We start from the raw sequence: 137,652 nt of genomic DNA on the forward strand, positions 1-137,652 counted from the left end.
CATGAAGCACAGTGACAAGAGCAAGATTATTTTTGTGTTTGTTTTGATATTTGTATCGTTTTGAGTCATTAATCAGCTGCCGTATTGCTAGCAAAGTAATGCTAACTCCTTCCACTTGTATGGTTTTCATGGTAATATAATAAGGAATACTATTCTCTTTTGGTCTATATATACACATTGAAATATAACAATCAGACAGCAGAGGTGGGCAGAGACTTTGGCAATCTACCAATAGATTAACGAGCCAGGACATGTCGATTTAAAACATCAAAGCAATCACAATAGTGTTTAAAGGTCAGAAGGTGTTGCCCTATACTAGCCTATTTAAAAATGTACTGAAGATGTTTTTTTTTTTGTTTGTTTTTTTTCGATTTGTTATTTTGATGACAGTATTAAAAGCCTAAGGAAAAACTAGTTAACAGGTTGTTTTAAATGCTATATATGGGACTTAAAGATAAGAGTATTACTACCAAAAGGGATTTGTTGTTTTTTTTTTACAACAAAACATTATATATATATATATATATATGCCTTATTTTAAGACAATCTTGTTTCATGAATGGTAGTTAATGTCGGTGCCTTCAAAGCATTGAGTATTGTTTCATGTTCATTTTATCAACCAGTAGAGACGTTTTGATAAATTGGGGTGAATTATTAGTGGATATACTCTGTTGATGTGCCTTTATGCAATTAGATACTGTGGTCTATAATATATATATATATATATATATATATATATATATATATATATATATATATATATATATATATATATATATAAGTATGTAGTTAGATTTTCTTTACATACTTTTTTCATCCTCCAACTTCCTTTTTATATGTCGATTTGAGCACTGTGCTTTTTTTGAGCAATGATGGTTGTATAAAGGACATATTCGTATTATAGGTGTTTTCAGTGTGCAATTCATTATGTACATAGTGTTTGTATATCTGCACTATATATTTCACTCCAAGAATGAGTACCTATTTATTTTTGAAATACATAAACAAGATGTTTTTTGGGATTCTATATAATTTATATCAACAGAAGAAAGCTTATTTTTCAGACTTGAATGCAATAATTAAGATTCAGTTGTTTTTATTTACCAAATATGAACTGCATTAAAAAGGCAAGGTCAAGACTCAATTCAGCAAGACTAGATTTATATACAACTAGAAAAAAGCAAGGATTAACCTTCAAACATGCATTCTTGACAAATAAATAAATAAATAAAAGCCTGTTTGGGAAGTGCCATTTGACATTTATAGTATTACAAAACACCATGCCTTTATTATAATACAACCCTTGAGTAAACAGCTTTGAAGGATGTTCTTTATCTCTTTACATCCATTGGCAAGGCAAGTTTTATCTGCAGGAGGGAGATGAAGCTAGTCCAGCACAATACCCACTGTTCTTTTTGTGTCTTATACCAGGGTAATAATTTTTCACAAAACTTCCATGGAATTGCCAATTCGAGGTGTACAGTGTACAGTATGGCATCACTACAGCTGAGGAAACAGATATTTTAGATGGCTTGAAGGGAGTGCCAGAACACTTCTAACAAAGAATACCATGCTGGAATCACTTGAGTTTGCTAAATGCAGCCTAAACTTCATCGGAGTGTGTTCTCGAATGTAAAACATTACCTATTTGGGCTTAAGTGCACTTTCCTGTGGGGTTTTAAAAACATAGTTATAAAAAGATATATCTGTTGGTAAGACAAGACTCAACCTCCCTACGGTCCTACCTATTCTGTAAAAAGCAAGATAAAAAAATATGTTTCTGTTGCAGGAGTTGTTTAGATTGGCTGCTGATCCCCCCCTCCTGTCTCCTTGCTATTACCGAGTGTGTGTGTGAGTGTGCATGTGGGCATCGCTGACATAGACTCAAGGTGGGAGTCTTAGAACAACACTACTGCTTGGGCTGTATAATATATATTATTTAAATGTATATGTATAAACATAAATGTAAAATAAAAAGGGTATCACAAAGCTTGCATCTGTAAATACTGCGCCTAAGCTTTGTGGTTTAAAAAAAAAAAAAAAATTGTCTGTGAAATATTAAGCTATTTATGTACATAGATTTAAATAATAAAACCCACATATATTATCTTTGTCGTATTACTACCAGTCTGTAACCGATTGTATATTATAGTTTTACTGTGAATAACATGACAGAAAGTTCACGATTCTTCTCTAGATTCAAGGCACTCTCTGCAACTTGAAGATAAACGCTTTTGTTCTTTGTATGGATAAATTGATCAAGTCTGGTGTTTCCACAAAATATGTTGTCTGTTTAAATAATTTTGCTTATTTTTTGTTATTTGTTAATCACGTACACAAACAAATACAAGTGTACACAACCATATACAGTATAATATGTATGTATATTTTACATACTGTATCAATAGAGAGATGCACCAAAGAGTGTACTATTCCATGTTTTTGCTTCTGCTTTTTTCATTTAGCAAACGCTGTTGCTGTTAACATGTATTCACAGGTGCAAACATGTATGCCATGTGTAACACACACACAGAGACACACATACATTTGTTTTTGTTACTATTTGTGCATATTACGTGTATTTGGGGTCTTTAGGCATGTAATAGTTTGAAGTGTGTTTAGCAAAGGTTTGTAATCCCACTAAGCAATTTCTAAAGGTACTGGAAGGTAGTTGGTCAACATTAGCATGTTGGCTTATCAACATTTCATATATGATCATGTTAGAATATCCAGTGTACTCCTCATATATTTAATAGTTAAACCTACAGCACAGTACAGTCCTATTTCCTCAGCACTGGTATGGTCTATTAGAAGTCAGTAGCTGGGTAGACATTTCCCCCCTGCAGTTTGTATTAAACTAATTAAAACATTTAAAGTGGTTCAGATGTTTCAGGCCCTTTACTATGCTGTTAGAAGAGAATTGGCTTTGTGGCTTATATCATCTATTCTAATATGTAATGTCTCAGCTGCTTAGTAGTCTATTACAGTAGGTTTGTTCTTTATCCCCTGCTGTTTTTTCTAAGGTCATTCTGTATCATGCTTACTAACTTTTCCAGATATTTTTTTTTTTTTTTATCAGATTAGCTTTTGTAAATTCAGAAGCAGCTGTTAAACTGTTTAGCATAGCAGATAATATTCTATGTAGAAACTACAGGGTGCTCAATCTTCTTCAACCCATCTTTCAAAACTGCAATACTTATAAAGCCAGGCTTGTGTCAGCTACCTTCCACTGGCCTCTTCCTCTACCCAACCTACAAATCCTCAGTTGCCCTTTGGTCATGTTCCTGTGCGTCTGAGAAACAAACAGTGAACAAATGTAATAAGTTTCATTTAAAAATGGAAGTCTAATGTAACATATCAGGATTACAAAGTGGAGAGTGGGGCTCGTATTTTGTGAAAACACTTTAAAAATGTCAGTTTATTCAGTTGCCTTTTCCCAAAACAAATGTTGAGAAGATGAAATAAAGAACTTGTCTTTCCTGTCTGATTGCTATGAATTGTGTGGGTGGGAGATTTGGCTACACACACACCCCCACAGACTACATTATATAATGCTTAACAGGTAATGTTACAAGCTTAAATTAGCATATCTGTACACTCAGGTGCGCGTGAAACAAAACTTTATAGGCTCATTACCATTCGCCATTATAAACTGCACAAAACTTTTTTTAAAAACCATGTTGCTTTACTGACGTTCCCATAAAGGTAATACCAACAGGTACAGATCACATGTAATGACGTAGCAGTTGTTGTCAGTCTACTTTGTAGTGATGCATTTTCTTTTACTGTTGGCAGCAGTGTGGAGTAGTGGTTAGGGCTCTGGACTCTTGACCAGAGGGTTGTGGGTTCAATCCCCGGGGGGGGGGGGGAGAAACACTGCTGCTTGAGCAAGGTACTTTACCTAGATTGCTCCAGTAAAAACCCAACTGTATAAATGGGTAATTGTATGTAAAGATAATGAGATATCTTGTAACAATTGTAAGTCGCCCTGGATAAGAACGTCTGCTAAGAAATAAATAATAATAATATGCAACATTGAATGCATTTCAAATGAAAAACTTATTTTTACACTTCCTGGCATAGCAAAAAACACAGCTCTAAATTAGTCAATCAGAATTCCGTTTCATGTTAACAGGTTTCTGGAGTCCAACAATCATGTCTAATTGATTCCTGAGTAAATGTTTACTACATCATTTCACTGAAACAAAACCTGGGGAGCAATTCAAATATAGGCCTACCTTCAGCTAAAAAAAAAGAAAAAGAAAAAAAAACACAGTACATTTGAAGCTATTTTATTTGGATTGAACAACACACCATCAGTGAAGAATCCAAACAGTTGATGGAATGGCACCCCTATTTCGCTTTCTACTTTGTTTACCTCACTGTTGGTCTCAGTTGCTGGCACAAGGTCCAACTCCTGACGTCTGTGAATTGATATGCCCCAGATACCTGCAGCACAAGGAGGTTATAACTACCATTTTACGCAATTTACGCAATTAGTTCTCAGTTTCTTTTCAAATTTATGAAAATACAAAGCACCGACTTTTGGCTGGTTAAATAATTATTTCTTAGATTTATTTTTGAGGGGCTAAAGCCACATGAAAATATTATTGTATTTATTTTAAGTCACTGATTAAATAAAAGCAAATTATTATTATTATTTTTAATATAATAAGAATACATTGTACGTGTCATTGTGTAAACGATTTTTACCATTAAATGTATTTTGAATTTCCATCATTTTAAACTGGGTGTTTCTCTCCATCCAAAATGGTAAATGATTTCAAACGAACACCTTTTTAATTGTGAAACAATGTGGTATTAGTTCGACATATCGTTGTCATCTTTCATGTGCATATTACTGTTTTTTAAACAGATCCTGTTTTTGTTCATCTGCATTCGTTTTTATGAGCAGGTGTACCGAAATATTTTCCAAAGCATTTGCTGATTAACAGTTTTAATTAAATTGCCAATAGATCACGATTTATTGGGCTGGAATAGCAACTTCAGTCCTGCTGTATGACAATACAGAACCATACATGTTTAGGTACTGCTAAATAAACAATTAAGTATATAGGACGCGATCCGAGGTTCAGTTTGTTAAAACAATCAGGGTGTTATAGAAATGCAAAAAGTGCTCTTTCTGAACTCCTCCAACTCAAACTTGAAACAACGACGGACAAGAAGGATGCATTAACGAGCCTTTCCTTGGGACAGCTGGTAAGTTTAGCTGTCGCTGTGCATATGATTCGAGAATAAAACTATATTATTTAAGGGCTATTGATTATGTCTGACACGGTAATGTTGTGCATATTGTTGTTCCTAGTGCACCATAGTTATTGTGCGTGTAAAACAGAATTCTACATTAAGTATAGACGATTTTTAAATGTTAAATTGACCTATGTGTGTTATTTTACAGGGGAGTCGTGCAACACATTCAGTTGGTTATTTATTCAAAAGCTCGCCATTTATGTTTCGTTCGTTTAGGTTATTAAGTGAAATATTCTATTTGCACACTATTGGAGGATATTGTCCAAAACAGAACAGTATCCCCTGAAAAGCATTCCCAGCCTTGTAGATATGTCGACTTTTCAAGCACAGCAAAATAATTAAAACCAATCATTTTCGTACCTGTTCCAGCCTATATACCAGCATTTTGGAAAGTGGATAATGATACAACTCTAATTGCAGAACTAATAATAATAATAATAATAATAATAATAATAATATATTGTATAATTTTCTAGGCGCAATACATTGAAGAGATATACATGTTTGGTATTTTGGTCGAGTTGTTTCAGTCTTCCAAGCTCTACGGTGCTATACACTTGCTCTCTTATTTCGAATAAGACGGCGGGGTTTCGGTTTTTTCTTTTTTTATTGTTATCATTTTGTCCATTACCTGTTCGGTCCATGGTAATAGACCTAAACTTTGAGGAAAATAATATACTGGACAAACTAATTTGATCACTTCGGATGATGTCATTCTCATCTTTGTATATACTGAGAAACTTTCATGGAATTGTGGTTTGACCCGGATGAACTGTCCTTTGCATGGGTTTTAGAGGATATCAATTTGTGGTTCATAGAATCTGGTTAGATTTTGCGTTGATATTTGTTAAATTAAATGAATCCACATACTGGGAATATAAGTGAACTTGGCATTTTTCAAGGTGCTGTATTTGGCCAAATAGAACATTGATATATGAGTCCATCAGCGTCATGTGTTGACCGAAGATTTTAAACATATCTAGCTACCTATTATTGTTTCAAACTTTTAAAGTAGATATTTATTACAGTGACAAAATCATGTTTAAGATGTGTTCATATTTTATGGTTGAGTTGTTAAGACCAGCATGGTAGAGGGTTGCTTGATTGGAGTTTGTACCTTGAGAGACTTTGCAATGAGAATAAAATATAATGACAGGGAAAGGTTCAACTGCATAATAAGGGAAGCTGTGGACATGGTATTGAACATCTTAGGGACAGGGATAGCCCTGTCTCACCCAGGCTTCATGCTCTGCACGGGTGAGGTCCTAATGTATTTGATGAAGAGGTTGTAATGATGTGTTAATTGCTACTCTAAAATCTGTTCAGTAAAGAGAGCACGGAGCAGATGACTTTTCCAGAGAGGTATACCTTCTTCAGAGATGTTTCAGTTAAGAACACTTGTTCACCTTCGTATATTTCCGGACTCTAGGGGTTTCTTCGACTATATTCGTGTCACGCACGGCGCAACGTTACTAGGGTTGCGTAGGGCGTGATTGGGCGGCCCCTCCCCCTCCCAGTCTATCTGGAAAAAAGAAAAAAAAAACTTTTTTGTATCGAAGGAATCAACAGCCGCCATCTTGTCGAGGCTTGGAGTCAGGATTTCAGGGGGAGCACTCATTTGTATTGAAAATCGCAGCGTCCGAAGTTGGTTTAAACAGGTCCATTCTGCCGAAAATTGAAAGGTTAAATGATTTTGAAGGGATTTCGTGCGAAAAAACGGGGATTGGGGCAATGTAATTAGGTAAGAAATACCTGATTACCCCTTCAGAAAGCGCCGCTTGTCTCCGTATCTTCGCTCCTAGCAGTATTGTTTACCTGGAGCCGCCGGCGGAGGGACAGCGGGGAAGGAGCTAGATCGACAAATACAATATTTTTTCTCTCGATACAGTTTTTTAACTTTGCAAAAAATGATTTTGAAACAATTAAATTGACGTCTGAAAACGAATTCAGATATGCAGATTTAGCTATTTTGTAAAAAAAAAAAAAAAAAAAAAAACAGCCGAAAATATTTCAAAAGGGATTCATTTTTTCATTATTGACATTGTTTGTTTTCGAAACATTTTTTTAATGATCTTTCATCTGGGTTATTTTTCTGATAATAATGTGGGGGTCGGGTGTTGGGTTATCATGGGGTGAGTGGCGGTGGCGAGGCGGGGCGCTGTTGCTACCTTTTTGAGATTTTTGTTGCTTAGATCTGCTGCCGAAGGTAATCGAAGTCAACGACACGATTAATTTTTTTATGGGGGGGTGAGATTTATATTTCTCGGTGTTTTTTGTTGAAAAAGAAAAACCAAAACTCTTAAGCATTCATAATGGCTGAAAACCTTCTGGACGGCCCGCCTACCCCGAAGCGTCCGAAACTGAACTCCCCGGCTCTTTCTGCTTCAGACAGTACAGGTAAGGGCGTTTTGAATCTACTTTTTAGTTTCTGAGTCTGTGATATTTGTACAGTGTTTGTTTGTGCTACCGAATGTATTCAAGTGGTATACTATATAAGATGTACAACCATACTATTTATTTTAGTAAAATAATATAGTAGCTGTCAGTCAAATCTATGCATTTTAAATGGATCCGTATGCAGTGTTAACAAAATATGCAATTGATAGGTTTCATGGGTGTACGGTAAGTTAACAAAATATAACTACGTGTGGAGAAATGCAACTTGCAAGTTTAGCCAACATAAACACAGCACAGGTAAGAAATGTGATGTACGCATTCGTATTGAATATTAATAATGGTTAGGTGAATTGATCACTCAGCTCGTCGAGTCTGCATTCTGGTGTGTGATTGTGAATAAGTCTACAGACTGTGCCGGCATTTGACAGCGCTCAGATCATTCTCTAGTCAGGGACCTACAATGTAACAAGATGAATTTACTGTTGTGCTCGAACGTCTGAAAAACACTATGGTAGTATTTATACTGTAAGTTAACCATATTAGAAACAGTACGGAGTCTATCGGAATGTGATACTGGATTTCACGAAATCATTAACTAAATGATGCTTTAAATATTACAAATAATTATGGATTGCAAAAATATTGTCATCTGGTAGACCCTTGACGTTATTTTCCCGTAAAGTTAGTACTTGGACACCAGCGGCGGGGGGGGGGCTCGGGTGTACAGTAGAGCGAATGATCAGAAACAGTATTGCAGTCGTGATTTTGAAAAAGAAAATTGATATGCCATGTGTAACATATGTTGACGTAAATGAACCATTTGGGGTTAAGGTTTTTTTTTGCCAGACAACGCGGATCATATTTCCTGCGATGTAATTTCTATAGAGAAACATTGATGTGGATTTATGCAAACCGAGGTTTAGGACTTAAGCAAGGTAGTACTTAAAGCATTGTTTGCGCTGTGTTTCAAACTCGTTTCTAAATATTACAATGCAAGTTCACATCGGATTGCCGCTGAAAATATCGAAACAAAAAATATATCATTCACGGTGTTTGACAGTGTTGTATAGAATCGAACAAACGGGTGCCGTTTGTGTTTAATTCGCATACATAGAAAAAAGTGTTCTTGTTTGTATTGTTTACTCCACTAATACATAAAAAATGAAAAAGTTATGCGTTGTTTGAATTGTTATAACACGTTTACTTGTATTCAGAAACTTTATTTATTAGGGGTACATTTGTGAAGTTACTGTAAAATGTCTATGGATATTTAGTTATGGAAAAGTAGCAAACTTTGTTTAACAGTAGAAAACTATCAAATAATATTACTGATGGTACCACTGATATACGTGTAGTTAAATACGTGTCTACTAGTTTTATTCATGTTTTATGATCTACCTTTTTGGATGACGCATGTATGAAAGCTGCAGATAAAATGGCACCAAGTTCTTTTTTTTTTTTTTCTGAAATTGTTTCTTGCTGTTCAGCTAAGTTAAATAAGTACTCCTGGGATTATTGCTTCTGTCATTAGAAATGTTCTTCAGTTGCTGCACTGTACAGCTAATGACCATGACTGTTCATTCAAAATTCACTATTTCTGGAATGAAAAACTGGTGTATTTAGGCAGCATTCACACCGGGTCTGTTTCGTTTGAAACACTGTGCTTGCTGTTCAAACTTATCTGCGAGCACAGGGATCGAGTCCGTTTGTGTTCACAATGCAGTTTTCAGGTGAACCCGGTTCATTTATATGGTGTGTTAACCGGATGTTTACAATGTCCTGCAAGGCATATTGAAAGATAGCAGCTGTTGATGTATTGCTCCAGTTTTTTAATATAACATGTTTTAGATTCTTACATAGTGCTGTGGAAGAAAGCAGTGGGTAAGAAATGCCTGCAGTAAGAGAGTAATGCACTTTACGCAATTCCCTACAGGTTCTCTTACTGTCCACATCAAACAGTAATTTATGAAAAGACAATATGTTACCATTTTTATGAATTTTGGCCATTTCTGCTTGGATTTTGGTGTCTGACTAAATTTCTGTCAGAGCTTCAGTTTCTCTCACTGTCCAAATTTCTACAGTGAAAAACTGGGATTTTTTTTTAAAATCACTGTCGCAGTAGCAACTCTGAAGCCTTTAAAATAACATATAACACAATAAGTTTAAATTAAACATCGGGTGAATTTATTGCAGATCATAACTCATATTATTTATATTGCCATATAGTCAACACAAGTGTTATATCTTTTCAGCACAAGTATTATATATATTTAAATGCACTTTTGTAGGGTGTGTTCACACTGGATCCGTTTTTAGAGGGTTTGGTCTGCACTAATGGGAACTACATTAGGGTTACCAGACATCTCGTGAAAAATGGTTTTGTCACAGTTTCAGCCTCAATTGGTTGTGCAGGTCGGAAACATAAATTGTTAATATTTTATTTTTGTGTGAAGTACAAAATTGTAGTGTCAGTGTACTGTACAAGTTAATAGCAGAGTAATGTATGAGGCTGATTTAGTGCCATTCAAAAATAAAATAAACAATTATATGGATTATTAGTTTAAATCATTCTGATTGTGTATAACACATTTAAATGGTAATCCCTGATCCTTTTTCTTTTAAATCTGTTTTTTTGTACATTTAACATGTTTTGACTGACAATATAAATAATATGATCTGCAATAAATTCACCTCATGTTTAAATTTTAAACTATTGTGTTTATTATATACTGTTATTGTAATGGCTTCAGAGTTACTACTGCGTAGGTGAATTGAACAGAAAAAAGTCCCCGTTTTTCATTGAGGAAATCTGGACAGTGGGGTAAACTGAAGCTCTGACAGAAATTTGGTCGGACGACAAAATCCAATCCGCACTGGACGAAACTCACAAAAATAGTAAAATATATTGTCTTCTCTTAAATTGCTTTGTTTGTTGACAATGGGAGAACCGTGCAGAATTGCTTAAACTGCATTATTCTCCTACTGTAGGCATTCAATCATTAATTACATTAGCAACGTGCTGCCCCATTGCTTTCTTCCACAGCAATATGTAAGAATCTGAAACATGGTGTATATTAAAAACCAGAGCAATACATTGTAAACATCCGGTTCACACACCATATAAACGAGCCGAGTTCACCTGAAAAGTGCATTGTGGACTGTCTGTAACTGGGTGATTGTGGCGCTTGCCCTCATCCACAGTCGCATTATTCTCTCAGGAACATAGTGTCTTTAGAACGCATTAAACAGTCACTTGGCAGTGTATAAAGATTTATTTGGTCACTGGATACTGCACACAAATTGCAACTGACTAGCAGGTTGTAAATACACTGACTGACATTCACCAGACAAGATCACGACTGACCTAATACTGCTCTCGCCTAAAGAAAGACGCAGCATTTTATAATCCCCAGCCCTGCCTACTCCTAACAGGATTAATTATTCAATAAACATTTTTCACCAAAAATAAACATTCATGCTTTTACAATATAACATTCATTTATTTGACGTTAAACATGTTTCTTCTCAATACATATTTGCTTAACCTTCATGAATAAATGTCAGACATGAGTATTATATTGTTTACTTGTTGTCATTATTATTCTTCAGTCAGTCACTATTACCAGTAAAAACTGAATTTGCATTACCCCTTCTACTGGAAGATAACCGTATACATGGCTATAACAAACCCTTGTTCTACATGTCTAACTACGTCAACTTCATTAAGGGAAGCACCCTAATCTAAATACAGCAATACACTGTCATATCGAGCACACTTGATCAACAGCATGCACGATACATAATAAAACCACGGCTCAATCGCCTGTAGAATAACAATAATAAACAGAATAACAGGCAGTTCATTATTACAGTGAGGGTCTCACCCTCGCATGAACAAACAGTCCTGAAAAAAATGGAAAAGGGCAAAAAAACAATTCCACACACAATTTCTTGTCTTGTATTGCAGGGGCCTTGATGCTCCAAAAGTCAATTTCTACTTGTTGATCTTGCACTAATGGAGTACTGAATAATCGATTCAATAATAAAATATTTAACACGCATAGTTAATAACATTATTTAAGTTTATCAACAAAACTGCACCGAACTCCTTGCTATTTACAGTATTTCTGCCAGACAGGCAGTGCTCTTCTCCTGCTCATGTTAACTAGCATCCGATTTGCTAGTCCCATCCTACCAGCGAATCAGTTTTGTAAATGCTTTGTAACTACACCCCTCTGTGTTTGATGTAAACAAACAAAAAACCGCGCTGCCTTGAATCCAGAGCAGGATGACAGGCTTGTATTCCTGGCAAACAGCCTGTAAATAAATTGTGCACATTGAAGAAACTGACTATGTAGTTTGCGCTTCTTTGGAGTTTCGAAATGAACTGTTATATAATGAATATTTAACAATATTCAATAACGTTAACATTAAAACAAAAAAAGGGGGAAAGGAATGGAGCGAAAATGTATGTGGGTGGTACAATCATCGATATTTATTCGAAATATTCGTTTATGTGTGCCCAATTAATCGATTGCTATTTGGAGGCTAACTGACAGCCCTACTCTCCCCCATTGTCCCTACATGCCACAGTGTGATCAGTGCCCCCTACTACCTTGTAATTGCCACATACCTTAAAACTAACTGAAAACTATTAGTTTCCCACTGATTCTTAGATTATTATTGTTGCATTAATTAGTTCATATTCTTGTAGAGAAATTGTGTTGGCTCTCTGTAGTGTTACTCATCCATGTAACTGATATGCTTTACAGATTCTCTAGTCGGAGAAACTTGAACATTCATTTGAAAATGTTGTAAATATTGGCACTATATAGTCTAACCCTAAGCATTCGGGTACTTGCATTGTATTTGATTGCCCGGTATCACCAGTAGTGTGCATTAAAGCCATTTCATTCTTGCCAGGAAGCTGAAAAGCAAGCAAGGATGCTCGGTAACAACCAGATTGAAGAAGCTGTGCTGTGAGGCTGACTTCATTCAGTTGATTACATTTTCATATGTGATGCTTCAGGTTTCTTAAAATTCACTGATATGTAACTAGCAGTCTTTTGCACAGATATGTTTCTGGGGGCAGAAACATCAGTTTCAAAAAGTACAAAAGAGAGTCAACACAGATTCCTTTTGTGTGGATAAGCGAGGTTGTACTGAATGCGTTTTATTCTAATGACATGAAATTGGTTTAGATAATGCATCATGTTTTTGAAGGAAATTTTAAAATGGTGGGTGTGCCCAAGCTATTACTAGTATAATGGGTTGCATTTTCGTCATGCCCATTGTATTCTGCATTTAAAAACAAAAAAAGCAGCGAGTCGGGTCACATGGTAAGGATTGTTTAGCTCACACAGAATTGGTTGCGGGGCTGAAGGGGAACATGATTACATGTAAAGACTTGTCGTACATTGCGACTGTTGATCGCTGATAAATAAGATAGACAGAAACCTCCAATGCCTGAAACACAATTTATATGTTGCACTGTGATCATTTCCCTGCCAGAAATGTAAGTGTAAAACAGCTGTTACATTAATAGAAACAAATAATAACAAACACCTGGTTTACAAGGTGTTTGTATTAAAACTAATGCTGATAATGACATGCGGTGCTCCAGGCAGCATTTAACTTGTTTGAATGAAGCTGCTTGCTGTCAGATTCTTGGGAACGTGTATGTATAAATGTTGTATGAAAATAAACACATTTTGTTTTATCCTCCCAGAATATTAGGTTTGATGGTCTCAGTGTTTTATAATAAAATGACTATTGCACAGATGGCAGTCCAGTCTGTGCTGTGAAGGCTAGGACTAAATGGGGTAAAGAGGTGATTGGCTAGATGGAGGGAATGGAGGACACCTGTTGATCTTCAGTACTGCTGGGCCGGTAGATCGTTCAGATGACATTTCAAATTGGGACGGAATTCTAGGTAAGGCCTATGGGGCCACAGTAGAAAAATGGGCCATGCAGAATCTGCACAGATTTCTGTGGGTGGCGTTGAGTGATGTCACACAGCACTCCTTGAAAAACGGACATCTCTGCCGTTCTGTGCAGAACTGCGGAAATCTGCGCTACAAGAACGACCATTATCAATCCCACGTTTACTTGGTTTCTTCTCAGTTATTAAAATAGTCACAAATCAAACAAAAAATTGCAGTCAGACATATCAAGAGGAATTTACCACAGAATGTTCATTTAATTAAAAGAAGTAGAGTGTCTGAATCTTGCGTCCACTGTGAATACTGCCGGACAGCTTCTCTGTGAAACATGGTGGGTGGGCGTCATGACTATCGCTCACATAGGTACAAAGAAACATACGCACAATCTGACACTCCCCATTACTGTGTTTGTGCAAATTGCATTTGAGGTTTAACTCACTTTAAATAATTAATGAATTATTGGATACTACACAGCGTTCTGTGTTTTGATAGTTGCAGAGTAGTAAAAATGTAAACAAAAACGTTGTTGAATCTTTCTTGGTGTTATTTTGATAAAGTTTTTCGGTAAATGGTCATAGGATACACTTTTGAAAAACACATTTAATATAAAATGAAAATCAAGCTATATCTATCTCTCTATCTCTCTATCTATCTATATATATATATATAGCTTTAAATTACATTTAAAATCAATGTTTTTAGAGAATTTTAAATAGCTTTCAAACCACATTGTTTTTCTATTCAAATTGGCAGCACATGCACGTACTTCAGAGGATCCAACATAAATTAGTTACTGGGCAATTCATATGAGTTTAATTTGTCATATTACATTCTAATACTCTTAATAATTGAATAATACATACTGTCGTAGTATAACAAACATTGTACAACTTTAGGGTGTGTTTTTAACGTTAACGTAAAAAAAAAAAAAAATTGCTATCCTTTTTTTTCTTCAACCTTTAAAATATAAAATGCTGAAGTCTAAATCATTCAGTAAAAAGAAGTGTGATTTTGTGAGTGTTTTGTTTTTGTGAATTACAATAATTTACAGTAGTATTTCTCAATTTTTTGTAAGCCTTGTATAACTTGCATGATGTACTCTGTACGGTGATGTTAAGGTTAACATGTGTGTTTTTTTTTTTTTTTTGGAGGGTTATAGTTCTTGTCATATTTTTTACTGGCCGGGCCCATCAATAACTTGCATCTCTTATGTATCTTCTCAAACTCAAATAAAACACTCAACACAAGCCTTGTGTTCCCACTGTTTGATTACCTCCTGAAGCAGTCCTTGTGTGTCAGAATAGGAAATTTGCTTATACTGCTTATGTGATAATTATATAGCAGCCAAGGTAAAGACAAACCAGACAAACTGAAAAAAGGGAAAAAATGCATTAGTTATTTGTCCTTTAGTTTTAGAAGTGACTTCTGAGCTCTCCCCAGTGTATTGGATTACAAACCCTCCCTGTAGCTCCTTTTATTTTTCAGAAAGATGTTACAATATGTAACACGTTAAATTAGAAAAATATCCCAGGAGTAAAGAATACGTTGTGTAGGCTTTTGCAACAAAAAATAATATAAAAATCACTACACAACATTTCCAGCAAGTTGGCCACTGTTTAAGCGAGGCATTTTAGAATGATGTGCTTGCCTTTTTTTTCTGTCCCATGAGATTCTGACTCACTCTAAAGCAGCACAAAGTGTGAACACTTTGAAAGCATGCAGAGATGAACAGTGGGGTGTGGTGCTCTATTGCTGTAACTCCAAAATCAAAGGATGGTTTCATCCCCACATCTTCATCATTTTCACAATTAACCTTCAAAATCCCCTGATCACGCATCACTCTTTACTTCCGACGTCTGAATCAGTCTTGTATGTTGACATAGTTTGTTTGCAATAATAGGAAGCAATTTAAACTACTGTAAAATAAAAGTAAACAAGTAATACTGCAAATGAAAGTAACATAATGCAAATTTAGATCGCCAGTGATTCACCATTCTTCTCAGTGCAATCACAGATGGAAGGGATGTTTGTGTAAAATGTGATCTGAATAAAAACGACACCAGACAAACCCCCAACTCCCCGGAGAGCAAAACATGCACACTGACAGCATGCACACTGACAGACCAAGCTGACGAAGGTACGGCCATGGTTCTGCAGGTGCTCTGTCTTTTGAAGTATCTGCATATGTCCTGGAGCTGAAGTGGTTAAACACCACTTAAACATTTAATATAGTGGAAAAAAACCATGTAAAATATGTAAATAAATGCAAGATCTTTTGAATATTTGGTGATGTTAAAGATAGTGTGTGACGGGTGAAAGTCCTCAACCAGAATGGTATATGCCAAAGTGTTCTGCTTGTTTGAGGATGAGCTGGATGTGCTCCATCAAACGCAGCACATGGGAGAGCTGTGCTCTTGGTATTTAGGAAAGCCATCCATCTGTTGCTACTGCTGATTTTTGGATTTTGATTCAAGTCCCAGATTTGAGAGGAGCTGTGAGTAAAATGCATGCTGAAAAAAACCTTTTATAAACCTCTTCAATTAAATACTGCACCCTTTCTAGCTTAAAGGAATCGTGAGTCCAGCCTGTTTGAAATTGAGGATATTCATCCTAGCAGGACCAGGCAGATACAAGTGCAGGGATTTGTGCACTTTATATAGCTTTCCATACTTTAATAAGCAGCATTCACAGCCAATGTATAAGAGGATAAACATTTAATATAACATTTCCATTTAAACCTGTAGTTAATCTTCTGTCTTGGTTTTCTGTAATGTAAAGCATGTTTGCAAGTGGCTGTGTTAGGCACTTGTATAGATACCTGTTTTTGTACAATAAGTAATGAGTGCAGATTTTGATAGCACACATACTAATTTAGAAAAGTGACATACATTTGTCTAAGTCTAAGAATTAAAACATGATGGATCTGCCATTAGTATACTGTAATCAAATGTATGGCAACACCGTAGTCCTTTTAATCTAGGCCCAGGAGAGACAGAGATCCAACAAAATGATTTTGTTTTAAAGCTTCACAAAAGTGTAATATGTTTTATACACAGTAATTTACATGCTCTTATAGAATCCACCACAACTGCAATCCCATATGTGTGGGTTGAATGCTCAGTTGATTCACAGTGTGTACACCTGTTGGATAATTGCTGGCAGTGAAAGTAATGCATTGTGCAGTGTTTTTCAATAGAACAGGAGCTGTGTAGTAAAGAGTGTGCGGGGTGGGAGTGGAGATTTATGCTGGTGTGACACATTTCTGATCCTGTGTTGAAATTGGAATCTCATAGACAGATGGATTCGCCACACAAAATGACTTGTTTTGTCACACACTTCTCTGCGTGCATCCATGCAGGTTCTTCTTCTCTACATCTGTTTGTCTGCTAGGCTTCAATCAGACTTTGATGACTTGTGATTTAGACAGCTTTTGTTGTACAAATGTTTTCCCCACTGGAAAAGAGATTTTCCAGTGGGGAAATCCCAATGCGGATGAAAAGAAATGAAGTTAAAGTAATTTAATGAGAGAGTCTGGTTACCATGGTCAAAAGAACACCAGATTTAAATGGTTTAAACCTGTGTGTACAGAAAACCCTTACTACACAGCAGGCAACTGTACAGTCAGTAGGTGATCAGTGCAGGTGTTTTTGATCCAGAATAGTTATTATTTAAGTTTGTCTTTCTTTCATCTTTCTTTCATCTCATCTCTTTCCCAGTCAGAATAGTTATAGTTATTATTATTACAGATGCCTTTGTCCAGGGCAACTTAGTTACAAAACATCACTTAAAAATATTACAGTACAGAGTACATTGTAGAATATCGCATTGCACAATATCACATTACAGATAAGAGCAGTTGTAAAGTACAAAAATCAGTGGCAAATATGATCAAGTTCGAATGAGAGCAAGATAAATACAGTAGATTACATATGAGAGAGTTTGACTGAGCAGTTAAATTCTAGAAAACAAATTGCTTATACGAGTAAAGTCCAGTAAGAGCATGTAGTAACTACAGTAAATGACTGAACGATTTCAAATAAGAGCAATAAAAAAAGTGAGTAAGGTGACCTCTAGGAGTAAAATCATGCACCAGATACAGGAAATAGTTATAATTAATAGCAGTAGTAGAATACGGTAAGGTATGAAGCAGTTCAGTGCAAGTACAAGATGATGCAAGCACTGGTACAATTGAGATGGTGAGAGGGTACTAAGGCAGCTTACTAAACCGGCTTTTAAAAATGACTAGCTTTTTAGCTTATCCTTGTACTGGGCTATATAACTGGTACATAAGGGTACAGTTTAATGTGAATGCGTGTGGTGTGTGTTCATTTTTGTACATTGTTTTTACAATTTGCAGTTTATGATGTTGCATTACAACCAAACTAGTTTACTTGTCTGTTTTGTTTTTTTTATTTATTTTTTTTGTTCTGTAAGCCTGACCATTGTAAACATAATTGGTAGAGCCCCATGAAATTGTTCTTATTTTTTTTATAATTTTTCATTCACAAATTTCGTTTCATCTGCATTTATTTTTGTGTTATTACAGGTACACATTAGTAAAATAACTCAAATAGATGTATATAAATAAAAACAAAGTATACATCATGTTTTAACTATATACATATTTTTTTATTAAACATTATCTGCTTTTTTATTTTTATTTATTTATTTATTTATTTATTTATTTTAACATTGACAGACAGACCTAACACAGAAAAATAATTATTACCATAATTTCTCATTAGCGGCAGTAACGGTAACGTACTGCCTGTTTACAGTAAATACTGCCCAAGCCCTCTATAAAAATACAATAAGATAAAATACAAAATATATATTTATACTGCTCTACAATTGTGAGGCTGGCATAATAATTGCACATACAGCTACCCATTAAATAAACCGATAGTATTGTATTTCAATCCCGTTGCACTGAAGCAGGGTTCCAGTATACAAGCTTGGAGTTTCTCAGTGTTTAAACACTAAGCAAAGCAGATTCATTCATTCAAATCCATTCAAAACCAAAACAGCATTTGCTCCAGTGCAAAGTTTGCACCACTGGAAATAAAACAAAGAATTAGCATACTAATGCAAAACAGAAGAAAACAAGCCATATTTTCCCCCAAAAGGAATAAACAGGTAATGGTTAATGACGGTATCTTTCGACTTCCATTCCAACTGACAGTTACAAAATCTGCACATCGCTATTTTGTCAGTCAGCTGCAGACATCCCCTCATTGCAGTGTTGTTTAATTGTTATGCGTGGTTCAGGCATTTTAGAAACACACGTCTCTTCTCTTCCATCACAATTTTAATTAACTCCAAATTATATGTTTTGCGCAAGTGCTAGTCAAAGCTTGCGGTCTGAAGGAAAACGGAAGTATTTATTTAAAGTATTTAGTGTTTTTTGTATAAACCTCCCAATTTAAAAATGTCATTCTATGTTTACTTTGATAATTTTTCGTTTTACCGTAAAACACGTTGTATAAGTAGATTTTCGAGCCATTTTTGCAGGGCCCCTTAAAAGGGGGGAGCGACGTATGGGCCGTTGTGTCTAATATTAAACTACTGTACCTGTGCCACAATGGGATTACTACAGCCACAGTTATTATGGCTCACACAAACTTAACTGTCAACCTCCCGATTTTTTTCAGGATCTAACACAAAACCATTGTTCTAATTAAAAGTTTTAATTTGTTACTCTCAATACCGTGTAGCGTTCAGACTACAAAAAAACGTCACACCTGTACTGCTTCTCTGTTAACACTAGCTGTCAGTCTATGAATTTCCTTATTCCCACCCTCCATTGATTTGCCAACATTCAGACTAAACCTGCTTAAATTTGATATGTCCAATTATTTTTAGCCTCAGCTCACCGCTAACACCCCTGCGCTGACTCGGGAGGGCGAAGACGAACACATGCTGTCCTCCGAAGAGTGTGCCATCAGCCAACCGCTTTTTTTCACGCTGCGGACTCGCCATGCAGCCACCCTAGAGCTACAGCGTCAGAGGACAACGCAGCTCTCGGGCAGCTTGCAGGCAAGCCCGCTGGTCCTGCATAAAGGCAGGGGAAACCCCGTAGTGAGGGCTGCGTACAGCCGTGAGGAGACCTGTGTGGTCGGAATCAGCAGATACTGTGGAGACCTGTATTGGATTGTGTGTGACTGGGAAACGTCTTAGCTGTCAAGTAATGTTAGGTTAGGATTAATCAAAGAAAAAAAAGTTTAGTTTAGCAGTACGTGACTGGAGATGAAAGAAAGACAAACTTAAATATGTCGAAAGAAAAACGAACTGATAGAGCAGGAACGTGAACGTACAAAACATACTGTAACTTGTTCTATGTGTCAGTGCACCGCAGTGGTACACTTGTAAAGTATGTGTGTGGTTCTGATTAACAAAGCAAAATTAATGTATTTTTACAGCTGGAAATGTAATGTAATTGTACTACACCGTATGCAACACTAAGATGTTTTGTTTACTGGTTATTAGATATTACACTATTTATTTTTATTGCTTTAATTGATGCAAGCAGCACTGTTAAACAATTATTTTAAATTTCAATTAATACAATAAATTTATAAAAGCCAATGCGGCTGCAACTATTGTCTATGGTACAGGAATACACACGCAAAAGGTAAACAAGCAATGGCAGAATACAGCGGGAAGGGAATAACACGCAGCATGCAAACAGACAGGGAATACAGTACAGAAACACAAGTGCATGGATCGCTACAATGTCTATCTGATGTATTTTGACAGTGCATTTAAATGTACTTGAACCAATTATTTCGAAATTTTGAAAAACAGATAAGTTTCTAGCAGTTTAACTAAAAACAAAAAAACACAAATTATTTATGGAATAAAATGTTCTAAACAAGGGTTATTTCGAAACTAACCCTGCGTATCTCTTTTTTTTTTTTTATCGGTGCTGAGCATGTAGCGAAAAAATCTATTGTAAAAAAAGCTATTTTGGGGCTCCCGAGTGGCGCATCCAGTAAAAGCACTCGCTAGAGTGCAGGATGCGCTCTATAGCCTGGACGTCGTGAGTTCGAGTCCAGGCTATTCCGCAGACGACCGTGGACGGGAGCTTCTGGGGGCGGTGCTCAATTGGCCGAGCGTAGCCCGGGGGGAGGGAGGGTTAGGTCGGCCAGGGTGTCCTCGGCTCACCGCGCACCACCGACCCCTGTAGTCTGGCCGGGCGCCTGTGGGCTTGCCTGTAAGCTGCCCAGAGCTGCGTTGTCCTCCGACGCTGTAGCTCTGAGGCTGCTGCATGGTGAGTTCGCAGTGTGTAAAGAAGCGGGCGGCTGATGGCACACGCTTCGGAGGACAGCATTCCAGATTGCTAGGCTGTAACCAGGGCACAGATTTGACTTGAGGACAGGCAGGACCTGCAGGTGTGGATTTTTCATGGTGGTTTCGGGAATAGGAACTTCCAGTTATAGAATTAACTAAATCACTCTGTGAAATTTAATTTACAAAAGAGAGCAACCGTGTCAGTTGGATGAGCTTTTTTACTTTTGACTTGTCAAGCCAATAGTCAACCTGCATTCATATTCTGACTGATCAGCAAGCTACACACCTGGGCAGCTTCCAATAAATCATTACTGTCACATTGGGGGTGATCTGCTTTTATGATCTGCACATGTTTCTGTTGTTGAAAACTAACTTTAAAAGTAGATGCTTTAATTTCTAGAGCTGTGTATGTCTTCAGGATGTCTGGTTGAGAACTTGGAGGACCTTAATGGTTGAAATGTACCATACCCATTTACTAAAAGAGAAACAAAACCTTTTAATAGTTTAGAAACGTGCTGCTCTCCAAAGCCAAGTTTTATCTGGTGAAATCAAATGTCTGCAATGTGATTTGTTGCCTGTACATGGCAAACTGAGGAAGATTGGTCAATGAAAACCACATGAAGCAATTTCTGCCTTGAGCACTCTCAGATTTCATTGTTTCAGGGGGGGAAAAAAAATCTACAAAAAGTGATGTAATCATATCATTGGTGATCTGCCAACAGCTCTCAAGGACAGGAGGAGGAATTGTTCCTTTGTTATGCAATCTGATGTAATTTGATTGCTTTGCTTGTAAGGATTTCTCTTAAGCTTGCTGTCTGAACTGTTGTGGTCCTTTCTTGTTAGGGTGACCTTTTTCTTCCAAAAAGGTAGACGTCCCAATATTCAATAATAAACAGCTTCATCTTCTGTTCTGAAATATGGAGAGCATGGACTAGGATATATAAAAAGCATATTAGGATGAGCATATCTTGATTCCATGACACCCTTGAATCATCTCAATGGATAATACTGGTTTCGAATACAGTATGATAATGGTTAATGATATTGAAAAAGGTGCTTCTTTGTAAATTGTCATTAATCCACCCCTTTTTAAATGAACTTGTAGACTTAGACAACATATCTGTGAACAGTTTTTTGATACTGAAACTACACAAGCTCTTGCATTTTTCAATCATTAGACTGCCCTGCTGCACCAACGATCCACAAAACAGTTGGATACAAAAGACACTAAAGCTGTGAAACAGCAAAACAGAGCTTTTGTACTTGCAGTGATACAGTTGAAGTGTGCCGGCTGTGTAAAGGCTGTCCCAGCATGTGTGCGCTATCCTGCAAAGACCTCTGCCCCGATAATTGATTGAAACCCGACACTTCAGCAGGAAGCAGAGAGCCTCTCCAAAATCTCTAGTAGTGTGTTATCCGACCACATTTCCAGTGATTTTCTTTTTCTGTAGCAAGTCAAAATAGAGAGGGCTCTAGCGGGGCAGTGGTTTTTGTGTTACATTTTGGCTTGGGATTCATGACAACATGATGTAGTGCTTAGCATGTGTAACCGTGGGCTGTTGTCTGGCTGTTTTTTCGATGTGGGGCTTTTGAAGAATGTTTTGTTTTGAGTCGCTGCATTGCTGTCATTCAGTTCAGAGTGATATTGAAAATATAGAAGATTTGGAAGATTGGGACCATGTTATGGTCCAGCAGATTTATAAGAAATAAGCACATTAGAGTAGAAATCTAATTGAATTCATATACAAACTAAGTGTTCATATTGTCCAGGGGTTCACAAACTTGTTTTGCTGGGCACCCTCTTTGGAAATGTTTCAAGCTGTAATGGACCCACCCTGCAGTGCGATATCATATGAAATTACTGTACATACTACATAGGAACGCTAAATAAAGCCAGCACACATAATCATTACTCCTGCTGTCAATGCCGCCGGAGCCTTTTTAAAAGTGTGGGGGTTGGGGGGTAGCAACAGTTTTCAGGAATATATCAATTATATTATATTAAAATGCACTTATTTCAACCAAACATCTCAACTGTAAAATAAAAAAAAAACTGAAATGAAACCATAACATATCAGACACACAGAGGCGGAAGTGTTTAAATCAACAAGCCTGTAATTTGTGTGTGTCTGCTTCAAGATGGTTGTGTGAATTAAGATTTAATTTTGCCATCAGAAATGGAGCGAAGCATCGAAAACTTGCATAGTGTCGGTACCGTCTAGGGATATGCTTTTGGTACATTATTATGAACGTTTAAATGCTATGCAGGTGTTGGGAGTTTAAACCATATCTACATACACACTCTTTTATATTACATTCTGATGTATACTGATAGCCCTGGTTTAGTATTTTCCAAGCAAAGAACACCTAAATAAGCAAATAATGTTTTAACATCACAAAGACTTAACTACAAAGTAAAAAAAAATCAATAGAATCTAAAAATAAAAAAAGCCCAATGGGAATTTGGTCTTTTTAAAAGCATTATTATTTTTATCTTCGTAAATGTATCTCTCTGTATTTGTACTGCGCTACTGAAATGTACCTGTGCTGGCCCTTTGGGCACAAAGTGAATAAACTAAACATTTATTTATTTATTTATTTATTTATTTATTTATTTATTTAAAAAAAAAAAACAGCTTATATATGTTACAGAATCTATCAAATGCACAGATTCCAATACATTTTTATATTAACTCTGCTTTTAACGGATTGGTGCCACAAACGGGAAATCCAATTTTTTTTTATAAATATCCCCATCTGTTGACAAATGACATAGATATCAAGGAATTTTTAACAAATTATTTTTGTAAAAATGAACTGGTAAATTAAAGCCTAAACACAATTCATTTACACTTATCCATTCTCTGAATTAATACTGAAGAAAAAAAACGCCCTTTTAGAGTCGTGTTATAAGTATTTGCAGTCGCCACCTAGAGTTCTGTTTATTATGGATGTTTGCTTTTTACTGCATTCAGTAACTCCATCCACAGTAATTTCAGAATGTTTTCATTTCAAATGATGACGCATTGAACTTGTGCTTTAGTGGTACTGCAATTTTTGTTTGGCATAATTATTTACATACCATGTTTCTCGTCTGATTCCTCGAAATAATTGGACTGGATACCATACCATGCCTACTACAGCATGAACACAAGAGTGCACCAATAAAGCGCCAGATCGACAGAGAATGATTTGTAAATAATGCCTGTTTAAGTTTGACTTTCAAAGTCTCTTAAGAGGTATGTAGACATTTAAGAAATGTGCTGTTTGAAAAATGTGTGTCTTACCTTTCATAGACAACAGAATGCAGTTCTGGGAGCTGGAAGTGATTGCAAACAAACGAGTGTTTGCCAACGATTGTGGCAATTATCGTAACATTGTCCAAGGATTGTGGCAAATTGAGAAAGTGTGAAACACAAAAATCAATTTAAATTTTTTTGACCGGCGCTAGCACTTTCTACACAACTATATACACATGCAAACAAGCATCTGGACACTTAGTAAACACAGCGGGAGATCTGGTTTCATATTACACCATTTACTGTTAAGGATTAAGTGTATATGCACTGTAATGCTATGCTAAGGATCTTAAGGTTATGTCAGTATTTTTTGTGATTGTGACACCCTTTTGGTTCGGGGCCCCCAGTTTGAGAAACACTGATGTAGTCACTATGTAAATGTTATTTTGATAACTGTTTGAATCCTCATAGACCTGTTAGGTTTCTACTGCTTTAAACGGCACAAAGTATACATTTAGAAATTAGATTCACTCACTCACCCCAGTTTGTTAGTGATAGTATATTGGAAGGTGGTAATCTTAATTTTTGGGGAATTAAGTGAATTTTACTGTCTTGTGAAAACTATTTTGCACTGCAGTTTGACTGATCTTTGTTATATGTATAGTATTTTTTTGTAGCATGAACAGATTTCAAATTGTACTTAAATTGTGTTTAGCTACTGTTTCCCGTTGTTTGAGTTATTTTTAGCATTTGCAGGAACTAAACATCAAACTGAGAGGCTTTCAAGTCCCGGAATTAGCTGGGACTGTGGCGTGCTGAAACCAAAACAATGGCTTGCAATGGGCAATCTTCCAGGATTGGGGCATCGGTTGTGTGTGCTAACAGAAGACTTGGCAATAATCTTGCTGTCTCAGCCATTCATTGAAATGAACTTGTAGAAAGTGAGGGAGAGAGTAACACACGCTGTGAAACACTTCCTGCAACATGCCTGCTGCTAGTGCTGCTGCTGGATTTGTAAAAGGAAGCATGGTTTTGCAGCGCTATCGTCTTGGCAGTGAGGTTGTCTGTTGAGGCTTCTGTTGTCTGTGGTTGAACTCTCAAGAGTTCAGTCAAGTTAATTAATCTTAGTCATGCGGATTCCAACAGCTTCACTGGAGACCCCGCTGTTGAGATGCTCAGTTGAATTCTTCCGGCTGTGCAGATAACCTTCTGATGGCAGATTCTGACAAACTAACAACCAACCAGTGGTGATTATAGTGAAGGTTTTTAAAAGAATAGGCTGTAGATGTAAACAAATAGTCAAAAGAAAGTGTAAATAAACTGGTCTTGTGAAGACAACTTGATGGACCCTTGAAAGGTATTTTATGACTTGGTTTTACTGTATTGTAACTTTTTTTTTTTTTGCGCCAACTCAGACCACAAAGCTTCTGAGATATAAATAGAGTTCTCTTGCACAGTTGTCCCATTAACTGGGGTATCCCAGGCCAATTTTACTATAACAATTTGAACGTCTTTCATCCAGTTTACTCTAAAATCATTCAGAATGAACATCCATTCCAGACTCTGTAGCCATGACTGAGGTTTTGTCTGTAACAAATTTGATCAGTATTGTATGTTTTTATTTAGAGGTGTTACAGTAGTGTGTAATCTGACAGGATTTTAAGTTATTTATTTATTCTCTACCTTTTTTAGATTTTGGATCCCTGTTTGATCTTGAGAATGACCTTCCTGATGAGTTGATCCCTAATGGAGGTGATCTGCACATGCTAAGCATGCTGCCTAATAGCGGGGGAGGAGTTGGAGTAGGTAACATGATCCAGGATGCTGCTTCCAAACACAAGCAGCTCTCTGAGCTCCTGCGTACTGGGAATGGTTCCAGCTTCGGCGTCAACTCCAGCAGCCCCCAGACTGGGATGGGGGGCCAGCAGAGTATTGCAGGGGGCCTTGCCAACCTGGGTGTCATGGGCAAGAGCCCCCTGGGTCAGGGGATGCAGGTGTCCAGTGGCTCCACCACAGCCCCCTCCCAGACTCTCAACTCCCAGAAACAGGTTAGCATGGTTGGCAGCACCTCTGCTGGTTCTACCACCCAGACCGGGATGGGCTTCAATCAAGCCCTGCATAGCAACACCCAGGCCCGTGGGCTTCTGAACCAGAACCCCCAGGCAGTGCAGGTGATGAACGGCTCCCTGGGGTCTGTGGGTCGTGGCAGAGGGGCAGCTGGCATGCAGTACACTAATCCGGGTATGCAGGGAGGAGCAGGCAGCGTACTGGCTGAGACTTTGAGCCAGGGCCCTTCTCAACTGGGAGGACACACAGGGATGAATGCACAGCAAGCTGGATCCATTGCCAAGGTGAGTGCTCTTTTTGACGCTTCTCTTTGGTGCTGGTTATATCTGGGATGCCTCTATGGTCCCCTTTTTATATCCCTTTTGGTTTTGCATTCCATGTGGGATCAATAGTTCCCAATTAATAAAAACAAAACACAACTTTTGCTACGTGAGGCAATGCCAAGCTTCACATGTCAGTCACAGAATCTTCTTTAACATTGTTTTCAGGTTGTCTGCGAAGTCTAATGTTTTTGACCATACTTGGTCGTCTACAGAATCTGGCTCTATTGCTGTTCATAAAATCCGTTGAATCTTCCAAGTCTTTATCGCCTGTGAGTCTCAGTATTTGACTGCAGTGTCTTGGTCCTTCCACAGAACATTCCCAATTGAAAGTTGCAGTAAAACGATGTAAACTAGTCATTGGACAACTTAAGTTATCCATAGTAGATATGGGAGGTGGGGGTGCAGAGACCACAGGGCTATTCATTTCATAACTTTGACAATCCTATGAAAGCTAAAGAGAACTATTTGTTTTTTATATACTGCTGTACAATTAAACAAGGCCTGAGATGTGAAATTCCAGCAATGCATCCAGTCCTATGGCAGATGCTGTAAAGAGAGAGTGAGCCGTTTGTCTCGCAGGCTTGCAGGCTTGCAGGCCTTTGGAACACACCTGCCACAGTCCAAACAACCTTGTGATGTGTTCTCGTTGTGGTTAGTAGTGAATACTGGTGGATGTGATTCATGTGATGAGTGTTTTTGAGAGTGTAAGTATTCAGCCAGGGGGCCTGCAGAGTGCTAGTCAATGACTGTTCAAGCTGCCCTCACAGTGACCTCCACTTTCACCAGAGCTTTACGGGAGAGTGACTTCATTCAGGTTTATGGTAGAATCAAGATTGTGTTGATTGATGTCTTAAGAAAGAAGGCAGGTCTGAACTTCAGTGCATGTTCAAGTGGAAGTGTAGCTAGTTTCTGTACTGTAAAGAATCACAACTAGAAAATGTATATTCTGATCTAGAGTAATAATTGTCAAATTCACTTGATTTGCTTTTGTAAATGTTATTGTTTCACCTTTTGTATGTGTTTTTTTTAGCTGTATGACAGGATTTAAATAATTCCAATTAAGTGTAAGTTGGTTTCCTTGATCAGGTAAAAGATGCAAGTGTTCAATAAGGCTTGTGTTTCTTCTGCCTTCAAGAATTTCAGACTGAATCATGATGCACTGTTTGTTCAATTGACATCTTGTCACTACTGGCAGGCAAAGAGAATGCATTTCATTCAGGTAGTAGGCTTGTAACTGTGTGTTCATTGCTCTAGCTGCACAGCAATGCAATTTGCATGCCAGTAAGGAAAAGATGCTACAAATCACATTAAGTGGACAGTGCGTGCGGTGGAGAGTGCTCGACCAGGCCATTTGAATAAAACATTTCCCCTTGCCGCCCTCCTCTGGCTTTCAAGTGTTTTTTGTTGAATGCTGTTTGTGTGTGTGTGTGTGCGCGTGTGTGTGGGATGGTAGCAGCTTGGCTGTGGTGGTTTATCACTGCCCAGAACTTGGCTTTCTCAAATCTGTTGGATCTCTGTCAATGCAAGGGACTGAAGCATGTGCTTCTGTAGTAGTAATGTATGGGTGCTGGTGGTGTAATCTGACCTTCCCTTTACACTTGGAGCTTTTCTCCTACCCAAACGTTTTGTTTAAGGTTAATATTTTTGCTTAAATATTTATTTAATATTTACTTTTCTATTTAACAGTAAACTACAATGAATTTTCTCCATAATCTTTGAGCAATAATGGTACAGGTATTGCATATTAAGTGGAAGTTTGCTTTCAATACACAAAATTACTTTAATGTGTTGAGTGCACTGTAGTACAGTGCTGTAACTGATAAACCCAGACCTGTAAAATAGTGGTGACTGGTTAATAGAAGTGTGTAAATTCATTGTGTTTTGCTGAATTGATACTTCCTTGCTAATAACATTGTATTAGAGCTACTTGTAATACCCCAGATGTTTTTTGAACACGAATATACATCATTGTTTTGCTTTTTTTAACCAATTGACACACTTAACACAAAGTAACCCATTAGGATTATAGCATACACCGTGATACATATTGTGAGATGTATATCATGATCCCTGCTATATATTATTGTTGCATCACTACTTGTATAAAATAAGGAATGTCCAAATGCATTTGGATTGAGCAGGAATGACTTCCGGCTCAAGCAGCAGTTGATGCATCTCGTGTGTTTTCAGATGGGTTTGCCTGGAAACGGCAGCCCTTTCGGACAGCCATATGGTCAAAGTGCTGCGCAACAACTGGGAGCCGCTGGTGTGAACCCCCAGTTACAGAACAAGGTCGGCCTCTCCAATAGCCTGCCACCCTTTCCCAGTGACCTGAAGGGAGCTGCAGTTACCAGCGTGCCAAACTTGGTGAGACAGACATTTGCATTTCTAAATTTATCAGCTTCAAGAACTTTAAACATAAATTGGTTTTAAAGATTTTTTTGAAGTCTATCAGTAGTTCCAAAACTAGTGTCCTGGACCGTAGTTCCAAAAAATATCGATGTTTTAAAACTAAATAAAAATTCTTGTTTCATTCTCAAATGCAGCAGCAACCCCAGCAGCAGGTGCCGTCGGTGGGGATGGTCCCGACTCAGGGGGTCTCCACAGGCCCCACCGCTGACCCTGAGAAGCGCAAACTGATACAGCAGCAGCTGGTTCTACTGCTCCATGCCCACAAGTGTCAGCGCCGCGAACAGGCCAATGGGGAGGTGCGCCAGTGTGCCCTACCACACTGCAGGACCATGAAGAACGTCCTCAACCACATGACGCACTGTCAGGCTGGAAAATCCTGCCAGGGTAAGATTTGAGCAAAAACACCACTGAAAGAAGATCTTTATTGGATTCATTATAGTTATGATTTTTTTCTTTGTCATTTTCTGTGGGGGTTTCCAACCTGGGGTCCTGACAAAGCAGTGTGCCCCAGACCAGGAGATGAATTCATTTACACATGGCTGCTGTCAGGAGCTTGGGGTTATTTCAAATGTAACATTCACTCCGCTCATGCCCGCACTAACAGCATGAACCATTATATAGCAAAAGGGGGTGATTGTAAGGAGAACAAAATAAGCAACTATATTAATGCACTTTAAAATTAATACTCTTGCCCCTACATAAATAAAAGAAACCGTACCTTTACAGGCAGGCATATTTCCATTTGCAGTCACAGTGTGAGCACAGTAATTATGGAGCAAGAAATGACACTGACCATAATTTATTTAAAAAAAAAAAAAAAAAAAAAAAAATGTAATTCTTTCATAGATATTGTTTGTAGTGAAGGGAAGGTACTCCACTAATGTTGATTTCATTGGGTGGGGGTCCTCAATCAGGATACCTAATGTCATGGGGGGCCTTGTGCCAAGAAAGTTTGGGAATCCCTGATTGCCTGGGTCGTGTACCATCTTTCTTTCTTAATATACTGGAAGTTTAATATGAACCTCAAACTGCACTTTGATTGCCACACAGCAGGGCTAGACCTCCAATACTGCTTTCACAGACAATATGGCAAAAAAAATAAACACCTCGCTAGAAAATGGTGCTGTTTGTTGGGTAATTTTGAGAAATTGTTGTTTTGAAGCTACTAGCTATAAATCCTTTAAATTAGAGCCATCATTTTACCTAATGTAATATTGAATTTGCTGATCAAAAAAATCTTTACATAATTGATAATCAGTTCATTTTTTAATTCACTCTATTTGTATTTCCTGTATTCTCAACATGTTGTCTTTGCATTTGTTAACCCTTTGCAGTCCATTTATTAAGTGCGCGTCAGGCACGCCAGGTCTAATTAATTTTCACACGCGCAGTTAATTTTATACGCGCTGTTTAAAAGTATTTTTTTTCACAGTCAAACGGGTTTAAATGGCCCTGCATATCAACAAAGCATTCACTAGGCATCTCCAGCCCCGCCCCACCCTTTCGTTTGCTATAGCGTTTACCTATGTAAGAAATAAATAATAATAATAATAATAATAATAGTCGTACATACCGATCGATCATCTCCGGATCACTCGTTTTATCACCAAACTCCTCAATAATGCGATCCAAGTCATTATTTTATTACTATAACATCTGAAAAAAGCTCTGCAAATGTCCATGATAGTCTCTGTGCGCTGACGCACTCGGCCAGGTTGTTTACTATGACTGCCCCAATATCTGATACCTGATACCATGTATGACTATTCATGAGATACGCCTTTTTTTTTTTTTTCCGACTTGTCTCGGCTCCTGTCGCTCCCACTCGGCAATTGAATGGTTTTCTCGGCTTTTTCCGGAGAAAAAACGACTAAACACCCGTTTATTGCGTTGCTATAACGATGTTGGACCCAGTCCGACAAAGGACCTGTGAGGAATAATTGCAATGTTGGACCCAGTCCGACAATGGACCGCAAAGGGTTAACACTGTCGGCTAGTAAGACGCTTGCTATTCAACAAGTTTACGCAGCTTGGGTAAGATTTCTATAGCTGGAGGTCTGAAAAGTCAAACTGGGACAGAAGTGTGAAATTCTTGTTCAACATTATGAACTTGTGTAAAATTTAAATATCTTGTTGTTTTAGTTGGTTACTTTTTGGTTCTATGTAGGGCTTCTGATTTTTGGTGTTTTACCCTGACTTTTCTACTCCAAGAATTCAATTGATATTTGTTAAACCATTCAGTCACAGCTGAGAAATGTGTTAATAGTAGTGTTGGGACGAACACAGGATTTTCATGTTCGGATATTCGCTCATAATTTAAATATTAATTCGGATATTTGTTCGTTTTCAGAAAGTAATACAAGCCATAATATTGCTCAGGATGCAGGCAGACACAGCCTAGCAACAGGGACAGAGGGGTGTGGCCCCTGCTGTGTGCCTTTTATTTTACAGCAAGACGTTAGACTATAACGCATTTATTACATTCCACATAAGTCACAACAAAAACTATCTTATAAAAAATCTATATAAAAATCAGTACATTTTCAGCAAGTTGGGCACTGTTTAAGCAAGGCATTTCAGAAAGACATGCTTGCCTTTTTTCTGTCCCATGAGATTCTGACTTGCTCAAAAGCAGCACAGCACATTTCTGACCCCGATGGCCTTCCTTATGCGTGCGCGCGTAATCTGGTTTACTTTTTGCTGTATAAAACTTTTAAATGGAGGCTCAAGAGCTGCTGTGTTGATCCTGTGTTTTTTATATATATATAAATTTATATATATTAATCTCACATCACACACAGCTCTCTAATTTGCCATTTTTGAAACTGTTGTGCAACTTCTGGTGAGGTGGTAAATAAGTGCAAGGTATTTGTCATTTTCTAGCGAATATGAACATCTGATTTTTGAATCCGAATACTTCAAAAAAATATTCTTTCAGATATTTGTCACAGCACTAGTTAATAGTAACATTTATCAAATTTATTTATTTTTTCTGTGAAATGACTAATGGGCTTTTAAATAATCCAAGCCTTCATTTTTTATTTACAAGCAGAACGTACAAATGAGATTCCAACATGTTAAGTGACTAATCTTTATTAAAGCTATCATGAAAAATAAAGTATTTTGTGCTGGACACACTGTATTACAATCATTATACATAGCTATTTACATTTAATAGAGATGAGTTGCTTCTGCTTGTAAATGAAAAAGCAAGACTTACGATTTAAAAGCCCACTTAGTTGTTTCGCAGAAGAAAAATGTAAATTAAATCAATTTTACTATTCTCAGTTGTGATCGAGATGCAGGAATGGCTTAACAGGTACCAATTGGATTTTTAAAGGAGAGAAGAAACGTCGGGATAAAACACTGAAAATCAGAAGCTCTATTTTATATGTGTTTAACTGACCGGCAGTTTTATTTTGTGAAATTCAAAATGTGAAAGAAGTATTCAATTGAGATCTCAGTGACTGAAAATCTTGACTCCTTTTTGTGTGCTAAAGGTATAAAGCTCATTAGTTGGGATCTTATTAACCCAAAAAGTAGCCCTTCTACACTAAATGGAAATCAGTGTTTTTCTATTCAATTTTCCAGTTGCTCATTGTGCATCTTCACGACAAATCATCTCTCACTGGAAGAACTGCACTCGACATGACTGTCCTGTCTGTCTCCCCCTGAAAAACGCCAGTGACAAGAGAAACCAGCAGCGTAAGTGAACGCTTTCCATACTGCTACTACTGATTTCTACCCCTCTACATTGAATGCAGTACCCTGACATCCTCTTGGGTTGGTCTTGCATGTTGAGCCTGACTTCTGTCTTCCCACTTATTTCATGGGTAGTGTACAGGATATAAATGCAGTGCTTGGACTATTGCACTCGTTTTGGGGGCTTGTTGGGAAACGAAATATTAATTTAACACACGGATGTCCATCCAAAGGAAGTTTTGCAGCTTTTAGTTAATGATTTCCACGCACATCAAAGCAAATTGTCTTTGGTGGAAACCCCCTTTTAACCTTATTTAGGTTTGAGTACGTGTTGGTGCTTTTTTTTTTATATATTCAATTGTATAAATACTGGAAAATCCATGATAAACATAATTATAACAGTAGTCGACTTGAGTTTAGCATGACACCTAGGTCTGAAGTATTTAACTCTACTTTGTTACTAAATGAGACAAACTGAATCAAATAAAATCACCTGCTGTGCTAGATCGTACCTATGTGGCGCCATCTGCAGTATGAATATAAATAGGTGTTGCACTGAAGCTTTGCTGTGTATAAGCATGAAGACTGCAGGAGATGGATTCCTGTAAGGCTGGAAATTGAGAGGGAGGGAGGGGTGGAGCTCTTTTCTTCAAGTGGCTGTGTCTCATTGGCTAATGCTTCAATCCCTGCATGCGCACACAAACACAAGCTTGGTGCTTGCTCCCTGCAGTTGATAATATACTGCTCTGCATTTGCCGTCGTTCAGCCACTCCCACAGTTTGCCTGAACTGTTAAATATGGGCCTTCAATTGCATGTCTCGGATTGTAGCATAATTAGGTATGGAGAGTTAAATATCATCTTAAAAGCTGGGTTGGGATTTTTTTTGTGTATTGTAAAGTTAAAGATGAAAATCAAGTAGTAAATATTTAATTCACTAATAATGGCAGAAGCAGAAAGTTTGTCTGCTTAACCAACAAATATATTTTCTGTCTTAAAATCCTTAAAGGTTCTACAGTTTACATCATGCCTAAATCCTGGTTGATTTTCTGTGTCTTGCAGCTCTTTTGGGAGCTCCCAGTACAGGCTTACTGAACTCCATCAGCACAGTAGGTACTGGCCAGCAGAGCACGCCCACTATCAACAGCACTAATTCCATCGACCCCAGCTCCATGCAGCGAGCCTACGCTGCCCTGGGGCTGCCCTATGGTAACCAGCCACAGACACAGCCTCAGGTACCTGGTCAGCAGACAGCACAGCCCCACCAGCAGATGAGATCCAGCAACACACTAGGTAACTCCTTCATTCACCTTCCTTTGCGTGCACAGTAACTCCGACAGGGAGATACATTTTTGTTAACTGGAATAAGTGTCAAGCATGTATGCTGCATTTATAAATGTCCTTACTACTGCAGCCAGGATTGGAATGGGAAATCTCTGTTCCTATTACCTTAACATAACTATTCAGTCTGTGAATGAAAACAAGCCTACGCTGTAGGAGTATACTCTGTTCTCCACCTGGGACAGCGTGCATGTGTGTGTTTGAGAACATTACAACTCACCATGCTGTGCCTTTTTTTTTTTTTTTCCCTCCCCCAGGCACTAACCAGATGAACCTAGGAGGAGGAATGGGAGTCTCTGCTCCTGATCAGCAGACCAATCTCCTGTCTGACTCTGCTCTTCCTTCCACTCTTGGTACCTCAAAGTAAGTGAAGGCGTGCAGAGGGGAGGAGCTATAGATTTCATTGTGTTATCAGATTCATCACTGTGACCAGATAGAGGGCTCCTGGCACTGAATTAAGCCCAATGCTGCCTGTGGTGTACTTTCAGTGGTACCAAATTTGAGAGTATTAAGGCAAAAAGGATTTGTTAATGGTAGAAATTTTAAAATTACTTCTCATTCCTGTTGCTATTGTTTCCTGAACGTTTACAGGAGTAGCTTCTTAATATGTAAAATAAAATAAAAAAAATTCTGTCTTGCAGTCAGTTGTTACCTGATGGCACAAGTGTGGGCAACATGGCAAACCTTCCCACTGCAGCCCCCCTCTCTGCCACGGGGGTACGGAAAGCCTGGCACGAACACGTCACTCAGGACCTGCGCAATCACTTGGTGCACAAACTGTAAGTGTACAGGGGACAGAAATGAGGGTGGGAGACAGTCTTAGTGTAGCAGTTGGACTTAAGAACTGGGAGGCAGTGTGACCTAGTGGTTACAACTGAGGGAGTGGGGGTGTGGCAGTGTATGTGGCATTTAGTCAGAGGTGTTTTAGTGAAATGTGTATTTCTCATCCCCCCTCAAGTGTCCAAGCCATATTCCCCACACCGGACCCTGCTGCTCTGAAGGACAGACGAATGGAAAACTTAGTGGCCTATGCACGCAAGGTTGAAGGAGACATGTATGAATCTGCAAATAGCAGGGTATGTGAATGAAACTGTTTCTTCTGTGGTATGACTTCTTACCTTTTATTTAATGGGTCCAATCACACATTAGGTGCTCTGTGAGCAGCAGTGTGTTCAGATTCTACTTGTACAATACATTCAAATGTTTAACTTGACATGGGTATTGTGCTCAGATGTTCATTTTTAATCTCAGATATCTTGGTGCTGGACACTCTCTCACCCTAAGGTGTTTGCTGTAGCACATTCACGTTTTTAAACTTGCTTTCTGCATCAACCATATTTTATTGCATTATTCTCTGGGCCCAAACAAGCTGGGGGAGTTGAGTTGGATTAGTTTTAGATAAGGCTGTAAATCTTTGTTTAATAGATTAATGTTTTTGTATCATTTGTGTATACAGGTTCATTTAAAATTGACTTCTGGAATTTACATTATTTTTCATTTATTTGTTTCAAATTTAATTTACATAAAAATATTCGATTGCAGTGATTTAACAATGTGTCATGATACTATAATTACTGAAACAAAAAAGTGAAAATAAATGTACAATTCTCAGTCTCACAAACAGTATTGCTGTTTAGAATTTTACACTCCACTGATCGATTCTTGTCTTGTGTTGCACTTTATTCCAGGATGAGTATTACCACTTGTTGGCAGAGAAGATCTATAAGATACAGAAGGAACTGGAAGAGAAAAGACGGTCACGGCTCCAGAAACAGAGCATTCTGAGTAATCCGGCACCAATGGCTGCCCCTGGCAACCAACAGCCTCGATTGCCTTCTGCTCAGACCGTCCGGCCGCCCAGTGAGTGCCTTGTACTTGTGGTTATTACCTGCACTCCAAGTCACTCTCTATAGCATTTAGACGCCAGCTTGCTAGTAGTTCCTGCAGTTCCTATAAAGAGCATTTATGTATCATACTACTGTATTGTGAAGGTGTGGGTTATGAGCAGCAGTGTTTTAATTCTTGTTTTAAATTTAGATGGACCTATGCCTATTCCCAATGTGCCAAACCAGATCATGAATCGCATGCAAGTCTCTCAAGGTATTTGTTTGCTCTCTGACTGAAACTTAATTTATTCTGTTTAAGCTAGATGTGTTTTTTTAATACATCCCATTACCAATGAAGAACCCCTGTTTTAAATAAATAAACATCTGTGTTTACAAACATATCACCACGCGTTGGGAAGAGTCTGTGACCAATGATAACTGTAAAGCAAAACAGAATTGCCATTAGGTTCAGTTGTGCTTTTATAGGACATGAATGTAAACCACAAGAATACTGAATTAAAAAAGCGCACATTTAGGAATCCCAAATCAGCTATTTCTGAGCCGCCGGTGTCAAATTGTTTTTACAGTACTTTGCTGTAGTCTAGACAAAAGTATAGCTTTTTCTTAATAGAATTAGATGGGAGGTGTGGATGTTGGATGCAAGGGAGCATGACTAGAATCTATATTTGTATCACAAATCTCCTGGGGAGTTGGTGGTTTCCATCCTTATTTAAAGAAGGGTTTGTCTTGCTTGATTTAGAAGCAGGCTAATGCCAAGGATAGCATAAAACACATGTGTTTAAAACAATATCTTCAATGTACCACATAGGGATGAGTCACTCTCTATTTCTTTACAATTCGGAAAAATTAATTTGCAGCACAATCTCTTTGTGAACTTGTTGGAAAATAGTTGCTCATCAGACAAAATTATTTCTTGGAGAGAAATGCAGTTATTTCCCAGGTTATTTTAAATCGGTTTTAAAACTTGTGTTTTAAATGTTAAGGTGGGTTATTAAGCCATCAAATGTAGTTCATGCTCCAAACAAGCTCTTCTGGGCTTCAGTGTTTGCAAAAGAATACATTTTGTCGGAACAAAAACATTTGCAAAAGTATTAGTGCGTAATGAGAATCCACAAACCTAACCTTAAACCTTCAGCCAACATCCCTTCACCTTTTAAAGCATTGTTTCTCAGCTCTTACTGTTGCTCCCTCCCTTTTTTCCATTTTCCTTTATGAATTGAAGACATTTATTTTTTAATGTACTTTGTTAAAACTGTACTGCATCAGACAAACCAACACTAATCCTGTTAATGGTGTTGGTATGCTTGGCGTGTGGTCCGTGCAGTATTGTGGCATTTCATACAAAGGTATAATTGAGTTAGTGAATACATTTTCTCTTCATTAAATGCTAACTGGCAGTGTAAATGTTCTTCTAGGAATGAATCCATTTAACCCTATGCCAATGGGGAATGTACAGATGTCACCAACACCAATGGGACCACGTGCTGCTTCCCCAATGAACCATCCTGTGCAAATGAACAACATGGGCTCTGTTCCAGCAGTAAGCATCTCCCTAGGCCTTGTGTATTACCATGTGTTGGAGAATGATGTAGTGCTGAAATGCTTTATCAACACATTCTATATACTGAAAAAAATGAGATGAACTGGGATGGCTTATGCATTTCAAGAGCCTGTTGTAATGTAATGACAAGCTAATACAGAATTATTGCTCTGCTATACAATATTGTATAGGTAGAAAATAATTATGGTTAATTAACCCTTTTTAATCCAATTTAATTGTGTTTTTGTTTGTGTTTTGTATGGTCCAAATTAGCATGATAGTAGTATTTTATTGAAGAACAATATGTAAAACATGAATTACTTGCTTTTTTTAGATGGGAATGTCACCCTCCCGAATGCCCCAGGCCCAGGGAATGATAGGAGCCCACACTAACAACATGGTTGGCCAGACTGCAAACCAGAACCAGTTCCTACCCCAGAACCAGTTCCCAGCATCAGCTGGGGCCATGAATGTGAATAATGTGGGGATGGTACAACCTGCCCCCCAAACAGGAGCAACACAGGTATGGGAAGCTACATAATGAAGCATCATACTCAATTATTTTAATGGGGTGGGTGTGGGGTACAGGTATAATGATGTGTGTGTCTGTCTACCAAATCATTTTGGTGTGCTCCTCTTGTAGCTCACCCAGACCCAGAATTCTACTCTCTCTATGAACATGCCGGGGCCTCAGAAAGCTCAGCTTCCATGCCCACCGGCTGCTCAGCCTCCACTCCGCCAGACTCCGCCTCCTGTATCCACGACGACCACTGGCATGCAGCCCATGCAGCACCCAGCACCCCAGGGCCTGACGCCACCGCAGGGCCAGCCTTCCACTCCGGTGTCAGCTGGGGGGCAGGCACCCACCCCCATCACTATACCCAGCGCTGCCCCTGCGCAGAGCGCGCCACCAGTTCTGGGTGCCGCACAGGCCTCCACGCAGCCACTGACCCCTCTCCAGCCTCTGGCAGAGCCTGCAGCTCATACACAACCACAGCAGCCCGGCTCTGTGCAGACACAGCCACCCACTACACCGGTGAGTATCCCTACAATACAGAACCACTTTTCCATCAGCTCCACAATCTATTTGGAATGAGTTTCCACCACACTGGCTCTGGAATTGTGATTTATGAAGAATTAACTGACACACGTAATGTTGATGGAAACAGACAAATGCCATATCCCAACGCTGAAGTTGTTTTAACTAACGACAAATGAAATGATGCATTAGGTATCTGTTTTTTTATTATTATTTATTCTCTGCCTTCTCTTATTCTTCTAAGTTGTCGCAGGCAGTAGCCAGCGTTGATAACCGCATCCCCACCCCAGGCTCTGTGGCAAGCACAGACGTGAATTCCCAGCAGCCTACGACAGACTTGCTTGCATCAGAAACCAAAACTGAGATCAAAGAGGCACAGGAATTTGAGTCCAGAGAAGCACAGACTGAACCCAAACAAGAGGTGAGCAGCATATACAGCACAGTTATAAACCCAGTTACTGAGATTGGAAAGCCAAATGTCATTATCAAAGCTATTTTAGGGTTTGGGTGCTTCTCCTTTTATTAAAAGTTAATAGTTTTGATGAGTTAGCAGTAGGGCCAGGAACGTCAGCACATTGAACTTAATCATTAAATATTTCTTTAATTAGCATAAATGTGTGAAGCTCATATCTTTTGCAATTTTACAGAATCATGTATATTCTATGCCAACGGACAGGGATTTGCTAAGTTTAGTTAGGAAGCAGTGATAACATCCACTCACATACTAGCTCTGCACCTGTAATGACCTTTTGAATTTGGTTTAATTGGCAGAATGTACAGTGTTGTAAGGGTGCTTTTGTTAAATGACTTTCGATTTTTATTTTATTTTTTTCCCAGCAGATGGAGGAGGAGCCCAAGCCACTATCATCTCAGGTGAAGGAGGAGACTGATGGAGTGGGGCCGAAGCAGGAACCAATGGAAGTGGACGAAAAGAAGCCAGAGGTGAAGGTGGAGCCTAAAGCAGAAGCGGAGAGTGGGTCCAATGGTACCACTCAATCAATCTCACCCTCTCAATCCCGCAGAAAGAGTAAGAGGACACATGCCTAAATTCAGAATTTGTTTGCAGAGCAAGCGTCATCTTATCTGTGTAACTACTCTATAGCCCCTTTCACACTGGCACTCTTATCCGGGTCCGGACCCACCTCAGGATGGGGGTTGACGCGCTTTGACCCGGGTTGAGCAAGACAAAATGCGACGATGCAATAACAAACAGCCACGCCTGCGTGAAAGTTTCAGGAACGTTTCTGTTTATTCTGTTTAGCCATATTTGTGTTGATTTGTGACACAGCCTGAGCCAGATTGCAACAGGGATGTAGAAACATTTGCTCTAATCAACATTTGGGCGGACGGTTCAATCCAGAGAAACTTGGATGGAAGCGTCAGTAACAAGCTGCTTCCGGGACATAGATATGCGCATTATGTACTTGGGTCTGTCACCCAGGTCAACCCTGCTTTATTAAAAGCAGTGTGAAATCACGTACCCGACCAGCATGACACCAGATCCTGCCCAAGTAGGTTCTGACCCGGGTAGATCATGCCAGTATGAAAGAGGCTTTAGTTTCAATGAAGTAGTGGTGCAATAAAGCAGTAAGTTTTCTTCTCTTTTTCTCCAGTTTTCAAACCTGAGGAGCTAAGGCAGGCACTGATGCCCACACTGGAAGCTTTGTACCGGCAGGATCCGGAGTCGCTTCCTTTCAGACAGCCTGTAGACCCCCAGGTCCTTGGAATCCCTGTAAGTACCTTACCAGCCTCCAGCATGGCATTGAGGGAAGGGGGTTAACTTGCTCTACTAAACAAGACTGTCCTTAATATTTGATGCATTTTATAAAAGAATTAAAACTGCAGTGTCCCACAATCCTGTTAGTTTTTATACTAAATACAGAACCCATTGTTCCATATTGTCCCCTTCTGTGCAGGTCTAGTTAATAACAAAAAAAAACAAAAAAATTCTAGAATGGATGTGCCTGACTTTTCAGTCATTTGTAAAATCTCAATTTTCTTCACACGTTGGTACAGTGCTTAGTCTGACATGAATGTCAGTAGAGGAACGGAAGTTAGAGGTTTGTGGTTTGTGGTTTAATTTGGAGAAAAGAAAAATGATTCATGTCAAACCATCAGGTTCAACTTGCAAAACCACCTGCTTAAATGGCGAATTGACAAACACTGTCTTAAGTATTAAAATTACCAGTCAGTCTGCCTTAGTTGGCTGTTGGCTGTGTGCTTTGTGTGCAATATCTCCAGCTTTTGATTTTAGTGTTGTATCATTAACTAGTTTGGCTTTAAGGAAATACTTCTTGAACTACAAGATGTACCAAGTGCTCTCTCCTCTTGACCAGGATTACTTTGATATTGTGAAGACCCCCATGGACCTGTCCACAATAAAGAGAAAGCTGGACACTGGCCAGTTCCAGGAGCCCTGGCAGTATGTGGACGACGTGTGGATGATGTTCAACAATGCCTGGCTTTACAACCGCAAAACCTCTCGCGTCTACAAATACTGCACAAAGCTAGCCGAGGTTTTTGAGCAGGAGATCGATCCTGTCATGCAGTCCCTTGGGTACTGCTGTGGGCGCAAGGTACGAAGGGGATAAATATTTAATGGACACAGGTTGTGGTAGTGAAAGGCAAGAATGCTTTTTAACACCCCTAGTGAGTACAAGGAAGGTTGGAGATTGAGAAAACTGTTGTCACACAATAGAAGAACACTGATATATTTAATCCCTTTTCATCACAGTTAAAGAAATGTGATGTAATGCTTGACCTTGACAATTAATTGGACCTGGTAAGGTCATTATTTAGCACAAGTATCAGAATCTTGGGAAGGAAATAGAGGCTGTCTATAGAGAACTGCTTATCTAATTGTGTTGACACTTAGCTGCAGTGTTGTTTCACAAGTTAATGACAGCATCAGAGTAATGTCTGTATGTCCTTAATTTTTACATGAACACTTTCATCATGATACTGATGGTTATATTTTTGGATTTTCAGCTGTAGTTATTTACTAATATGTTTGGGTTCATTTTTTTCCCCCCCTTTTGTCTTGCACAGTATGAATTCTCACCGCAGACTTTATGCTGCTATGGCAAGCAGCTGTGCACCATCCCCCGTGATGCCACTTACTACAGCTATCAAAACAGGTAAGGGGTGCAGACAGGGGCACAGGGCATTGGTAGTTGGACCTACTTGGACCATTATTTTTATGAACACACAATTTGAGGTCCTTTAAGTAAAATAACTAATTGTTTTGGTAGCTTACTGAAGGTATATTTTAGAAATGGTCTCCAATAGTCTGTCAGGGGACTAAGAGTGGTTTGTTTGGGTTTTCCGAATAAATGATGGGGTGCAGACATGAGCGGTTTTAACGAGGTGCGATTTTAAGGTAATCTGCAAAAATCTGCTCTGAATATTGCTACAACACAGCAATATATTAAAACCCAGTAAATGCGGTTTTAATATCCACTGTCTGGTCTGTATATTTTAAGTACAGTGCACTCTGTTTATAAATATAAGAATCAACCGCATATAGTGATCAAAACCACTGGGACAAAATCATTCCTATACTAACCAATGTAAAATACTCTGCTTGTAAGAATCAAGCAATCCGCTTATAAGAACCATTTCAGGCAAACCGACTACGTGTAATACGGTACTTGATCAAGTGCATTGACGTGTACAGCCAATAAAACTGTTTTTGGATTTGAATTTGATCACATCTCGCGTGATTAGGCACGTACGCAGCGATCCGCGCCTTTGCTAATTGTAATGTGACTTGGTCGAGGGCAGTGTAAGTGATCAGGCTGGAGTCTTGATTTACAGTTTAAAACTGGTGTTGGTTTTATTTCTTACAGTGCGATGGGGAAACAACCACTAATAAAACAAACAAACAAAATGAATCTAGCTTTCAGTTGGAGAACTAACTAAACAGTACTTTGTGTGGTCCTTGTGCATTAGAGAGCTTCACGGGTCCAAATTAATCAACCCGACCACGATCCGACAATTATTTACCCAACCCTGGTGTAAAATTTATTAGACCTGGGTCCTACCCGGCCTGAAAAAACAGTGGAACGCTTTTCCTTTCCCCAGCTTAGAATATGCACTGACTAGATACAGTATTAAAGTAGTGGTGTTTCATTTTTCCAGTCAATCTAGAAATCTGGCGGAACTACATACAGTGATTATTCCATCATTAATCTACACAGAGGACTGTAAAATTAAATATATAATATGTTTGTGTAAAAAATACAAAGACTAATACATTGTCTGAAAATCAAATGAACTGAAGTACGATCTCGTAAATGCGTGATTTTATTACAAACTTAACACGAGCAAATGGAATTGAGATGAAAAATGTGTGTTTTGCAAAACGCAACAGGAATTAAACAATAATATTTAGTACCAAAGAGAGCCTCTTTACTAGTAATCGACAGTTTGTGTATTACTGAGTAAACAAAATCGGATCCGACCAAAGTGTTGCGTGACAATTTTGCACCCGAAAACCCATTCTGTACGGGTCCGGTCTCGGGTCCTCGTGTCCAGGTAGACCCGTGAAGACCTCTACTGTGCATACATGCGGGAACTCGTGACATCTAGTGGTCAACCCATTACACTGCAGGGAACAAAGCTTTCATTCTCATCCACGGTAATCGTTTGGTCCGCTTTTAAGAATCAGCCGCTTTTGAGAATCAAATCATCAGGGTGGATGTGATTCTTATCAGGAGTGCACTGTATTTTGCTTGCATAAAAACTGCATTGGTGTTGCTGTAATTCCTGGGAACTGGAAAGGGACTCTGTGGGACTCCTGGATTTCAAGGGTACTAGATGTTGTGGATGGTGTGCTATTGAGTGTCTTCTCCAACATGTTTTTTGACTGCTTTTTCTATTGTCTGTGTTCCCTCTCACCCTAAGCCTGTCTGCCTTTTGAATTAGTTTATATTTCTATATTTAAATTGTTTCCAAGCAGTCTTTGATTTGTGCCTGTTTTCTAGTTTTTTGTTTTTTATTGATTTACTCACATAATCATTTAAAATCTGCCTCTGCAAACAATATTAATTGAATTTCTGTTGCAAGGGTCTCCATACTAAATAGTAATTCAACAAAACACATACAACAGGGGTTGTGATTCATTAGAGTAGTATCGTTTGACCAAATACATTTATTTTTCTATTCATCATCTTGAAAATAATATATTTTCTCTGGCTAAATCAGTAAATTAAAAAAAGGAATATATAATATATCCCTTCTAGCCTGAATTGTGAAGCAGAACTGTTAATGTAGCCTTAGGAGTGAGCTTACATATTTCAGTATTAAATTACCAGACTAAAATAACTTGGTGCTCATCTATTGGAGCGTGGCCATTCCCATTTTAAGGTTATATATTTTTCATAGTTAGAAGGAAATGCCAGACATTCCTCCATAACTAATAAAGACTCAGTGGTGTTATATGTTGTGAAACAAAGAAACAGTTACAGTTCTTAGACAAACTTTTCTACTAGAAATCTTTCTCAATGTCTTCAGTTTCTTTCATTTATTACTGTGAATGCCAGACGTTTGTGAATTGAGACTGAACTTGCTTCCTGCTCTGCATTTTCTACCTGCTTTTCTTTTTAATGTCCTATGTAGTTTGTTTGCCTTCCCTGTAACCCCCCCCCCAAAACCCTCGTGACCCATCAATTAATCTGGTCCCTTGTGTGGGGATCTGCCATGCTTGCTTAATGGGGGCAGCGATTGTTCATTTGGCTGTATTTTGACATCCAGTTCACCCAAATATGGCCTTCTCACTGACAGGTATCACTTCTGTGAGAAGTGTTTCAATGAAATCCCAGGGGACAGCGTAAGCCTTGGGGATGACCCTGCACAACCACAAACGTAAGTGTTTGTTTCATTTTGCTTGCATTTTTGCAGTATTATAGGGGGTGCACTATATATTTCTCTTGTTTTTGGTTGGTTGGTTTGCATTCCAATGTACTGTTTTAGGTTCTTTGTTTTTTTGCAGTTCTTTTTGATAGAATGAAAACATTTAATTTATATTTGGATTCTGCTTTTTCTTATTTCGTTATTTAGTCTGACCAGAGTTTGATCAATGAACAAAAAAATATGCACTTGTGCTAAGCAGTTATTCTGTGTTCCTAAAATACTCCTGGAAGATCAAAACGGGTGACAGTTCTCACGATTAGGGGTGAGACCGAATAGTCGAACATTCGACTATTCGATAACGATGGCACCTATCGACAAGTGAATCCAACATTCGAAAGTTAAAAAAAAAAAAATGTGTATATTGATTTTATTTTAAAGCCTGTACTGCTGATTGGCTCTCTATGTAGCGGTAATGAAGATTGACTGGAGGGTGGGATTTGTTATTTCTTGTCTGTGATTGGCTAAACTAGAACGTACCTCGGCTAACGATGGCTTCCTCACAGAAAAGTTCTGCATGGAAATACTTTGACAAAGTAAATGAAAACACTGTTAAGTGTAAAATATGTGCAGTGCAATTAAACTACCACAAATCTACAACTGGTATGTTAACCCACCTAAAAGCCAAACACCCTTCTGCGACGCTAGCAACGACAGAAAAGGAAAGAGGACTGCAACAAACCGCCATTGCATCCTTTGCGGTGAGGCCTCGTCAGTGTGACAACGTACGTGCTGAAAAAACATCAGCCCTTATTGCTAATGGTGGCAAAGGATATGCTTCCCATAAGTTTTGTTGAAGGTGAGGGATTTCGGGAGTTGATGAAATTTGTGGAACCTGAATACACAGTCCATGCACGAAAAACCCTGCACTAAAACAATTACCACTCGACTCGAAAAAAATGCATGCCGATTCAGCAGCGTCTGTCCGCAGAAACTTGTCAAAGGCTGAGAAGGTGGTGATTACTACAGATGCGTAGACTGCACCGAATACCGAGTCGTACGTCATAATAACCTGTCATTTCATTGAGGATTGGGAAATGAAAAACGTAGTTCTACAGACTCGCGCCACGCCAGAGAGGCATACAGCAGAGAATCTCGCAAATGTGTTAAACACCGCTGTAGACCATTCGGGTTTAACTAGGGGGGAAATCACTGCCTGTGTTCACGACAATGCCAGCAACATCACCTTCGGAGTTTGTTGAATGGGACTCGAATTTGTGCTTTGCACACACTCTGCAGCTCGCCTTCAACGATGGCTTTAAACTTGGTGCCATACATAATGTAGTCGGTGCGGCCAGCCGTTTTGTGTCACATTTTGATCACAGTGCAATAGCTACTCAGGCTCTAAAGTTGAAACAAAAACAACAAACTCTGCCTGAGCACCGTCTGCTGCAGTATTGCCGGACCTGATGGACATGCTGATTTTTTTAAACAAGAATAAATGAACATGATAATAATAATGGACATTGCTAGCCTAACTATTCCTAAAGTTTTTGTTAGGATTTTTTTTTTGCTTCCATGGAAGGCTAGTGCGTTAATGCCACTCAGGCCTTTTTGTTCATTCATTCATTCATTTATTAATATTATTAAGCTAGCTACATACATACATAGCAAGCTATTGCCGATACAGGCTATTTATTTTTTATTCACTGGAACTCGAACCCACAGGTATGTTGCCGATTTGATTTAACGTAGACCGGTAGTCTGCATGTTGTGTGTGGTTTGAAAACGTGGGAAAAGTAAATCGTTTAGTTAAGTGGATTGTATAAATTAGCTAGCTAGATAGTCTAATGCATTTTGTATTTCGCTGTTATGACCGGAAAACATTATTGCCACAAGGATGCTAATGTTAAGGTATTTGCCTCGCAGCTCACGTTGCTAAACTATTATTGAATGAAAATTAAATTAATAATTGAATAAAAATTATACAGGAGACGCCAATATTTTATAAGCAAGCGTTATTATTTTTTTTTTTAATTGTCACAACCTTTATAATTCATTTGAAATTGTAATTAACGGAAAAGCTTGTGACAATATCGGTAAAAAAAAAATAACACTTGCTTGCAAAATACGAGAGTCTCACACGAGAGTTGACGGTATGTTATGTTATTGCTGCTGTTATGTCATTTCTGTATGTTTCCTAATAGGAAGGTGATTTTTTACATAGCCTAATGTTTATTTAACAAAGTTGTGCGCGGGGGGGGGGCGACTATTCGATTAGTCGACCTCAACAGCTGTGGAATTATCGATAGTCAAAATATTTGTCGTGCACATCCCTACTCACGATAACTAGAAAGTTTACCAAACCGGTCTGTCAGTGTAATGAAGATTACTGATTTCATCCAAATTTGTTTTTGGTAAGCTAAGCAATTAAAACACTTTTTTTTTTTGCTTCAGGTCCAGCATACAAAAGGATTTATTCAGTTCTTCATCAGAACTAAGGTAAGGCACTATCCATATAAGAGATCTTTCTTTCTTTCTTTTTCTTTCTCTCCTCTTTCTTTCTTTCTTTCTTTCTTTCTTTCTTTCTTTCTTTCTCGCAGACTTGTAGTCGAGTCCCCAAACCAATCTGATTGATTGACATTACCTGAACTATATATATACTGTGTTATAGTAAATTTAGTATTATTTTTATTATGTATAATACAATGATGCATTTACAAGATTGTGCTTCAGTTCATGTGATTTCAGATCATGTATTTATGTTTTCTCTTACACAAAAACATATTGTTTATGTATTTCCCCTTTGTGTAGGTTCATAATGGAATAAAAAAAATGACGTTCACACAAGACAATTTTCTAGGTTGATGCTGCACAGCGTATTGTTGTGTTTTTCCCACATCCATTTTCATTTTGGTAAATTATGTGGTATTAAGTTATTCTGTCATTCTTTTTTTTGCTATCAATCAGTCCTTCTGTCATATCAGTTTGATATATCTGACTGTTTTACGGTAGGCAATTTTCCATTTGAGACTTAGTGGCTAGTTTTACACTTTATTTGCCAGGTGAATTAACTGATGTTGCTTGCAAACAGTGAGGCGTGTGCTGGGAACGAGTGGAGATTAGAAGCAAAGCACAGAATATTTAATCACACAGCAACTTTCTGATATGAATTAAGGCGTGCTAAAAGTGATTTATAACTTAAATGATTTTTCTTTTTTCATTCATTTGTTTTCAGTAATCTCATATATATTCCAGAGATTCAGGGAGCTCAGCAAAATCAAATTACGTGTTTTTCAAGAATGCAGTTTTAGAAATTTATAGAGTGCTTAAAAAAACTTAGAACACGGTTTAAAGTATTAAAGAGAAAGGCTCGTTAAAAGCCAAATAATTACTTGTTTACCATGCTGACATTATTTATTCCTTATAAAATGTAATGCAAAAGAGAAAAAAAAAAAAACTTCTGCGATGGTTGCATTTGAATTTGTGGGGGGGTGTTTAAGCTACAACCTACCTCACTTCCAATTTCTTACGGTGATTGGCTGCAAAGACAGCAGGGCTAACCAGTGATTGTATAGTGTTTTGTTCAGTGGGTTTTTATTGTGCAGTTTCTGTAAGTGTAATGTTACTTGTGTAGTAGAATGGAGTCCGAGTCTTTTGTGTCCGTGACTGGAGTTCGAGTCCTACAAGTCTGTGAGATAGATAGATATGTACACTTATGTAAACACTTGATTATTTATATTCTATGCAGAGATATATACAAATGTAGTAACTCTGAAACGCTTGGTTTATTTGTGAAGAAATGGAATCAGGGCTTTGAAAGATCCTCAATGCTTGTGTGTGTCATTTTGTATTCACTGCTTTTTATTCTCCCTTTTCCCCTCTCCAGTATGATATCAAAAGACCAGTTTGAAAGAAAGAAAAATGATTCACTAGATCCTGAGCCGTAAGTACCTTTTTTTTTTTTAATTCCCTTTTTTATATGTATTTAGTATTTGTGAAGCTGTTTAAGTTTCACTGGTTCAACAGCTGACAAAATAAGTTATAGTCTTCTGTATATTTGATGCTGCAGTGCTTTTTTTTTTTTTTTTTTTTAAATCAAATGCTGTATTGAGAATTGCGTCTGCAGTACAGTGCCACCTGCTGGGCTACACTACAATTGAATATGCCATTATACGATACAGACAGCACAGTACATCTTGGTACAACAATACTGCAGTTACTAAATAATGGTAAAGATCCATAACTTCGGAATGTTTGTCTATATGACTTTTTATATTTGATCAGTTTTGCTATAAAGATCACCTAGCAAAGAAAGTCAATTCAGTGAGGCATTTGATGGTTAAACATTAATGGTTAATAAGATCAAAGGAGAGCAAATAATAAGTGACTTACTTATCAAAGAAAGGGGTTTTCATTACTTGATTTTTGTAAATGTATGCCCCAGCAGTGTGGAGTAGTGGGGCAGCAGTGTGGAGTAGTGGTTAGGGCTCTGGACTCTTGACCGGAGGGTCGTGGGTTCATATCCCGGTGGGGACACTGCTGCTGTACCCTTGAGCAAGGTACTTTACCTAGATTGCTCCAGTAAAAACCCAACTGTATAAATGGGTAATTGTATGTAAAAAAATAATGTGATATCTTGTTACAATTGTAAGTCGCCCTGGATAAGGGCGTCAGCTAAGAAATAAATAATAATAATAATAATAATAATAACTAATATTTTCCTATGCCACCAGCTTTGTTGAATGTAAAGAATGTGGACGCAAAATGCACCAGATCTGTGTCCTACATTACGACGTTATCTGGCCGTCTGGGTAAGCTGCTGCTGCTGTTTGCCTTATAAATTACGATGAATTAAGTGACAACTTTGTCTATTAAGCAATCAAATGTTAATAATTTTAGTGGTCCCTATTTCATCTCTGAATAGCATGCTATATATTTTTCTGTAGGTTAGTCTATAGTTGAACTGAGAATTGGCTTTTTCTTCTGTTTTCAGCTTTGTCTGTGACAACTGCCTGAAGAAAACCGGGCGAACGAGGAAGGAAAACAAGTTTTCTGCCAAAAGTCAGTCAATTATCTTTGTGGGGTTTTTTTTAGGTTTTAAAAAAAAAAAAAAATTATTAAAATAACAAAAAAAAACTTGCCACCCATTGGGTTTTGGTTTAACCCTTTGCAGTCCATTTATTAAGGTCCAATTTATTTTCACAGACGCAGTTAATTTTAGATGCGCTGTTTAAAAGTATTTTTTCTTCACAGTCAAACGGGTTTAAAAGGCCCTGCATATCAACAAAGCACTCAACTAGGCATCTCGTTCGCTATCGCTTTCACATATGCTAAGAAATAAATAATAATAATAATAGTCGTACATACCGATCCTGATCACTTGTTTTATCATCAAACTCCTCAATAATGCAATCCAAGTCATTATTTTATTACTATAACATCTCAAAAAAGCTCTGCAAATGTCCGTGATAGTCTCTGTGCGCTGATACAGTAACATCCAGCTTGTTTCCTTATGACCGCCCATATGGGATGCCAATGGCAAGTATGACTATTCATGAGATGCGCCTTTTTTTTTATCGGCTTGTCTCGGCTCCTGTCGCTCACACTCGGCCATTGAATGGTTTTCTCGGCTTTTTCCCCAAGAAAAAACAACTAGAAACCCGTTTTTTGCATTTTTTTGATGATGTCGGACAGGGTCTGACAATGGACCGGATAGGAATAATTGCAGTGTCGGAACAGGTCCGACAATGGACCGCAAAGGGTTAAAGATAATGTTTTCTAATTAAGCAAGGCACCTCTTGGGCGTTAAACATACGGTACTGGTGTATAAAAGTAACCTATGGGGGTAGGATGATGCCCCAGCTGACACCAGTAATGTGTGTGTTTTTTTTTTTTAAATAATTTAAAATGGGATATTCTCCATGAGTAATCTACTAAATCCCCATCTCTTGGCCTCTCATGCCCTTGCGTGCAAGTCTCAAAGAATTTTTAAAACCAGTTGTATTAACTGTGTGTGACCCTTGACCTAGCTTTTTCTAAGGCAGCACCCCTGCTTATAAATATTAACAAAGTGACAAATGTCAGTTCCCTTTCTTCAGTACGGGCCTCGCATGGCATAACTCCCCACCCCCCATACACATTTTTCCGTTGTTAAATTTTATATTTTTTCCTGTTTTTTAACTTGGTATTCTGATGGTAGTGGTTATCTGTGGTGTGAAATTGTAAGATCTCTGCTGAGAGAAATTGACTTCCTGTGTAGATGAGATGTGCCCATGATGAGCTGTACTGTAATGAGGGCAGGGGGGGACTGCACAAGAGTAGTTGTGTTTTTTTATTTTATTTTATTTTATAGCCGATGTACTGGACATGCAGTTTAATCTTAAACCTGCATAACTTATGAATATTAATCTAATTTATTGACTGTGTTAATTCATGAATTATTCTATCATTTGTTTTAATTGCTTGACCATTATACTTTGTCCTTTTTTTCCATTTTGTTTTCTTTTTTTCTTCATGAGAAATCAATGAACAAACTCTAAAACCTGTGTTCCTCAAAATGTTTCCATTCATTTACACTGGTATATACAAACTTCTTTATAGAATATAAGAAAATGAATGGGTACACACAGTGCATGTTAGACATGAGGATGAGTGTGTAAAATACAGGATGTATGTAATCAAGCGTGCATGTTTCAAAATGTAAACTATGGTGAATGCAGCTTTTATTTTAAATTTTTTACAAATCTCACTAAAAGAAAAAACTTCGCTTGGGTGATCCTGTCCCCAGTAGCTGTCAACGCAAACACTAACTTGCTTCCCCCCCACCTGTTTTTCAGGGTTACAGACTACCAGGTTAGGAATGTATATAGAAGACCGAGTGAACAAGTTTATAAAGAGACAGAACCATCCAGAAGCAGGGGAGGTGTTTGTACGAGTGGTGGCCAGCTCGGACAAAAATGTGGAAATTAAACCAGGAATGAAAACTAGGTGAGCACTTTCTATGACCATTTGAAATACGAATAATTCATTAAAATATATATCAAGATTATGGATGATCGTTCATGTTTTAGTAATATGAATGGTAAAACAATTTGTTTTCAACAATCATTTCATTGACTCAGCTATTTCATACTTATATAAAAAGTGTTTCTTTGACAAGTGCAAAGCAGTGGCTGCAGTCTGATTTTTCCAGGTCATCTGTTAGCATTGCAGGACACCAGTGAGAGCTCTGGAACAATTCTGAACAAGTCAGAGTGCACAAACACCTGAAAGTCATTTGAGCCGCGTCGATGCCTGTAAGTGGAATGCACTGTGTTAGATTTGTGATTTTGTGTTGCAGGTTTGTGGATACAGGTGAGATGTCAGATGGTTTTCCATACCGAACCAAAGCACTTTTTGCTTTCGAGGAGATAGACGGGACGGACGTGTGTTTCTTTGGAATGCATGTGCAGGAGTACGGATCTGAATGCGCTTATCCCAACACCAGGTATGCTATTTTATATCTTTTATATGAAATAATAATAAATGCTTTGTAACAGACCATGCTAACCATGAAGGAGCACCTAGTGACCGCCTGCTTCCAATCTCAGCATTTGTACACCACGTCCTTTAACTCCATGTAACCCCCATCTTCCGAACATCTCTCTGCAGACGAGTGTACGTCTCATACCTCGACAGTATTCATTTCTTCAAACCTCGATGTCTACGTACAGCAGTCTACCATGAAATTTTGATTGGGTATCTGGAGTACGTAAAGAAACTTGGGTAAGTAGGGATTCAATTATGGAAATATATTTTCATTGTATATGCCTTTTTATAAAAGAACAGCAGAACAGCTAATGTTGGATTATCATTTTTTTTTATATGTATATGTTACACTCATAGTCAGGATTCGATCAATGACTGCCAAATAACCATTTCGCGATTTGAGCATTGACAAATTATCAAAGAACGAAATGATTATTTTGGTGTTTTGAGCACAATTATTAATTGGCTCAAATTGCGAAATGAAAAATATCAAACAAGCAAAGAACGGAAACACAAAAGAAGAGACAGCTTCTTCGCTCTGCTGGAGTATCTCTGGAGCGCCTTTACAGTCGAATTGAATTTCATTTGTCCGATAGTTAATTCCTAATTTGGACGAAGTACCCAAAGAAAAAAAGCATTCTCTTCGTGCAGCAGCAGTTGCTTCTGGCGCAATGCAAGGCTTCATTTTTGTCAAGCAAAGAAGTGCTTGTGTGTGTAAGGGAGTGCAGTGCAGTTCTAAATGCCACAGCATCAAGCCTTTCAAAAACAAATCCAGTGATTTTGTATGTTGAAAAATAAAAACATTTAAGAAGGCTTTTTTTGTTGTCAAAAAGCAGTCTCCATCTTTATTCCACAGGCACGCCACTTTCTGGTGCTGATCGGGTCTGCAAAACCTGTTTTCTAAAGTGGTAGTTCACCCCTTCCATGATTTATGACAATATTATAAACATTTAATAACCTTTCTTTTGCTTAAACAGTGACTAGACAAACACGAATTGACATTTGATTTTGCAGTTAAAATACTCTGTATACCGTAGTCTTTATATAAGAATAAAACAATCATTTTTAATTTAGTTTTTTCCGCTACAACTGTATTTTCTAAGTAACAAGGCGAAACTCGCTTGATCTTTAATGTTTGAGGTCACTATCCTCCTAAATTGCTTAACATGACCTCCTTGCAAATGAGGCCACAGGCTTAATGGGTTAACTTCCTGCATAAATAATAAATTAATCATTGACATGTGTCTCATAAATATAATTGACTGCTTTTATGTTCATTCAGTAAAAAAAAAAAATATTGTTTTAAAACGTTTATTTCACTTGATGCTCATTTAACACCACGCAATTAATTGCTGATCAGGCACTTTTTGCAATTTGATTATATCGCTTTACTCAAAGACCGAAGAAGCTGTCTCTCTTGTGTTTTGTTCTTTGCTTGTTTGATGTTTTCCATTTTGCAATTTGAGCAAAACAATTTGCTCAAACACCGAAATAACCTTTCATTTCGTTCTGTGATAATTTGGCAGGGCTCAAATCACGAAATGGTTATTTTTGTCGGTAACTACCGAATCCTGACTGAGTGTAACATATATACTTAAAAAAATATACATAGTTTTGTGAAACTGTTGAAATAACCCAAATCTAACATTCAACTCAAACGAAATAGTGGACCAGATTTTTTTTCCCTCCCCAGGTATGTGACAGGTCATATCTGGGCATGCCCCCCCAGTGAAGGGGACGACTACATTTTTCACTGTCACCCTGCGGACCAGAAGATCCCCAAACCCAAGCGGTTGCAGGACTGGTACAGGAAGATGCTGGACAAGGCCTTTGCAGAGAGGATAATCCACGACTACAAGGTGAATCCACTCTCCAATATACTTGCTGGCCTATTATGGGTTCATTTTTCTAAAGTTTTATCCCAATATTTTGAATAGTTTGAAGGTGGCTTTAACCACGTTCACTGATCTTGTGACAGGACATCTTCAAACAAGCCACGGAGGACCGGCTGACCAGTGCTAAGGAACTGCCCTACTTCGATGGGGACTTCTGGCCCAACGTGCTGGAGGAGAGCATCAAGGAACTGGAGCAAGAGGAGGAAGAGCGCAAAAAGGAGGAGAACACAGCTACCTGTGAAGCTCCTGAAGTGAGTAGCACACACGTACACCTATGGCCAAAAGTTTTGCATCACCTTATAGAATTAACTGATTTTGCTTCATAGTGTCGAATGAAACCTGCTGAATAATTTTACATTAACATATTGAATTACATACCACTTTGTATTTTTCAATGTGAAAAATGTGACTTTTTAAAAAAATCTAACATGAAATACTGTATTACTATTATGGCTTCCTGTAGACTTTTCCAATAACCTTTTGTAGATTCTTTGATTTGCACGATAAATAAAATAGACTGATTTGATAATGATGTAGCCACTTCTTTTAACTTTGTAGACAATCCTTCCAGTAGCACTGCTTGAAGCAGGAAAGATTTTGACGTGTTTCTTTTATTTTAATGATTTATTTTTACTTCAGGGGACCCCAGTAGACACTAAAAACACCAAGAAGAAGAACAGCAAGAAGACTAACAAGAATAAAAGCAGCGTGAGTCGAGCCAATAAGAAGCCGGGAATGCAGAATGTATCAAATGATTTGTCCCAGAAGCTTTATGCGTCAATGGAAAAGCACAAAGAGGTACCGTCATATGCTCTCAGTAATGCTAATGACTGATTTAAGTGTAATGTTTTCCTTGTGCTATTTATGCTAATTGGTTAATTTCTCTTCTGCCTGCAGGTGTTTTTCGTGATCCACCTCCATTCAGGCCCAGTTATCAACACGCTGCCCCCTATCATGGACCCGGACCCCCTATTGACCTGTGATCTTATGGATGGGCGAGACGCTTTCCTCACCCTGGCCCGGGACAAGCACTGGGAGTTCTCCTCTCTGCGCCGCTGTAAGTGGTCCTCCATGTGCATGCTGGTGGAGCTGCACAACCAGGGCCAGGATCGCTTTGTCTACACCTGCAACGAGTGCAAGCACCATGTGGAGACGCGCTGGCACTGCACTGTGTGCGAGGTATGCTGTCACTGCTCTACAGGGGACAGGGTTTGTCACTACAGCAGGTTATTGTGGGTCGTTGTGTTTCACGTGATAAGAACAAAGACACTGCAAATTATTGTTGCATTGTGAATGTACTACTGCTACTTCAGCAGCCTTTTCTACTTTCATTGCACGCTCAACTAAGGCCATCACTGTTTTCACCATGATCCTCCTTTCTGAACATGGGACTGTAATCCTCCCCTTTTGTGATGTAGCTGGACTAGGATAGCGCCTTTTGACGACAGTTTTACCTGACTTTTTTCCTAATTTTTTCCTATATATATTTTTTTGCAGGACTATGATCTCTGTGTCAACTGCCACAACACTAAAGGACATGAGCACAAGATGGTGAAATGGGGCCTGGGGCTGGATGATGAGAGCAATCAGGGAGGGGAGGCATCAAAGAGTCCCCAGGAGAGCCGACGCCTGAGCATCCAGCGCTGCATCCAGTCCCTGGTGCACGCCTGCCAGTGCCGCAACGCCAACTGCTCGCAGCCGTCCTGCCTGAAGATGAAGCGGGTGGTTCAGCACACCAAGGGCTGCAAGCGCAAGACCAACGGAGGCTGCCCTGTCTGCAAACAGCTCATAGCACTCTGCTGCTACCACGCCAAGCACTGTCAGGAGAACAAGTGCCCTGTGCCTTTCTGCCTCAACATCAAACACAAGCTGCGGCAGCAGCAACTCCAGCACCGGCTGCAACAGGCGCAGATGATGCGCAGGAGGATGGCCACCATGCAGGACAGGGTGATGCCTCAGAGCTTACCCTCACCTACTCAAGCCACTACAGCCCCCCCCACTCCCCAGCAGCAACCTGCCACCCCACCCACTCCCCAGCCCACTGTCTCCCAGCCACAAACCCCTGCAGGTGGTATGTCCTCAGCTTTCCCTACCACCCCACGTGGCACCCAGTCGTCTACCCCCATCTCCCAGGGCAAGCTAGGGATGCAGGCATCTCCTCTCCAGCAGCAGCCGCTGCCACTCCCTCCTCCTCCTCCACCACCTCCTCCTCCTCCTCCTCCTCCTCCTCCTCCCCCGCAGCAGCAGCCGCCACAACCCCCAGCAGCAGCCGTGGAGGCAGCCCGACAGATCGAGCGCGAGGCCCAGCAGCAGCAGCAGCTATTCCGGGGCAACGGCATCAATGGGCTCCCCCTGAACCGCACAGGGATGGTGGGGCCAGTGCAGACGGCCATGACTATGGGAGTGGCCCGTGGAGCCCCTGTGATGCCTGGCATGCAGCCTGGGCAGTGGCCTCCACCCCCTGGCCCACAGGGACCTCTGCAGACAGCCCAGCAGCAACAGCCACCGCAGGTCCCTCTTCCTCAGCCTCAAATCCCTCCCCCTCAGTCACAAGGCCCTCAGCCTACCCCGCTCACCTCTCCCTTGCAGCGGCTTATGCAACCACAGCAGCCCAGGATGCCTGTAGTGGGGCAGCCACAGATGCAGACACCCCAGAGAGTCGTGCCAGGCAGCATCCCCCCAACCGCCCTCCAGGACTTGTTGCGCACCCTCAAGTCTCCCAGCTCCCCACAGCAGCAGCAACAGGTCCTCAACATTCTCAAATCGAACCCCCAGCTCATGGCGGCCTTCATCAAGCAGCGGACGGCCAAATACCAGGCCAGCCAGCCTCAACAACAGCCTCCGCCTGGTATACATGGAGGGCAGCCAGGTATGCAGAACCTTACCCCCATGCAGGCTGCAGCCGGGCAGAGACCAGTCATGGCTCCACAACAGCAGCAGCAGCCTGCCCAGCATGGAATGGGTGGCCTGGGTGCCCAGGGACAGCTGATGAATCCTGGGCACAACCCAAACATGAACCCCCAGTACCAGATGTTCCGTCGGCAATTGCTACAACAGCAACAAGTATCAATGGCCCAAGTGCACGGCCAGTTCCCCCAGGCACAGCAGGGCACAGCAGCCAGCTACTCGCAAGCCATTCAGCAACAACGCATGCAGCAACATCTGGCAATGCAAAACAGTGGCGGCCCCATTGGCCAGCTACCTTCTATGGGACAAATGGTGCAGCCAGGTCTGGGCCCAGAGGGAACTTCCAAACTCCAGCAAGCCCTTCAGCAGCGGATACTCCAGCAACAGGCACTGAAACAGCAGCTTGGCTCCCCTGCTCAGCAGAACCCCATGAGCCCCCAGCAGCACATGCTCCCAGGACAACCCCAAGGGGCACACCTCCCTGGTCAGCAGATGGCAACATCTCTTGGCAACCATGTGCGCTCCCCGGCACCTGTGCAATCCCCCCGTCCCCAGTCACAGCCGCCACATTCCAGCCCCTCGCCACGAATACAGCCTTCACCCCACCACGTCTCCCCGCAGACCGGCTCCCCTCACCCTGGTCTTGCAGCCCCCATGGCAAACACCATGGATCAGGGACACTTGGGCACGCCAGAGCAGAGTGCCATGCTTCCACAGCTAAACACCCCCAACAGAAGTGCTCTGTCCAGCGACTTGGGTTTGGTGGGAGACACAACGGGGGACACATTGGAGAAGTTTGTAGAGGGCTTATAGCATTATGAGACAAGCACACTGTCTCACTGCAGGCTTTTTTTTTTTCTCAATGGACTTTTTGTACTGAAATGTAAAATTTAAAAGAAAAAAATGATTAGGAAATGTTAAGGTTCCCTAAACCATGGACTGCTATTTCTTCCTACATGTCGAGGGATTAAAATTGTTGTTTAATGAAATAAATAATTTACAAAGAATATATTTTTTGGTTAAGGCCAGATACAAAAATGACAATTCTGGTCTTCTGGGTTTTTTTTTGCTTTTTTGGGCAGCAAGGACTCATGCCTATTATTCTTTTATTTCTTTTTTTTTCTCATTTTGAAATTAAAACAATTTCATTATATTCATATTTTTTATTTTGTACTTCGCAAATTTTAAAGCATTTTTGTGTTAAATGACTGTAAAATAATAATACTTTGTCTGGGGAATTTTGTCAGGAAGTTTTGTTTTTCCCTAATTCCTGTTTAATGCATTCTAACGTTATACCATTAATTTTCAAAGGACATGCTTTGGGGAGGAATTTATTTGTTTTTTTCCTTTTCTATTTGTGAAGTCTGTGCTGGAGATTTAAGTATTACATTTGTATAGATAGGAACATAGACTATTGCACACAAACACACAACTTACTGGCCTGAAGCCAGAACTTCTTTCTTGCAGATGTAGAAAATAGTTGCTTTGCTTCTCTGATTCTTCAGTTTCAGAAAAGAAGGGGAGGTGATCACTGTTTGACTTCTGATTTAAGAGAAGACCAGTTCCTTAGATCTATCCCGATTAACACATATGTGAAACTTGAACTGAGGGTGAACCTTTCTCCATTGTAAATCATGCAGGTTATACAATTACTATAACTATAAAGAAACGGCTCGCAATCACTGTATAAACTGGTTAAAATAACGAATTTCTTACTTATATACCATATTGTTAAATAAACTGTGTGCAACAGAGAGGGTTGTTCTTCTTGAGTCCTGATGCATTTGCTGTGGTGGTTAAAGAACAGTACGTATCCCACTAGTTAAGATTGGAATATCTATTGATCCTCCATTTCCTGATGATAAAAATGGGTACAAAAAATAAGAAACCATCATTTGACAAGAAACGTACGAGTGCCAGCCCAGAACATGGAACGTGCATGTCGGCTGTGTTCAGCTTATCATGGTTCAAAGAGTATAAGGTTTTAACATGTTTTTTAAACATGATGGGGTAATTTCTTCTTAATACACCTTCACAGTGCAGCTATCTTTTGAAAATCATGCTGTGCACTTGCCTAGTTCTGCATGGATGGCACTACTTGCTTACTTACTTAACCAGTAATTAACGAGAACCAATACTTTAACCCTTTCAGTTCTGGTGGGACTGCAAGGTGTTGACCACTGTTTAGAGTTCTTAAAAGTACTGATGAGACTTAAGTCCCATTTACCAAATTATATGTAAATATTTTTGTCCTGTTCTCATGTATACTCAATAAAGGAGTTCCTTTTTTAATGTATATAACTTTAATTTAGCATTTGTAAGCATGACAAAAAAACAAATTCAGGACTGAAGGGTTAAGCGCAGCATAGAAACCAGCGCTAAAGGGCACAGTTGGAAATTAAGTGGAGATAGACTGAAGACAAAGGGAAGGAAACAATTTTTCACACAGTGGTTAGGAAATGGAATGGGCTAGTTCTTGAGAGGCAGAATCACATGGATCCTAAAAGACCCACCTTGGCACTGAGATTAGTCGGGTACTAGGAACCAGATGGGCGTAGGTGGGCCAAATGGCCTTCTTTCTTTTGAAGTATTTTTTTATGTTCTAATATCAAAGATCCTGTTAACACCAAAACCTAGACTATTCCCCTGTAATGAATGACCAATGCCACATGTTTAATGGACCCTTTTAGAAGGTTCCTCAGAGGGATGTTAATAAGACACTACCTAAATAAAGCACGCGCAGTACGTTTTAAAATGTGTGTTGATTTGTTCTTTATTTTGGTTGTTTGAAGATCATATTTATTTAGTAGCATTTAAATTGTCTATAGTCACAGGATAATGTTTCATTGAGTTACTTTAAATAATAATTGCAAACTAAAGTTGGACATGCAGCCACTGCCACTTGGGCCATAGCACTTTTGAGAAAGAAGAATGTTTGAAGTGCCAAGCCAGAGAGCTCAAGAGGAAGCACATGACCATGAGTATATGTATTCTGAAACAGATTTGTGGTTCACCAATCTAAGGAAGTTTTTGTAAAACTGAACTGCAGTGCATTATTTAATCAAGGTGCATGTATTTGACAGCTTGCAAACAACATGTTTTTCAAGAATAAGTGATTGTAATACAGCCTGCTGCGCCAACACTTATTCGGGAGAGCTATTTGAATACTTATTCTGGAAATGTGCCTTATTCTCTATTACTGAGTAACTTGCAAACTATCTCCAAGATAAGAATGTGATTTTTAGTTTATAAAAGAATCATAAGAAATCAGCACTAGGATCAATTTAGCCACTTGCTTGCACATGTTGAGTGAGTGTGTATATATATCAGACTTGTGGGACTCGAGTCACGACCACAGGAGACTTGGGCTCGACTTTGTGTGAATCGGTGATATTAACGAAGAGTTCTTTTTTATTTTCTGTTACACAAGTAATATTACAGTTACAGAAACTGCACAATAAAAACCCACCAAACAAAACACTATGTACTCACTGGTTAGCCCTGTTGTCTTTGCAGTCAATCACAGTAAGAATAGGAAATTGGAAGTGAGTTAGGTTGTAGTGTAAACATACCCCCACATAAATTCAAATGCAACCATTGCAGACCAAGTCTTTTGCGTTATGTTTTATAAGGAATAAATCATGTCAGCATGGTAAACAAGTAAGTAATTATTTGACTTTTAACAAGCCAGGACAAAGGTCATACTCTGTACCAATCCTGCTTTTTTGCCAAAGACTATCTCTACGTTTCATGTCAACCAGTCGGGAATTGGAGGCTTCCTTCCACCTCCTTTCCAGTCTGACACGGAGTGACAGCTCCATACACGCTGCCCAGTGCAGGCCCTGGCGTACTACACTAATACTGCTATGGTGGCAAAGTCCCTGTCTAAACGGAGGTTGTCCAAATGAAGAGCAGATACAGCCAGGAATGCCTATGAGCGAGCCAACTTGCCCCATCCAGAGAAGCTCACTGCCTGTTCCACCAGGAGCATGGGCTTTATTCCAGGGTGCACTTGTCAAAGACATTTGCAATGGTGTGGGCTACTCCCCATACCTTCACTAGGTTCTACAGACTGAATGTCGTGGATTCTCAAAACCCTGGTTTTCAAATTAGGGTGTTAAGGGCAGCTTCTCAGTCGACACTTGCAACACAGCAGGCATAGAGGCGAGTTTCTCCTTCAGTTTTTTAGCCCTAGCTACTTGTTACTGAGGTTCCTAATGGTAACGCACAAGACAGCCTCGGCTTAGCCTTGTAGCATTCCTGTCGTTCTGCAATATTGCCCTTGTGACGGCTTTCACATTAAGTAATGGTTACATTTCATACTTGAAAGAGGGAATGTTGGGTTATTATTGTAACCCTGGTTCCCTGGAATAGGAATGTAACCATTAACCTTCAAGGCTGCTGCGTCCGTGATTGCAGCAGGCTTGAAGGAAAAATGACACTGAGATCTATGAGCGCAGTCCTTTATACCCTCAGGAGCGGGTGTGACTACATCACAGGCTCGGCTGAGCAGCTTTAGCATAGAATATTCAGGTCTCGGGTCTTTAGGAGGTAAACACCCATGACGTAACGGTTCCACTTCTATTTCAGGGAACCCGGGGTATGACAATAACCTAACGTTATCCTGTGTAAGTTGATATCTCTTTTGCTTTCTGAGCCTGTATTAGTAATTTATAAACTACTATTTGTGCCAGTAACAGAAGCATGATTCTGTTTGGCTCACAATGTGAGAATGTACGAGAATGCTACATCTGAATTCTGTTCTGCAGTACATAATGCTAAACTATTAGACGTGTATATTAAGTAATTAAAACCTTCAATCACAAGTGGGAGTGTCGTACCAGCTCTGAGCTACTCTATATGATACACCATTCCATTGCGTCAGTTACAAACTATCGTATTGCATCACTGTCTGTAGTTTGCAATAGCATTAAGTTGTATAACACTATGTAACACAGTTTTTGTTCCTGGGTAGTAAGTGTTATTTCCTAATTGCTTATGCCTCAAAAGTATAGAAAATGGCTATTATTCCCCACAAACTTTGCTTTTGTGACCAGGACAGTGATATTTTGAAATGTACCTATTTCCAATGAGAAAACGGGTGAATTTGTGTCTCTTCGTTCACATAAAGTCAGAAAAAAACAACATATGAATCCAAATTAACATGTATTTATACTAAAGTAATACAAAAATGACTACAAAAGATTTAGAAGCGAGTAGTTTTTCGAGATTTACGATTATACTGTAAATCACTTTCACGAATCAGCCCCCAAATGTAGTCTCCCATCATGTTCTCGTTATACTGTCCTTGGTAGCGGCGTTCAAAGTCCAGTATATCCTGGTGGAAGCGCTCGCCTTGCTCCTCCGAGTACGCTCCCATGTTCTCCTTGAATTTATCAAGATGAGCATCAAGGATATGGACTTTGAGGGACATCCTACAGCCCATTGTGCCGTAGTTCTTCACCAGAGTCTCAACCAGCTCCACATAGTTTTCGGCCTTGTGATTGCCCAGGAAGCCCCAAACCACTGCGACAAAGCTGTTCTAAGCCGCTTTCTCCTTACTAGTGAGCTTCTTGGGGAATTCATTGCACTCCAGGATCTTCTTTATCTGTGGTCCGACGAAGACACCGGCTTTGACCTTTGCCTCAGACAGCTTAGGGAAGAAGTCTTGAAGGTACTTGAAGGCTGCCGACTCCTTATCTAGAGCTCTGACAAATTGTTTCATAAGGCCCAATTTGATGTGCAGTGGTGGCATCAGCACCTTCCGGGGGTCCACCAGTGGCTCCCACTTGACGTTGTTCCTCCCCACAGAGAACTCGGTCCGCTGTGGCCAGTCCCGCCTGTGGTAGTGCGCCTTGGTGTCCCTGCTGTCCCAAAGGCAAAGATAGCAGTGAAACTTGGTAAAACCGCCTTGGAGACCCATCAGGAATGCCACCATTTTGAAGTCGCCTATGACCTTGATGCCATCTCAGAAAAATGCAGATATGTATCCACTTAGGCAGCTGGAACTAAACTGAACTGGTGGGCTTAAGGCCCCTGTATTTATACTACTATTTATATTACTGGAAAGTTCTAGACAGTTCTAGAAGTTACTCCAAATTTACTCAGCACTGAATCTATCTGGAATGTTCTGGAAAATAGGTAAATTTCAAAATATCACTGTCCTGGTCACAAAAGCAAAGTTTGTGGGGAATAATAGCCATTTTCTATACTTTTGAGGCATAAGCAATTAGGAAATAACACTTACTACCCAGGAACAAAAAAAAAAAAAATTGTTACACGGTGTAATCATCAGGAGGCCTCTGTTAGTATATTTTTTTTTTAAAAAAGAAAGCTCTTTCCATTTCACTGTGTGGTTGCATGAGGCAACGCTATAGTGGACTTTCTAATATCATTTGGAGGAGACGGAGGACTGGGTAAACACACACTGCATGATGTGGGAGTGTGAGGTCAGACGACTTGAAGAGTGAAACATGTCCCGGTACCTATCGCTGCCTGGAGTGGGGTTCGGCGCTCTGAGGCGGGCAGATCTGCGGCACCTTCTTTCCCCAGGATGGGGTTCTGAAAGCAGGACGATCCAACACCACAGTAAAGTCATATGAGGTCTACCACCATCATGCAGTCAGTGTACTGCAGTATGATAAGATCATTGAACAGAACCAATTCAGCGGTAAATCAGTGTAATTTGCAACCCGGTATCATGATTTTTAAATAAATCAAGAATTTATTATTATTTGGGTTATTTGGATGCAGTTTCCCTTTGTAGCGAAGCATCCTGCCTTCAGTTAGCTGCCTTTCCCTGTGTTCAGAGGTTTGAAAATACGCACATCATAAGAAACATGGATAGACCTATATGCAGAAACTTGAGCACAAACATCTCCGGCCTTTCAGCTGCTGCCCTGTGTCACCTGTGTCATAGGAGCCGGTTATTGAGGCTCTTTACAGACCTCACTGTCCACCGTGTTTGGAAGATTCCTTTCAAACTGTCGTTACTTTTCACAAGTGGCTTGTCCAGTTGCAGGTACAGTAGTGAATTGAAGCACAAAGCACTTGAAAAGCAGCGGCTTCAGGATAGTCCTTTGCAAGCTTGGCAAGGATCCTGGCAAACACTACAGATAGATGAAGCAGTCCAAACCTGAACTTCCTAGTGCCGGCAGAGGGCGAAGTACGTATTGCCTTGCCTCACAATGTTGTGACATCTCGGTCTGTGTTTTCAGGGTAGCAGGAATGGTGGGGTTTCCTCGCATGGTTTAAGGTGAAAACCACATTTTAAATAATACAAATGAGCCCTGCAATAACAACAGTACATTACTGGAGAAACAAATATGGGAAAAATAACGAGGGGGAGGGGGTGCTATAAAGCAATTGCATTTCAGACCTTTCTCTCCACAGCCACGACCTGATCAAGAAGTTGAATGAGCTGAAGGACTCCGGTGTGGAACTGGCCCAGTTGCTGCTGGATCAATTACTGACCTGATAGAGCAGTTTCTAGATTCTAGCCCCCAGGCGGGATGAGATGAAGATAATAGAAATTAACATTTTCTTATCCATTCATTGTAGGAAGGCCCACCCCCAAATAAGTTGTTGTTATTTTGTCATATGTTTGTTTTTTGTAGCTACAGTTAATGCAAAACCCTACCTGTGTCCTCTTCCTTCAGGTCTACAATAAGGCTTGCAGCAGGGCTGAATGATGCTGTGCAGATGGACATCACTCTGTTACAAACCGAATTCAAAATCACAAAGAAAACTGGAACAGAGTTGCCTGAAACCATGGAATCCCAGAAGCAGTTCTTTCCAGTTATGTATGGTTTGTGTGAAAGTCCCATTCTGGACAACTTCATGTACATATTTATTTTTGTAAATGTTTTTTTTTTCCCTCCAAAACATGTGATGGGATATCCTTTACACCCACCTGCTAACATCCCGTTGTCCTTTCTTTAGTAAGTTTGAGGGTAAATTCTTGAAACCCTGGTATTAAAACATATATAATTTAAAATACGTTTTCAACATAAAAAATAAAATGTCTTTCATAAACGAAATAACTATTGTTTTGTGTGTGTTGAAAGTGAAGAGTCCTTTAAGAACATGTTGGAAGTGTGGTTATTGTGTGAGCATTTTTACATTTTAAATAAATCTATGCAGTTATGGACAGGACAAGCCTTGAGGAATAGTCGGGTATCCTAGACTAATACAGTAAAATAATGGTTTAGTCTGCCAGAGATGTTTGCTGTGTAACAGTACCATCTTGTGGTTATTTATAATTTTTTTATTTATTTATTTGCTAATTAAATAGTACAATAGGTACAGACACGGGGAAAAAAAGACCAAGGTATTCATTCACAAAGCAGTAAAAGCTGTCATGTATCAATGTGGTCTTTGATTTGTAGTAATGGTATTATAACACATATGTGTTTTATAGTCTATAAAAGATCGTTTTAAATTATTTAGGTCTACATCTAAATTTTGTTAACCCTTAATGAGCAAAATTGTGGGTGAAAATCTTTGTCAAACATGACGTCAAAGTGATGTCACCAGTTTAATTTAAATATTATGATTTTATATTCTTAAAATCTTGATTTGTATAATTGCACAGGTTCAGTCGTCCACAATCACATCCATTTTTTTTTTTACTTTGTTTACTGCACTATGCCATTGCACGCAACTGTAAATAAACGGAGTGTGGTGACTGTACAGCATTTTGACAATAAACATATTTTGACAACAAAATGCGCTGCTGTCATACTGAAAACTTGACACTTGGTCACCATAAAGACGAGTATCATATCTGTACATTTTAACTACATACAGGCAAAAATAAAAGTTTAAAACGCTATGTACCTTTGATTCTTTAATGAAAACAGTTAAGTGTTTTATAGCATGACGACTTGCATAGAGCAATGTAATACTGCTGTCGTATATTAAATAAAATAAAGATATGTGTGTTAGAATGAGAACATCGCCTTACTGCATTGTCGTGTGCAACTTTCTGTAGCTTCCAGACCGGGATCACATGACTAGAGTTCACAGGTCACATGGCTGTAATATATGTGGATCACGTGACCGGAAGTACGAAACCAGCGGCTTGTATGTGAGTGTTTGAATTTTTATTTATTTAAAACCACTATTATTATAAAGATGATCCAGGTTGCTTTTAAAATTGGGTTATATGTATCCGTTATAAACTAGACTTATTTTGAGTAACAGAAAAAGTAATTTACTGATGTTGCAGCCAATAGCTACGTATTGCTCAGGTTGCGTTAGGAAACCTTAAAGTGCAATAGTCACAACAAACTGTTACACAATAAAATCCACTAATAACATTTACATGTTTGTGCCGAATGCAATCCAGGTGAATTGTACAATCAAAATAAATATATTTTGTGAGACTGATATTATATTGAGAAATTATCATACTAACTATAACATGACAGATGTCATTGTCTTTTACGAGTTCAGCTCGGTTAATCCTAAAACTCAGCACACAAACATACTTCTGTTAGGACAGACGTGAAACAGAAAATAGTATCAAAACTTTTATTTGAAAACTCCTGCTTTGCTTATGTGCACACATTGCCCTTCTCATAGGAGAGGGACCCGATCTCGCTCTGTTCGCCCGCCCTATGAAGAAGCAGACCCCTGTAGAAATGACACTACTTCCTTTATTTACATTTCTGCCGAACACTGACTGCATCACCAGCAGTAACAATAATTAACAGAGTTAAGCAGCAAATCTAGTATACCTGTATGGCAGATTATTTGGTGTTCCTTATTACAGGTGTATTATTAGAACGTTGTTCATCGTCAGAATATGGTACACGTACCCAGTGTAATGTCAAAAAATGGTAGATTTTGGTGTAAACAATTCCAAACTGGTGGGTGTTTTCCTATTGTCAAAAATAACTATTTACCATTATATATACATACAAACTTTTCACATCAAACAGAACAAAATGAGAAGTCACTGCAAAGTTGCACAAGTAAAAAAAAAAGTACAAGACCCAATGTATTGCATATGATAAATATTTGCATACTATTTTCTTATTGGTGGAAACATTTCATAAATTACATTTAAAAAGATGTAAAAGACCCAAAACAACATAACGTACCAGATTTGAATGGACACTTCCCTGCTTTCTTAGGGGAAGTTGTTTAGGTATTCGCGAGTGAGCACAGTGCTCTGCGTACCACTTTGTAACGCATGTCTGAAAAAAACACTACACCTGTACCAATTCTACTGACATTAGAAACACGCTAAGATTTCTGCTGTCATACCAGTAGTTTAACATCAGGACTGAAGAAAAAATAAGTATTTTAATAAGTAAACATTACCGCTAGTAAGTAACTGAGGGATGATTCTGCACCCCTTGTATAGATCAAACAATTCTGGTTTTACAGTATATTGTATTGAATCTGCCAAGCAGCACATACTGCAAATTCACCATGTATTATCAATACAGCCATTTATTAAAGACCTTTTTTGCACTGTAGCCATTGTTTTTAGTCCACTTGGCATGTTCTTGTGACCCAGTGTTAATTCTGTGGTTCTGTTTTTCTTTGTTTCTATTTAGAGTATACGGCTTGTCCAATTACGCACATGCTATGCTGGCTAACCTGGTCTGATGCTGGTGAAACAAAGCAGCAAGAGAACGTCATGACCTTGTGAGGCAGCTGACTGGAGGGTCCTCTTCAAGCTGGTGGCATTGTACCACCTGGTGAGGGCTGGGCCTGCTCATTAACACGGATGGAAGACTCGGACGACGATTTTACAGAACTCTGTGCCAAGTTACTGAAAAGGGTGAAGAAGAAGGGATGGGAAGGAGGTCAAAAAGAAGTGAAAAGCACTGGAGAGGAGGAGTGCACACCCACCGTTAACAAATCCAGGGAGAAGGGAAAGAAAGCGTCTGGGAAAAGCAGAGCCAAGCCTGGGGAGGAAGCAACTTCGAAGAAGGAGGACTTGGGATCTTCAGCTGTGCCAGAAAATGCTCAGGATGTGCCTACAGGGGGCATCCAGGGAGGGGAGGAGCAGAGAGGGACCCCCACCACTGGAGACGCTGGAGACGTTAGGGCACCCCCTCCTAGCAGGAGGGGGGATGCGACTGGGATCAGTAAAGACACAGGTAATCTCACATTCTACAAAAAAGTGAAAAGATCATATTTTAGATTTTAGATTTAGATTCAGCTACCATGTGGCACTGTGTCCTATAAATCCCTTTCGAAATAAAGGGGTATTTTCAAAGCATTTTCTCTAGTCTTTTTAAAATGCAGAACTGTCCTTGTTAATGTTACAAAACTGAGAAACAACTTGAGAGTAATTCAGAGATCTTGAATTATGATTTAGAAAAGATGAAATACCTCAAAGGCTGTGTAAAAGCCCATCTTTCAGCTGTTCTTGCTCCTCCTATCCTCTTTTAACACAAGAGAATGCATGTTTGAAACAAAATCTACAATTCACTCCTTTATGTCAAACTCTTCGTCTATTGCGGATTCTCTCTGAATCTCATGCAACCCCCAATCCCCGGCTGCGTTGCTTAAGAGCTGCTCTGTGCCGCAGGTTGCAGTGGGGCCGTGGGCCCCAGGATAAAGGATCTGATTGTGCAAAGGATGCAGCAGTTTAAGAGAACTTGCCCGGAGAGGATGAGACACAATCGAGCTGAGATCAAGGAGGAGAATATTACCAAAGAGCAAAGTTAGTGGTGCTGTATTATTATTTTTTATTTTTTTTGGTGCTTCACTTGGAAATGAGCTTGTGGTGTAAATGTTTCCTTTTAGCAGTGATCATTGTATTACCATGGGGCTCATTGCATCACAGTCCGTGTGGAAATTCATCTCCCGATCTCAAGGAATTCAGCACGAACAGTAAAGCTTGAAGCTGACACCCCTGGGCTACAGTCTTCTTTTCATTTTGCAGCAGGGGATGCGGTGGGCCTGTGCCTGCAGGGAGACGAGGCCCTGGCACGAGAGATCCAGGGCAGCCTGCAGAGGGAGTCTCTCTTGGAGGGGGGGCAGGAGCTAGAAGGGCTTTTCTTCTGCCAGATATGCCAGAAAGACCTGTCTGCCATGAACTCCACTCGCAGGACCCAGCACATAAACAGGTCTGTGAGGTTACAGTAAGAGTGAAGCACAGTATAACAGGGTGCTATTTCAACCTGACTCCCCACATACAAAATCACTCCTCATAAACCAGTGAGAGCTGGGACTTGAAATGTTGATCGCCCCTAGCTGGCTTCCTCTAAGCTGGCTTTACCTAGGAATTGCCAGCAATGGGGGTGAATGTTATCTAATACTTGGGTTAGATTGCTAGACAGTTTCTTCCCATAACAGAAGTGGTAACAAAAGCAGAAACATTATAACAGATATTTTTCATGCAATTAATTTAACGCTAGGCTTATTGAGCTTCAAATATTTATTCTGAAATAAAATAATTTAGAATAGCAATGTAATACTAAACTCAGGACAGTTTGGAGCAGGCAACAGGTTTTTTTTTTACAGGTGAGTGACATGTTGGATTGTATCTGTATGAAATGTTGCTATCGCTGTGCAGGTGTTTGGATGAGAGTGAAGGGAGCTCTGGCCCTGCAGTCTCCAGGATCCCAGACTGCCCTATCTGTGGGAAACACTTCTCCTCCTCCAAGAGCCGGGGGTCCCACCTGAAGCGCTGTGCCTCGGAGATGGGGATCCTGCCACAGGTGCTGCTGGAGGCTGTGCAGAGGCAGGCGGCTGAGTCGCAGAGCAGTGGCACAGCGGGCACCGAGGCCAGCGGGCAGTGAGTGCATTCATTTCATTATCGTCCCTGACACGTTATACACTGCACTTAGATACTTACTAATTAAAACTAGATTAAAAGCTGATGAAGCATTTGACGCTGTTTTTGGCTTGTGCGATGATTATACATTATTGAATTTTAATTGTTTTGTTGTTAAAGATAAAGATTATGTTTAATAATTTTTTAACCCACATTAATTGCGACTTTCTCCCAGTTATCCTAAGTTGTATTTTTGTCTGTCTGCTTTGCATGTTGACTTTTTAAAACAATTCTCCTTTGTTCTTGCGAACGCTTTAACCCTCCCCTCTGCTGTTTGCCTCAAAGCCCACCAGGTGGGCGCAGGAAGAGGAAAGGCTCGAACAACACAAGGAGGCCTGTGAAGAAACCAAAAACAAAGGCAGAGCCGCTGGATGAGGACACGATGATCGCCATGGCGATGTCCCGGTCCATGCAAGAGCAGGAGACACCAGGCGGGGCTGAGCTGGCTAGCATGGCCCAGTCTGAGGGGGCTCTGCCCATTCACTGGAAACCCAAAGCAGGTGGGTGTGCTATCGGTTCACAATACTATTAAATAAGGGAAGAACGCTGATAATATGTAAAGATTTCCTTGTTAATTTACATTGCCCTTTGATGTTTCCTATAGATAAGCGGCGCCGTAAGAATGGCCCGCCACCCCCTACCCCCCTGCTGCTGGTTCAGGACCCCCAGGCAGCCTTCACAAGGGTGCAGGAGCGGGCAGCTATTCTGCTGCTCCGGGAGAGAGAGGACATCCCCAGCACCCCCTCCCTCCCCATTAGCAAGCTACCAGGGGGCCAAAAACCAGCACAGGGGGACACCAGCACACTGTGGGACCGGAGCGCCTTGTGGGACAATAACCACTGCTCCCTGCAATCATTCTACACCCCAGCACTGGCCCCACCTATTGAGCCATGGAAACCAGCCCAGGTGAGAGGCTGTAATAACACACACTCACTTCCTGAGAATTTTACCCTGTGTAGAGATGATACAAGAAGCAGTTCCCCACAAAACTTCACAGGCTGGCAGACTCTTTACAGTCCTAATTACAGCTGCATCTTCTGTGTGTTTCAGAGCAAAAGCGAGTCTGCAGTTGGCAGCTCAAGTGCAGAGTCCCAAACAACAGATTGTGTTCCTCCAAGCCCCGCTCTCATCGGAACGCAGACAGACCCCCTGGTCCGGCCCGAACCACACAGCCAGCCTGCCAGCCAGAACCCTCGAGGAAACCAGACCCTGTGTGACCTGATGGAGCTGGCTGACGAAGGGCTTACACTTACCCAGTGGGGTCACAGAACTGACTGCAGAGAGGAGCACAGCGTGACACAGAGCACAAGTGAGTGGCTGGGAAAGGATCTCTATCTCTGTATAACCAACAGAAACATGTTTCCATTTGGAGAAAGTGAATCAATAAATCACTAGTATTGGGGACCTTTATAAAAGTTAACCATGGTAAATGTGCAGTTTTCCCATGCTTTCCCCGTGGTCATAATATGCATTTGCCACAGTTTACCTTGGTTTGCACAGTTTACCTTGTTTTTTAATATGCTTTACCATACTTCTGTGTGCTTTACAATGGTTTGTCATGCTTTCTCTGTGCTTTGTAGCTCTTCTAAACTTGTGAGGGTCCATGTCTACTGTTTATTTTAGTTTTATTTTGCTACAATAAATAATAATATTTGCATTTTGATTTGATAGCATTTGCCAATAAATTTGGTGCTTTGGTTATCAACAGTTTCTTGTTTTGCTGCTGGGTTTACAGTTACTCTTGACTCTTTGAATACATTGTACTTCGCAGGTAAAGACGCAATGTGCGGTGATATCCCACTCAGTGGGTTCGTCCCCTCTCCTGAGAACAGAAGTGTTGGACCAGTCTCACATAACTCTGTAAGACAGCTTTGTATTATAAATGAAGTCATTCTCACAGTTCCCCAAATCCCTGGTGATTTTATTCCATTGTTATTTCCTCTTTGTCCTGCAGGTGGCGCTGAGTAAGCTGGCCTCTGACCTTGGCGGGATGGTAAATAACCCCCAGCTGAGTGACGTTCAGTTCCAGACAGACTCTGGGGAGGTGCTCTTTGCTCACTCCTTTCTACTGTATGCACGCTGCCCCCTGATGGCTCAGGCAGTAAGTGCAGGAACAAGCCGTTTCCCATTGGCTGTTAGCGTGGCATTCCAATGTAACAGACATCATTCCCATAGCATAGAGTTTTTAGCACATTAAGATATTGTAGCAAGTGGGTCCATTCTGCAGCTGCATTGTTGGGACACTCTCTCATGTCTATCTGGGTCCACAGGTTCACGATGAAGGATTCTCGGTGGAAGAGGATGGAATCCCCAAGTCCAGACGTCTGCTGTTAAGTGAGATGTCGGCAAAGGCAGTGAGTGCTTTCCTACAGTATCTCTACACAGCACATACCTCCATCACAGCTGCCATCGTTCCAGAACTGCTGGGTCTCGCTGTCAGGTCAGTGCGCACAAAACTTGCCAAAAAGTAACCTTGCATGTTATCTTAAGCTAAAATTCCCTTATTAACTACAATTCTTATGCAGGTTTGGAGTGGTTGAGCTGGTGGAACTGTGTGAAAGCTACACTGCAGGTGAAGGAAATTCAACAGAAGATGCCTGGGCAGGTTCGCAGGGGGAAGAAGAGGAAGGTGGAGAGGAATGCAGAAATCGTGACGAGACCTTACAGGAGCTCCTGCGCTCCATGTGGGTGGACGAGGGGGAGGAAGACGCAGCAGGTTATCTTGAAGTCAAGCCTGGAGCCCTGGAAGGTGGAGAAAATGACGACCAAGATAACAGGGTGGATGACGAGGAGCTGGAGGAGATCTACGAGTTTGCCGCCACGCAGAGGAAGGTGGCGGGAGAGTCTGAGGGAGACAGCAGGGAGGACTGTCCAAACACAGAAAGTGAAGAAGACCAGAATGACCTCGGACAGGATGAAGACTCCGGCCACCAGAGTGATGGTAAAAAGCAACCGGAAGCTGTGTGTTGGTTGTCTTCCTCTGAGGAAGAGCATAACAAGGGTAATGCTAACCCAGATGAGCTCAGTGGAAAATTAGAAGTTATTGCCCATCCCAGTAATGTTTTGTGCCCCATCAAAGAGGGTTCAGAGAATGAAGAAGAAGAAACTTTGGAAGACACAGACACTAGTGGGCGCAAGGAAAAGGGAAATACAACAGAAAACAAAGAAACCTCCCTTTCTGCAGAAGAGAAAGACAGGGTCGTTTTAGCCACACCAGAGTCCAGTACTGAGCAAGACCCCAATGTGAGCCTGGACAAGAGCTATGAGAGGATGTTCTCTGAGTCCTGGGATGATTTTATGGAGCCATCCCAGCAAAGCACAGAAATGAGGGAACGATGCAAAATAGAACAGGCTATTAAAAAAGATGTTAATCCAGTCAGCTCTGAGCAGTCCCCAGACAGCGACTCATCAGTGATTGATCTCTCAGCCAGCCCCCCTTATGATTCTTGTGCTTCCTCTTTTCCCTTGGTGGGCATGTCTCCCAAATCCCAAATCTTTTTGTGTACTTCCCCAGAAATATCAGCGGTTCCAGTACTGGGAGTCAGAAGCCCAGGAAATAATATAACCTCCCTTAGCTCTCTTACTGATCCTCATGTGGATACCAAGGTAGATCAGGGTGGGACCCAAGAGAATAAAAATGCTGAAGACCGGCTGACTGAGTCATTTCACAAACCTAAAGAGGAGTCTCCTAGAAAAGGCACTTCCTTTGGTTTGGGACAGTTGTGTCATCTGACCCCTGAAAAAACAAACCATCAGTCTAGAAGTTCACTTCTGTCCCACATGGACCCCCACCAGCCCTCCCCTGTTTCCAAGCAAGCTGACGTCATCATTCTACTTGATTCAGATGAAGAAATTGAGCTTGACCTAAAAGGCAAAGAGTCTAAATCCTTCTCAAAAGAAGCAAAAGCTTCCTCATTTGAGTGCTCTCAAAAGGAAAGGAATGAGGCTGCTGAGCCAGATGGGATTGGATCCATGGGGCTGAATAACTCTCTGGATGGCCGTGGACTGAACCTCAGGCTGAGTAGCGGGAGTGACGTTGGCAATGAAGAAAGCATCAACATGGAGACCTCATGGATGGTGCCAGGAACTCCTGCACCCTCCACCAGTGTGAGACAGGGATCCACACAGAGTTTCCAGGAGATGCAAGGAATCGGAGCAAGAATTAACCTGTTTTCCAAATCTTATACAAACGAACCTGGTCTGTTAAAACTGAACCGTTCAACCAAGATAAGCCACAAGTCAACAGACTCCCAGAGCTCCTTAGAGATCTCAGGGCTGAACAGGGCTAGCCATTTCTCAAAACCTCCCAGCACAGAAGTCTTAAAACGTGACAGTTCTAACCATTCAAAAAGGAAAAGACACAGTTCTGCTGGGTCACGAAGTTCCATGGATATCACAGGCAGCAACGTCTTTTCGAAGGCTACCAGCTGCAGTCAGATTGCTACACACAGTAGCCCTGAACCTAAGAGAGCCCAAGGAGCCAGTGTAACCAAGGTGTCCCCAAGGAGACAAAAGGATGCAGGTAGCCCTGTAACTTCCAGTAGTTTTCTAGACCAGTCTTCCCCTGCATTTGTAGCTCCTCCCAACCAGATCAGACAGACTAACCTGTGTTCAAATCCTACTAGTAGTGACTGTGCTCTCTCAAAAAAGGAATCTCTTGAAACTTCAGCCAAGATAATTCATGGGTCAACAGACTTGTACAAGAGCTCCTTGGAGGTTTCAGAGGTAAAAAGTTTTTCAAATACCACCAACAACTTAAAACTTGACCTTTCTGAATGTTCAACCAGGACAAAACAAAGCTCAACAGGGTCACAGAGTTCCCTGGAGATCAAAGACAACAACCCGTTTTTGAAACCCAGCAGCAGCAGTCAAATTTCTCTGGCAAAACACAGCAGTCTTGAACCTAAAAAAACTCAAGGAGACAGTGTAATATCAGTTCGTCCCAGCAGACACGAGAACGCAGAAAGTCCAGGTAAAGGACACAGCAGCTTCCATGATTCCTCTTTACCAGTACCTGCTGTCCCTGATGCCCAGATCACAGATTTTGATACTGGTGGATTGCCTCTGGATCCCACAGCAATTCAGGAGGCCACGGTGGGAAGACAGCCTCTGAACAGTTCAGTCATTGAGGTGGAGGACAGTGAGGGTGAAGAGACAAGCCCTCCGCAGGCTGCCGGGAGCTTCTGCCTGGAAGACGAGCCCCCCATACCCTTCGACAACGATGCTTGGGGTATTCCTGGATTCTACGAGCCAGATCAGTGGAGCTCCCGAGGTTCAAGCCCTGTTGGGAATGCGAGTGTTAGATCAGCAGTCTCTCCGGGTGGAGGTAAGAAGAGGGAGGCTGTAACGCCTCTGAGACCTGCTCTCCCACATAACGCATCTTCACCGCTGCCGTGTTCCATACCTGATCCCCTCACTCAGGCTGGTCCTTCTGGAGCGGGCCAGCCCGGATACACGGACTCCAACATCTGGGATGATGATGATTGGGAAGAGGCCTCACCAGAGACCCTGCCTCTGTCACAAAGACTGTCTGCCGCAGCACCGGCTCAGCGTGTAAAACAGCTACGAACACCAGGTATTGCAAATTACAACAACAACAACAAATGCTCGTGTTTCTTTTTAGTACAGCAGTATATGTTACAGTTCAGTGTTTAAATTTATTGATAAAATTATCGACCAGTTATTTAAATGTACGCAGTTCCAATGAATGTGTCAGTATTTCCTAAGCACAGTATATTGTTTACGATTGATTGATTGGTTATGATGCACTAATAAATGCATGTTGAAAGTGAATAGTAACTCCAGTGTTATTCTTGTGTCCCCTGTCCTGCAGTAGCCCCTCGGAAGACAGCCCAAGGCCCTGTGGTGCCTATCACTCCAATGCCCACCTATTCAGACATGGACACCCCGGACCTGAAGACACGGCTCAATAGGTTGGCTTTGTTGTGCTGCATATTCGTTGGAAGGTTATATGTGACAAAACGGTGGGGGATCAAACCTGTGCTACCATGTAGTTGTAAGGATAAAGAAATACAAATTGGTTTTCATCAAAATGGTTTACAATGTTATAATGACACTCATCTGAATTCATTACTGGGGTTAAATGACCTGCCATGATACCCTAACCTCTCATAATTAAACTGCTGACTTTTGTACATGAGAACAGCATTTAAAATATGAATACATTTTGAAAGGTCTTGTAAGATAAGAGAAAATGTCAACTGTATCAATTCAGAATAGGGCATGCCCTTTTTAGTGTTCAGGGGCTTTTGCTGTTTAGGGATAACTTTGAAGTAGAAGTCAAAGTTTAAAGGGAAAAATATTTAAAAAATGAAAATGTACAAGTTCACAAGGACAGAGCCACTTGAATTAAACAGAAGGCAACAGCCAAAGTAGGTGTGTGTTTGCAGGTATGACCTGGATACATGTTGGAAGAAGCAAGTTCTGTCAGAGGCACTGCAAGAGAAATCCTGTCTTTCCTGTAAATCTGTGTTTGTCTGGACAGGTATGGAGTGCGGCCGCTGCCTAAGCGCCAGATGATCCTGAAATTGAAGCAAATCCATCAGTACACACACCAGGTGGTCAGCTCTGACTCTGAAGGAGAGGTCCCTTCCTCCCAGCCTCTGCACAGCTCAGTACAGGCCAGTCTGACTCAGCCTAAACCAGCCTCCACCACAGCAGCAAGGAAGCGTAACGCTGCCTCCCAGCCCGTCGCACATGCTCTGGGTCCTGGCCCTGCCTCTGTGCTGTCCCGGAGCAGCGAGAGGGTGGATGGGCCCCCTCAGGAGGGGTTTAAGGATCCAGCAGGGAGAAAGAAGCAGGGAGGGCAGCTCCATGTGGAGGTGGAGGGGGGGAGCTCTGATGAGACGGAGCCACTCTCAGCCTCCCAGCGCTCCACGGCTTCTTCAACGGCTGGCAGTGAGGACTCCTTCTCCTCCTCACAGAGGTAACTCCTCCCTGCGCAGACAAAGCTTTTTAATTTCCTTTCTCAGGTTAAAACAGAGATTTGCTATGTTGAACTGCTCTTGTTGTTTTAACATCCTGCTTGTGTTGCAGGTCTAACCCGGAGGAGCTTGGATCTTTGGGGGATGAGGAGGATGAGGAGGATGGCGTGCCCTCCTCCCAGGCGGCCGCGCGGACGGCTGGTAAGATTGCTTCGGTGCGCAGGTTCATCATGTCCGATCCGGAGCTGCATCGGCGGGTGTTGTGTTACGAACCGCTGGTCCTCTCTCAGCTGCAGGCCGATCTGAAGCAGGCAGGAATCAGACTGGGGGCCAGCAAGCTGCTCGACTTCCTGGACTCCAACTGCATCACCTTCACCACCGCCAAGCCACGTCAGGACTGCACAAGCAGGAGGGGCGGCAGGAGAGGTGGCAGGAGGGGCGGCAGGGGCGGCAGGAGAGGTGCGGGCAAGGGGGCCGGCTCAGGGATTGGGCTGTCGTCGTGCACAGGCACTTAAATGCTCCCGGATCCCATGTGGCAGGATTGAATTTACTTGACCAGTTTTCTAAGTTCCCTCTAGTTGATTGTTGCATCGTTCTGGTTTCCCTGATATGTTTGCAGTTCAGTAATTTCAGTTATTCTAAGAATCGTCTATGGGCTTATCTTCAAACTGACAGCTTTATGAAATTTGGCAGTTACTGAGCCACAGCTATTGCTTCTAGATTTGCAATTTCAGCAAAAATAAAACCATTAACCAGGCATTAGTGTGTACACTGACAGGAATTACTACTGTGAAAACCTATGGTATAGAAAAACAAACTAACACACTCCACGCTACTAATGTACAGCTGTGGCCAAAAGTTTTGTATCACCTGGAATTTTAGGATTGAGACATCATTTACAAAAAAAACTATATAAACATAATTTAGATCTTTTATTTAACATCATGTAATCAAAGAAACTACAAAATTATATCACAAAAGTTTACCAGAAGCCATAATAGTAGTACAATATTTCATGTTAGATTTTGAAATGCCACATTTTTCAATTTTTGTCAGTTTTTCATTAAGTATGTAGAAAACTCGAAAGCGGTATGTAATTCAATACGTTAACGTAACATTATTCAGCAGGTTTCATTCGACTTCATAATGCAAAATTCATTAATTATATAGGGCGATGCAAAACTTTTGGCCATAGCTGTAGTTTTGATCAGTTTTTACTTTTCTAATTTCCCTGGTAGCATTGTGTATGTTTGCTGTTTACTGCTTGTACTGTCAGTGCGGTTGCCTGTGTTAGTTTTCAGATAGTCTTAATATTCCTGGTAGAAGGCACGCGCATTATTGAATGCAACACTGTTGACTCAGGTCAGGTCATGGTTTTGATACCATTTTGGGAAAAGTTTCCTAATTTTTTTAATTCTGTATTGGGCAAACCAGCGGTTTATAAGCATTGAGGCTTGAGACACAAGGAGATACTGTGTCTACTGACCAACATTTACTTCTTGAATGACTTATTAAATATGCCAGCCATCAGCAAAATTTGGTGCTGCGGATACCTGTCTGCAAGAAACTAAACTATAAGACCAGCACAACTCTCCTGTCTTTGAATTAAAGGCAGCGGATAGAAATTCCTTTCCGTCACTGCCAGCCAGGGCTGTATTTGACCCAGTTACCCCCTTTTCCCCATTGCACATACCTGTACATAAGCCAGCCATACTGTAGTAGCTTCTATTGCGTCTACCATTGCAGTGCATCGACTTAATTTTGTGTCAGATTGATTATACAGTTTTAAACAGAGTAACTAGATGGAGTTTGTTTGTTCCTAAAACACAGTGTTGTTTTTATATTTTTTGTAGCCTGTACATTCTGCCAGGCGATTCTCAAATCCAAGGGTCCCAGTTCAGTTTACTTTTGAAGCAATACGGTTTTGGTAAATTATAATTCTAAGTAATTAACAGCGCAGATGTGAAGCAGTATTTTTTTGGGTTGAATATCCAGGTCGTTGATGATGTGTTAATTCAACCAGAATTCATCTTTTCCTGCATTCCGGAAGGGATAAATAACTTTTTGTGACTCGTTAGGCAGGAGAACTGTAGATGACTGCTATTTCATCCTGATTTTGACCCCTCTCATATTGAACCGTTGGTTTTTCCATTTACTGAAAATGTAAAAAGAGTCTTGCAACTTTGCAATTGACAGACTTACAGTTAGATAAACTGCAGTTAATCTGAGATCCCTGTTTGAATTGTATAAATAATCAACTGGAAGGATGGTCTTATTTGATTTACGTGTGTGTGGTTTTTTTTTTTACCAACATTTTTTACCAGCTAAAACAGTTCCTATCTCTTTCTGCATGTTGTACCAACTTTGTATGAAGGTTTATGAGCTGGACGCAAGCAGAGTCTAGGGTAGGACCTGTAAACTAATCTCACCTCACAATACTAAACTCGTGTGGACTTTTAAGCTTTGGTTTTGAAGCCTGGTGTTTAAGGCTCTCATGTTAGTGTGATTTTACAATGACCTTTTCATTAGTCTAGATGTTTTAGTATTATTTTGTATGGAAAAAAAACAACTTTTTTTTTACTAGATATGTTGATGGATTGTGTACAGTAAATATCATCTTTCATTAAAATGTAAAGTTGTCAATCATGGTAAAGATGTTCTGGTGTGCCATTTTCAATTTTTATTATTAGTAGTAGTAGTAGTAGTAGTCGTAGTAGTAGTAGTCCTATTTAATAGGCTGATTGGGGACTACTCTAGCCTAAAAGACGGCTGGAGAAAGGATTCCTCAACAAGAGGATGCTAACAAGGTCAGCCAATTAAGTAATTTAACTAAAAAAAACGGTTTAAAAGGCTGCAAATTAAATGGTCAAAACAAACCATTACTGATTTACCAGTAGTAAGCTTTCACTATCTTACAGCATCTTTCAAATACAGTATGTCAAAGTAAATCCATACAGTACTTTCGTAATGTAAATGTAAAAGGTGCCTGAGAATTGCAGCTTTGTAAGGTCAACCATTGTAACCCCCTAAACCTGACTTCTCAGTGGCGACACCTGCTGGGAGCAGGAGGGGCTGCAGCCTATGCCTTCTTCCTCATCATAGCAGCCATTGGGGCAACAGTCAGCACTGAGCCACTGGATTCCACAACACTGTCAGGCTATGAGACAGTTAGAGGCTTAGGGCTTATTCTCAATGGGTTTCCTCCAGTATTTAATTTACTCCTATTTTTTTAAAGGAAAAAAAAATGTTAATATTAGAAAATGAGATTCAAAACACATGCTTAAAAGAACTTGAAATATGTAACTCTGTTTGGTTTTACCTCCTGTAGATCCTGAAAGGGATCTACAGAAACAGAACTCTTAAGAGCTCTGCAGCCAATATTTTTTCTTCATGTATGGTGTATGTGGACGGGGTCTGGGGTGGGTTGTATGGTGTGGATGAGGTCTGGTGTCTGGGGTGGGGTGTATGGTGTGGATGGGGTCTGGTATCTGGGGTGGGGTGTATGGTGTGGATGGGGTCTGGGGTGGGGTGTGTGTGGGACACCCCGAATATACAAAGTGCATAAGCAAACACAGCTGCGTCGGATTCAGATAATTTCTTTTTCCCTTTATTTTCTGGTGTTTTCTTTCAAGTCTCTGTTTTGCAGCCACAGCCAGCTGGTCTCAATCCACCTTCATGAATCATACGATTGGCTGGTGCACCTGTTAATATCTATTACCAAACAGAAACCGGAATGGAGAACACCAAGACAGTTCTGGTGGGATCAACTGCTGCACTTGGGCACAGGAAAAGGCACAGTTAAGGGGTGTCCAATCACAGTCCTGGAGGGCCATCCCACTCCGGGTTTAACAGGTAAAATGACATTCAGGGTCTGGATGGAGGTTTAATTGGTTCAGTTAAACAATTTAGAACACGTCTGGAAGAAAGACCAGGAGTGGAAGGGCTAACTTTGGCCACCCCTGCATTAACCCGTTCTGTACGCAGTCAAGCTTAGATGGGTCGAATGTCCTCCTCTCGTTCGTGAATTTTCGTATTTTTATTATGTTAAGTCTGTGAAGGGAGAAAATGTTTTTTTTTTTTTTGTTCCTCAACTTGATGCAGCAAAAAACTTTTACTCTACAGGAAAAGCTTAGTAAATCTAGCCTCTCCTCAGACAGTTGGGAAATAGATAAAATCCGGCAGTGCAAATGCTTCTCATAATGATTTCTCCTTTTGTGCAGCACTTCTGCGCCACTCTACATAACAAAGTTATTTTTCACCAAACTCGTTTTAAGGATACAGAGATGTTATTTCTGTGTCCTTGCCATATTTAACTTTGTGTGTCAATTTCATCTAACTTTTTTTTTTTTGTAGAAACGACATCATCGAATCACAGATGAAATTGTAAGATGCACAGGTTCCTTTTTCTGTGAACTGATTAAAGGCGACATAAGAACAGCTATTTGTAACTATGATATTTTAAATGATTGCAGTTAAAATACAGCATTAATCCAACACTGAATAAACTGGAGCGTGTTGTACATTATGTTAATCAATTAACACTGTGGTTTGGGCAACATTTTATGATATATTTGAAGCTAATGCTGTGTTGTAAACTAAGATCTCTAGATTATATCTTGCCACTGCTGCATTAGAAAGCAAATTATTTAGTAGATCTACAACAGCTAAAATTTTGATTTAATTCAGACTAAAATGTAACCGTGGCAAAATTAAATTAGTCCTGACGTGATTCAATATGTGCTCAACTTTGCATTATAATTAGTGCAACTTTTAAATCTGACAGCAAGAACTACTTATTAAAAGTAGTTAAAATACATTTGATGGTGACTCAAGTATCACAAGGAGGAAACTGACCATTTGGATGACCAGATCCAACTTGTCGGTACATTTTAAACCTGGTTTGTACAACGTATTGCAAGCATCATTAGTATTTGTGGGACACATATGTCTCTTTTACCTTAGGGTTAAATGTCTAATTTATAACCTCCTCCTGATCTAGACAGAAGCAGTTTCAGGTCATTTTACCCCACAGAGTGGCATAGGGGTTGATTTGATCCACTTATTCCCCACAGGGATAGGTTTGGAACAAACACCTGTGCCAGCTTATGATGGGACCTACATGGGTGTCTCCCTTCTCCTTTTCTTCAGAGGGTGCACAAAAGGCTGAACTTGGAATTACATTTCGGGATAAAGGTGAACATGGTTGTGTGGCACTTTAAATATTAAATAACAGACAGACGTACACATTGGATAAACAGAGTGAGAAATGGGGAGATGGGCTCTTTTCTGATTGTATTTTGGTCCTTACAAAACATGCTGCCATTGTAGACTGCTTACTATTTATCCACAAACGTCTAGCCAGCCAAATTAAACTAGCCGTCTGGCTGGTCTTTAGCCATCAGTTTCAGCAAAAAGGCCCAGTTGTAACAATACTGGAACTGTTTGGGCTTTGACCTATTAATTGAGTTACCCATTAACCCACTAACATCCATGTTAGTAGTTCTGTATAGTTACCTGCAGACATCATGTTATGTTTCAAGCCTTAACATGCAATAAGAAGCTAAGTTAAGAGGGTACTACAAATAATACGCAAGATGTTTCAAGGGCTTTACACCATTTTGCAACACGGTAAGGGAAACTGCTACCACACTAGAAACAATCAATTGAAAAGCTCCCTGGTTGCTTGGCGTAAAGACCATGATAAATCTGGCAAATTGTTCTATTATTGATCTGGAGTCCCACCTTCCTCTCACAAAGAATTTCACTTCAGTACTCAAAACTTCAGAAAATATGCTTTACTTCTGTATTCTTTTTTTTTCTTTTTTTCTTTTTTTTAGTAAATACCAGACAAGATATCTTTTTTCTTTAGATACAACAGAGCTTGTTTCACGAACAAAACAAAACACCGTAATGGGCAGTTTCAGCGAGGTGCAAGGCCAGTGTTAGGCCACGTGTGGCTGTGGCTGTGACAGTGCGGTCACCCGAGCTGCATCAGGCTTGGTCCGATTTCTCTTTCCTCCAAAGGTGGTTCCAAGGGTCCAGAAAGAGTTTCCATCATCCAAGGGTAGACACCCGGATCCCCGATCTGGGCCTGGACAGGCCCTTCAGGACAGATTCACAATATTGGCCAAAAAACGCTGCGCCCACAACTCCTCCAGATCAACTGGGACAAAATCTGAAAAACAGGAATTAATAGGGATGTTTTCATATACATTTTCTGAAAAGACTCCTCAAGGCTAATTGTGGGGGAAGTCATGAGGATGAGAAGCATGTGCTTCAGTGCACAATGATTCACTTCTGGGCTTCAGTGCAATTCTAATGTTCTTTTCCCCCTACTTTCCCACAATTATCCTTGGTCTTCAGAGGATACTTTTGACAGAAGAGTGAGTAAGAATGGCAAATAATGAGCAGAAATAATAGAGAATCATACACACAACCGAACACACACACACACACACAACTGAATTTAAAACACAAAATAAATGTACACAGTAATAGGAAAATGTAGTTGACATAAAGTCTCTAAGTGAAGAAGAATTATAAGCAGGCTTGGGATTCCTGCGTTCCAAGCAAAGCGTCAGCATCCATTCGGTGCAGATTTATACCACAATAGGAATCCCAGGTGGTCCCGAGCTTCAGCAGTTTATGCTTCTGTGCCCTGCAGCCAAGCCTCCCTGCCACTATACTGCTGCTTACAGAAGCAAAACAAATTTGACATTTCACAGTGTGTTCATGCAGCAATATTGAAAACATGCTTTACTGGCGCATTGAACAAATAGAGCTCTCACTCTTTAAGCTGGGGCTGGGTGACGTCTCTGTGTACTGTACAGGTCCATGCCCGTTCTCTGCCCCTCGCGAGTGTCCCAGCCGCTGCTCCACCTCCTGCCAGGCTGCAGAGACACAAGACCATTGCACTTAAAACACACCAGTTTTATTGTATGATCATAAAGGTTGCATTGCTTCAATGTTTGAATGCATTACTTTAATCTGTCTGGATTAACTACAGTAGCAGATGGAGTCTGACCCAAAAATAACTGCAGCTAAAACATCTGATCATTGTATTCAACATGCAGGCCTGCACATAGGCACATGTGTCATTGTCCATCAATCAACAGTCCAAAGCACCTTTGACCATTGTTCCATAGTCCAATTTCTGTGATCTTGTGCATATTTTAGCCTTTTAGTCTTGTTCCCCTTTCTTAACAGAGGTATTCTTACTGAAACACATCCTTTAAGTCCTGATTTCAAGAGTGACCGTCTTACTGTTGATTTGATGGATAATGACACCTGTACCTTCTGCCAGTTCTGTTGTCAATTCAACGCTTGTCTTCTTTCTATTCCTTAAGGATATTATCTTCAAGTATTGCTCATCCTTGTTAGACAGCTTTTTGGGTCTTCCAGCCCTGGGTTTGTCGATTACAGATGATGTTTCTCTGTACTTGTTGATTATGCTTTGGATACCACACCTTGAAAATCAAGTGATGTGAGCTATTTCACTCAATGTTTTTCCTTCTTTATGCAAGTCAAGGTTGTTACAATAGTAGAAAACAATAGTGGAGGCTTTGAGTAAATTGTTGATGCTCATAATGCATCAGAATAGAAAAATGCAACATGTCTAAGACTTTGTTTACGTTTTCCATAATCATTTCTATTTTCTATACTGTGAAATATCGAGTCTGTTCTCAGCAATTCAAATTACAGTAGTGATAAAACCATGCATGGTTAAAGTCCCCACACCCTAGATAATTTAATACCAATTCTTCCCAGTATGTTTCCAAGCCCTGACAGTGGGCACTAGCTAGCATAAATAAAAAATAAATACAAACTACATAAAGAAACAAGAAAAAAGGGGAAGAGCCTGGGTGTTGAAATCATGTCAAGGGAGTCCAGTCACATGATGTATGCAGTCAGCAGTTGGGGGTCATGGGCTGTCTGAGTGGCAAGGATAGGTTCATGGGACAGGAAGGCTGTACAGTCCCTGCACACTGTGTGGAGTTAATTAGCCCTAAATAAGCAAAACCAAGGTTTAGAGAGACAGGGGTTGAATCTGGTGTATTTACAGAGTAAACAAAGGACTCTGAGAGCTACAGAATGTGGAATATCCTCTCGTAATAAATGCATAATGTTTCTTAGTTTTTTGCTAGACTTGAGCTTGTACTTGATATGGGAACACCCTTGAATGTATAAAACACATGTGATTGTAGATGAACAAACCGCTACTGTAGTCTAGAAGCATACAGATCCATGATGGAAATGCTAGCTTTTAGAAAATGGCTCAATCTCAGCCCCCCTACCCCATCCTTGTATTCATTTGTATTTATGTAACAGCTGACAGTTTGCACTTTCAACAAGTAACAATATACAGCAGTCCATCGCGTATCCTACTGTGGTGGGACCAGAGTAAGGACGGATAAATGAATCCTGTTTTAAATACCATTATACACAGCTGTAACAACCACTATATTCACACATTTACTGTTTTAAGAGTCCCCCTAAATCCCTTGTTTAGATACAGGGTATTAATGCTTGTGACAGAGTATGCGTCTGCCGTGTGGGTGCGTGCATTCACTGCTGAGTGACAGGCAGGAGAGCGAGAAGGAGGTTGAAGTTGATACGTCCTGCAGGCGAACAGGATTTATTTACATATCAACACAGTGAACAGCTCACAGGACACTACCAGCAATGGTGGCGCATGGAGTACATATAACACAGTGTACGAAACGTTTGGTCTGACTCAATAATAAACGGACTCTGGCTACTCGCCGGTTTCGACTTGCTTGCTTACTCTTCGGTATCCAACCCTGGTTCTGGTTCTTACTCACTCACACTCACACTCGTCAGCGAATTTCAGCTTCTTTAGTCCGGTTGGCTTTGGTTTTGCAGCAGCCCAGAGGTGAATAAATAGAAGCTTTTTTAAGCCGACGCCCCGCCTGAACAGAGCTACCTGCTGATTAGATTCCACACCTGGTACTCACACACAGCAGGCAGGCTCTCCCAGGAGCGTCAGGTGCTTCATTAATTAATTACAATAAATACACACTATTTACAATATACATGTAATAGCTACATGAGAGGATGCATTGATGGAGCTTGGAGACAAGCGCCTCCCTCACTTTTTACAAAATACTCAACTTCATCTTAGATTTTATCCACTGCTATTTTTTCGCTCCTTAATTATTGCTTAAATGAGGAACACTGCTCACCAAGATAAAGAAGTTAACTAGGCCTACCTTCGTATACAAAGTTGACATTGTCCTGGTGTGCTGCTGTGTAGCCCTCGCCCTGAGAGTCTGTCTGTGGCACTGGTGTATGGGAGCGCTTTCCGTTTACCCGGTTGAACACGAGCTTCTGAGCTGGGCTGCTGCAATACAAATACAATACAATACAATACAATACAATACAAATTCATTTTTATATATCCCTCCCCCTTCACGCCATAGCATCCCGGAGCGCTGTACAAAGTTAATAAACAAAAGAGCTCATATGTACAATACACACCAATTATATAAAAGCACATTTCAACCTGCCGAATATCAACTGGAATAGAGTCCCACAAAACAAGCAGCACAACAGCCAAACATTCTGCACAGTCTGATGTCAAGGAACGAATAGGAATATAGAGTAAATAATTATTGGATATATGACGGCTATAAACCATGAAGGACCTCGTAGTTTATTACTGCAATTTTAAAATCAATTCTGTATTTCACTAGTAACCAATGTAAGGACCCCAGCACTGAAGTAATAGGTTGTGAAAGATGAGTGTGAGAAAGCAGTCTGGCAGCTGCATTCTGTACAAACTGAAGCCTTCTACGTTTAGTGGCAGGTTCCCTGAGCCTTATTGCAATACAAAGGAGACAAAGGGTCCTGACAAACCTCCATTGACTCGGTACCACAATTATTAGCACAGCATGCATGAACAAGGCCTCACATAAGTGACTCTTTGGCAAAAGCGCAAGTTTGTGTCTTAAGTGATCACATACTGAACCATACAGTATTTGAAATATATACAATATGGTTAGAGTAATACAAATCGCTGTAATTGTAGTCAAGCCTGAGGATGCTGTGCTCATAGTTAAAGGAGTGTCCATATCAATGCTGTACAGTTTGTCCTATAGTGTGAACCCAGCACAAAAATACACAGAGGGTTGTGTTGTACACTTAAAAAGCATATTCAGGATCAAGGAAAAACAATTGCGTAACACTTTGAAAAGAGGATTTACTGCTGGTACTTTCAGTTAGTATGGCACCGCCCAGAAAACTGGATCTTCTGCATCTGACCCAGTACTCCAACTCCCCATTTAACAAAACGTACTGCATATAATATTGTACAATGCCATCAACATTTTTATTAAAACAGATTTTGAAATGTAACATAATACTGTGGTTTGGGTTTCCTCACTGTGCACATTACATGTATGATTCACCTATTGATATTTAAAACCAGGTACGTTTTAGCTTTATAAGACCTTGTGTTAAAAGCAGAAGTAGCAGGGTTCTGAAAAATATAGCGTTAGACGTCTCCAGGTGTTTCTACAACGGTTTAGATAATGTGCCTGTAAATCTTCTTACACTTACAACTTTAAAGTCTGTTTCAAAGCTCTTTTCAAAATGTCTGCTCTAGTGCACTGGGGTTTGAGATCTGTCCTCTAAATAACTGCAGGAAGAGCGATTAAAAAACATTTTAAAAATCATTTTGAAAAGAGCTTTAAACACAATTTAAAGTTGTAAGAGTAAAAAGTTGTCAGGATGTTAACAATGAAAAGAAAAACGACAGGGACAGAAATAAGACTCCTATTGCAGAGCAGTTTCACCCATTCACCCAGGCTTTTACTACGAGCTTGAGTAGCCACAGTGTATAGGCTACAAGCTCAGGTATGTCTTATTAAACTCATAGTAAAACCTGGAATGGATCCATCTGCTATGCAATGGGAGTCTTGTTTCCATTCCTGTTGTTGGCACATTTGGGGGCTCGGATTCATAAAAGGCTATCCTTAATCTTCTTGAAGTCAGCAGTTATTGTTCTAAAATACAGTACATGTGACAGGGTATTATAAACTTTTATTGAAATCAATGTAACTGGCTAGATTCACAGTAAAACCAGCAAATATGATGCCTACTTAACATTGTTTTTTTGCGTGGTTATCTCTCTTTATTACTTAATCAATATGAGGGTTTTAATTTACGGACGGATTAAATACTGTAGGAATTAAAACAAATAGGAACCTGAGTGTATTATATAAAAATAATTCCCAGAGGAAGTCTGGTTAAAATTAAGTTTGCAGAATTGAACATCGCTCTTATATATACCTGGTTGAACTGTTCTCCCCCTCATATTTATGCCCCATCTTTAGTGAAAATGTTACTTACATACTGAACATAAGTAGCTAGTTACTTTAGTCACTGTGAGACTTAATTGTCTCAAACTGCAATACAAACTGGAGCTATAATTTAACATTACCTAGCAGTACTCTAGTTTCAAACCATGGTCTTGTACAGCTTTGGCTACAAATAACTGCATCATCTAGTATTATTCAGTTATTCTTAACACTTCTAGCTGTTATTACTTTTTCAAATAAAAGTCAGAATGGCCAGGAAGGATGAGAACAGTCGCAAAAACCCATTTTTCTGACAGTGTGAGGAATGTTATGCAAATGAAAGAGGGTACATTCATTTGCATAACATTAGTATTTGCTGTCTAAAGTGATTCCACCTGTTTCAAAGAATCCTAATGAAGATGGGAACCTAATTAAAACAGGCCCTGTGCTAAAATAAAAAGGGACTGGTGGGCCTGACTCTTTGACTATGCTAATGGTGATAGAGCCCAATGTGCTGCTAGGGATTGCTGCAGTTTTAGAGGATGAAAGGGGTAATGTAGCTTTTTCTCCGCCTTTACTACCTTTCAACCCCCGAAATAACCTAAAACCTGTAATTTGCGTCATTAACATACAGGTTTCTAACTTTAGTACTGAATAGTTATTCCGCCACCATTATATAAAGTGCACCCATTCCACCTGTCGGAAAACATCAGAAAAGTTGTTTTTCTTTTTTTGATGGGACAAGAGTCGGGTTAAAAACAGACGAAGCCAACGAGTTTCGGACTGACTGTCGGAAGACACTTTTGATATTCAGGGCCAGTGTGTTTACCATGTGCACTTTGTTCCAGAAAAGTGTTGACATCAGTGTTCGATTTGGGTTAGCAAGGTCGTACAGGGTTAACGTTTTTCGCCTTCAATGACCTCAGGGATTCGGTCAGAGTTAGGCCACTGTTGCGATAGCCGAGTCGCAGTCTAGGCACAGCATGACTGTCGTAGTTCATACTTCCATCCCTACACAGTCGGGTTACTATAGAGACCGCAACAAGATTACGAAACACAGACGATTTTTACAACGCTTGAGTCGACAATTTCATACGTGATCGATAGCCGCCGTGCATTTTCTTGTAAAGCTGTTTTCTCTGCACGGCTGCTTCGGCTGTTGTGCTCTACAGAACAGGGTACAAATAACACGGACAGGCCCCGACTGGGAAACACGTTTCTATCCCCTCCACGTATACGTGTCATTGTTTAAAATCGCCAGGAGAATGTACGGTACAGTCGAGTTTAATTAAAAGACTTGCAACAGCGTTTGCAGGGAATGGATTTCAACACGCATGTCGCCTTTGCTGAGCGTGGAACAAGAGCACAGTAACCTTGCTTTTACACAAGGTCACCTCTGCCTGGGAATATCAACACACGGGATCCTAACAACAACACAAAATACACCGCTGCTTTGCAAATATAAGGAACTAAATGAAATGAAATGCACGTTAAAACTAGCACGAGCTGTACTGCTATGCAAAGACGAGTAAGATACTGCAAATAAAGAAGCAGGTACAGGGATTGACATACGGTACACTTTAATAATTAGATTTCAAGGTCGCTGTAAAACCCGAGTAGATGCACTGTATTTGAAATACCAATATGATTATGTCACTTACTCTGATACTGGCCAAGGCGCCTGCTTCTGCTTGTGCTTTGCGTCGTTGATCTTGTTGTCGATTTGCTGCGTGGGACCTATCAATTGAGTTACAGAAGAATAAAACAGCAGCAACAACACACAACTCGCAATGAATAGCTTTACAATAATGTAGTATCGCCTTATCCTGTATTCATGATCACAGCAATCTGAGGCTGCGTAGATAACAAAGGTTTCAGAAAAAAACGACAATAATAATATTGTTTAGCAGAGATATGCAACAGTTGGGGGGAAAAAAATAAACAAAAGCACATAATAAAAAGTATGCTTGACATTTAAACACGTGTTACCTGTTCTCCTTTGTGTGACAAGTTTGCTGGGACCTCTAGTAATCGTGTACATCATGTGCTACAACAACAGTGCCCCCCGACCTCAGTACGCTTTCCAAAGCTACCAGTAACTCACGCTTAACTGCAGTGTAAGTAGCAAAATCGTAGAAAAAATCAATACAAAGAAATATAAAAGCCAAGCGTGTGACAGGGTGCAATGTATTTCCAGCCAGCAGTAAGATCTTGTAAAACGTGCGTCTGGTGTTGTAGTGTTAACGTCAGTGCAATGTTTCAAGCGTCCAGCAAAAGCGCGTCTGCGTATGGCAGTCAGTCCTCGGTGCTGGGATCAGTAATGTCTGGATCTGTCTGCAAGGGTAACGTTGCTATGGAGCTACAATGTGACTTGATGAAACCGACTGTCGGCAGCCGGTGAGATCCTGAGTATTACCACCCACTTGTGACGTTTCCACACGCCTCTTTTTTTTTAAAGGGGACGCGCCCTTTAGACGAGTGTTGGCCGTTTCCCTGATATGATCTCTATAGATTAGTGTGTGGTGGACTCGGAGGGTTCTGGAAATACAAGTTTTGTAACTAGCTGTAATATCCGTCTTTATTGTTTTGTTTAGCGTTCCAAGGCGTCAATTGGAAAACCAAGGACATATATCTAGCTGTTGTGTTTTAAACAAGACAGCAAATAAGAAAGCACCAAGAAACAGTTTATTTTAGGGCACATGGTTCCACATTTTGCCACTTAGTTTACGGAGATTATAGTTGAAAATCTCACATGTATAGAGAAAATATGTATCAGCATTCCATCAACCTATAAAACGTTTGCTGACAGATGCCATAGCCCTATTTATTTACACACTCGCACACACAGTACTTCACTGTACACACACACACACACACACACACACACACACACACACACACACACAGAGTGATGCCCAAATGTTGACACCCTGTGGTTTATTCAATCAATCATTAAGATGTACTGTTGCTAGTTATCAAATGCCTCATTAACTTTCAATGGCAATATAATACAACCATATTATCATTAGGGCCTCTGATTTTCGGGTTTTACCCGATTTAACCCCATTTCTCTTTTTAAAACAGCATGGAGTAAAGTTGTTTAGTTTTCCCGTATGTTCTGTGTGCAATTATACTTGCAACTCCACTACAAAATAAAACTGGGTTGGAACGGAGGAATATTCCACATAGAGGGTGTGGAATTCAATATGCCAACAAGGGAACGTTACTCAGCAGCTTTCATTGGACTCTACGAAGCTGAGTGAGTTCATTCTATATACAGTATGTGTGTGTGTGTGTGTGTGTGTGTGAGAGAGAGAGAGAGAGAGAGAGAGAGAGAGAGAGAGAGAGAGAGAGAGAGAGAGAGAGAGAGAGAGAGATGTCGTCAAAAGTTTGCATACACCAGGTTCAGCTGGTTTACACTAGATCTGTATTGTTCAAGATGTAACATTTACAGTATTAAAGCTGGATGAGGTGACTACGCGAGTTCCAATGGATTGGTGGGCAAATGAGGGCTGTATCTTTCAGCTTCTGTTAAATAAATAGTCCAAATTGTAGTCATGTTTTTTGGTCTGTGTTTTAAAAATGACGTTACGCTTAACGTTACAAACAGGTGCATTTGTGGACGTTTTTTTTTTTTAACCTGCAAGAAAAAAGTTTACATAGAATGTGATTAAAATATCTTCCCTCGTGGAGGGAGCGACACATTACAGTGCAATACTCATATCTTACTCAGCAGCCACGTTTCTTTCCTGCACTGCTGGAATTTCATTACCCGCTTGAGATAGCTGCCAGCATCTAAAAGGCAGATTCAGGATCGGGTGTTGGACATTGAAAATCCTGACATCTATAGTCGCGCATATTGTTGCACAAATGAGCAAACTGATTAATCTGCTTCGCTAACGACCTCTTTTTAAGGTCTTGGAAGTTTCTTTAGTCTTACTCTGAATTCGCGTACCTATGTTTAAAGCAATTCAGGGCCGTACCGATTATTATTATTATTATTATTATTTATTTCTTAGCTGACGCCCTTATCCAGGGCGACTTACAATTGTTACAAGATATCACATTATTTTTACATACAATTACCCATTTATACAGTTGGGTTTTTACTGGAGCAATCTAGGTAAAGTACCTTGCTCAAGGGTACAAAGAAACAAACAATAAAATGCATACAATTAAAATCAGACAAAAGAAGGTCACAATTAAAAAATAACACGACAAAATGTATGCAATAAAATAAAGAACGGAAGGCTTTATATTACAGCCTAATAAAAACAGGTGTGTTGTGTAGCCTATTTGTAAACACTGATGTGATATTAAACATTTTCCCTTTTGTATTATAAGCTTTCAGTTATTTTCAGCAAATCGAGAGATCTTGCTCAGAACGCAGGATCGATGAGGATGGGAGTGACGGTTGAGTGCTGTTGTGTCAGTTTTGGAAGGAAAGCAAAACAAGGTCAGCTATACTCATTTTTACTTAGTTTATATTAGAAATGTCATAACTGAATCAACACGTTATAAGCCATAATAGTAGTATAGTATTTCATGTTAGATTTCAAAATGTGATATTTTAAAATGGTTGTCAATCTTATGTTAAGTATATGGAAAACTATAAAGCCTTCTGTGCAGTCAAGATTATCAGAATGCACACCTTGTCCATTTTGCTAACATTCCCCAAATGAAACTTTAGGTCCAGGGACACAAGCTTCCTGTAACGGGAAGTTATAGATGATATCTTCAAGCTCTGTTGGAGCTCAAGCAGCAAAATAGAAGTTAAGAAGAAGAGCAACTAAGGCATAATAATAATAATCTAATCAAATCAAATACACGTGAACTGCATCACTGATAAACATACAGCCCGCAACTGTATCTCCAGGCTTGCATGATATACTGAATGTGTTCTAGTGTAAGCAGCCAGTAACAGGATTGCAATACACTCTGCATTGTATTGACAACGCCGAAATTACCAATGGGAAATGTCAGGAGAGTATGTTTCTCATGTCTGAGGCCAAAGCAAAGTTATGGGTGATAATGGGGTGACAAAGTGAAATCAAAAGATGACAAAATGCGACATACTTAATATTCTAAATTTAGTCAAAAGCAGCTCACGTTATGATACGATTCGCAAAATCCCGCTGAAACATGTATGTTACATTTTGGTTTCTTAATTAATGCCCCGTATTAACAATGCCGTATAGCCCAGATTAAAAGGAACAATATTCCATCATAGGTCTGTTAATTTTGACAAGCTTTTTTGTTGTTTTACCACATTTCTGATAGTTGCCATCTGGTTGGTGTTTGAAAAAAGTCCACCAGATGGCGTGCGTGTAAAATATTAGCATTTAAGACTGTCCTTTTAAAGAAACGAAACACTGCACAGCAGAATAATTGTCCAAAATACTTGTGTGCGTAAAAAAGATTGGTACCTGTAAAATACCTTTGTAGACTGGTGAAAATGAGTTTTACCTGTAAAATGAATGTGTAGGTACCTGTAAAAAGCATTTTGTGCAGTTTGTAAGTTCGTAAAAAAATGTATCCAAATGTACAACTGTTTTTTAGCCGTTACTTTACGCTCACAAAAAAAACCTGTACGCGACGCTCAGGCAGCCACAGCCGAATGCGCAGGTTGCCTCTTCAGTAGTCTAGTTAGGTGAGCTGTATTTCAATTGCACTGCCCACATTCTCAGCTGGCCATGTACTCAGTGGTCAGCACCATGTGGCGTGGTGACAGACATTTAAACAAAATAAATAAACATATTTGGCCACGGACAAACAAAACAGAAGTTGTATATAATTACGTGAGTGTAAAAAAAAAAAAAAAGTAGGCTGGACGCTGACGCTTTGATGCGACGCACTTGGTGTGAAAAGACCTTTAGATGTATTCACTTCCACGGACCTAAGTGACAACTCTTGCCACGGACATGCGTGTCAACAAACATGTAACGCCAGCTAAACAAACATCACTATCGTGAATATTGCATTTGTAAAAAGTTATTTGTTATGTGTTATTAATAAACAAGATTATTTATTTGTGGTTTAAAACTAGCTGTACTGATCCTGCTCCTTCCTCCTCCCTTCTTCCTCCCTTCTCCCTGTTTCCTCCTCCCCATTCGTTCTCCCTCCTCTCTTTGCTTGTCCCTGCTCCCTGCTTCCTCCTTGCTCCCTCCTCCTCCCTGTTCTTCTCCGTTTCCTCCTCCCTCATCCCCCATCCTCCTTCCTCCTCAGTGATTCCTCCTCCTTACTCTCTGCTATTTCCACACTCCTCCCTGCTCCCTCTTCCCTTTTCTCTCCTCCCTCCCTGCTCCCTCCTCTCTGGTCCCACCTCCTCTCTGCTCCCTCCTCCCTCTTCTTTCCTCCCCATCCTCCTACCTTCTCCCTCCTTCTTGTTCTCTCTTCCCTCCTGGCTCCCTTTGCCATCCTCCTCCCTTCTTCCTCCCTCTTCCCTTCTCCCTCTTCGCTCCCTGCTGCCTCCTCCCTGCTCCCTCCTCCTTGCTCCCTCCTCCCTGCTTCCTCCTCCCTCCTCTCTGCTCCCTCCTGCCTCCCCCTCCTCTCTGCTTCCTCCTCTGTCCTCCCTCCTTCCTGATCCCTCCTCTGTCCTCCCTCATTCCTGCTCCCTCCTGCCCCCTCCCTCCTCTCGGCTCCATGCTCTCTCAGTTATCAAATGATATTTAATCTATTTAGCCAATAATACAAACATTTCCACCCTATATACTGTACACACACTAAGAACAGAAATGTTATTAAACGTACTAAATCCTTGAACATTCTCCCAAAAAATGCAAAGTGAACTGACCTCTATCCAAGTAAGGATACCTGTCTTTGATCATGAATGCTTTCCCTGAATTCTTCACCGCAGAACAACGTCAGCCTGACAGATAGATTGTCATTAATCGAGTTGGGGGTCTAATTTATGAACTTGCTACTTCATTTAAAGCACTGGCTCAGAATACAGGAGCATTTCTATTGACTAATACAAGTCGTGAATATGTACACTAACGGTCAAAAGTTTTAGAACACCTCAATTTTTCCAGTTTTTATTGCAATTTACGTAGTTTAATGTCTCAATGTACTCTGAAATTAAAGCATAGAACAAATAAACAATTGGAGATAAAAAAGAAATCATGGAATCGTTTTGTTTAACAAAATTTAATCAAAATTTTTGACTCATCAAAGTAGCCACCTTTTGCAGATATAACAGCCGAACACACTCGTGGCATTCTTTCTACAATGGAAATCAAATATTGTTCGGAAAGTTCTTCCCAACACTGTTGCAGAAGTTCCCACAAATGTGTTGCACTTGTAGGTTGCTTTGCTTTCACCCTTCTGTCCAGTTCATCCCAAACCAGCTCGATGGGGTTTAAGTCTGGAGACTGTGCTGGCCATTCCATGATTTGAAGCCTACCGTCTTGTTCTTTTCTTCTAAGGTAGTTATGACATAGCCTGGAGGTAGGTTTTGGGTCATTATCTTGCTGTAGGATGAACCCCTGACCAACTAGGTGTATACCAGAGGGTATTGCATGGCGCTGCAAAATGCTGTGGTAGCAGTTTTGGTTCAGGGTGCCACTCACTCTGTGCAAGTCGCCAACTCTGGATCCAGCAAAACAGCCCCAGACCATCACGCTTCCTCCTCCATGTTTGACAGTTGGTGTCACACACCGAGGAACCATCCTTTCACCTACTCGACGGCGTACAAAAACCCTGCGTGATGAACCGAAGATTTCAAATTTTGATTCATCGGTCCATAAGACCTTCTTCCAGTCTTCAGCAGTCCACTGGCGGTGCTTCATGGCCCAGGCAAGCCTCTTTTTCTTATTTTGCCATCTTAGCAATGGTTTTCTTACTGCCACTCGACCTGTCAAACCTGCAGCTCGAAGTCTTCTCTTCACAGTTGAAACTGAGACTTGCTTACTTCGACCAGTGTTAAGCTGTGCTTGAAGCTGTTGTCCTGTGAGCCGCCTATCACGCAAGCTGTTGACTCTCAGAAACTTGTCTTCTGATTCTGTTGTGGCTTTGGGTCTGCCAGACCTCTTCCTGTCAGAGTTTCCTCCAGTTTCCAAGTGCCTTTTGATGGTGTAGAAAACTGTACTCACTGACACCTTGGCTTTCTTTGCAATTTCTCTAAAGGAAAGACCTACACTTTTAAGGGTTATAATGGTCTGTCTGTCTTCCTTTGTTAATTGCCTTTTTCTCGCCATTATGAGAGCAATATACTACTTCCTTCAGTACAATACTGTCCAAATAATGCTTAAGAGGGTGTAGTAACACAGTCTGTTCCAACACTGCTTTTATACAGACAGAGGGTTTGTAAGTAATCAACAAAAGTTGGGACACCTGTAGGAATTGTTAGCATTAACTTTCAAGGCTTAATTTACTTCCATTGCTGCAGAACAGCTGTAAGTTGTTAACCCATTACTTGTTCCCTGAAAAAGGCCTTTTTGTATAACTCTGAAATGTACATTAATTTTCAGGTTTTGGTAACCTAAACTTTTTTTTTTAACCTCTGGCAGTTTACCGCTTACCTTTGTACCATTTCAGGTTATTCACTGGACTTGAACTGCTTAAATTTCAATAAAAACTGGAAAAATTGGGGTGTTCTAAAACTTTTGACCGGTAGTGTATGTCAAGTCTCAGGGTTTATTATTTTTTTTCTTTGGGGGGGGGGGGGGGGGGGGTCACAATGAAGAGGAGTACATAAACATTCTATATTCCTGTAGCTGCTACGCAAACTACCCCCCTTACTCCAAACATAGAATTGCCTTGTTACTGCGGTTTGTCTACGAAAGCCTTCTATGTTTCTGTACACAACACGTCATTACTCGGACAACGGAAGGAGAGGGTGTCAGACTGTCACTGTCTCGTTTACGCAGAAATGACCACAGAAATAAAATAAAAATGGACATCAATGAGAATTTAATTATTAAAGTCGAAAAATATAATATTCTTTATGATGCCAGTGTCAGTTATTATTATTTATTTCTTAGCAGACGCCCTTATCCAGGTCGATTTACAATTGTTACAAGATATCACATTATTTTTACATACCATTACATTATTTTTACATACAATTACCCATTTATACAGTTGGGTTTTTACTGGAGCAATCTAGGTACAGTATACCAGCATGCAAACATAAGCACTGGAAACAGGATAAACTCTCTGTGGTGTCCCTGATCCGAACTTCCTGAGTCCTTCCCTTCCAGCCAGGGTTGCCACGTGATAAGAAACGGGATTATGGGGCCGTTGGAGAACCAGGCAGATTTGCAAAGTACCGTAAAGCACAGTGAAAACACGAAAAATCAACTACAATATTGTAAAACAATTGCTTTTTATATATTAAAAAGCAATTGTTAATGCAAAGCAAATCTCCTACTGTATGTTAAACTTGGACATAGTGTCAACAATAACAAAAGCTAACTATGTACAATGTGACGTTTTGATTTCTAACAAGTAATTTAACCGTCCTTCGGATGAGACATACAACCGAGGTCCTATGTGACTCTGTAGTTTTGACGCATAGTTCACCCCCTAGTCTCTGTAAGCCGCTTTCGATAAAAGCGTCTACTAAATAATTAATTAGATACTATGATAACTTAATTTGGTTTTCTAGTCTAATCCAGAACACTGCAGCAGACACACGAACTGGATGCATCTAAAAAAAGAAAACTACTTGGCTCGATTTGTTGGAAGCAAAAGTGAAACGTAGTAGTAATTTCTACGTGCACATTATTATTATTTGTATCGTTTTATTGCACAGAAAGCGCGCAAGGTTCAAAGCATGTGCTTTCCTTATTTCATAGAAAGCGCGCAAGGTTCAACGCATGTGATTTCCTTATTTCATAGAAAGCGCGCAAGGTTCAACGCATGTGATTTCCTTATTTCATAGAAAGCGCGCAAGGTTCAACGCATGTGATTTCCTGACCGAACGGCTGTATAAGTATGTGTTAAAAGCAACCCTGCTTGCTTATAAACTGGTTCTCTGGTACCCCCAACTGTCTGGATCTTTATTTCAAGCAGGAATTAAATATTTATTTTAAGGAATCATTGTTTTCTGGTGCACAGATCACTGCTTCTCAGACTGCAAACACAGCGATTGCTTTTGAAATGCACTAAATGGTTATTTATCACAAGTGGTTATCCAGTGCATTTTAGAGACACGTGTATTGTTATATGAATTATGTTTAGTTAAAATTAGAATATTTTGAAACGGTAACCGCAGTTGCACCAGCCAGCCAGCAGGTGTCATTATATACTATAAAAAAAATCCCGGAAAGGAAACAGAAACATTTGCTCGAGGCAGTGGACATGTGCGCATATACACTTGGGCATCATGTTTTACCATTTTGAACATTAAAAAGAGAGAACTAAAATTCAAATAGCAGGATTAAAAAGCAAGGACACGGACTGAACGGGCATGATGAGCTGCTGTCTAAGCCCTCTTAGGGCAAAGGAGGACCCTGTCTGTGGTGTATAATTAATTAAATAATCATTTTTTGAGAGTCCAAAAGGAAATAATGTGTCAGGTCTTATGTAATTGCATTAGAATTTATTCCATTAATTAGTCTCCTTTCCTCTCTCCCCATGGCTAGTAAGGGACCGACTCAGAGAACAGTGAGTACTCACCCTGCACTGCCATGTAACATCATACACTCTGCTTCTGTAGTTATAGCAGGTTTTATCACACTGGCATTGTACTGTGTTCTGTACAAAGCTTGCATTTTTATTCTTACTCTCAACCCTACTCCAGGGACCACTGAAAAGTGTCCTGCATAGAGACACAGTGGCCCTTTATAGTGGTTTACCTTATTGTTATACCTTTTTTTGCTCTTAACATGTAAAATCACAGCATAGCAAGGAGTTGTTTAGACATAATGAAGCAGCTGGAATAACCTAGTGACTGTTAACATTTCAGCTTCCAGGCATTTTTTTTTAAATTTCTTGTTTGCTACATATTGTCTTTGAAAATGTAAATAAGTCAGCATAAACAACCACCATAAGAAAAATGCAGCAGATGATCATTTGTCCCACGAAGCTGAACAATCGCAAAACCAAACTGTGCGAGTTCTGCAATGCTTGTCACTGAAGGAGGCTTGGTGGTCCAGTGGTTAAAGAAAAGGACTTGATACCAGGAGGTCCAGGGCTCAATCCCAGCTCAGCTACTTAACCTCCTTGTGCTCCGTCCTTCGGATGAGACGTAAAACCAAGGTCCTATTGCAAGGGACTGCAGCAGCAGATGTGATGCATAGTTCACCCCCTAAGATGCTTTGAATAAAAGCATCTGCTAAATGACTACTTCATACTCAGCAGCCCACTCAGAGTCCTCCCTCTCACAGACAGAGCTAGCAAGCAAGAGCACAGCCTCACAGATTGTCACTGACACTCATGTACCTTTACAGGTATCAAATCAGGTTTACATCTATCTACAATTACAAACTGCTTTGTCAACCAATCAGAGCTCACGCTTCCCCTTCTATACTCATCCATTCTAAACGGTGACGTCACAATGGGCTCATCAATCTTTCCCCTCTTTTCAAAGAACTTGACAATGGGCTAAATAAAGGTTGATAATGGTTAGATAGCAAATAGAGCTGGATTTGTAACATGTGTATTCATAATGAAGCAGCGTATTACAGTTCTAGGAGGGTGGAATGTCTGTGTGAGTCATTTTGTTTCAATACTATATAAACACTCCAGTGTTTTGTATGGGTTTGTTTCTGTTGCTCACCAGTCCCTGGCCTGCGATCGCACTCTGCTGTCTCTGCTGCTGTCAGATCAATCTGCTGCTCTGCTCATCCAGGCCGCCTGGAGGGGCTATAGAGAGAGTACTAAACCCCAAACCAGTTCAATAACGTGTTGCCAAAAGCTAGGGGGACGATCCAGTATCACCCTTAACAACTCAGCCAAACTGAGTTGTCCGTATAATGAACAAAAATAGTGTTAAAGCTTCTTGCAGTTGAAAATGCAAATGCTTAATTTCTGACGATTTGCCCGGACTCCTATGCGAAGGAATACCCATACAAACTTGAAGAGATAGCTAACTCAGCTACTGTATGTATGGGTTCCTCCACTCTCCCTGTATATGCACTGTAAGGTGTAGTGCAATATGAAGTCTGCCACCCTCCCCTCTGTCTCTAATTTTGCTTCTCTCCCTCACTGCCCCTCTCCTCTATAATGGACGTAGGCGTAATTACGATAGTTATAAAACCAGTCCGATTTTGACAGGAGTGTGGGTGCTGGGAAGAGTGTGGGTGGTATTGGATGTGCTTCTGTTTAAGGGTTAGGATTCGGGGAGGGTGAGCACTGTGTTTGAGAGCTTTTGGTGCTTTGGAGTGGCCAGGGTGTGTGTGTATATATATATATATATATATATATATATATATATATATATATATATATATATATATATATATATATATATATATATATCATGTATTGAATGTGCTTGCTGTGGGTTGATCTCTCAAAAAACATGCACATAGTACACCCTGACATGTGCAGCAGCAAGATGCAGAATATTATATTTTGCTGTAAAAGAGTCATTATGAGGCAGCATTTCACTTGGGAGAGTTAAGAATTGTGGCATAAGAGCAAGTAGCAAGTGTGGTATTAAATAACAAAGGCAGTATTTGACAGAAAAATCTTTTCCACGACTATTAGTCTACACGCCCCTGCCAAACCACAGTTTGAGTGTTTGGAGCTCCACTATGTCCAACCTGCTAGGGTTCATTTCCTGGTAGGTGTCATTTCCTGGTAGGTGTCATTTCCTGGTAGATGTAATTTCCTGGTAGAGGTAATTTTGGCCACATGAATGATCTGGTTGTGTGCATCAAAACCGTTCGTGGTTTTACTCTGCAAGCGAAAGATCAGATGTAGAATTAATTTGACTTTTCAGCATACATGGTTACATTTTGTTGGTTGCTGTTTCTTATGCTTCTGTCCTAAAGAAAACAACCCCCCACATTCTACCCAGGGCAGATCGGATGTTAGGATCAGTGCTGCCAGACTGTAAAGTTAGATATGACCCCCACTCACCCCAATGAGCAGAATGGATGAGTGTTTACCATGAGTGGGTGCATAATAAAGGGAGCACTCACTGTGAGAGTATGAGTCAGGAGTCACGTGGCTGCATCATGAGGAGTTGCTCAGGCCTGCGAGCTTCACTGAATACTGCAGCATCAACTACCCTGTATCAGAGCACAGAGAACACACACACACTGACAACACATACACAGAGACAACACATACACAGAGAGCACATACGCAGAGAACACACACACTGACAACATATAAACATAGAACACACACACAGACACACACACTGACAACACAAACACAGAGAACACACACACTGACAACACATACACAGAGAACACACACACTGACAACACATACGCAGAGAACACACACTGACAACATATAAACATAGAACACACAAACACAGACACACACACTGACAACACAAACACAGAGAACACCCACACTGACAACACATACACAGAGAACACACACACTGACAACACATACACAGAATACACACACAGAGAATACACACACAGCAAAACCAGGGGGTTAGGGGGTTAGGGGGTTCCGGTGCCCCCCCCCCCCCCCCCAATACTTGGGCACACGTGTAGTTGTCAGGATGGACAGGTTCCCAACACTTACATTTACTAAATGACCCTCTGTGTGTTTTCCAAACCTTACACAACAGATAGATATTTCTCCATTTTACTAAGGACTGGTAAAAAAACAGGCTTTTATGTATTGTCAGAAAAAATGTCAGATTGCAGTTCTATTGTGTATGTAATTACATGTAATTAACTGATATCTAATTGCATTTTAGAGATACCGGTACAGTTATTTAACACATCTCATATTTTCACTGTGAACTAAAACTTTTTTGTTTTTGTTTTTTAAGGCCTGAAACAAATCCACATTTCTTTTTGATAGGAAAATGAAAAGTACATTCTGCTAAAATCAGGCCTAATCTTGGGTGAGTGCGGTAGATCCCTTGAATAAGAATAGGAAGTCTTGAGTAAGTTAACCGTGTAAAGAACACAATACTGAGAGATAGGAACTGAAAAAACAAAATGACCTTGAACAGTAAATTATGAACTGGACCTGATTTAAAAAAATCTCCTGTGTTTTCTGCAGAGCTCAATGAATTCAGCTGGTTTGTAACGTGCCTGCATATATTTTATTTATTGTTAGTGGATATATAATTTAGGATCTCTGAAACACGTTGTGACTTCAATTTATTAGGAAAATAACATACAGCTAGGAGACAGCATGGTTCACTGATCAGAGATGAGGCTGTGCTGATTTGTAGAGCTGAGGGAGAGAGTGAAACGAGGAGGCACTGTGGCATAATAGATACAGCTTCGGGGCTGAGAGGCTGTGTGGCCCTAGTAGTTAGAGCGGAGGAATTATGACCCCCAAATAGAAGAGCAAGCCCTCCTCCCTTGAATCATCCAGATTCTTCTGGTACTCTGAGAGGTTCAGTCTAAAGACGCTGGAATACATTGATGGGGAAGCAGCATATCTTATGTTAAGGCTAAGTGACTTGAATGAAGAGTGATCTAGTACAGCTATGGCCAAAAGTTTTGCATCGCTCTATATAATCACTCTACATACACTAATTATAACACTCTGAGGCATGTTCAACTGGGAATAAATGGGTCCAAATGAGCAGAGATTTGGTGAACAAATAAAAATTAGATTCACAGCCCTCCTACACACACCCCTGCATACAAACACAGCAATGCTTGTATTATACCTCAATTAAACTGTGTGCTTGCCAAAACCTAAACTCAACCCTGAAACCAGGATCATTTTTATTGGTATCTGCAGACCATACATTACACAGAAAACATCCCAATGGTATCTGCACTCTGCCTTGCAAAACATGAGCACACGACCAACTTCCTTTTACCATATCTCCATGAAAATGAATAGAAGCCAAGTTCATGCGTAACTGTGTATTTGTATTATTATGAGATAATCTGTCCAAGGCGAAAAGAGAAGATACGCCTGTATTCAAAATCATTAATGAACTACTCAAAAGCCAAAAAGCAAAAGGAAGCAAGTTTGCACCTAACTTAGTAAACGTTCAAAAGTGTATCCATAACTTCCTATTGAGTACAATGTGTTGAAAACAAGATTGACCAGGTATTCTGTGACCTGGACCTAGGTTTGCAAGATGAGAGCTTAAGTTTTGTTTCTGACAAGTTAGTTTTCACATTTTCCAATCCGTATGAAGTTCAAATGGACTGAAATGTGTGTTATTTGTACACACAGGCACCTGCACACACACTGAAGCAAGTCTCCGGACTCCAGCATTCACGGTCGGCTTGCTAATGTGTCCTCAGCGCGTGGGTCCCCTGGGTCTTCATTTGCATTTTTATTGTAACTCATTCTGTCGGAAGGAGAATGCAGCTGTTCCCTGACAGCCTTCAAATCAACAATCACTATCATTAAATAATTCCCATCACCAACAAAAGAAGCAGCTTTGGAACACAAGAGCTTGAGAGTTTGAATGATCATTTTGCATGATTTCCAAATGCTTCTACTACGTATCTTTGTTTAGCATCCTTTTTTTTTATTTTGCTTTGCCATGCAGCCTTGTATCAGAGACAACGCTAGAACATGCAGCCTGAGAGTGAGGGGGGAACATGGATGAAATAAAGGGAGGGGCAGACAGAGCAGAAATCCTTGGGAAGAGGGTGCAGGTGTGCAAAGTAGAGACTGTTTAAAATAGCAAGGCTGAATATATATGGGTGGATAATTACCCAGTGTGTATTAACCCTGCATGATTGAGCCTGTCTAGATTTAAAAAAGGGTTCAATTAGAGCAATGATCAACGCCCCATCTTACATGGCATACCCCAGTAAAGCTTGCTAAGGGTTCCTCTGAACGTGTTGTTTTGGGGTGCTGCTGTTTCAGGCGCGCTGTGACCCCAAGGGGCAGGAGCTGAGGCAGTGGCAGAAGGAGCAGCGAGAGGAGAGACAGGACATTGGACAGAGTGCAGGAGATCTGGACCAAACAGGAGTCCAGAGGCATGAGAGAGAGGAAGGAGATAAAGAGGCTGGGAGAATGGGAAATGTGAGGGGTACGGGAGAGGAGAGCCGGGACATTGGACAGAGTGCAGGAGATCTGGACCAAACAGGAGTCCAGAGGCATGAGAGAGAGGAAGGAGATAAAGAGGCTGGGAGAATGGGAAATGTGAGGGGTACGGGAGAGGAGAGCCGGGACATTGGACAGAGTGCAGGAGATCTGGACCAAACAGGAGTCCAGAGGCATGAGAGAGAGGAAGGAGATAAAGAGGCTGGGAGAATGGGAAATGTGAGGGGTACGGGAGAGGAGAGCCGGGACATTGGACAGAGTGCAGGAGATCTGGACCAAACAGGAGTCCAGAGGCATGAGAGAGAGGAAGGAGATAATGAGGCTGCAATGGATTGTTTTACTTTAACTCCTTCGGTCACTGTGTATACAATTATTTTTCTGTCCAGGGCATTGTCTCAACTAAACTGTTGCCCTTGACTTGATGAACTTTAAAGAATATCCCTGAAATATCACAAGGTAGTCCCTCTTAACCTAAAAAAGGGTAGCAATGCAGATTATACGTTTGTGCCATTTATTATTAATTAAAAAAAAAATAATAATTCATAAACTGCATTTACATATTAGCTGGGTTAACCAAAGCACCACAAAAATCTGTCCCATCTCATGCATCTGTGTGCAACCTGTTGGAGGAGCAGCGAAATATATTATCACAAAACCAATGATTAAAAAAAACAGCATGAAGTAATCCATAGTTAGGAATCATTCATCTCTGCATTGTGATGTGATGTAACAGCAAAGATAACAACAGCCAGCAGCACAAAAGCAGAGCTGTGTATCGCACTGGAACACCAGTCCTGTCTGCTCAATGGTGTTTTATATTCTTTTGATTTAGTGGGATCTGGTATCTTCATTCTCAAACACACAGCCTCGTCTGCACTGTCAGGGTTTTGTTAAGCATCCCAACACGCTTTTGAATAGTGCTGCTTTGAGACATCACCCCAGAACAGTTAAATAGACTTCATCCCTTTGCAGGGCACACATCTGCACTCTTGACAGTGAGGGAGGTAGGTAGGGCTGGAGCTGTGCCCTTTCCAAACTTTCAGGAACTTTAACAAATCCACATTAGGGTGTTTGAATCAATGCCAACCTTTACCAGGTGCAATACATTTTGATTTCTTATGAACAAACTAACAGTTCACCAAGTAGTTTTTACAGATTTAGTGAAAATAAAATGGCAGTCTTAGTATTCATTTAGTAGACATTATTTTTACTCTTAAAGAGTAAGTAGCGAGATTCTGAAAAATATAGCATTACACGTCCTCAGGTGTTGCTACAACTGTTTAAATAACGTACCTGTCATTTTTCTTTTGTTTGTTAACACTCTGACAACTTTTTACACTTTAAACTCTGTTTCAAAGCTCTTTTCAAAATGGCTGCTTGTGTGCACTGATAGTGTAAGGACTCAGTGGTGCAAATGTGGCGCTAGATTCTGGCTCTAGGGTACCTCATCTAGCGCCAGCAGTGTTACATTCCGTTATCACTAGAAACTCACTGAAGAGCAGTGGTGGGGGTTAATCATTTAGCACCAGCAGGATCTGGTCGTGCCCCCCTTACTGACTTACCCATCTTCTTTCAACGCAATGGAATCTTTATAGTCAGGCTTTTGAGCGGTCATCAGCATTCTATCTAAGAGGAATCATTAATCAATCTACCTTATTCCATGTATCTATTGTAAACCTATGGCAGTGTAAATATAGCCCTTGGGTGATTGGCCCCTAAAAACACTAACCTTGGGCAGCTCCGTCTGGGAACAGCTGTGAATGGTGTGCCAGGAATGCTGTAACCCCGGCTGAGTGTGATCCTAGCAGTGCCGCTTCTCTGGAGATAAAGTTACACGCAGACACACAGCTTTGGAGTGGAGAATGGCAGTTTACTTTACCAACAGATCGAAGACTTCAGTTTCCAGTGGTGTCAGTCTCTCAGCTTACAGAGGCACCAAATCCATCAGTTTGCTGTACCTGCCTTGTTCTGTACCTCAATTTGCTAACCCTTCACTGAACTATACCTGTGCTGTGTTGTACCTGTTAGCTGAGATTCTCTATGTGTTTATGTGTGTGTGTGTACTAGAACTTCAGTTATGGTTGTAGGCTGGGTTGTGTGTCTGTACATCACAGGGATACAGATCTTTGTGTACAGGGTTAGGGTGCAGAGGAAGCTGGGTTGCGTGTCTGTACATCGCAGGGATACAGATCTTTGTGTACAGGGTTAGGGTGCAGAGGAAGCTGGGTTGTGTGTCTGTACATCGCAGGGATACAGATCTTTGTGTACAGGGTTAGGGTACAGAGGAAGCTGGGTTGCGTGTCTGTACATTGCAGGTGCCAAAGCTACTGCAATGGTCCCTGAATCAGCATTCCCTGTTTGCTATTGCAGATAAAGGGGAGCTGAGTGCACAGCCTCTTTTCACTTTAATAGAAACCTAAATAGAAATTACACCCTGGCAGAATACCTGGTAACTGTCAGAAACACAAAGCAGAGGCAGATCCTGACCAAATACCAGCTCAGTGACCACAGCCTGGCCACTGAAAAAGGCCGACAGAGGCAAACCTGGCTGGCCAGGGAGAACAGGTGCTGTGGTCACTTTGAGACAGGAGAGGTCAAGACAGAGATTCACTTTCTAACACAAAAAATATAAAAACATAAGGGACATTTTCTCTTCCCCAAATTCTGCGATTTAGTCCCAGAATTCCCCAAAATGCGCGATACCCAGAAGCTGTCAATCCTGCTGGGGGAAGATAAACACACAGCCAGTATGGCTGGTCAATACGAGACCTGTCATAACCTGAGGGACAAACCGTGAACATGTCACACTAGAGAGGGAAAAGAGAGAGAGCGGGAGGGAGGGATTCTGTTTAATATAGAGGGAGGGAGGGGGGTACTGTTTAATATAGAGGAGGGGAAGGGGGTACTGCTTAATAAAGAGGGGAAGGGAGGGATTCTGTTTACTATAGAGGGAGGGAGGGGGGTACTATTTAATATAGAGGGAGGAGGGATACTGTTTAGTATTTAAAAAATATATATATACTGTGCCTTGCATAAGTATTCACCCCCCTTGGACTTTTCCACATTTTGTAGTGTTACAACCTGGAATTAAAATTGATTTAATTGGGATTTTTACCATTTGATTTACACAACATACTTAACACTTTGAAGGTGCAAAATATTTTTTATTGTGACACAAAAGTTAATTAAACAAAAAAAAAAGACATTTGTTGGTTGCATAAGTATTCACCCCCCTGAGTCAATACTTTCAAGCACCTTTGGCAGCAATTACAGCTGTGAGTCTTTTTGGTTAAGTCTCTACCAGCCTTGCACATCTGGATCCTGCAATTTTTGCCCATTCTTCTTGGCAAAATTGCTCAAGCTCTGTCAAGTTGGATGGGGACCGTTGGTGAACAGCAATTTTCAAGTCTTGCCACAGATTCTCAATCGGATTGAGGTCTGGTCTTTGACCGGGCCATTCTAAGACATTCAGGTTCTTGTTTTTAAACCACTCCAGTGTAGCTTTGGCTGTGTGTTTAGGGTCATTGTCCTGCTGGAAGGTGAACCTCCACCCCAGTCCCAGGTCTTTTGCAGACTGAAACAGGTTTTCCTATATACAGTGCCTTGCGAAAGTATTCGGCCCCCTTGAACTTTGCGACCTTTTGCCACATTTCAGGCTTCAAACATAAAGATATGAAACTGTAATTTTTTGTGAAGAATCAACAACAAGTGGGACACAATCATGACGTGGAACGAAATTTATTGGATATTTCAAACTTTTTTAACAAATAAAAAACTGAAAAATTGGGCGTGCAAAATTATTCAGCCCCCTTAAGTTAATACTTTGTAGCGCCACCTTTTGCTGCGATTACAGCTGTAAGTCGCTTGGGGTATGTCTCTATCAGTTTTGCACATCGAGAGACTGAAATTTTTGCCCATTCCTCCTTGCAAAACAGCTCGAGCTCAGTGAGGTTGGATGGAGAGCATTTGTGAACAGCAGTTTTCAGTTCTTTCCACAGATTCTCGATTGGATTCAGGTCTGGACTTTGACTTGGCCATTCTAACACCTGGATATGTTTATTTGTGAACCATTCCATTGTAGATTTTGCTTTATGTTTTGGATCATTGTCTTGTTGGAAGACAAATCTCCGTCCCAGTCTCAGGTCTTTTGCAGACTCCATCAGGTTTTCTTCCAGAATGGTCCTGTATTTGGCTCCATCCATCTTCCCATCAATTTTAACCATCTTCCCTGTCCCTGCTGAAGAAAAGCAGGCCCAAACCATGATGCTGCCACCACCATGTTTGACAGTGGGGATGGTGTGTTCAGGGTGATGAGCTGTGTTGCTTTTACGCCAAACATAACGTTTTGCATTGTTGCCAAAAAGTTCGATTTTGGTTTCATCTGACCAGAGCACCTTCTTCCACATGTTTGGTGTGTCTCCCAGGTGGCTTGTGGCAAACTGTAAACGACACTTTTTATGGATATCTTTAAGAAATGGCTTTCTTCTTGCCACTCTTCCATAAAGGCCAGATTTGTGCAGTATACGACTGATTGTTGTCCTATGGACAGAGTCTCCCACCTCAGCTGTAGATCTCTGCAGTTCATCCAGAGTGATCATGGGCCTCTTGGCTGCATCTCTGATCAGTCTTCTCCTTGTATGAGCTGAAAGTTTAGAGGGACGGCCAGGTCTTGGTAGATTTGCAGTGGTCTGATACTCCTTCCATTTCAATATTATCGCTTGCACAGTGCTCCTTGGGATGTTTAAAGCTTGGGAAATCTTTTTGTATCCAAATCCGGCTTTAAACTTCTCCACAACAGTATCTCGGACCTGCCTGGTGTGTTCCTTGTTCTTCATGATGCTCTCTGCGCTTTAAACGGACCTCTGAGACTATCACAGTGCAGGTGCATTTATACGGAGACTTGATTACACACAGGTGGATTCTATTTATCATCATTAGTCATTTAGGTCAACATTGGATCATTCAGAGATCCTCACTGAACTTCTGGAGAGAGTTTGCTGCACTGAAAGTAAAGGGGCTGAATAATTTTGCACGCCCAATTTTTCAGTTTTTTATTTGTTAAAAAAGTTTGAAATATCCAATAAATTTCGTTCCACTTCATGATTGTGTCCCACTTGTTGTTGATTCTTCACAAAAAATTACAGTTTCATATCTTTATGTTTGAAGCCTGAAATGTGGCAAAAGGTCGCAAAGTTCAAGGGGGCCGAATACTTTCGCAAGGCACTGTAATTTCCCTGTATTTGGCTCCATCCATCTTGCCCTCAATCCTGACCAGTTTCCCAGTCCCTGCTGATGAAAAGCATCCCCATAACATGATGCTGTCACCACCATGCTTCACCGTGGGGATGGTGTTCTCAGGGTGATGAGCAGTGTTGGCTTTGCGTCACACATAGCGTTTTGCGCTAAGGCCAAAAAGTTCAATTTTCGTCTCATCAGACCAGAGAACCTTTTTCCATATGTTTGCTGTGTCTCCCACATGCCTTTTGGCAAAATCCAAACGGGATTTGATATGGGTTTTTTTCAGCAATGGCTTTCTTCTCGCCACTTTTCCATAAAGCCCAACTTTGTGGAGCGTCCGGGTTATAGTTGTCCCATGGACGGTTTCTCCCATCTCAGCTGTGGATCTTTCCAGCTCCTTCAGAGTTACCATTGGCCTCTTGGTTGCTTCTCTTACTAATGCCCTCCTTACCTGGTCACTGAGTTTTGGTGGACGGCCTTCTCTAGGCAGAGTCGCGGTTGTGCCATATTCTTTCCATTTTTTAATAATGGATTTAACGGTGCCCGGGGGATGTTCAAAGTTTGGAATATTTTTTTTATAACCCAACTCTGATTGGTGCATCTCCAGAACGTTATCCCAGACTTGTTTAGATAGCTCCTTGGTCTTCATGATGCTGTTTGTTTAGATATGCTCTCTAACAAACTCTGGGGCCTTCCAGAAACAGGTGTATTTAATCTGAGATCATGTGACACTTTAATTGCACACAGGTAGACTCCATTCAACTAATTATGTGACTTCTAAAGGCAACTGGTTGCACCAGAGCTTATTTAGGGGTGTCACAGCAAAGGGGGTGAATACTTATGCAAACAAGACTTTTCAGTTTTTTATTTGTAAATAATTTTGAAAAATATGTAGATTTTTTTCTCCACTTCGACATTATGGACTATTTTGTGTAGATCAGTGACAAAAAATCCTAATAAGTCCATTTTAATTCCAGGTCGTAACACTACAAAGTCCAAGGGGGTGAATACTTATGCAAGGCACTGTATATATATATATATATATATATATATATATATATATATATATATATATATATATATATATACACTACTGGTCAAAAGTTTTAAAACACCCCAATTTTTCCAGTTTTTATTGAAATTTAAGCAGTTCAAGTCCAGTGAATAACCTGAAATGGTACAAAGGTAGGTTGCCAAAAACTGAAAAATAATGTACATTTCAGAGTTATACAAAAAGGCCTTTTTCAGGGAACAAGTAATGGGTTAACAACATACAGCTGTTCTGCAGCAATGGAAGTAAATTAAGCCTTGAAAGTTGATGCTAACAATTCCTACAGGTGTCCCAACTTTTGTTGATTACACAAACCCTCTGTCTGTATAAAAGCAGTATTGGAACAGACTGTGTTACTACACCCTCTTAAGCATTATTTGGACAGTATTGTACTGCAGGAAGTAGTATATTGCTCTCATAATGGCGAGAAAAAGGCAATTAACAAAGGAAGACAGACAGACCATTATAACCCTTAAAAGTGTAGGTCTTTCCTTTAGAGAAATTGCAAAGAAAGCCAAGGTGTCAGTGAGTACAGTTTCCTACACCATCAAAAGGCACTTGGAAACTGGAGGAAACTCTGACAGGAAGAGGTCTGGCAGACCCAAAGCCACAACAGAATCAGAAGACAAGTTTTTGAGAGTCAACAGCTTGCGTGATAGGCGGCTCACAGAACAACAGCTTCAAGCACAGCTTAACACTGGTCGAAGTAAGCAAGTCTCAGTTTCAACTGTGAAGAGAAGACTTCGAGCTGCAGGTTTGACAGGTCGAGTGGCAGTAAGAAAGCCATTGCTAAGATGGCAAAATAAGAAAAAGAGGCTTGCCTGGGCCATGAAGCACCGCCAGTGGACTGCTGAAGACTGGAAGAAGGTCTTATGGACCGATGAATCAAAATTTGAAATCTTCGGTTCATCACGCAGGGTTTTTGTACGCCGTCAAGTAGGCGAAAGGATGGTTCCTCGGTGTGTGACACCAACTGTCAAACATGGAGGAGGAAGCGTGATGGTCTGGGGCTCTTTTGCTGGATCTGAGTCGGCGACTTGCACAGAGTAGTGTATATATATATATATATATATATATATATATATATATATATATATATATATATATATATATATATATATATATATATGTTTCCTTTGTCTATATATTTTATTCGGCGTGCAATTGGTTAGTTAGGTAGGCTGGAGGATCCTGAAGACACAAGTTAGGTGTTTGGGTCCTATCACCCACGTAACGCCTCAGAACACAGATCCTGTAACTCCCAGGGAGGTGCTGAAGCCATGCCAGGGTCTAGGTTCTTCTGCGGTATCAACACAGCATTTGCTTTTGTTTCATATACTGCGATATATTCAAAGGGTCTAAAGAGCGACAGTATTGAATATCCCCACGGTCCCTGAAGAACATCTGAGCCTAGTGCTCTGACCAAAAGTTTACTATCTGCAAAATGATATTGCAAAAGTCTGTGGGAAGCCACAACATTATTTCATGTTAGATTTTTGTCAGTTTTTCATTAAGTATGTGGAAAACTACAAAGCGGTATGTAATTCAATATGTTAACCTAACATTATTCAGCAGGTTTCATTCGACTTTGCAAAATTTGTTAATTCTGTAGGGGGATGCAAAACTTTTGGCCAGAGCTGTACATTGAAGGTTTATTCTGTTTACATTAAATAAAAATGATAATGCTTCACTTTGGACATTTACAGGTAAATCTCAAGTATAACCAAGTGGCTTTACTAAGTAAAACTTAAGATTGACCAGATTCTGACACTTACCGTAACATATATACTGTGGTTGGCTATCTATACTTTCAAAATATCATTTAAAAAGGTTTAGTGGCATTCAGGATAATTATACTTAGATGTTGGGTTTTTTTTTTAAGCAGTCCAGTGAATCGAGCATTGCTTGTAGTTAACTGGTATATTTTCCATTTTCAGTTGCTGGCTGGGAAATCAGAAGTTAATAGTCAGACTGTAACAGAACCACTGATGGTCTATCAGGTACTTGTGTTAGATAACAACAGCCTCATTTCATTAAAATAAACAGAAGCCTGCAGCCGGTTAGTCTAATCAAATAGCTTCTTCAAAGATGCTGTCTGTGAAATATGATAATGCTGCATTAACAGCTCCCTGTGGAGATGGCAGGATCGACTTGGACTAACGCAGCTTCAGAGCCTCATAGTATTGTACACATTTCCAGTAAGATGTTAGTGCAGGGAAACTAGAATAATACCAGTTGTGTTACTGGATAAATTATACAAAATGAAAATGCATGAGAAAGCAAGGTAACCGGCATGACTGGGGAACAGAACTAAACCAGGACAAGTCAGACTTCATCATACTATACGCTGCCATCACCTGCCCTATGTATTAAACAGAAGCTCTGTGTGTGTGTGTGTGTGTGTGTGTTTTATATACATACATACAAACGTGCTCAAATTTGTTGGTACCCTTACAGCTCATTGAAATAATGCTTCATTCCTCCTGAAAAGTGATGAAATTAAAAGCTATTTTATGTATACTTGCATGCCTTTGGTATGTCATAGAATAAAGCAAAGAAGCTGTGAAAAGAGATGAATTATTGCTTATTCTACAAAGATATTCTAAAATGGCCTGGACACATTTGTTGGTACCCCTTAGAAAAGATAATAAATAATTGGATTATAGTAATATTTCAAACTAATTAGTTTCTTTGATTAGTATCACACATGTCTCCAATCTTGTAATCAGTCATTCAGCCTATTTAAATGGAGAAAAGTAGTCACTGTGCTGTTTGGTATCATTGTGTGCACCACACTGAACATGGACCAGAGAAAGCAAAGGAGAGAGTTGTCTGAGGAGAACGGAAAGAAAATAATAGACAAGCATGGTAAAGGTAAAGGCTACAAGACCATCTCCAAGCAGCTTGATGTTCCTGTGACAACAGCTGCAAATATTATTAAGAAGTTTAAGGTCCATGGAACTGTAGCCAACCTCCATGGGCGCGGCCGCAAGAGGAAAATCAACCCCAGAGTGAACAGAAGGATAGTGCGAATGGTAGAAAAAGAACCAAGGATAACTGCCAAAGAGATACAAGCTGAACTCCAAGGTGAAGGTACGTCAGTTTCTGATCGCACCATCCGTCGCTTTTTGAGCGAAAGTGGGCTCCATGGAAGAAGACCCAGGAGGACTCCACTTTTGAAAGAAAAACATAAAAAAGCCAGACTGGAATTTGCTAAAATGCATATTGACGAGCCACAATCCTTCTGGGAGAATGTCCTTTGGACAGATGAGTCAAAACTGGAGCTTTTTGGCAAGTCACATCAGCTCTATGTTCACAGATGAAAAAATGAAGCTTTCAAAGAAAAGAACACCATACCTACAGTGAAACATGGAGGAGGGTGAAACATGGGTTATGTTTTGGGGCTGCTTTGCTGCGCCTGGCACAGGGTGCCTTGAATCTGTGCAGGGCACAATGAAATCTCAAGACTATCAAGGCATTCTGGAGCGAAACGTACTGCCCAGTGTCAGAAAGCTGTGTCTCAGTCGCAGGTCATGGGTCCTCCAACAGGATAATGACCCAAAACACACAGCTAAAAGCACCCAAGAATGGATAAGAACAAAACATTGGACTATTCTGAAGTGGCCTTCTATGAGTCCTGATCTGAATCCTATCGAACATCTATGGAAAGAGCTGAAACTTGCAGTCTGGAGAAGGCACCCATCAAACCTGAGACAGCTGGAGCAGTTTGCTCAGGAAGAGTGGGCCAAACTACCTGTTAACAGGTGCAGAAGTCTCATTGAGAGCTACAGAAAACGTTTGATTGCAGTGATTGCCTCTAAAGGTTGTGCAACAAAATATTAGGTTAGCGGTCCCATCATTTTTGTCCATGCCATTTTCATTTGTTTTCTTATTTACAATATTATGTTGAATAAAAAATCAAAAGCAAAGTCTGATTTCTATTAAATATGGAAGAAACAATGGTGGATGCCAATTACTTTTGTCAGTTTCAAGTTATTTCAGAGAAAATTGTGCATTCTTCATTTTTTGTGGAGGGGTACCAACAAATTTGAGCACGTCTGTGTGTGTGTATATATATATATATATATATATATATATATATATATATATATATATTCTTCTTGTATTTGAGTTTGGTTTGCTCTGAGCTCAGCCTAGCTTCACTCTAACTGGAAAATGCCTTCTTGCTGATTCCAAGGAAACAGTGGTGAAACATTTAGTTTTCTAATTCTAGATGAAACTACTAACTAAGGTGAAAAGTAAAATAGATAAAAGACAAGTGGTAAACATTGGATGCCAGGCTCTGTGATAGGAGTTTTTTTTTTTTATAGAATTAGCTCCTTCAAAGACTCATAAACTACTTCATGTCAGTTTATTGCTCTGGTGTAACGGATTAAAATGCATATATTGTAGACTGGCCTCAGCTATCCTACGCAGGGGTGAATTCATTGCTCACATATATTTTCAGAAGCCAGAACAAAATATGCCATCTGTAGTGCCTGATTAAAGGGCTAATGTTGTAGCTGAAATGCAAGGAAAGTAACTTTCAGCTTGAACTTTTTCATCTTTAACAATGAATCCAGAAGTTCCACTTCACACACTTTATTAAAAGCCATTTGAAACACTCGCCAAAAAAAAAATGATACTACAAAAAGGAGTTTTATTGAAAGTTTATTTTGTTTCACTACATAATTACAAGAACTCTATTCGATCAGTAACTCCAGTGTTATACAATGGCTCTGAGTCCTCAGTGTCAGCACTGAAGAGAAAATAAATCCCCCTTCACCCCTACAGGACCCCAAGCAGCCTCAACCCCCCCCCCCCCCCCTCCCCGCAACCCTGCACGGGATGTCTTGAGAGAGGGGCAGGATAGCTTCTAACCAACTGGACCCAATACTGTGCAATACTTAAACTGCTGGCTGTCAGATCTTTAGTAGTCTTTTACTGTACACTGAATGTGCTTGCTACAGTATCTAATCTTCAGTACTGAGTTCTGTATACAGTACTTATGGTCATGTTACTGTATTTTAATATTGTATTATTTATCTCTATAGCCATATTTTCGTAACACAAATTAAAGTAATTCATATTGCATTTGATAAATAGTGTTCTCTGTACAGTATTTGCTGACTCTCAGATCACCAGTACTATATTACTGCAAGAAATTAGTTCAGTGTACTGCACTGTAATACATGAGTTGTTTCTTAGAGCCCCAGCACAAGTTCTACATTATCAGAAATGTGTATTTTTGTAGCAATATAAATCTATTAAAACTCTACATACATTAAAATGCCATCACAATTTCACACAAAATGATGATCAATTATTATATTTTTGTATCTTAAATCTTTACATGAATATAAAGGGTAAACCTGGATATAGATGGGGAGAAGGTATTCCTGACAATGGGAATGAGGTGTCAAGTCTGCCAGACTGGCTGAAACATGCTAAGGCCCATTTAGCACTGCGTTGTCAGCTCTGGCAGTTGATACAGCTCATTTCTATGTTCCAATTTTATAATAACTTTCTTAGCCACCTACACAAAAATACTGCAGGTTGCCAAGATCACATTGTGAAACATGTTGCACATAAATGAAATGGTTTAAAAAATATTGGCTCCATCTTCATGAGATGTCGAATGGAATATGATCATAAAAACATCCAAATAGCTTTTATTGTAGTTATGCTTTAAAAAAATGGCCTCAAATTCACAATGGGTTACGGTGAAATGTGGTGCTGTCCTACTGGAACCTCTACTGGCTTGAGTCTGTGATTTAAATGAACTCGCAGATCAAGCCAGTTGGTTTCAGTCAAGCCAGTTAGTTTAGAGCTGTCTGCTTGTATAACTAGGAGATTGAGACGCTGCCTCATTAGTGAAGGTGCTTTATAAATGCATGATGCCCTTTGGTGAAGGTTGGGGTCAGTCAGGTTCAGGATTGCCTGTCCTCAGCTGTCCCAGTAACATATGACCCCCACACGCATGCACAGCCAGAATATTATCTTGATATCTTTTCCCAGCGCCAGATCATATTTCTTGATTTCTTAATTTCTCAAAGTTAACTTTTTTTTGCCATTGGGGAAAGATGACACTTGTTCATATTTAAAATAATATTTATTACAAATAATAATAATAATAATAATAATAATAATAATAATAATAATAAACAAATCTGTATTTTTTTGTAGTACACACCTGATCCTTTCTCCTTGTGGAAATCGATAAAGGTTATATATGGGGGATGCATTAATAGCCATGCACTTTTTTCAAAGCAGTAGAATAAAAAAAAGAAAGAGTAAATGACACCCTGTTAGCTACTGAAGTCCGAGGGGCCACCAAGAAAAACCCGCCAGCCGTCCTAAAATCCTCCCTAAACACCCGTTTCCTAGCAAGCCTATTGAAAGTTGTTTACAATGCACAGCAGCACTAATATAGTGAGATAAGCCGTCCTCCACTTCCACATGTCCTCACACCCAGACCTCGGGTGCAGTCAATACAGTCCTGTCTGCACCCTCAAAGGGTTGAAACTCTCTTCACAGCTCCAGGTATGGACCCCTGTCACGCAGTACGGATCTGGCGCATTCTGCACAGCTCTGCCTGCTCACCACAGGTGCCTCCCGGTGTAGTTTGGTGGGGCAGAAGGGATCTGCAGACGGGAGACAGACCAAGTCAGTGGGTTTTGCTGGAGAAAGGTTCATTTTGATCAATATCATATAGAAATAAATATTTAATACAGCCAAAATAAAGTGACAGGTGACTTAACATTAGCAATTGGAACGTATATCCAAAATGTACGGCATATGTTTTGTTGGCTAAAAGACCATTGGGAACAGTTTTTTTTAATATAAAACCATGTTCTAAATATATTCTAACCACCCCCAGTAAGAGGAAGGGTGCTCCCTCACCAGCAAGAGGAAGGGTGCTCCCTCACCAGTAAGAGGAAGGGTGCTCCCTCACCAGTAAGAGGAAGGGTGCTCCCTCACCAGTAAGAGGAAGGGTGCTCCCTCACCAGTAAGAGGAAGGGGCTCCCTCCCCCAGTAAGAGGAAGGGTGCTGCTTCATCCAGTAAGAGGAAGGGTACTCCCTCCAGTCCAGGGCAGGTTTGAGGCAGGCTTGTCGCACATGGGGCAATGAGGGGAAGGTCACATTGCCACTGCTGTGCTATCACTATCCCTGGTCTGTGGATACATACAGTAGAGAGGACACCGGGTATAGGTTTAAACAGAAAACCAATTCTTGGAAAAGAGGTTTCTCGGTTGTTCTTCACAACAATAACACCAAAACGAAAAAGAGTTTGGAGAAGGACCCTGGGACAGCCTTGGAGAAGGACCCAGGGGGCAGCCTTGGAGAAGGACCCAGGGGGCAGCCTTGGAGAAGGACCCAGGCAGCTGCCCTGGAGAAATGGCAGCCTTGGAGAAGGACCCAGTGGGCAGCCTTCAGCTGCTGCTTCTCCTGACAGCAGTGGAATCCACCCCACCTCTCCCCTGATGGAAACCAGCAGCTGCTGTGAGCAGATTATAGAAGCAGACTCAAGCAGGGGTGAAATGTCTGCGTGTGACTGGGTGTGTAGGCTTGTGTCCTGTGCAGAATATAGAGAGACTGACTCCCTCTGAGAGATGTACTTCTGGAAATTGTTATTGCAGCGCCTCCTTCCTCATACTTTTCCAGTTTTATGCTGTTATGGGTAAATCCACACAAACATCTCCATTAGCATACAGTTGTGCCCCTAAGATTTCTAAGACTCCTTATAGCTTACAAAACTTTACTATAGTAAAACATGAATAAAGCAAAACCAAGCCTAAAGCAAAGTGAAAGCATGCATAACCTCTAAAACACTCAATCACAGATTCTAAAGTAGGGTTTTCCCTGGTTAAAGCAGCATGATGCATGGTAAATGCAGAGTATGGGAAAAGCACTGCAAACGTCACCATATAGTTATGATTTTGATGAGTGTTTGAAGTTATAAGAATCATTTAGGCTTGATGGTCCAGTGGTTAAAGAAAAGGGCGTGCTACCAGGAGGTTCCGAGGTCCTATTGTAAGTGACTCTGCAGCAGCAGTTGTGCTACATAGTTCATCCCCGAGTCTCTGTAAGTCGCTTTGGATAAAAGCATTGGCTAAATGACTAATTAACAATAATAATGAGTCACTGAGTGCGTGTGTGTTGCCACCCTGCAGTACTCACCGTGCCCCCGTTGAGCAGAACGGCCATCTCGGTGGGCTGGTACACATTGCTCCGGAAGGGGGCGCTGGGGCGGGTGCCCAGGCTGCCATTGCGGTGCCCCCCTGCCCGGAGAGCTGAGGCACAGGAGAGAAGACAGTTGGGACAGTTCAGATCAACAGGGTCAGCCGGTCAGAGCGTCTGTCGCACAGTCAAACAGGGTTCTTGCATTGAGTCTGTTACTGTATTTAGATATCAACTAGTATCTTTAAAGTATACCTACAATGTATATATTTGAAATATGCAGAATTATTAACTTATGGTATAGATTATTTAGCTCATAAATGCCTGTGAATAATATATATATATTTTAATTGACTTAAATACAGCTATGGCCACAAGTTTTGAATCCCCCCATAGAATGAACTAACCTTGCTTCATAAAGTCAAATGAAACCTACTGAATAATGTTAACATGTTGAACTACATACCACTTTGTAGTTTTCCATATACTTAACAGAAAACTGACAGAAATTAACATGATGTTAAATAAAATATCTAAATTAGGTACATAGATTTTTTTTTGTGATGCAAAACGTTTGCCCATAGCTGTATAGCTGTATATATCACAAGACCCCATCCATCAATTTAAATTATAGACAGGCCAAATATATATTCTAAACACTATCTGAAATCGTATCAAACCCATTTGCAATATGGAATATATTATTGTACACAACAGGACAGAACAGTGCCACATATTTTGGAAACAGGAAGAAAGTCCACAGGTTGTTTTTCCTATTTTTCCATTATCCTGCTCTCGTCTCCAGAGCACTCCCCCCCCCCCCCCCCGCCCACCCCCCCCCCCGCTTACCCCCCCCCCCCCCCCCGCTTCGTTTACATCAGGCATGGAGAATGCATTTAGAACCTTATTAAACTGGAGAGGACCTGCCTAAATTCTTAACGGTGAGCAGGTGTACTGCAGTGATTAGTCAGGCTTCAGGTGCAATATTATTATTCATATTTTTCAATGCTAATCTGGCCTTTAATACAGTCCCTGTACTGTTTGCCTAGAGAAATCACTCAGGAAGAGTTACTGGGCTAAATTTAAAAAGGTGAAATTAAGTTACAAAACTATAAAATTACATTATTTAAAGTTAGTCATTTAAGTGGCTCGATACTAGTTGTGTAACTAGTTTTCCCTGTCTTGTTGTAATGCAGGATTCTATGCTCACACTTTGGGACAAAGTTACATACGGATCAGGCATAACAGAACTGATCCCTACTAGAGATTGACTGTTTAGACATTATATTTTATATTCTTTGTTCTACTGAACCAGTCTGCCAAAAAGCCCATTATGCACATCTCTCTCTGTGTACCTGCGCTGTGCTCGTCAAAGGAGAAGGCCTTGTTCTCCACGAAGGGCCGGTGGGGCAGGGGGACCTCATCGTCGAAGCTGGTCTCGCGCAGGCGCGGGGGGAGCTGGGAGGTGTCGAAGTAATCCGGGGCGCTGGGCGGGGGAGCTGGCAGGACGGAGCAGTGCACCTCGGGGATGGCGTGGAACAGCAGGAGGACCCAGCCATTAGCAATCAGGGCCACAGCCAGACTGGGGTCGTCCCACACAGGGGACCTGCCCAGTGCCGAGTTGCCGTAGAGATAGAAGCCAGCCCAGGCTACCCAGAGCAGCACAGAGAAGAAGGAGGCGAGGATCAAGCAGACGCCGTTGCGCTTCCACTTGTGGAACTTCCCACAGAGCGAGAAGAGACTCAGCGCCAGCGAGGTGGACAGGAGGACCATGACGTAGCCACAGGCCAGCGTGAAGTCCACCGGCTGGTAGTCGCAGGCCTGCTTCCCCTCCCGGACCACCGTCAGAACCAGCCACTCTGTGGCAATGATCACCTGCACCAGCGTCAAGCTCAGTGCCACGCAGGAGAGCTGCCACCCTCCAGGGCCCTTCCCGTGGCGCACCAACCTCCGCAGACGCCAGCCCTGTGCCAGGAGGCAGGAGAAGCAGAGGGCAAAAAGCACCCCCCAGAGGGCGCGGCGGGCGATGCACACCTCATTGTCGGGCTGGATGATGAAGGTGAAGCTCAGGCCGAAGAGGCCCAGGACCCCCAGCAGCAGCAGCAGCAGCAGCCCGACGGGGCTCCTCTTGTCCTGCTCCGTGATGAAGGGCAGACGACCCAGCAGGATGAGGGCCAGCAGCAGGGCAGTCAGTGCTCCTGCCCCCGCTACCGCCTCCAGCACGATGCCCCACACAGCCTCCAGGTCACACAGGGCAGCGTAGCGGGGAGGCAGGTCCAGGCCACAGCCCCGCGAAGTGCTGGAATTCTGGGAGGATCCGTCCCCCAGCAGGGAGAGCAGGAGCAGCAGAAGAGGGGCTGTCCATCGCACACCCAGCACCATGGCTACAAGGGGAAGCACACACAACACAACACGTGTAATTATCAACACAATTATTATCAGGGTCAGTTTCTTCTACAAGATGCAGGGAGTGCTGTAGTCAGGGGGGTTTTGGAGTTAGCATGTTTATAGTTTTCTGTGACATTTAAAATGTTTCAATTTGTTTGTTTTATGGAATAATACAATTGAATATAATAGAATTGTCTATAAATAAATAAAATGAAATCCTTCAGTTGTTTCTAGAAGAAATAAGCGGGTACCCAGGCAACTAAAACCAGGGAGAGAAGTTGAGTCACTTGTTTAGTTGACTTCTGATGTATCCACAGCAGCACAGAACAACAGTCACAAACTGACCCTCCCCACATGTGTGTGTGTGCCCTCAGCAAAAACGTAAAAGCCATCTGTCTCAGCAAATAATGAACCTTAAAGACTTACAGGCTGAAAGATTTGGTAGGAATATGGTCACACATACATGGGAATAACGGTACCACAGTGGTATAACATTTTCCTAATCTGAAACAGCAATAATGTGCCAATGCTGTGTTCTGATCATTGTCCAATATCTATCGCAATGTTGTATTCTGCTAATGGCTATGCTGTTTTTTTTTTTTTTTTTAGGGCAACACAATAGCATTAAAAAAAAATCCAGCAAGGGATGTCCCCAGTAAGCTTTGTGTGTGTCAGCCGCGTGGCAGCTGGCTCTGACAACACTAACAATGGACTCATTCAAGACCACACCTCGGCCAGTCCTGTTTTTTTCCTGTTTAAATCCGGAGAGATCTGAAAGATCATTGTGTAAAACCGCTTCCATTTGTTCAGGAACATAAACAGAACAAGCTGGGCACGAGCGGGTGGGAGTGAATGTTCAGCCTGGAGGAAGAGCCTCTGGCGAGGGGAAAGGAAAGAAACTGGAGTCAGCCAACCCGGTCTTTCCAGCTCTCCCCTTTCACAGCACGAGGCAGCGTGACGGTAATCAGGAATCATCATACCCCCTCTCTACCACCACCAGTCTCTTAACATCCTCAGATCTACTATTGCCTTCATTCACTTACTAAAAGTAGTCATACTGTTGCTGTTCATCACAATGATTACCAAGGGGTCAACGCATGTACAGCACAATGACAAAAATGCACAGCGCCTTTCATTTGCCATATATGAAGTCTGTATCTCAAAGTGGCTCCGAGATCAGGTCTTTTGAGATTTGGAAAGAATATATTTTCGTTTCTTTACATTTTTCTTAATGCAGAACATTCACACCTTGCAGTCAGCCCCTAGGTGTACATTCATACAGCAGCACACCTGCAATGCAAGCTCAAGGTAGTTACAGTACAACTGCTACATTAGGTTGAGCTGTCTTAATTTACCAAATTGCTACGGTCCTGTTGTAAGTGACTCTGCATCAGCAGTTGTTGATACATAGTTCACCCCCTGGTCTCTGTAAGTCGTTTTGGATAAAGGGTCTGCTAAATGACCAATTAATAATAATAATAATAATAATAATAATAATAATAATAATAATAATGATAGCTTCCCATGCAGTTTTAAAAAATGTTTTTACATATTTCAGCAAGTTGTTACATATCAATCATGTTATATCAATCATGTTATATCAAAAAATATATTAATAGGATCAAAAGATGCTGATGTTAAAAGCTTATTCTGCCTTCCTGCAAATGTTCATCTTTGGCAAATATTCAGATTTGAAATTTGAAAGCAGCAGTGTAAACATTCACAATGTAAGGTGGGGACAGTATGCTGTGCAGATGACTGTGCAAAATTACCTTGCCATTTTACTGTGGTAAACTTTCAGATATTTTTTTTGTTAAAAACCTTATTATGTTTCATCTTACTGTCCCAAAACTCTCCTCTTCCCTTTCAGATACATGTACAGCTATGTACAGGGGCAGTGAACACGTCTAAAAGGTGAAGCTAGGCTTCTCATATGTACCTTAGCAGATACTGTGGGTTAGCAGACCAGCATCTCAAAGTCAAGGTTTATATACTAGCTAGAGATAAGGCTGTCTCACTGTACACTTTATAATCAGTATTCAGTATTTCAGCAGGTTAGGAGACAACCCACACAAGAGTAAATGTATGAATTGATTCTGCAGGTTACATGAAGACCATTGCACTGCAAGAGCAGGGATGGAGGAGGCAGTGGGTTGCAAATGCACATGAATGCATTGGCAGCTGGGTTCCATTTATCAGTTACTGGTCAATTAGGAGAGTGAAGTGTATGTCAGGGTCTGTCTGTCCTACTAAACCCAAGTTTATAAACTTTATTTCATAGAGTAGTCACTCTCTCCTTGCTATCTGGGAGAACATGCGTATACAATTGTGATCGCATATGGCTTTACCTTATAATGAAAGTTCCTTCCTCGTAAAACAACCATGTGCTAACATGACCTCGACTGACCCATTCTCTTTCTCCAACATTTTCTATGATTTGTTCCAAACTGACATATTCTGTCATTCTGCATGATCTACAAAAGAGGCCCTGCCACTGCCAAGGAAGCTTGTTGCCACTTCAGCCAGCAGGGATAGCCAGCTCTTCCAATGGAGGACACCACAGTAGATGAGTGGAACAGCAGAGTCAGTTTGAACTGCCGACACGGGTAAAGGGGTTGCAGTACAGCCAGTGCTTATTGCCTCAGATATGGCCACAGAACACAGGGATCAGTGGCACCTAGTTAGTACTGCGTGCAGTTTAGGGCTAATTGAAGAGAGAGAGGGTGGAGTGGATAGCAGCCTAGCACCTTACGCGAGAAGCAATGATGTCTAGTGATTGCTACAGAGATGAGGAGCTGGAAACAGACTTGATGGAAATGTACAGAGAGGTATAATTACCGTCAGGCTTTTGTATTGTCACTGGCAGGAGACAGTAGCCTGCAGTAAGGTGAAATGACGGGTGAAAAAAACACAGCTGTGCAGCTCAATCAGTTTTTCAGAGGGTGGTAAAAACCCAGCTCGTCATTTTATGGAGTAAATCTAATCTTAACCACTAGGCCACATTGCCTCACAGTCTCTAAGCTATAACTACAGGGCAACACTGCCATCCAGTCCCTCAGCTCTAATCACTAGATCAGCCTGCCATCCAGTCCCTCAGCTCTAATCACTAGATCAGCCTGCCATCCAGTCCCTCAGCTCTAATCACTAGATCAGCCTGCCATCCAGTCCCTCAGCTCTAATCACTAGATCAGCCTGCCATCCAGTCCCTCAGCTCTAACCAGTAGACCAGCCTGCTGTCCAGTCCCTCAGCTCTAACCAACTAGACCAGCCTGCCACCCAGTCCCTCAGCGCTAACCACTAGATCAGCCTGCCATCCAGTAGCTCAATTATAACCACTAGGCCGCACTGCCTCCCTTACAGAGCGGGCCTGCTCTGGGAGCTTTTTGTCACGTTGTATAAAAACTTCCTTTGCCAGAACGAGCATTGCTGTTCCAGCACAGATAGAACGTGTTTATTGTAAAACCAGGGCTACAGGCAACCTGTCTCGGAGTCACAGCTGCACAAAAGCAGGTGAGAATATTGCTGAATTATTCAAACATTTTAGTAGGGCACAGCTAGCTATAAACACACTTAGATACATACTGTATATGAGGGTTGTTAGGCCCTGATGCTCAAAACTCCCAGAAAATCAGAAGCAGCTGTGACTGTTTTAAAAGGGTACACTTCTGTGTGAGTCACAGCTCAGTGTTCCAGCGTGCAGTTATAAAGGAGGAGCACTGTGCTGTGAGATGGTAGGTCAAAGTCAATTCTATATAATAATGCATTCAATCTTTTCACATGCAGACATTTAATATCCCTAGGAACCGGAGTACCAACTCCAGCATCCTGCCTAAAACTCAACACAGGTCAATACATATCTGGCCAGACGCTTTTATCCAAAGCAACTTACAAAGACTAGGGGGTGAATTATGCAACTGCTGCTGCAGAGTCAGAGGATGGAGCACACAGAGGTTAAGTGACTTGCTCAGGGTCACACACAGCGAGTCAGTGGCTGAGCCGGGATTTGAAACCGGATAAAACTTGGATAATTCTCAAGCAAGTATTCAGTTTAAAGCAGGGGTTTTCAACCGGGGGTATGCATACCCCTGGGGGTACTTCTAAGGGTCATAGGGGGTACACAGGACAATTCTGATATGCAATAAAAAATTTAAAGTTAAAAAAAATATATATATGATCTTGAATTGATTATTTTTTATTACGGTATATATTATCTCTAAACCACTGTGCATAAATATTTCAATTTTGTTTAGCAACTCAAAGTGAAACACAGATAAATAAAAAAACACAGAATCTATCACATGCGTACTTTCCACCAGTACGCATGCGTGATTTCGATTGAGTGGATTGCCACTCTGATATACGGGTGGGTGAAGCAGAGGTCTGGTGATTCTGCCTATGGAGAGCGTTCTGTGCTGCTCATTAACTTTGGTGTTTTCAGCTGATCGTACAATTGAAAACTAAATCAGCGAAGCACAAGATTTCGGCATTTTTTTAAAATTATAAATGCTCCGGTAAGCATAAATAATAATCACAATACTCATACTTTGACGGTTTTTGTTTTATTTATTAGGCATGGTTGCAATTTTTTTTAACAGCAATAGCGGCTGGTTGAAATGGATACATTGTTTACTTGCAAAAAAAAAAAAAAGATGTTAGTTGTAGTTTTGCCTTGAGGTTAATGTTTTTGATATTGTAAACCGTTTTAAATGGCACACAATTATGCTGAGATCAAAAGTAAATGGTAACGTGATAAACATTTACAGTGCAGTCTATTTTGTATTATTTATAATAACTTTGCTGAATAGAAAGTGAATACGAGTATTTCCAAAGAGATTCCCTAATTACTATCTTTTAATTCTGTGCATCCAAAGACATGCAATTAAACGTTTTAAGAATGATGTCTACTGTTTGGTATTCTGTCCTAAACCAGCAGTTTGTCAGTCCCAAACTGTTGTGTCATAAATTATATATTAAATAAACGGGAAAAAAAGAAATGTGTTAATCAGAATATTTTGCCTTTTATTGCAACTGTAGTACCATTCAGTTGATGGAAAATTGTAAAGGGGTACTTAAGCTGAAAACTCCAGATAGCAGGGGTACAGTTTCAAAAAAAGGTTGAAAACACCTGGTTTAATTATTTTATTTTACTGCATTTAATCCTGTATTTCAGAGTACTGTAATCTGCCAAGTGTTTAATCTGTAGTATTTTGTATTTAATCATATCCTGATGTAACTATCACTGACACTGTTATCTGCTGTATTATTGAATTGTATTTTGTCACACTTGTACTTGCTTGAACCAAAGTCATTGTATTTATCTTGCTCTTAATTGTATTATTACTTGTACGGTGATACTTGAAATGTATTTGCTTACGATTGTAAGTCGCCCTGGATAAGGGCATCTGCTAAGAAATAAATAATAATAATAATAATAATAATAATAATAATAATAAAAGTATTCAGCTTCATTGCCCCTGTAAAAAGGGGGTGGACATCCCTGTGGATCGAGCACAACCATTTTTCTAACAATCAGTTTAATAGATACAGATTATTGCTTGCCTTTTTGCTTTGCTTAAAAAAAGACATTGCATTCTAAGCACTGTGCAATGACAGTACATCAGCTGCAGACTTTAACCTTTACAAGCGTTTACATTCCCGATATACCTGACGACCTGACGCTCTATAACAAGCCCTCTCGGGTGACACAGTCAGAATGGACTCTGTAAGAAAGCTCTGTTAACACACGCTGCCAGACATGGCTTCAGAGAAGTGGTTGATTCACCTCCCCAAAGCTACTCCAGTCAGTCAGTTCTGTGGCTCTTACATAACCCTTGAGAACCAGCTCTCTCCAGTCTGCCTGCATTACTGCTGCAGCTGAGCTACAGTGGCATCCTCCCCTGATAAATCCTTTATTTCTGTGCTGTGTACTGGCAGTAACCCTGCCATTGCTTCACGCATTACGACATGCTAATACAGTGTGCATATAAAAAGCATCAACAGTAAACTCCCCCGTACAGTGACCACAGAGTCTGTTTGGTGGATATACTGCCTTGCATTAACTCATCAACTGAGAATGAATTCAAAAGGTAAGGGTTGGGTTATAAATGTACTTAAAGACCAGGATCGCTGTGGGCAAGTCCACTGTGACTCGTCTATCACTTTTGAAACTTTTCCTTGTGAAGCATCAGCTATTTGTGTAACAAATGCACGGATCTCATGATACAATACGTATCGCGATATGCAGGTTGCGATATGATATCTATCATGATACATGTGACTGTCCTGAATCGCTACTTGTATAATGCATAGTAAGATCAAATTATGTCATTTTTCGCCCGACTGCAACTTTTAATGATGTCACTTAATGATGGGCCATGTTGTTAAAAGACAAAACTGAAATGAGATCAGGAGAGAGTGTATCCATACCAGTTACAAAACACTCCATTATTCTCCATTCAAGAACCATTTGTTGATCTACAATGAGTTTTGTATCACGATACAGTACATATTTCTATTACAATAAGATATATCATGTAAAGAAAGCATCACAACTCATCAAATACAGAATTCATTGTTACACCCCTAATCTTGTATAAGAGAAATCTGTCAACTGAATACCTAATATTAGCCAGCTCTCAAAGTCCATCCTGATTCAGACTGATTCATCTTATCCAAAGGAAAATATTAAGGAAAGGAAAATATTAAGTGTTAGTTATACAGATTAAATTCTGGTTTAAAAATAAATATATATATATATTGCTGTAGTGCTTTTTATAAAGTACCTGGTGTGCCCCACAAACACTGGCACATTCAACGACAGAGAGAACCCAGATTCTAAACAGGCTACGCAAGGGTTACGTTCGGTTTGTTTTCTTTGGTCCCTTTGGCACCGGGGAAAAGCAGAGAGCCAGCATCCACAGTCAGGGCAACGTGCATCAATGTGCATCACGTGTCATGAGACCATCTTCTCCAGGACCGCTTATTTACATTTACGACATTTCTCGTCATCTATCAAACATGCTCGCCTTTAGGATCCAACAAGACATCAAACATGACCTTATACGGCTACGGGGCAACGTCTCCTGCGCCCGGGGTTATCGGGTAAACGCGTATCTAGTGTGTACGCGTTATTAAACTAATTAAAGCAGTCAATTTCGTATCACGAAATGTTTACAAGGAGCAAACCGGACAGAGCCAACTATCCACATCTACAAATTAAAATGTTATTGTGAAGAAAATCACCCGGGGAAACAAAACAACGGTGCCAACCCAACCTTCCAGACCCAACACAAGGGGGTCAGGATTACTCCAGTATAATTAGATGTCGTAACTAAGAGGAATAGTCCCAGTCCTCAATGTGAAATCATTACAGCTCTAGGACAGTAGGTCAGTTCGCACCACTGCTTTAAAGTAAATCTTCTACATAGAGTGGTGTGCTGTTTATAGTAAAAAAAGCACAAGGGGCTAAAAATCAACCGTAGTTACAATAATGTATAGTGCGCTGATCTGTTTATTAAGAGAAATTCTCTCCATACACAGACGTGCAGTTCAGAGATGGATACAATACATTTTAAAGTGCATTAACAGATACTCTTGTACTGTGGTGCGAAGTATTGATTTACTGTGCTATACAGTATCTGATTGGGGATCACCTTAAAAATAGACGGGCATCATCCATTTATAAATGAAGAGGTTCATTCCTCGTTGTTTGAATACGTTGCTAATAATAAATGTGTACGGGGCAGCCAGACAGACTCTAGACCCGGTGGGTGCCTGCGGGGCAGTGTTTAATTAGAACACTTCTGTTCAATTGGAATGACTGTACTGCGTCTTAAACGCGCTTGACTGTCCAGTACAAAAATGCAATACATTTCAAATATTTTTCAATATTAATATTATAAGCCGTTTCCAGCACCCATGACCTATTGATATCACATAAAATGCGAGATTTAATAAAAAAAAAAAAAACGTTCAGCGACATTTTAAAGTTAGAAATCATGCGGAATAAAATGCTCCAAGACAAACACATTACAGTCATTATAAAAGTGCGTATTTTTGTGCAAAACTTTGGCAATATCAATGGAAATCATATCATCATATCAATAGAATTAATAGACTTTTAGATGTAATACTATATATATATATATATATATATATATATATATATATATATATATATATATATATATATATATATAATTGCCTCTCTCTCTCTCTCTCTCTCACACACACACACACACACAATAGTATAACACGCAGGAGAAACATGAGTTCGATACCCACCTTTAAAACAAAATCTGAGATTCCAGAAGGTTGAAGTCAATAAAAAAAGGTCGCATTTCTGGTGGAACCCCAATATGAAGAGATTCTAATCGCCGAGGACTTGCACTGATATCCGGTTTGATGTGCAAATCGAGTCACAGTTGGGTAACCCCAATCGGGCGAAAGTCAATAGTGGGTGCACAGTCCTGGTGTGGATGTCCTGTGACCGACCTGACAGCTGGGACAGCACAGTTGGGAACGGAGAATTACACCAGCCCAAGCGAAACACAGAGACAGAGGAAGTGAAAAAGAGCGTATCGGTCGCCTTGCCTTTCTGACAGACCGCTTACTAGTTATTGTGCAGCTTTCTATGTTATTGTTGTAATAATTTCCAATATCCAGCATCAAATTTATCCCTACAATCCCCGTAGAATCAAGCAAACCCTGATTCAACCCCGTTCACTAGTCGACTCCCGCGTGCGTGTAGCCCCAAACCGGATTATTTCCTAAAGAAAGGATAGTGCGTTTCGGGGCTCAGCTATTGTTCGCTTTTTTTTTTTTTTTTTTGAGTCTGCTGTCCCCAAAATAAATCCCAACGGTTTGGTGCCCCCAGTAGTTTGTCCCTGTGGGGAACAAAATAGATGTCAGCTATATTCTAGAATCTATTGCATTACATAACCTGCGCTTTGTTTTGCAGCTGGCAGATCAGTGACCCGTTTTCTACGACTAAGTTGCTGTGATTTCGCCTCTGTGCCGCTTGCAGTGTGTCCGCACGTTCCTCAGCTGCCGAACTCAATCAATTCACAACACAACGTCAGGGACGCTAGCCCCGCCCCGTTGACATTACGCGTGTGTGTGTGTGCAATGTGAGGAACAATGTGTATGTGCTTTCATATCTGGGGATATTCGGAGGTCGGTTGGCAGGTGCTACTGCATCCAAGAGTTCGTGAATGTCCCTGTAGGATTTGAAGGTGGTGATCATTAAGAAATGATTACGTTTCTTGTATGAAGTTATTATTTTTTATTATTTGTTTATTTAGCAGACGCCTTTATCCAAGGCGACTTACAGAGACTAGGGTGTGTGAACGATGCATCAGTTGCAGAGTCACTTACGTCTCACCCGAAAGACGGAGCACAAGGAGGTTAAGTGACTTGCTCAGGGTCACACAATGAGTCAGTGGCTGAGGTGAGATTTGAACCGGGTACTTCCTGGTTACAAGCCCTTTTCTTTAACCACTGGACCACACATCCTCCTGTTGTTTTGTGGAGGGTGGTTAATATATTAAATACATACTGCCATATTATCTAACAAATGTAGAATATATATATATATATATATATATATATATATATATATATATATATATATATATATATATATATATATATATATACCCTGGATTAATAACAGAGTTCTAACAAAGATTTCAGTAATTCAATACAGAACTTCCCCTTAGTTACCTGTAACGTTTGTTACTTAATATGAGATGCGACACAGACTTCCGATTGTCCAGTTCACGTTATTCAACTAAAACTTTTTCACTTTTCACATGTCCACTAGATGGCGGCATAATAATTGCAGTCAGTAACTCTTATCGTTACAACACCCATCTACTTTTAAAAAGTGCTCACCCAAACAACAGACCACAAGTTTACAACAGCAAGGTACGGTAGAAAGTGTAACGCTGCAGTAACAAAAAAGTCTCAATAGCGATTCGAACCCTAACTCCAAGCGCTCAGTTTGGTATGGTTCTGAACCCATACAGAACCAGCTCCAATATGCGCAGACACAGGCGGATGTTGTCAATGAGGTTCCCTGCGGTGAAGGTAATTAAGAGCAATTGGAAACAGATCCTCTGCCTCCTAGCAAAGGTTGCATCATGGGAAGCTGGTTTTCCTGCAAACTTCCCTCCGAGCTGCATGTCAGCAGGACCGAGCCCGGGGTAACAGGGATCTGCACACAGACAGACAAACACATATCTTTGCAGAGGCAGAGGCAGACGGGGCGGAGCTTGTGATGTAACAGCAGTACCGCCCCGTCCTTCGAAAAAACAGATAGGCTCTACGATTAGAAACGCCGGCAAATAACATAGTTATCCAAACACTTAAACTGAGCACTACTACCACGATTCTATTGCTTCTTACGAAAAGCAACCCATCTAGGTTATAACAATACGATGTACAACATATTTAGTGTTGCTTGTTTTGTTTTGTCATAACTGGAAGCCTGTCTCAAAACTTTGGCATCACCCTATAGAATGAACTAATTTTGCTTCATAAAGCTGAATGAAACCTGGTGAATAATGTTACGTTAACATATTGAATTACATACCGCAATTGAAATACTGTACTACTATTATGGCTTCTGGTACTTTTGCGATATCATTTTGTAGTTTCTTTGATTACATGATGTTAAATAAAAGTCTGTTTGTACAGTTTTTTTTATGAATTATTGGGCTGTTGAGGACCCCACTGACCCCTGCAGAGGAGACAAGAGCTCTAAAAGGCACTTGTTCAAGGGACTGATCCTTTTGTATAATGGTTAAAATGCTTGCTTGAGAAGATTGGGGCCTATGGTTTGTCTGTTACTATAGAAGCCTTATTAAAATAGCAGGATGTGGTGCACAAAAGACCCTATTTTAGTGATCAAATCATTGAGAACCACCAGCATTTAGACCAGGCTCCCCCGTGCCCCTATTGTGATAAAAGCGCTTTGAGATACTGTGATATGAAAGCGATATTGCTGTTATTTACCGTACTCCTGTTTTCACTGGAGAGCACTTATTGCTAATGCAGGTCCAGAGAGTGTTTAAAAAACACACAGGCACATTGTCAACAGTGTCAGACAACACTGCCCTCAAGTGATGACATCCTGTTCAGTTTAGGCCAGGTTCTCATGCAGTTGGTGAGAGGGGCCCAGTGAAATATGGTAGGAGTTTTTTTTACAGGTGAAAGTTGTGATGGTGATGAGGGTGGGGGTCATGGCAGTATGTGGTTTTATGCGTGTCTGTTTTGGGTTTGACAAAGATTCTTTAATGTCCAATTGTTATTGTTTGTTTCAACATTCTTGCACTGCATACAGTTGCCAAGCAACAAGAATTCAAATTCAGTTAACCTAAACTAGTGTAGATCACTGACAGAATGCATCATACAGTGCTTTTAAATGCTAAGGTGACAATGTGACAAGAGTCAGTCTGTTCTACCCTACCACTCTACATTATTCAGTGCATTTACATATATGTTCATTAAAATCATGTTCTACTAATTATTGGGGTGTTTTTCTTGATCCCCTGAACTAAATAAGGCACAATCTACACCCGTTGAAACTATGTGATTGACATAAACTTTAATCATGTGACGATTGTGAATTACTTAGGCATCAAGATTGGAGTTTTTATGAGACGCAAGAGAAGAGTAGCCTGTATCAAAGTTGTGTACAGTGATGAAAGAATATCCTGCATGTAATGTATAGTGTGTTCAACTTTCCCTGATGGGGATCTGCAAGACATAGTGAATATGCACCTGAACTAAAGGGAGACTAGCCTGCCCTCTTTCTGTTTGTATGCAGTGAAGATGGTCTGGGTCAGTGAAACCCAGGCTGAGGTCAGGTTTGAATGGAAGTGTTGTATATAGTTAACAGTTCAAATGGATGCTGATCAAGTTGGAGATAACAGGCTCTGCAATGTGATGCTGTTTATGCAGATCCCCCCACTTGGCTGTGCTGAGCTGCGTGGAGTTTAATTGCTGCAGATAATCCTGAGGCATTATGAGGTCCTGAAGGAGGTATCAAAGGGCAGAATGGATTTGCTATTTCTGGTTGGTGGAGGAGGCTGGAGAGCTTTCAAGCAGACAGTCTATGGGGCGAGTGATACTGGATAGCAGTTACACAAACACTGTTAAGAGAAATATTTCCATTTGTCCGTTTGCTGTACACTGTTAGGTACTTTAGCTTTGCAGGTTTGTCACTTCAAATCCACTTGCTCACAGTAGACCTACAGCCTGTTGACAGAGCTACAGCAAGCGTATGTACAATTAAACAAAGCAGCTAGCATGAGGGCCCCAGCTATATCAACTGCGGACAGAGAAATGTCTCAGCGGGGCTTTCCCAGGCAAGCAAGATCAATGATTCAGCATTAGTGATTGTGAAATGTGTAAATCTCTCCTGGAGCCAGCTCACTGAACTGGATCTACAGGCAACCCAAAGAGCTCTCACTATATCATACGCCCTTTCTGTAGCCTTTATGCCTTTAGTCTGTGAACTAAACAGCCACCCTCCTGCGACTACATGCAGCAGCAGGAGGGTATATCATCTTGTCTCCTTGTTTTATATGTTTTTGCATACTGATAACACTTTACAAGAAACACCTATAAAATGAATATTTAGATGTGTGAGGAGACAGCTGTCTTAGATTCACTCTCCAGGGTGAACACACATACAAAGGAGCGATGTACCCTTATAGACAAGTCTGACAATTTCCATTAGTGAGAAGACACCCTAGCAGAACATGGTGTCTGGAATAGCAGTTTCTAAGTAATCTGATTCAGTCATCATGGACTGGGTTCCAAAGCAATCTGTTCCATGTGGAAACAGGGCTAAAGAAAGAGCAAGCTGGAATGCTTGTATTCTTGAATTTTCATTGAAACGTGGCTCCATGATCTCATCTGACATCAGGGTCCTTTGCTGCAGTCTCATTAAAATGTCTACACTGCTCACTCACAGCACAGATTTCAATTAACCCGAGCCCTCGAGGATTCAGGGCTCTAACTGGTCCAGGGCGTTACAGCTGCCGAGGAAACCTGCAGGAGGCACAATTAATTAGCAGCTTTAATGAGGACAAGGGATTTGATGATTACAGCAGTCAACACTCTTTTAACAGGCAGAGTTCAGCACTGGAGAGGGCACAGGGGAGCTGGTTTGTAGTTTTAATGTGCATTGTTTAGATTGTAGGGGTACGTTGGAAGTACTCATGCCATTAAAATAAACTCTGAACGTCCTGATCCTCACAGTCACAGTGTGTCTGTCACTCTGGAATCTGCTTTTTATACAGGGGTGCAAATTTATAACTCATATAACGCCAGCAACATTACATTCTGGCACAAGTAGACATGTTTAATTAAAAAAAAATAATACTTAGCAACCGTGGATGATGATAGTTTCTCATTGGCTCAGGACTACTCACATGAGCCACCCACACTCATCCACATACACAGGAGAGAAGGTTCGCGTCGTGTGGGAAGTTGTGAGGGAGGAGGGAGGAGGAGAAGGGTTGATTAGGGCGGGGTTTGATAATTTAGCACCAGTAGGCTGTCTGGGTTTGTGAGCTCTCAGTCTGAATACGTCAACTAACTTTTTGTGCAACATTTTCATTGGTCAATTGGCATACACAATGAGATTGTGAGTCCAATCTGGATAATAACTTAAGGTTTGTGTTCCGTTCACCAGGGTCTCAAATAACATCTGATGTGTCTGCTATCATTGGACTACAGTTGTGCTGCAGTGCTTTCTTGTATGGGGAGGGTTTCCTAGTGCAGTGAGTTAGTGCTGATCTGGAATTATCCTGTGAGTCAGTGATGCTGGGAGGGCGATCAGCCAGAACAGACCCGTCTACACTGTGGAGTCAGAGAGCGAGAGAGATGCACACAGAGCATGCACTAAATATAGCTCTTTACTGGAGCAGTGCCTTAGGGTTCCGATCTCCATGTAGGGGGAGTCTGTTTCATTTTCACCAAAACAACTTCTTTGTTTCCCCTATAATAATAGCAGTCTGTTAATAATATGAACCATCACATTAGGCTCTATGAGCTAGATTCTCAAGCGTCTTTTTTTTTCCAATTTGCAATTTTAATTTTTTTTTGAGAAAGAAAAAAACGCACCAAATACAATTCCTAAACCAGAGACAGACAAACAGCTCAGACATTTCATTAAAAGGCTCTGTGAGTAGTTATCTCTTCTACGTTTTAGAATTGTAATGGATGATTACTCAGGGACGCTGCAGCAAAGCCACTGTGCAGTAAGAATGGTTGCAGATCAAGTCCACCTGACAGTGCTGCACTTGCACCCTGTGGGCAATAGGTAATAATAATAAAAAGGTTAAGCACCAACCCAGAATGGTTTGAGGAGCATGACAGATACTTTTGACCATGTCCACTACAACCCTTGGCTCTCAATCCAATTGAGCATGTTTGGGATGAACATGAACGGATTAACATGCATATTAGTCTACTTACAGCTTCTGATGGCAGGGTCTGATGCACATACAGGAAATGACTTGTTAGTTAAATTCACTGCCTTCAATATGATATGCTCTTCAGAGAGCACACTAGGGATCGTTCGCGAGTCCTGTTTCCATTGTCTCCTATGTTGAGATTCTCCTCCTGCACTCTGAATGAGACAAAGCTTGCTCCCCATAGTTCCCCTGGCTGGCTCCCAGAAGGAATCGTTTTCAATGTCAGGCAGCTCAGGAAAGATGAGACAGTGGCTTCAATAAAACAGAAGCATGGAAGATTGTACCTTAAAGGACATCGCAGGAAAATCTTCTAACAGAAACAACAACAAAAACACAAGAGCTGGCTGTTTTGGAACGACCAAGATGTTTCCAAGGAGAGCACCAAGGCAACGAACACTGCAGCTGAAACAGGCCCGCTTACTGTCCTTCAGCTGCCTGGTAATGAATGTGGAGACTTTATTTATACTTACTGGCACTTATAATGGACAAGGGTCCTTGAAATATCTCCCTGGGGGAGTACTCAAACAGGGGTTTTCAACTGGGGGTACGCATACCCCTGGGGGTACTTCTAATGGAATAGGGGGTACACCAGACGACTCTGAAATGCAATTACAAACTAAAAGTAAAAAAAAAGGATGATATTGATTTTTTTTACGGTATATATTATCTCTAAACCATTGTGCATAAGTATTTAAATTTTGTTTAGCAGCTCAAAGTGAAACACAGATAAATAAAAAACACAGAATCTGTCACGTCTGTACTTTCCACCAGTACGCATGCGTGATTTCGATTGAGTGGATTGCCACTCTTCCATATGGAGCGCCATTTGTGCCAAAACTATCCAGCCGTTAGTTTGTCAATTTGTTTGTCAATTCGTGAATTGGTTAATTTGTCCAGCAATTCGGCCATAAATTTGTCAAGTCATACAGTAATTCATAAACGTATTTGTTAATTCTTCTAATAATTCGTTAATTAATTTGTCAATTCATTAATACGAAAGGCTGTACGGACCTGCAAATTTCGAATCAACCAAACTTTCAACTGTCAAACTCGCAAGTGCCGAAAACACTGCAACCTTTCTAGCCAATGGGAGCACACACTAATATTTTAATCAACGAAAATCCAGCCTTACTCAAAACTGCTCCCACCAAAAATATTTAGAAGGGCGTTTCAAAAGGTAATCTATTTAACAAGATACTCGCCTCCGCTGATTTTCAAGAGACTTCTGTCTCACTGTGCGCAAAGTATTGTGGTAAATATATAGAGAGTTAGGCAAAAAAAATTCTGTTGCTTATGGAGAGCGTTCTGTGCTGTTGATTAATTTTGGTGTGTTCAGCTGCTGGTATAATTGAAAGCTTATCAGCGAAGCACAAGATTTCGACATTTTTTAAATGTATAAATGCTCCGGAAAGCATAAATAATAATCACAATACTCATACTTTGACAGTTTTTATTTTATTTATTTGGCGCGACTGCAATTTTTTTTGATATTGTACACTTTAAAAGGCACGCATTATGCTGAGAAGTAAATGGTAATGCGATAAACATTTACAGTGCAGACTATTTTGTATTATTTATAATAACTTTGCTGAATAGAAAGCGAATACGAGTATTTGCAAAGAGATTCCCAAATGCTGTCTTTTACTTCTGTGCATCCCAAAGACATGCAATTAAAAGCTTAAGCATTAGGCCTACTGTTTGGTATTCTGTCCTAAAACAGCAGTTTGTGAGTCCCGACCTATTGACATAAATTATATATTAAATAAACGGGGGAAAAAAAATAATGTGGTAATCATTATATGCTGCCTGTTATTGCAACTGTAGTAGCATTCAGTTAATGGAAAATTGTAACGGGACACTTAAGCTGAAAACTCCACATAACAGGGATAGTTTCAAAAAAAGGTTAAAAACCTCTGCACTAGGACAATACAGCAACACCCGCCATATCAGTGTCAACAGCGCGCCGCATGAGGAGCCAGGGCTGGTTTAAAGCCGCTAATTCCTGCAGTGTGGGTGAGAGGACCACAAAGCTAAATGAAAAGAATTTCTGTTATGAACATTGACACCCAGCACACAACATATTAACTTATTATGAATCATAAAAATGAGAAAAGAAACGGTGTCAAAAATACATTTCACCTCAGATAGGGGCAAGGGAATCCACTGCCTGAAAAAAAGAACTGTATTCGTCAGTGCACAATGCAATGATCACTTCGGAACATGGAGACTAAAGCTTTTGTTTGTTGGTTTCTGGTAGGTACAAATTTTATTTTTTCTCTTTTGTAAGACACTGGTACACAAGTTCACAAACACACGCAGACCTTTACAAAGACAGCTGTTCACAAAGACAATCATCAAGTGACCATTGATTCATTTTCCCCTGACAACAGCGGAACCATTTAGAAACCGAAATACTAAACTCCGTGGCCCAAAACTACCCAAGTCAATAAACATGAGCACGGCTATCATATTGCTGACTTAATAAAAACAATAACGTCAGAGTACTATAACCCAGTACAAACACATTGCGCGCTC

General features: G+C 40.5%; 4 protein-coding genes and 1 long non-coding RNA gene across 11 annotated transcripts; 3 read left to right on the top strand and 2 right to left on the bottom strand.

Moving 5' to 3' along the window:
- The first annotated feature begins 4,987 nt into the window (after positions 1-4,987).
- Positions 4,988-59,345, top strand: LOC117417994 (CREB-binding protein-like). Of its 5 annotated transcripts, none has more exons than XM_059035621.1 (32): positions 4,988-5,220; positions 25,832-26,490; positions 28,720-28,896; positions 29,076-29,325; positions 32,533-32,646; positions 33,704-33,934; positions 34,240-34,345; positions 34,624-34,761; positions 34,941-35,058; positions 35,671-35,842; positions 36,020-36,082; positions 37,245-37,369; positions 37,704-37,892; positions 38,013-38,405; positions 38,653-38,829; positions 39,246-39,435; positions 40,022-40,140; positions 40,745-40,984; positions 41,457-41,545; positions 44,193-44,273; positions 46,716-46,760; positions 48,148-48,204; positions 48,995-49,072; positions 49,255-49,322; positions 51,098-51,248; positions 51,601-51,747; positions 51,912-52,025; positions 53,482-53,647; positions 53,767-53,934; positions 54,323-54,481; positions 54,581-54,862; positions 55,181-59,345. In XM_059035621.1, exons 2-32 carry the CDS (start codon positions 25,903-25,905, stop codon positions 57,401-57,403), a joined length of 7,218 nt encoding a protein of 2,405 aa, XP_058891604.1. In that variant the 5' UTR covers positions 4,988-5,220; positions 25,832-25,902; the 3' UTR covers positions 57,404-59,345. The 5 variants fall into 5 exon arrangements, with proteins under 5 accessions (XP_058891604.1, XP_033886364.3, XP_033886362.3 ...); XM_034030473.3 differs by lacking the exon at positions 4,988-5,220 and adding an exon at positions 5,850-7,668 and having other exon boundaries at positions 29,079-29,325; positions 39,249-39,435; XM_034030471.3 differs by lacking the exon at positions 4,988-5,220 and adding an exon at positions 5,851-7,668 and having other exon boundaries at positions 39,249-39,435.
- Positions 59,346-65,584: 6,239 nt separating this feature from the next.
- On the top strand, positions 65,585-78,979 carry slx4 (SLX4 structure-specific endonuclease subunit homolog (S. cerevisiae)). 3 transcript variants are annotated; one of them, XM_059035623.1, is made up of 16 exons: positions 65,585-65,678; positions 67,159-67,707; positions 68,142-68,276; positions 68,499-68,682; positions 69,132-69,353; positions 69,678-69,892; positions 69,997-70,298; positions 70,443-70,701; positions 71,164-71,252; positions 71,347-71,493; positions 71,663-71,832; positions 71,918-74,967; positions 75,226-75,325; positions 75,898-76,338; positions 76,449-76,537; positions 76,627-78,979. In XM_059035623.1, the coding sequence occupies exons 2-16, from the start codon at positions 67,332-67,334 to the stop codon at positions 77,034-77,036; spliced, it is 6,189 nt and encodes a 2,062-aa protein (XP_058891606.1). In that variant the 5' UTR covers positions 65,585-65,678; positions 67,159-67,331; the 3' UTR covers positions 77,037-78,979. The 3 variants fall into 3 exon arrangements, with proteins under 3 accessions (XP_058891606.1, XP_058891607.1, XP_033885948.3); XM_059035624.1 differs by having other exon boundaries at positions 68,502-68,682; XM_034030057.3 differs by having other exon boundaries at positions 76,449-77,000.
- An 870-nt stretch (positions 78,980-79,849) lies between these two features.
- Positions 79,850-82,225, top strand: LOC131740194 (uncharacterized). Its single transcript, XR_009330820.1, has 2 exons — positions 79,850-80,188; positions 80,690-82,225. It is a non-coding gene; the product is annotated as an uncharacterized LOC131740194 (long non-coding RNA).
- LOC117417967 (MAPK regulated corepressor interacting protein 2-like) lies at positions 82,117-90,050 on the bottom strand. The gene is made up of 5 exons (XM_034030414.3): positions 89,644-90,050; positions 89,316-89,391; positions 85,567-85,697; positions 83,125-83,226; positions 82,117-82,511 (listed from the first exon to the last, which is right to left on the bottom strand). The coding sequence occupies exons 1-5, from the start codon at positions 89,696-89,698 to the stop codon at positions 82,441-82,443; spliced, it is 435 nt and encodes a 144-aa protein (XP_033886305.2). The 5' UTR covers positions 89,699-90,050; the 3' UTR covers positions 82,117-82,440.
- Positions 90,051-114,717: 24,667 nt separating this feature from the next.
- Positions 114,718-129,764, bottom strand: LOC117417913 (G-protein coupled receptor family C group 5 member B-like). The gene is made up of 4 exons (XM_034925758.2): positions 128,912-129,764; positions 119,596-120,624; positions 118,241-118,353; positions 114,718-116,703 (listed from the first exon to the last, which is right to left on the bottom strand). Exons 2-4 carry the CDS (start codon positions 120,620-120,622, stop codon positions 116,659-116,661), a joined length of 1,185 nt encoding a protein of 394 aa, XP_034781649.2. The 5' UTR covers positions 120,623-120,624; positions 128,912-129,764; the 3' UTR covers positions 114,718-116,658.
- Positions 129,765-137,652: the final 7,888 nt, after the last annotated feature.

Source organism: Acipenser ruthenus, chromosome 13, assembly GCF_902713425.1.
Source record: "Acipenser ruthenus chromosome 13, fAciRut3.2 maternal haplotype, whole genome shotgun sequence".
NCBI lineage: Eukaryota > Metazoa > Chordata > Actinopteri > Acipenseriformes > Acipenseridae > Acipenser > Acipenser ruthenus.

Bases quoted from the DNA above. Each gene is read 5' to 3' on its own strand.
- LOC117417994 (XM_034030470.3), top strand. From the start codon at position 7,584: ATGGCTGAAAACCTTCTGGACGGCCCGCCTACCCCGAAGCGTCCGAAA. The intron at 26,491-28,719 runs GTGAGTGCTCTT...GTGTGTTTTCAG, and splicing joins AAGCTGGATCCATTGCCAAG to ATGGGTTTGCCTGGAAACGG. The intron at 34,346-34,623 runs GTAAGTGAAGGC...TCTGTCTTGCAG, and splicing joins TCCACTCTTGGTACCTCAAA to TCAGTTGTTACCTGATGGCA.
- slx4 (XM_059035623.1), top strand. From the start codon at position 67,332: ATGGAAGACTCGGACGACGATTTTACAGAACTCTGTGCCAAGTTACTG. The intron at 75,326-75,897 runs GTTGGCTTTGTT...TTGTCTGGACAG, and splicing joins CTGAAGACACGGCTCAATAG to GTATGGAGTGCGGCCGCTGC. The intron at 76,339-76,448 runs GTAACTCCTCCC...CTTGTGTTGCAG, and splicing joins TCCTTCTCCTCCTCACAGAG to GTCTAACCCGGAGGAGCTTG.
- LOC117417967 (XM_034030414.3), bottom strand. From the start codon at position 89,698: ATGATGTACACGATTACTAGAGGTCCCAGCAAACTTGTCACACAAAGG. The intron at 85,698-89,315 runs GTAAGTGACATA...TTTGTATTGCAG, and splicing joins GCGCCTTGGCCAGTATCAGA to CAGCCCAGCTCAGAAGCTCG. The intron at 82,512-83,124 runs GTGAGAGCTCTA...CCTGTTTTTCAG, and splicing joins ACCCAGCCCCAGCTTAAAGA to ATTTTGTCCCAGTTGATCTG.
- LOC117417913 (XM_034925758.2), bottom strand. From the start codon at position 120,622: ATGGTGCTGGGTGTGCGATGGACAGCCCCTCTTCTGCTGCTCCTGCTC. The intron at 118,354-119,595 runs GTACACAGAGAG...CCTGTGCCTCAG, and splicing joins CTTTGACGAGCACAGCGCAG to CTCTCCGGGCAGGGGGGCAC. The intron at 116,704-118,240 runs GTGAGTACTGCA...TCCCGTCTGCAG, and splicing joins TTCTGCTCAACGGGGGCACG to ATCCCTTCTGCCCCACCAAA.